The 122,796-nt window shown below is 49.2% G+C and overlaps 2 protein-coding genes and 1 long non-coding RNA gene across 5 annotated transcripts; 2 read left to right on the forward strand and 1 right to left on the reverse strand.

The window, feature by feature from the left end:
* Positions 1-47,273: 47,273 nt before the first annotated feature.
* Pdia6 (protein disulfide isomerase family A member 6) lies at positions 47,274-65,883 on the forward strand. Its single transcript, XM_059248730.1, has 13 exons — positions 47,274-47,388; positions 50,917-51,058; positions 55,155-55,212; positions 55,955-56,081; positions 59,008-59,114; positions 60,315-60,445; positions 60,703-60,817; positions 61,481-61,621; positions 62,112-62,196; positions 62,297-62,369; positions 62,686-62,844; positions 64,200-64,296; positions 65,028-65,883. Exons 1-13 carry the CDS (start codon positions 47,370-47,372, stop codon positions 65,094-65,096), a joined length of 1,323 nt encoding a protein of 440 aa, XP_059104713.1. The 5' UTR covers positions 47,274-47,369; the 3' UTR covers positions 65,097-65,883.
* Atp6v1c2 (ATPase H+ transporting V1 subunit C2) lies at positions 65,831-105,529 on the reverse strand. 3 transcript variants are annotated; one of them, XM_059248733.1, is made up of 14 exons: positions 105,427-105,529; positions 103,669-103,807; positions 101,785-101,852; positions 89,137-89,222; positions 81,818-81,912; positions 78,471-78,562; positions 76,051-76,149; positions 75,451-75,519; positions 72,323-72,415; positions 72,127-72,220; positions 69,494-69,625; positions 68,610-68,707; positions 66,417-66,549; positions 65,831-66,065 (listed from the first exon to the last, which is right to left on the reverse strand). In XM_059248733.1, the coding sequence occupies exons 2-14, from the start codon at positions 103,795-103,797 to the stop codon at positions 65,976-65,978; spliced, it is 1,278 nt and encodes a 425-aa protein (XP_059104716.1). In that variant the 5' UTR covers positions 103,798-103,807; positions 105,427-105,529; the 3' UTR covers positions 65,831-65,975. The 3 variants fall into 3 exon arrangements, with proteins under 3 accessions (XP_059104716.1, XP_059104714.1, XP_059104717.1); XM_059248731.1 differs by lacking the exon at positions 105,427-105,529 and adding an exon at positions 104,938-105,230; XM_059248734.1 differs by lacking the exons at positions 69,494-69,625; positions 105,427-105,529 and adding an exon at positions 104,938-105,227.
* On the forward strand, positions 105,322-107,607 carry LOC131897743 (uncharacterized). Its single transcript, XR_009375771.1, has 2 exons — positions 105,322-105,561; positions 106,982-107,607. It is a non-coding gene; the product is annotated as an uncharacterized LOC131897743 (long non-coding RNA).
* The last annotated feature ends 15,189 nt before the right edge of the window (positions 107,608-122,796 follow it).

Raw genomic sequence — 122,796 nt, forward strand, 5'->3', positions numbered from 1 at the left:
TGGAAATATGGATGCGCTCTGAACAGACACAGCAGCTTCACCCCAGCGCTGCAGTGGGGCTGAGACAGAAAGAAAAACAGGAAGCTCCCACAGAGCCCAGCACGGTGGCAGACACCTGTAAACCCAACACTTGCGAGGCTGAAGTGGGAAGGTCCCTGAGAGGTTAGTCAGGGTTAGAGTGAGACCCTGCCTCAAGAGAACCCCAAATCACCACCCCCTCAAAAGCCTTACAGCTAAGAAACACTCAAGTACAAGCTCAATGGTTAGAACAAGAATGTCCCTAAACACAAGGGAAGTTCGTTTTTCTCGTGTACAAACGGTTCAGAAGTGAATCCATTCCACAAAGTCATTCAGGGAGCCCTGCTGCATCTTTTACAGTACACTTACTATTACACACAAGGAAAATGCAGAACCTTTACAGGCTAGTTCAGGAAGTCTGTCTGTCCATGCGTCCATCATCCACCTATCTTTCTCTCTTTCCTCCCTCTGTTCTCTATTTTTATTTTATTGTCTCTCTTGCATCCTTCTCTCTCTCTCTCTCTCTCTCTCTCTCTCTCTCTCTCTCTCTCTCTCTCTCTCTCTCTCTCCTTCTCTCTCTCTCTCTCTCTCTCTCTCTCTCTCTCTCTCTCTCTCTCTCTCCTTCACCGTGTCTAACTAGATCAAGGCCCTGCGTCTCCTTCAGCCCTTGGTGGTTTTCTTTTTCACACTTCAGTCATCCTTCACTTCCGTTATTGCCTCCACACTCAAGCCCATGAGAAAGCAGGGAGAAGACAGGGGATTACCTCTTAAACAGAGGGGCCTGGAGGTCGTGCACTGTGTGTGCTGTCCCACTCCACCGGAAGCCCTTAGTCACACGACCATATGGGCTGCGGGGTATCAGGGGAAATCCCTTTAAGTGGGTGCCACATGTATCTGAATTCCTCACAAGCCTCTACTGTAAAGAATTGAGATGAGAATGGAAACCGGAGTAACCGAGGTCATTTCCCAGCACCCACATCAGACAGTTCACAATCACCTAAAACTCCAGCTACAGAGGACTCAACAACCTCCCCTGAGCATCTTGGATACCCACACACAAACCAAAGTTTAAAAACGAATCTTTTTTTTTTTAAGACTTCTATGTGTTGCTAACTTTCAACTATTGGGAAATCCAAAACATAAAAGCATTCAATAATCTCTCCAGGCAATGTGTTCAAATTTCTACTCCCTTAAGCTCTCCCCAAGTTAACAACTCACTAAGGTGACGACACAGTGATGAGCCCTCTTGGAACTCCTGCCTGCAAGTGACAGAACACCACTGAGGCCCAGTTGGGTTGGGTCTTATTCTGAACAAGTTATTGTTTCTTCAAGATATTTTACTCCAGATCACTCACTCATTCATTCCTTCATTCAATGAACACTTCCTAAGCACCCACTCTACCTGAATAAGTACTGAGGCACAGTGAGAAAGAAAGAAAGAAGGAAGGAAGGAAGGAAGGAAGGAAGGAAGGAAAGAAAGAGAGAAAGAAAAAGAAAGGAAAGAAAAGAAAAGAAAAAAAACCTCTTACTGACAGAGAGAGCACTTTGTGGCATTTATATTGGGGTGAAGGGGCAGATACTGTCCTGGCTTCATTTCTGTTCCTGTGATTTAAAAAAAAAAACAAAACTGACAAAAGAAAGCAGCTTCCAGAAAGGAAGGGTGGAGGGCTGGAGGATGACTCAGTGGTTAAGAGCACTTGCTGCTTCTGCAGAGACTGAATTCAGTTCCCAGCACCCACGTGGTCACTCACAACTAACTGTAACTCCAGATTCAATGGATCCAGTGACCTCTTCTGACCTGTTCAGGCAATGTATACATGTGGTGCAAATACATACATGCAGGTAAAACATTCATACCTACAAAATAAAATACCTTTAAAAAGAGAGAAAGGTTAGGGCTGGAGAGATGGCTCAGTGGTTAAGAGCAAATACTGCCCTTGGAGAGGATCTGAATTTGGTTTCCAGCACCCAGGTCTGGTGGCTTACAGCCACCTGTAACTCTAGTTCCAGGGGTACATCGCACCTCTGGCCTCCATAGGTACCTATGTGTACTCACATGTACACATACACACAGAAACATGTAATTTTAAATAAAATAATGCTAAGGGATAAATAAGGGGTTATTTGGCTTAAAATCCCAAATTACAGTCTATCATCTCAGGTAAGTCAAGGCAGGAATGTGAAGCAGCTAGTTATAGCCGTAGTCAGAGCAGAGAACAGATGAATGTGTGCATACTTGATTACGCTTAGCCTCTGCTCCACGCTTCAACAGTCCGGGATCCCCTGCCAGGGGAATAGTGCCGCCCACAGTGGACTGGGTCTGATTATATCAACTAACCCTAGTAATCAAGACAATCCCCCACATACACGTTCACAAGCCAACCCAATCTAAGCAGTCCCTCATTGAGATCCTGTTCTCAGATGAGTCTAAATTATGTCAAGTTGACAAGGAAGACTAACCATTACTGATATCCACCCAAGAATCATGAAAATCCGCAGCTTCCTGTTCTGAAGGAAAAGAGCACGTTGCCTAGGAAGCAAGACAGAGAGCTGGAAGTAGGCGGGAACTGGTGAGGCCTCTCGGAGGATTAGTGAGTAAGCCGAGGAAGGATGTGCTGCTGTTCCAACTCACAGGCGGTTGTCCACGCAGGAAGAGGGTCATGGTGACTGTGTGTACTTTTTCTCCTCCCGCTTTGTGGAAACAGTCAAGATTCAGTCACCCCACCCACTGGCCGGCAGCAGCAACTAGGTGGAGAGAGCTCTCCAAGGACAGAGGTGTGCATAAATGTTTGCTATTCCAGGGAGGGGAGAGGGAATATTTTGAATGACTCTTCAGATTCTGCAAACCAAGGGACAGCCAGACTGACAAGTAAATCTTTATGGCTTCGTTGAGCCTTCTCCTGGTACTCTGAGCCTTGCACAGGAAAAAAGGGGGCTGCTCATGCTCCTGACCCCCAGATCACCCGAGCTGCCCTTTTGGGGGACATGATACACTTCCAGCCTGTGTCATGGCTGATTCGGTCATTCTTCTCCTCTGTCTGGTATACAGAATCTAAGCAAGTGCTGCCAATATTTAGCCAAAGGAGGGTCAGAGACCCGGGCCAGTCCGCTGGGACAGACCTGAGTAATGAGCCAAAGTCTGTCTGGACTATCCCAAAGCCCTGAGAGCTCATCTTCAGATCAACAGAAAGTCTCACATGGGGGGAAATGATGCCTTTTTAAAAAATACCAGAAAGGGCTGGTGAGATGGTTCAGGGTAACAGCCCCTGTCACCAAGCCTGACAACCTGAGCTCAATCCCATGACTCACGTGATGGGAGTTCTGCAAGTTGTCGTCTAACCTACACACACACTCTGACATGCGTGGGCCTGTGCCCACACGCATGCACACAAAATAAATCAAATATTTTTAATGTCATACAAGTCTAAGGTCCTCATACTTCCTGGAAATCTGTGTGGAATTCTCAACTCCTTAAACACTAAAAAGTTATTGAAAAACTACATATATATATATATATATATATATATATATATATCTGTGTATCCTATATATATGCATATATGTGACTCATATCACGTCTATATCTAGAATACTTAAGCTATTGGCATAAGAAGTAACATCTTCAAGTTCTGTAGCTGAAGGATGCAGAGACAATTAAAGCCTTAAATAGGAATTTCTAAAAGAATGTTCTACTCTGAGTGCAGCCCTGCAAGGAGAGTGGGGACCTGCTTCCCCGTGACACTGGTGAAAATTAGTATTTTAAAAAAGAATGTTTAGCCCAGCACTCAGGCTGCCGAAGCAGGAGAATAGAGAGTCTGATGTCAGCCTGGGCTATATAATGAATGAGAGACCATCTCAAGAAAAAAAAAAAAAATTTAGATTCTCTGGAAATGATCCGAGAGGCACAGAGCAAATAAAGAGGCATTTTTACAAATCTACAGAGCTCAGCAAGCCAGGTGAGAGTGTGTGGCCTCTAAAGCCCAAGTCCCATGCCCTCATCCCGTCTCAGCTCAGGGTCATCATGACTCTGCTGCAAAAGAAGACCAAGACTCAGCGCTCTGCCCACCCACCCCACCCCCACCTTCAGTGGACAGCCTCGGCCTAGGGTACCTTTCTGCCTGTCCAGAAGGGGAAGGATGCCAGTGTTTCCCATGTTGCCTCAGACCCCTGTGGCAGAGACAAGTACTGCAGAGAGGCAGGGCATATTCTGGAAATATTAGTTAACTCTAGGCTGGCCAGTATCCTGAGAGAGCCAGGGAAACACAGAGGTAAGGAGTCCAAACAAATCTTAAGCACGGGCCTCAGAAATTATCCCCCAAAGTACTTAATGAAATCCATCACTTGTGTTTGATATATTGGGCTCCTTAATAAACTTATCTGGGGGTCAGATAACAGAACAGCGCTATATTAAACATAGAGGTTAGGCAGTGGCAGCACACGCCTTTAATCCCAGCACTTGGGAGGCAGAGGCAGGCAGATCTCTGTGAGTTCAAGGCCATACTAGGGAACAGAGCCAAGCGTGGTGACACATACCTTTAATCCCAGTACCAACCATAAAGACCTGGAGGTCTGTACAGACAGACAGTGACAAGGAAGTGAGGTAGCTGGGCTACAGAGGGTAGAACAGCAAGGAGTGAGGTTCACGACGACCATACGGTAAGAACAGATCAAATATACCACTACGGTCCCATCAGGTCACAGCGGCGCTGACAAAGCCCTGCTTTGTGGTGATGTCCCAGCCACTCTGCCTTTCTAAAAACAACACATTCCTCTCATACCTGGGGCAATGCTGGTGTAAACAGATCTACTGTGTTTTGTGTTCTAGAAACCCACAGTGCATTCAGTAACATCTGTACACAGTACTTGATGATACATGGCCATGACTCTGGTTGTGCAGTTCTTAGACTGTACTTTGTATGGGAGGTGAGTATGGTGTGAGCGCTCTCTCTCCTCTCTCTCTCTCTCCTCTCTCTCTGTCTCTCTCTTGCTTGCTTACACACACACACACACACACACACACACACACACACACACAATATATGTGAATACAGGTACATGTCGTAGATTGTCCAACTTTTAACAGTGTCAAGAGGGGTCAGTTACTTGCCTGTACCACCTAACATGTCCCCAGCAAATCTAGGACCAGAAGATCCCTCTCCCAACCCCCATGGCAGAGCACCTTCAGCCACAAAGCAAGATGTATCAACAGAGGAGGCTCCTTAATTCCTGTGAGCGTGTTTGTTATAAATGGAATGCCGTGGTCTGGGCTGAGGCTTAGAAGTGGCTTCTGTGAGTCATGGAGACCTGGACGGGCTGCCTCAAGGACACCAAAACAGGAGATGCTCTGGGAGATGCATAGCTAGAAGTTGAGCTGGCATTTGATGAGATGCCAGGAACTTAGGCAGGAATTCTTGCACCCCCAAGCTGGGGCACCTCTCCCAGAGGGATGGACTGGCAAGCGCCAACAGGACCCAGTGATGGATGCTTCTGTACGACAGCAAGGCTGCAGAGGCCCTAGTCAGGTGTGAGCCCAGTGTCCTGGGCAAGCCTCCTTCCTCAGTCCCACAGGTCCGCAGGTCAGGGTCTCTGTGGGGTCATGTGAGGCCCGGAGCCCCCAAAGCACCATGCCAGCTTCTGTGGCTGAGCATATTTTGTCCTACAGATGGCGATCGAGGCTCCTGCCCAGGTATTTTGGAGATGAAACAAATGAAATCAACAGCCCAAACAGGACAATGGCAGGGCTGGCTACTTCAAGGCCTTCAAGCACACAGCAGCCCCCCTCCCCCCAAACCCAAAGGCAGGCCCTTAACTAGGTCCATCCATGACCGCCACTCCCAAGGCTGGCCAAGGGAAAGCCAAAGGCAGACCCACGATACGTCGCCGCTGCCCAGCCTCACACAACTTTTGGTTTCCTGAAGTAAGGCTTTTCCTAAATCAAGGGCAAAATAGAGAGTCTGGGAATAGTCTGTTCTGGGCCGGTGAGGCTGGGAACCACCCCTTTTCTCTGATGGACACCACGTGTCATGTTTCCTGAATCTTCGTACAGTTTTATCTTATTTAAAAACCCTCACTCATTATTTTTCATAATTACTGTTCATGTCTCCTTTCTTCCCGGCGAATCACGGTCCCTTAGAACTAGAGAATGTGGGGCTAGAGAGATGGTTAAGGGGTTAAGAACAAGTATTGCTCTTACAGGGGACCTGGGTTCAGTTCTGAGCACCCACATGGCTGCTCACAACCATCTGTAACTCTAGTCCCAGGTAATCCAATGCCCAATTCTGGCCTCCACGGGCACCATGCACACATGTGGAACACATTCACATATGCAGACAAACATTCATACACGTAAAATAAAATCTTTTTTATTAAAGTAGGCACTAACCATGCCCGTCTAGTCCTCTGTTGTAACCTCAATGCTCCGCACATAGCAGGGGTTCAGCGAGTCTTTGCTGACCCACATGTTCCCACATCTGTCTCCTCCTCTGTAGCTGAGGTCACAGCCTAAGAACCTGGGCCAAGTGAGTACTGCATCCCAGAAGGGAATCAGTACTTCCGCATAGGGTGTTTTTCTCAGTCTTAATGAGCTTTAAAGCTAGGGACACTCACTAGGGACAGGGACAACTACGCTGTGGCCTTGCAAATAATGAGTCCCAGCCTAGAGGAGACTGTGCCCCTTTCAGCCTATCAAGGACAAACACAAACAGGAAGCTGTTTGGCGGCAGAGGGCATAGTGCTGCCCCCTGTAGGTCACTAGGGGCAGTGCCTGTTACTTAGTCCCCTGGTGTTGATTCTTATACACTAAATGGTGACCCTCTTAGGATCAGAAAAATGAACATGTTGTTGCAAGCATTTCCTCAACTACAGGCAGCAGGGGAGACTTTGAACCTATGGCGCTTGAATGCTAGACTCTGGCTCCATCCACCTCTGCCGACCTGTCACTACGTCTGCTCTGGGAGGGATAGCGTACTCAAATTCTTATTCCAAAGCTGGAGCATCTTCTACCTTCAGACTGTAGTGGGCATGCAGTCCTTGAGGAGGAGATTAATGTGCAAGTGTGGTGATATTTTATTTGTGCTCTAATAAAGTTTATCTAGGGATCAGAGGAAAAGAGCTACCTACTATATTAAACATAGAGGTTAGGCAGTGGTAGCACATGCCTTTAATACTAGCATTCAGAGGCAGAGACCCACTCAAGGCCACCCTGGGAACAGAGTCAGGCAGTGGCGGCATACACCTTTAATCCAAGGACTTGTGCTCTCATGTCTTTGCTTGGGGAAGACACATGCTTTTAATCCCAGGAAGTGATGGCAGGAAGAAAAAAGGTATGGAAGATTTGAGGACCAGGAACTAGAGGCTTTCAAACTTTTAGGCTTTTAAGCAGTTCAACTGAAACACTTTTGGGTGAGGACTCAGAGGCTTTCAGTATTTCAGTATGAGGAAACAGGAACTCCTCTCTTGAGACTGAGGATTTCATAGAGGTAAGAACATGGCTGCCAAAAAAAAAGGCCGGGCCGTGATAGCTGTATGCCTCTAATCCCAGCACTCAGGAGGCAGAGGTAGGTGGATCTTTGTGAGTTTGAGGCCAGGCCGGTCTACAGAGCTAGTTCCAGAATAGGCTCCAAAGCTACACAGAGAAACCCTGTCTCAAAAAAAAAAAAAAAAAAAAAAAAAAAAAAAAGACTGTGGCTGGCTTACTCTCTGACCTTTCAGCATTCACCCCAATATCTGGTTTTGGGTTTTTGATTAATAAGATCGTCTAAGATTCTTATTACATGCAAGAGGTTATGGGGTGGAGCCCCCACCTGGTAGAAACAGTGATCTTTTAAAACATGGTATTGAGGGCTCAGGAGATGGCTGAGCAGATAAAGTGCTTGCCCTTCATGCACGAGGACATGAGTACCTCGATTTGGATTCTGGGTACCTATAGCCAGGTGTAGTGCCACAGACCTGTAATCCAGCAGAAACGGGAGGATCCTGGGGCTGTTGGCCAGTCATTCTAGACAATCAGTAAATGATGGATTCAGGGAGAAGCCCTGACTCAAAAAATAAGACAGGGGATCAATAGAGGAGGACGCTCAATGTTGACTGCTAGCTCCCACACACGCACACGCGCGCGCGCGCGCACACACACACACACACACACGCACACGCACACACAATGTAGTTCTCTCTGTGTCCATAGTGTGAGCACATGTTAAGAAGGCAGCATCTGGGAGCCAGGAAGAATCCTCATCACAACTCAGACCACACTGGCCTCTGACTTCCAACCTCCAGAAATACAAGAATGTAAATATCTGCCATTCTAGCCTCCCATATTATTAAGACAGCCCAAGCTGACTTCCACAAAGATTTCCAAACATCAAATAGCTCCGAGTTGCATGAAGAAGCTCTCCACTCAAAGGGGGGACTCCTTTCCCCCATTGCTCAGTCTTTCAGAGTGGAAAAAAATAGCTTTAATATCTCCCAAGGACATCATAGAGTTTTATAGAGGAACTGGGAACCGGGGCCCATTGGTTTAACTGCCTCATAAAGAATTAATGGGGTACTAGTGCTCCCAGGAGCTGTGAGGAACCCTTGAAGCTATTCCTCCCAGTCTGAAGATGACTGCCTTACCAATGTCTGGGCCCTCATCATTGTCCCCAAACGACACTGTCCTGTCTTCTCTAGGTGCACTCGCTGTGTGAAGATTCCCATATATCCCCAGAGAGTGGAGAGTGACCCACTGTGGTCTACACCATCACACTGAGTGTGTGTGTGTGTGGCGGGGGGGGGGGAGGTCATCTTCTGCTTTCTTGTAATAAGGAGGCTGGGGGGGGGGTCACCCAACTTGCTGATCAACAGCTGTCTTTGACCTCTATCCCTGCCTCCAGTTCCCATATCAGTCCAACAGTAAGCATCCTTGCACAATGCAAACATGCACATTTGAATAAATCATATTAAATAAGTGAATCTAATTATGGGCAACCAATCAAATGCAAAATGACGACTAAATAATTAGAGCCATTTGAACAACAGCCAGAGACAGAAATAACACAAAAATAAGGAGGAAGGCAGGGGAGAGGAAGCAAGAGAAGGGAAATGGGGTGGGGGGAAGAGTTTCTGCCCCCCTTCACCTGGGGGACCCTAGGGGCCATCAATCCATTCTGTTCTACTTGCAATCACTAGCAGAGGGTGATGGGCATGCACTGGACTACTGCTGAGTCTCAGAAATGACTTATCCAAAGTCCCCTGAGACTCACTGCACTTTATGGCAATTCCACTAAGTTGTGCTATCTATCCAGGAAGAACCTGTAAGTGGGAAGGTACAGTTGTGTGGCCGGGGGGGGGGGGCAGGGAGACAATAACTTGGTCACCACTAGCATGTGACCTGAATACAGACCCCCCGCAACAAGTCCATCCTAATGTCCTCAGAGCACACGAGGAATCCCAGGAGTGTGTGCAGTATGCTCCATCACTTACAAAGTACTTCCACATTCCTTGCCATATGGATGCCTCAACATACCCTCGAGAAGAAGGTGTCATGTGGTGGTCAGCGTTAACTGTCAGCTTAACGGAACCTAGAAGCTCTTGGGAGATGGGATCATGGGCAGGGCAAGCCACTTTGATTGATTTGGGGTCACACCCATTTTAATCATGGGTAGGACCTGGGCTACGGATGCCCAGAAAAGACAGTTGAGCACTGGCTGCATCCATCATTGCCCTCTGTTTCTGATGATGGATTTGCTGTGATCTGCTTTGAGTTCCAGCCACGGTGACTTCCCTGATAGGTTGGACTGTAACCCGGAACCGTGAGCTGAAATAAACCTTTTCTCTGTGGATGCTGTCAGGATTCTATCACAGCACAGGAAAAGGTATTAAGACATGGTGACCAGCTCTGCTGCACAGAGGGGCACCATGATGGTTAACCATCCCTGTCCACTTGACTGGATTTGAACCACCTAAGAGATGGCTGAGGCACAGCTTTGGGTATGTCGGTCTCTAGACAAGATTAGCTGAGCGATCAATATATTGGATGTGGGAGACCTCATCCCTCGGGCTGGTGGTCCAACCTCTCTTATCATGATTGCCTTGCTCCACCATGCTGTTCCTGCCAGGACAGTCTGAACCCTCTGGGCGAGATGAGCAATTAATTCCTTCTCCTTTCAGTTATTTCTGTCAGGCATCCTGGTCACAGTGATTAAGAGCTAGCTAACAGGGACAATATGTCTCCCAGATTATCAAGGAACTTGTCCAAAGTCACATAGCTGGTAAGTTACCCAGCAAAGATCTGCATTCTCATCTCACTCCAAGCCTTGTGCTCTTTCCAAGTGGCTCCTGCGTTCCCTGCCAGGAACTCCATCTATTCCCATGTGCATATGTCCGGCTTGGCGCATCATCTGGGCAAATCTGGATTCTATTCGCAGTCACCCAGAACTGTGAGCAATTGGTGTCCTTTGAAGGGAAGTATTTGCACCTGTCACCGCAGGCCATCTGAAGCTGGCAAACGCCTGCAGTGAACCCTGCCATCTGCTGAGCCGTGCAAACGTGGGCCAGCGCCAAGGGCAAGTTCACTCTGTGCCCGCTGGCCGGCGGGGAATCTGTGAGGAGAGCCATGGGGCAAGGCCTGTGGGGGTCTCTCTAGATGCCCTCCCACTGATCCCCATCCCATCCCTTCCGTGGCTTCACCGTATCTCAAAGTCTCTGGTTCTTCCTCAGCATAGCTACAACTTATTCGATGCTTTTCTGCAGAGAACAGAGTGGGGTGCCCCAGCCCTTGCCTGGTGTCAATTCTACCAAGCCAGGCCCTCCCAGCTCTCACCATGAGAGCAGTCGTGCAGGGCTGCAGAACTGCACAAACTCTGGGGTGTGTCTGAAGGCAGTCAGATGGAAACAGAAACTTCCTCACTGCTCCCCCAAAATGCACAAACAGCCTGCTCCCTGAGCTCTGAGGGGATCTCAGGTTTGGGGGAACATGGTGCTGAGGGACAGCGTTGAGATTTACATGGGACCCGCTTACAAATGTTTTTTTCCCCAATATCTAATTATCCCATTCAAACGCCAGTACATTGTCTTCTAAATTTCTAAGTGGTTTAATAATAGAATTGCTTCATTAACTCTGATGTGTGCTTGGGAATCAGGCAAAGGAATTTAAAAACAGCTAGAAAAACAAGCAATTGGAGACACATGCATTTGTGAGTCCCCAAGTCCTAAGAATTGGGGAACAGGGATTGTTCTATGAAGAACAAGCTGGAGCTCCGAACTTCTCTGCTCCCCTAAGCTGGGAACTGCTTCCTCAGAAAGATGAGTGCCAGGGGAGGGGGCAGTAAGGGATGCCCTGCTTCTCTAGGAGCCACTTAGGGAGTAGGAAGGAAGGAGCCAGGAAACAAGGTGTTTAGTCCCTAGTTAGCCCTCCAGTGGATGTCATCTGGTCACAACTTGACCCCTACTCCCTGGGTTGGATTTGGTTTGGTTTGGAGACAAGTTCTCATATAGTCTAGGCTGTCCTCAAAGTTGCTACGTAGCCAAAGCCTTGAATGCCTGATCCTCCTGCCTCTATCCCCCAAGTGCTGAGATTACAAGGATGTACCACCCCACCAGCTCACCCCAGCCCCTGTAACCTCCCTCAAAACACTTACTTCCTCGGGGCCCCTGCCATCCCACTGCCCCACCTAAACTCAACATCTTCTCCATCATTCCAGGTCAAACAGGAGCCCGAATCCTCCCCTTAAGGTCAGGTACCGAGGGTGTAGACTCACTCTTCCCCTTCCTACAGTTCTAACCCGAATGTCTCTTGGTACCACTTGGTGATGCTTCTGTCCACCTGCTTCCTGCCGCCTCCAGTCTCAGAACATCCATCAGTTTGGGCCCCTGATCACTGCCCATTCTTTCCCCCACAGCACAGTTCCAGAATCCCTTAACATAGGATTTTCCATCACTTAGGGTCCCTCTGCGTCATGTACCACACTGTTGGGCTTGTGGTTCAGAGGGCTCGGAGCCACGTCAAAATTTCTTCCCTGGATTTTCCTTTTGATCCCAAAGCCTACTTAACACAACAGGTATGGCTGTCGGGATGAGAAATGAGACTCCTGTAAAAGGCAAGAACTCTCTTCACAGGAACAAAACCCCCTCCAAACCATCACTGGAATTATTTCCACACTGCAAAGGGTTTTCATGGGGAAGAGCTCCCCAAACAGGTCCACCCCGAAGATGGTGACATGAGAGATATGCTGTCACACTCCTTTAAAACGGGATACTGGGAAACTCCCAACAAAAGTCAATCAAATCCCTCATGAATGGGGTGCAGAGCCCACCCACGCCCAAGACTGCTGAGGGTCTGGAGGACCAGCCCGATTCTCGACCTTTCTATACCCCCTGCTATGAAAAGGCTAGGCTAGGGGAAGAGCATTAGGGACGTAAGACCAGCGCCAAGGGACTCATGGCCCAGTGGAAGTGAAGGACACTTGATTAGAACTCTGGTGTCCTGCAGGAGGCCACAGGTGCAGTACCAGGGACCCCATGCAATGCTGCTATCGGAAGGAAACCCAACTTCAAAGCCATCTCCACCTCCACTTAGTGTCTCCAGCAGTATTCTTCCTCATGACCACCAGATAGGTGACATTACTCCCAGAAGGACCCTGGCCAGGGAAGGAAGCTGTTCCTGGCGATACCTTTTCAAAGAGAAACACCAGTTCTGCTGAAGACTGGCTCCCACCTCCTTTGGCTGAGGCCGGTCACATGTGTACTAGCCGAAGGAGGAGAATTGTGATAGCCAGTCCATCTTCACCCGAGCTGGGGAAGGTCTGAAGAAGCATCCATCCCTCCACAACTGTGAAAATCCCAGCTTTGTTGACAAGGAAGAGTCTGGAGGATGGGATGGCGTCCACTGAAAAGCCAAACTTTGCTACAGCCCACTCCAGCCATGGGGCTGACTAGACCCAGCACTTCCTCTAGTGATCGAGCATTGTTTTAGAAAGTGTAGGCAAAGCTGGGAGAAGGCAGCATTTTGGCCAGTCACAGAGGGTCTGGTGGGGGTGTGGGGGGGGGGGTTGTTGTTGTTGTTGTTTGGTTTTGTTTTTTCAGTTCTGAGACCTGCCAATCACCTGTGCAAGCCCCTTCTCACTCTCTCTGAGAGTATGTTCTCATCTGTGAGGTGAAGACCGTAACCCTTCACCCGCTGTGCTCAAACCCAGGTGAGGAAGGGCAGCGTCTGTATTGTATAACCTTAAGAGATACAAAGCCCCCACCCCACCCCCCGACTCCTCTCTTCTTCTCAAAACATGTAAAAATGGTTGTGCAATGGGTGCAGTTCCCTGGCTGCCACCAATGGAGGCTATTTTGGGAGGCGTGGTTACTAAGAAACAGTAGGCTCTGGTTGCCTTGGCAACCATGGGTAAGATGGAAGCATGGTGCACCAGCTTTCTGTATTCTATCCTCGTCTCCTCACAGAGCTTGGTGTCTGGCGATTTGTTTATGAGCGAAGGTGTCCCCCCAAAGGGAATTAGCCTGGCTAATCTGCTCCTAACCAAATGGTCCAGATGGGCTCTAGAAGAGCATGGCTCCTCCATCCTAGGTCACAGTGAGAAGCCCAAGAAAGCCTCTCAGAGACCTGCTTTCTGCTCCCCTCCTTGGGCTGACCCTGATAATAAAGGTGCAAATACCATACGCAGAAATAAGGGCTGGATACCACAGATCCTCAAGTAGGAGAACAGTTACAGGGCATGGCCAGGTCTACCCAAGGACCCCCAACGGCCATGCGCCCTTCCAAATTCACGAGCTCGAACCACCATTTGTACTGAGTAGATAGAAGTGATATTATAGATGTACACCGCAGGGTATGGCCAGTAAGGGTGTGGGGTACGAAGATACCACTGCCCCAATATCCAAAACTCACAACCAGCCTATGGGCCAGAAGAGGGCCCACACCTGCACAGCCCCCTGGGTGCCACAGTCCTGAATAGCATGCCTCAGTCCCTTGCTGTGTTTTATAGTCTACCATGTCTGTGTCCCTGAAGAGGAAAACTTATTTTTGCAATTCTGAGCTTTACATAAACAGAAAAAAAAAAAAAGACTCACTTTCCTGCTTTTTTGATTCAGTTGTTTGTTATTTAATATGATGGATGAAAATGTACATATTCTCTTTCCAGTCAGCATGCAGGGACGGCTTCTCCAGGAACAACTGGAGCCCAGTGCTGCAAGACCAGGGGCCCGAGGAGGCCTTACCTTAAGAATTGGAAGCATGAGCTGAGATGCCTGCTACCAACACTATGATTGTCTCCGCCACATACCCACAGCCGAGGGATCGCCTCTATCACATACCCACAGCCGAGGGATCGCCTCTATCACATACCCACAGCCTAGGGACTGTCTCTGCCACATACCCACAGCCAAAGAGGCGATATAAAGCACCATGCCTGAGACTAGATGTGAAGAACTTCCCTCGGGACTCTGAGTGTGGCATTCACAAGACAAGGGTCACTGGTGCTGTCAACAGAGCATCCAATACTGAGCTGCTCTGCAACAAGGCCGCAGGGAGAAACTACATTGTGCTCATCGACAACACACCCTACTTACAGTGGTACCGGGCTCACTATACACTGTCCCTGGGCCACAAGGAGGGGGCCAAGGACTCCTGTGGGGGAGGAAGTTTTTTTAAAAAAAAAAAAAGGAAGGAAGAAAGGGAGGGAGAAAGAGGGAGGGAGGGAGGGAGGGAGGAAGAAGGAAGGAAGGAAGGAAGGAAGGAAGGAAGGAAGGAAAGAAGAAAAGCAGAGAGGAAGCAAGCTAGTCATCTTCTGGGGGGCAGTTTCAGCAAGGCTAACTTCTGGCTGACCCTGCATCGAGCCCTGGCCTGTGTGCTAGAGCAGAGGGCAGCACACTAGAGGGCGTGGAGCTGGAGTTCTCTCTGCAGAAGGACGAGGGGCAGGCACAGAAGTCACTATAGCTCAAGGGGTAGATGTGCTTCTAGTTCTAAGTTTAAAAAGAAAGGAAATGAAAATACCCATATTTGTGGGGGGCTGCTCACAGCTGTGTGTGCAGTATCTGTCTTAATTAACTTTGAATTTCCCTCATTAGCCATGTGTCCCTAGTCAGTCTAGGGTTTTATTCTGGCACACAAGAACCTGACATCTCAGGGGGTGCCCTATGGGCTCTGATCCGTGTCTATAATCTTTCCTTCCTTCTTTCCAATCCCCTCCCTTCCTCCCTCCCTCCTCCCCCCTTCCTTGATTCCTTCCTCTCCTCCCTCCTTTCCTCCAGGCCTTCCTTTTAAATATTTATTTTCGTTTATGCGTATGTGTGTCTATATGTGCGCTGTGTGTGTGTGTGTGTGTGTGTGTGTGTGTGTGTGTGTGTGTGTTGGTGTGAAGGGAGAAGAGAAGGAAGAATCTTAGGGTGAGTATAATTCCTTTAAAAGCAGCCTGTCTCCTCACTGTTTTGAGGTGACCGGGTATAATCTCTCACTTGCCTTTACAGCAGACCCATGAGACAGGCGTAGCCAGGTGCCGGGGCACACACCACACTGTAATCCCAGCACTCCAAAGGATTGTGAGTTCAAGACCAGCTTGGGGAAGACCCTGTCCCAAAGAAAGAGGGAAGGGGACAGGCAGACAGACTCAGGCACCATGGCAGTTCTATCATCTGTCTCCAGCCACTCAGGAGGCTGCATCCTGACACCACACTGCAAGCCCCTACAAGGAGCTCTCTCTCCAGACAGAAGGATGTGAGCAGGCTGGGTGAGCCCGGAGCCCAGGATGGAGAAGAGGCAGCGCTGAGGACCAGGTACCCAGCCCATCTCGACATGCTGCTGAGGAAAACCTTGCCCAGATCACCATCCCTCGGTCAAGGCCTCCCAGGCATGCAGTTTGAAGCTTGCTGTCCCTCGTCCCTTTAACTAGAGCCACATAAACGTTTCCCTTGTGAGGACAGGTCCTTCCTGCTGAGAGAGCCCCACATTCTCTCTTTTTAGGGACAGCTGAGTGTCTCCGTAGTCCCGTCTATCTGTCTCCATGTGTAATCTGTGTATTAGAAATATCCCTGCTTCTATTTTGAAAGATGATTCTGTATTATATGAGATAAACTAGGTGAAAAGAGACATCCCAAGTTATTGATTGTGTTGAATTTAACACAATGACTTTGCTGACCCAAAGTGATAGCTACTTGAATCAAGCAAACCGCAGCAGCACACACCATTTTGGTAATCCTTCAAGACAGAATCCCAGCATTTGAGGAACTGAGACAGGAGGACACTACAAGGTGGAGCCCAGCCTGGGCTATAGAGTGAGAGCTCGTCTTGAAAGGGAGGGGTTGAAAACATGGCTGGGTGGTGAAGAGAATTTACTGCTCTTCCAAAGGACCATAGTTTGATTCACAGAAACCACATCAGGCTTCTATTGGGCGTTCACACACACAGCATATATAGACATACACACACCATATACAGACACACACACAGCATATATAGACACACACACATTCACACACACAGCAAATACAGATACACACAAAAAATAAATACATATAAACATTTAAAAGGAAGGGATGATGGAGGGAAGAAGGGAGGAACAAACGAACGAACAATTACGAGCATGGATCAGAGTCCATCCAGGCACATCCAGGTTCTTGTGTCCCAGAACAAAATACTAGATTAGGGACATGTGGATAATGATAGGAAATTAAAAGTTAATAAAGAGAAATACTGAACACATGTGTGTATAAATAACATGTATATGCATGCACGCACACGCGCACATGCACACACACACACACACACACACACACACACAAATAAATTATTTTTAAGACAGAAAGAGAAACACTACTGGCAGTGGAAGTGGACCAGAGGGGTGGGAAAGGTCCGAGGCTCCCAGACCAGGACCGTGAGTCTTTTAGGTCATTTCCAAGAGCACAAGCTTTGGGGGGTAGAATGTTCTTCCTGTGCTGTTTGACTGTATGGAGCCCATGGTCAGAAGGGTTCCCAGCCTTGCTCTGATACTAGCTTTTTCCTCCTATGTTCCTCTTGATGCCTCGCTCCTACCTCAAAAGGAAAGGAGGGGGAAGGAGAGAGGAGAGGAAGGGAATGGGGAGAAGGAGAGGAAGGTTTACTCAGATTTATATCTAAGGAAAGTAGGCACCAGAAAGCCCCAGGTTTTGGTTGGCGAGGCCTGAGGTGATGGCCATGGCCAGGATATGACCCAAGCTCTTTAGGCACAAATGCTCACTGCTCCCTTCCCTGCGGGCTCCCCCACCAGGGTCAGGGTGGCCGCAGTGACTCAGAAGTTAGCAGGAGGGATATTGCTGCCGCTATCATAGCCCGTAATTACAAGCTGGAACAGCTATGACTTCAATACCATATTTAATTTTTTTGCAAATACTTGGCTTTTTCATTGCATATGAATAAAAATGCCCATTACCCTAACCAGATACCTAGAATTAGAAAATAAGACATTTTTAAAGGCATGAAACATCTACCGGTGTATAATTACTCACTGCCTACAGACTATACTTTTAAAAATAGTCACAAGGAGCATGAATAATCAAGCTGGCCCAACTGCACCTACATTAGACCAGCATTGTGTCTCAGTCCCACAATTAACAAATTCCCATCTCGATTGAAGCTGAAACTCCCATCAAGAGCAGCTGGATCTCAGGGTCGATCATGGGAAAAGGTAAACGGAAGTGGGGTTTTTGATTAAACCACCTCAAAACTGGCAATATGAAAACACTGTCCTGGACCATCCACAAGGTAACCGTGTGAGTTCCCAGGGAAAAACACACTAAGGGATGCTGGCAGTCACCACCTGGTGCACCCTCCCCTCGAAGCAATGGGAGAAATTTTAAAGCTGGAGAAACTCTAAGACTCAAAGAAACTGCAAAAGCAAAACTGAAGCTCTGAAATCAGCAGAGGACAAAGTCACCAAGTTTCCCATGGTGGAGGATTTCACTCCCAACGCTGGACAGGGTCTCAGACACAGAGGCGTGGCCGGAAGGATGGGACTAGGAATGTGGCTCATTCGTAAACTGCTTGCCACACAAGCCTGGGGCCTTAGGTTTGATGCCCAGAACCCACACCAGAAACAAACAAACAAACAAGAGAAGAAGAAAAACTGATGTGGTGGTACACAGTTGTAATCCCAGCCCTGGGAAGGCAGAGATAGATCCCCGGGGTTTGCTTGCCAAACAGCCTAACTTAACTGGTGAACACCAGGACAATCATGTATGCATGTACATGCATACACACACACACACACACACAGAGGTACACATGCACCCACACATACATATATATTTAAGTACACACACACACACACACACACACACAGAGGTATACATGCACCCACACATACATATATATGTAAGTACACACACACACACACACACACACACACACACACAGAGACAGACAGAGAGAGAGGGGGGAGACAGAGACAGAGAGAGAGAGAGAGAGAGAGAGAGAGAGAGAGAGAGAGAGAGAGAGGGAGAGAGAGGGGGGGGGAGAGAGAGAGGTACACATGTACCCACACATACACATACATAAATACACACACACATTCGGGAAATTGAAACCAATTTAAGATGGATGTTTCACATGTGAGAAACCCCAATTAACATTAAATAACAACCACAAAACAGCCAAGGCTGATAGAAACAGGGAAGCAGGGCTTCTGAGAGCAGAGAGTTAAAATACAACCTGCTGGTATTTTCCATTGAACAGCCGATGGCTCTTTCTGGAAACCTTAGAAAAACCATCAACCCTTGCTGGAGAGTCTGGAGAACAAAGCTATGTATAGGACTGGGGACCAGCACCGAGGTGGTGTTGTCACGGACGCTGGCTGTGGTTTCAACTCTGACGTTGGGGTGATGGCCCAGGGTTCTGCAGCCTAACGGATAACCAGTGAGAAACAACGAAGAGGAGGCAGAGGATCGGTTCTTTTTTAAAGACTTACTTCCTTTTCTTTTATGTGTGTGTGTTTGCCTGCGTATGTCTAAGCACCGTGTGCCTGAAGTGGCCGCAGGGGCCAGCAGAGAGCATTAGATCCTGCGGAAGTGCAATTAAAGACATTTGGTAGCCCTTCTGCAGGCGCCGGGAACCAAACCTGGGTCCTCTAGTAGATCAACTAGAGTGTGTCTAACCACCGAGCCACCTCTCCAGCCCAGGGGAGCGGCGGGGTCTCAATTCTGATCTGGCCCTTGCTTCTTTGAGCCTTTGTTCAGTCACCTCCTGCGCTTCCTGGGAGGCCACCTCTAGAACCTGAAGTGATTATCGGATAAAAGCAGGGACCCTGAGATGTGACAAAAACAGGTGGGGACAGAGCCCCACCTGCAGGTGCTCCCAGGTGCAGCCACACAGCTTAGGCATCGGAAGAGATGGCTGTCCCAAGACTGCTCTTCCCTGGGGCGGGGGGTCAGAGGTCCAGCCCTTCTCCGAGCAGGGGCCATGCAGGAAGATGACACACAGGAGAGCCCTTTGAGCCCAGACTCTCCACCGGGGCGCTCTCTCTCTCTCTCTCTCTCTCTCTCTCTCTCTCTCTCTCTCTCTCTCTCTCTTCTCAGACCAGCAAAGGCCCCACTGTGCCTTCTTCCTACCAACATACCCTGTCTGCACATAGAGTAACTGACGTCCTCACAGAGTCCTAAACTCACCAGTCTAAGAAACCAGAGTAGGGGGGCTGGAGAGATGGCTCAGCAGTTAAGAACACTGACTGTTCTCCCAGAGGACCCCGGTTCGATTCCCAGCTCCCACATGGCAGCTCACACCTGTCCGTAACTCCACTTCCAGGGGACCCGACACCCATGGCAAAACACCAATGCACATAAAATAAAATAAAAAGAAAACACTAAGAAACCAGAGTACCAATGAGGATGGCACCAGGAAACTGAGACAGGATATTACTCACTGCTGAAGCCTGTACTGGAAGGAACGGATATGTTTAAAGGAGCATAATACTGAAGGTAGCCAAGAAGATAAAGCCGGGTGTGAGGAGTCTGATGCAGGGGGATAGCGAGGGGTGATCCAACCTGGGGTTACAGTATGAGCCTCAATCTCAAAACTGAAAACAGACTGATCAATGCCAAGTAGTCAGCTCTGAAAACACATATCCAAGTAACATTATACCAGCTGAACAGGTTCTATTAGGAATATGTGTGTGTGTGTGTGTGTGTGTGTGTGTGTGTGTGTGTGTGTGTGCGCGCGCGCATTTGGATGTCAGAGGACAACTTTTAGTATTCCATTCTTTCCTCTCACCATGGGTCCCAGGGACGAAAACCATGCCATCAGCCTTGCTCGGCACTTACTACTGAGCCACCTCATCAGTCCATGTTTGTTTGAGTGGGGAAGAGGGGCGTCAAGAGAGCTCGCATGTTAAGTGTTTGCCATGCAAGCCTGATGACCAAAAATCAATCCCCAGAACCCCCATAAAGGTGGAAGGAGAGACCCAATTCCATGAAGTTGTCTTCTGACCTCCAACACACCTGCCCACACTGCCACCCCAGGCCGACAGAGACAATCATTAAAATGAAATGAAAATGCATATTCAAAATTAACAAAAGCACTTCCAATTTAAATAAGTGAAGGGCTAAGGATCTGAACTGACATTTCTCCAACGCAGGCGCACACAATGGCCAGTGAACACGAGAAAAAGATGTTCACCATCAGTGGTCATCAGGGAAAGCCACAGCTAGAGGCCTGGAGAGATGGCTCAGCAGTTAAGGTCACTGGCTGCTCTTACAGAGGACCTGGGTTTTTGTTCTCAGCACCCACTTTGGTGACTCAGAGCTGCCTATAATTCCAGTTCCAAAGAATCTGACCCCCTCTTCTGGCCTTTGGAGGTACTAGGCATACCTGTGGTACATACACATGATGCAGACCCACACGCATAACAGATTTCTTAAAAATTGGAAGTCACTACATACCTAGTCAGTTGGTTATTATTTTAAAAAATTGAAACAGCAGGTGTTGAGGAGAATGTGGAGAAATTAGAAACCTTTGTCCTTTGCTGGTAGGAGCTGTAATGATAATACCTCTAGGGAAACAGTCCTTCCGATCCTGAAGGAGGTTTAATATAAAATTGCCATGTGATCCAGCAATCCCACGTGTGAGGAGACAACCTAAAGAAATGGAAGCCAGGATTTGAACAGCTATTTATACATCTTATGTTCACATCAGCGTTATTCAGAGACCAAATGTAGAAACAACCTGGTCCATCAGCAGATGAATTGAGAAACGCCATGTGGGGCGTACAAACTCGGACATCCAGTCAACCTCACACCAGGGTCTCTCTTCATACACAATACTTCTGACACCAAAAATGGGAGGGGTCTTCCACATCAGTAACCAATTCTGCATCTCTCTAGACACCAGCTGGGTGTGCCACCACTCGATTCTGTTTAGACACTCACTACCTATAGCTTAGACATGCTTTGAGCAGCCACTTTAGCAAAAAGCCTTGACTCCTCACTTGAACCCACAAGGTAATAAAGCAGGATGAAGGCTGCCCATCTCTGCCTTCGCTCTGTGTCTGCACTTTAGCAGAAGGCTCAGAGATAAGTGGCTGTCCTTAATCTTCTCTTGAAGTCACTTTGAATCCTAGCAGGAACAAAATCAGCACACACACACACACACACACACACACACACACGCACGCACGCACGCACGCACACACACACACACACACACACACACACACACACACACACTCATTTCTTTTTATTAGGAATGAAGCCCAGTCTCTCTCTGCTACTGTAATGGACTGGACCTCTATTGCACTAGACTCCAATAAATCCTTCCAGGATGTATGTTCATTTGAGACAGGGTCTGACTATGTAGCCCTAGCTAGCCTTGAACTCAGAGATCCACCAGCCTTGACCACCATGACACTAAAGGAGTATAACCACCAGCCCCAGCTTCCTTCCTGTTTTAACAAGCACAGACTCGTCAAAAAGCTCTTTTGAACTGGGTATAGTAGGTAGAGCAAGCCTTTAATCTCAGCACTCAGGAGACAAAGCAGGTTGCATGCTGTGTTCGAAGCTAGCCTGGTCTACAGAGTGAGAACCAGGTCGGGGGTGCTCCCTCTCTTGGACTGTGCAGGGCTTGCTGAAGCCATGGCTTGGGGGCTTGGTGACCTTTCCCGGACCTTTTCCATCACCCATTGAGAACAAGAGGAGTGGCAGCTGAATCAGCGGCATCACAGCTTTGTATCATGAGTGCAGTGTACTAACTTTGCCTATCAATAAACTCCGAATTGACCCCAGACTCCCGTCCCACGTTACCCCTCATTTGGATACTGTGGTGGTTTGAGCAGGAATGGCCCCCACAGACTCATGTGTTTGAATGCTTGGCCCGTAGGAAGTGGTACTATTGGGAGGTGTGGCCTTGTTGGAGTAGGTGTGGCCTTATCAGAGGAAGTGTGTCACTGTGGAGGTGGGCTTTGAGGTCTCATATGTGATCAAGCTATGCCCAGCACACAGTTCACTTCCTGTGGCCTGCAGATCAAGACATAGAACTCTCAGCTCCTTCTCCAGAGCCATGTCTGCATGTGCACGGCCACACTTCCTTCCGTGATAATGAACTAGACCTCTAACCTGTTAACCAGACCCAATGAAATGTTTTCCTTCCTTTGTAAGAGCTGCCAAGGTCATGGTTTCTCTTCACAGCAATAAGATCCTAACTAAGAGAGATACATTGTATATACATAAATTAGACCTCTCAAATGAACTTGTGTATTTAAAGGTGAATTGGCAAAGCAAAATTGGTCAAATATTAATCACTGATATTGGTTAACATGTCCATGGACAATTGTAACTCAACTTTGCCCCCATTTATTTGCATTTAAAAATTATCCTAATAAAGTTTTTTTTAACTATTTTTATTTTATGTACATTGGTGTCTTGCCTACACGTATGTCTGTGTGAGGGTGTCAGATCCCCTAGGACTGGAGTTACAGACAGTTGTGAGCTGCCATGTAGGTGCTGGGAATTGAACCCAGGTCCTCTGGAAGAACAGCCAGTGCTCTTAATCTGAGCCATCTCTTCAGCTCTATCCTAATAAAATTTTTTAAGCCCAAAGTTATTATTCAGTTCCCTAATTCTCTCCCCTAGGAAGACCCTGTTGGGACTAAAAATTAAGGCGAGAGGCCCTCGGTATTTTTTAACTTTTTTATTGATTCTTTGGAAATTTCACATCATGCACCCTAATTCCACTCACCTCCCAGTCCCCCCTCCTCCCCTCACCCCTGGAGCACTCCCCAAAAAAGAAAATTTTAAAAAATCAAACTGAAACAGAGCAAGCAAACAAAAAAACAAGAACAAAACAAACTAAAAATAAATAAATAAATAAATAAACAAAACCTCTTTGCTTCTCCGTCTTTCCTGCCTCTCCAACGCCTCTTCATTCATCCTGGTGGCATTGGGCACTGCAGTGTGTCACACAGTGTACCCTTTTGTCCAATCATCTTTATGAGCAAATGTTCATTGCAATGAGTCACTGGTCTGGTTCAAGGCCTCTGGTTTCTGGGTCACCATCATCCCTGGATCCTCATGGAAACTCCTCTGGGATATCCCGCGGCCGCCCCAGTCATGGAGATCCTCCAGGTGTTGTTCCACAGGATCAGTCCCTTCATGAGCTCCAGCAGGTCCTAGGTGAGGTAGATGTGAGGGTGGGCCAACCCAAGGCCTGGCTGGGTAACTGAGCTGGTAACTGGGCCACTGGGGCCACCTCCCTCAGGCGAGGGGTCGGAGCCAGCTCCCCCAAGCCCATGCCATCAGGGTCAATTCCCCCTCGCCTGTGGTGAGGGATGGGCAGGGCATTGGTATTTGCTGCGAGTGTTACAGTTGTTAGCATGTTTACCTAGGATGTATGAAGCCCTGGGATTGATGAGCAGCACCACACAAACCAAGTACGGTGCTGCGCATGTGTAGCCCCAGTGCTGGGGAAGGAGATGTGAACGAAGGATTAGAAGCTCAAAGTCATCCTCAGCCACATAGGGGGTTTGAGGCTAGCCTGGGCTATGTGCTATGCTGTCTCAATTTTATAAAACAGAATTACCAGCCCAGTGTAGTGGCACACACCTTTAATCCCAGCACGCGGGAGACAGAGGCAGGAGAGTCTCTGAGTTTGAGGCCAACCTGGTCTATGCAGTGAGTTCCAGGACAGCCAGAGCTACATAGTAAGACCTTGTTTCAGAGGAAGCAAGGAAGGAAGGAAGGAAGGAAGGAAGGAAGGAAGGAAAGATGGATTGATTGGCCAGGAGTGGTGGTACATGCCTTAATCCCAGCACTGAGGAGGCAGAAACAGGCAGATCTCTATTAGTTTGAGGCCAGCCTGGTCTACGTAGGGAGTTCTAATCCAACCAGGGATGCATAGTGAGACCCTGTCTAAAAATAATTGAAATAACCTTTTTAAGAAGAATATTAAGTGGTAGGAAATTTCCAACTCCCTTGTGATCCCACCTGGTCCCTCACTGATGGAAACATGCGGTACATGACTATGTATTCGGTAACTTCTAACAGTACCCTCGTAAGATCTCAGGCCAGCCTAACCACTTTCATATGGCGACTGTGAGGAACCGGGAGGTCCAGGATCACACAGGCTGGGCAGCTGGGCCAGGACCTGAGCCCAGGCTCCTCACTGTAGACTTTCTCCCTGAGCACTGCCACCAGCATTCATGGTCCCAACAGTGGGACTTCTGCCTCCACAGAGCCCTGCGATCCACTCCTCATGAAGTTCACACACACACACACACACACACACACACACACACACACACAAAACTTCGCAAGAAAATTCTAACCCAGTGATTAGCAGCCCTGAGTGGCGTTAATTGCCCCTTCGTTTCCATGGTTATGTCTAACTTTGTTCCCCCTTGAGGCCCAAACAGAACAAACCCCGACTATTCATTCACCTGCTGGTTCCGTGGGAGGAAAACAGCCCAGCAGACATGTTCCCTGAGCTGTTTGTAGAACTTGTCCAGTGTCTACATTTCTGAGAAGGCTCCCACAAAAAAAAAAAAAAAAAAAAAAAAAAAAGAGAGAGAGAGAGAGACAGCAAAATGCCTAAGGCACACTTTCCTAGTATCCTGAGCCCCAAGCTACATGTGTGGAGGGGTTATTGTTCAAGGACAGGGCCAGCAGCAGGCTAGCTGGCTCTCCAGTGACGTTTCAGAGCATGGACTCCCATGAAGCCCTGCATGCTATCCTATATTGAACATTATTATCTCAAATGCCTTCAGGGAACTCTTTAAACAGTGTTTTCATTTCTGTTCCAAACAGGTTGGCTGAGCCGACTGGTGCACGCCTGGACTCCCGGCTACTCGGGAGGCTGAGGCAGGAGGACCAAGAGTTCCAGGTCAACCTGGCTACAGGCCAGCCTATGCTACATATCGAAACACTGTTTCAAATAACAAACAAAACACGTGACCATCACTTAACTGCAACTTTCTCATCTGAGGTCCCCCCCCTCCCCCCCCCCCCCCCCCCCCCCGTCTCAGTCATCCAGAGCACAGAGGACAGTCCCAAACCGGAAGTCCCAGTGCCTTCCCCAGGCTCCCATGAAGTCGCCCTCCAATATGGATCTTCACACACTTAAACTCAAAAGGCCCGAGATCATCCCCCAGGGCTAGTGTATGAGCTTGGTGCCAAATCGGTGAGTCTCTTGGTATTCCAGCTTGTATATAGGGATAGGTAGGCTGTGGTGAGAAACAGTATTGTGGTGTGTGTGTGTGTGTGTGTGTGTGTGTGTGTGTGTGTATGTGTACATGCACTCACCAGTGGTTGCTGCCCCAGAACAGAAGAGTCACGCCTGCTCACTTTAGCATGCATTCATGTACACATGAGAGCATCACTCATCTCAAGACATCAGTTAGGCACCTCTAGCTAATCAGATGGAGTTGCCCTCGTCTCTTGGCCAGTAACTGCCGTGAATGCTCCATCAAGAGCTGAAGACCCTTTGGCCACATGGGACAACCCTCCGGGTCAGCCCTGTCGCCTCCCAGAGTGGGCTCTCAGAGTTAGAGGTACCAGCCGGCTGTGTGTACCCGGAACACATGCCTACCTGGCTGGTGAAGTCTCTGGCTCCAGCTCCACCTGTCCTTCCTTGACTCCCTTGCCGAGCTCACCTCCCCCCACAGCTCTCTTCTTACAGCATCTAACAGCTGGGCCTGCCCCTCAACCTGTTTCATCCCACCACACCAGCTGAGTACCCCCCAAAACAATTCTTGCTCTTTCACAGCAGACCTCAGTGGTCCCTTATGGTTCCACTTTCTTTCAGAACAACCACAGTTCAACTTCCTATGTCAGGAGACAAGATACTCTCACCTCCCATCTTCCCAGGGTAGCAAAGAAAAGGATTTTTACAGACTTTCATATTAAAATGGATCGAACATTTCTGTCTTGCATTTACTTTGCGAGTGCCTACTATGTGTATGCTCAGCCCTCACCCACAACCATCACACACACACACACACACACACACACACACACACACACACACACACTCACTCACTCCAGAACTTGTGCTAAAGAGCGCCCTCTGCTGGGGAACTACTGAAGACCAGGGTTCCCGCAAATTGCTAGGGACTAGACTGCCCACCCAGCAAGCAGACAAGGATCAAGATGTGTTCATGACTCTAAGACCATCCTGAGGGTACCATGCTTTGGGACTAGGTAGAATCTGGACTATAGAAAAGTGGGATATCCCACAAGGAATCAGTGGAGAGACACCACCAGGGTATTCTAGAGACAGCAGGAACATGGGAACTGCTTTCGGTGGGGCTGAGGGCTTAGCTAGGGAGACACAGATGAAAACTGGCCTGAGGAGACGGACCAAGTCCTTGACATAGGATTTCAGTCCACTCAGGGGTCAGCCAGCACTGCTTGGAGCAGTGGTTCTCAACCTTCCTAATGCTACAACTCTTTAATACAGTTCATGTTGTGGTGACCTCCAACCATAAAATTATTTCATTACTATTTCCTAATTAATTTTGCTACTGTTATGAATAATCTAAATATCTGATACACGAGATATCTACTATGAGACTCCCAAAGGAGTTGCGACCCACAGGTTGACAACTGCTGGCCTAGAGGCCTTGCGTTTCAGCCACAGCACCCGGACATCGGCCAAAGGAGCCTGAACCTTCCCGTGGAACCGAACAGACCCCAGACACTGGTGTGGCAGGTAATTTCTGTGGAGCCCAAGAGGCCAGGAAGTGAAGTATGTGTGGAAAGAGTCTAGCTCAGGAGGAAGCTCAAATTAGAGCCCCTCTGGTGTTTTTGTACATCAGAAAATGAGCATGAGTTAAATCTACCACAGCTGGGAAGGACTCGGAGGGAGAGGGAGGCATGCTCCAGCTGTGTTCTCCAGAGAACACACATCCCTCTGAGATTCAGAGGGACAGTGGGTGACACTTCGTATAAAAGGTGGTGGGTGACACTGAGTTGGCTCACTTCGTCTCGGCCTGTCTGCCTGGCTTGATTTTGATAATGGGAGGTGACCGCCGCAAAGCCCTTGAAATCTATTACCACAATGTGTGCCTGCCGCCAGCTACCTGGAAATGGAAGCGAGGGGGGTAATTTTGCTTCATCTCCTGAGTAAGAGATGGCCAGCCGACTCACACAGGCATTCCAGAATACCGTGTTCCTGTATAATTTGGTACCACATCTAGAACGCTTATCCTGTCGTGAACACAGCGCTGCTAGGAGACAGCCAATGAGGAAGCACTCCGACTTTCTATTATTGTTTGTAGACCATCTGAGTCTCAGTGGCTTTATTATACCAGAGCATCTCCCCATCCCCACCCCAAACCGCCCCCCCCCCCCGTGCCAACTCATGGTCACTAGTTAGTTCAACTAGAAAGTTCTTGGCTCACACTGACCATAGGATCTCCCTCCCTTTCCTCCCCAGGCACTCCTTCACCCATTTCTTCCTTCTTTCTGGGACTTTCACCCCCTCAACCTGCTTCCCAGATTCAGGACTGAACCCCAGCATCCACCACGTTCAAAGCTGGGATGAGGTAAGGCTTCACACTAGGTGTTCCAGTGCAGGGACAGCACCCGAGTGTGCGGCCTCTTCATATCCAACACCCCAAGGCCTTGTCCCAGCCCCACTGAAGCCCTGCCCCCTCCCTAACTACCTTTCCTAGGCTATCCCCACAGAGCTCAAGGTGGCACCCCTACACACACGCCCACAGAGCTTTATTGGCTTGTGTCTCCAGCTCCCAGCTGCTCCCCAGTGCCAGCCTCATACTCCCCAACTTTTGAATGTCTTCACCTGGTTCACTTCACACCACCCTGTCCCCTCTTCAGTCCTGCCCACCTCCTGCTCCACTCTCCCAAGCACCCCTCATTCCTGCTGTATTTCTCAACACTCTGCCCATCTTCCCATGATCGCTATTGGCCTCTCCTGTCATCAGCTGGGTATCCCTAGGACCTGTCAAAGTGGGCAGAATGAACTCCCTCACTGTGGATAGTGAGTTGACATTATTACCGAAACCCTAGATATAGTCAAACATGGTGGCACACACTGTAACACCAACATCTGGGAGTGGGAGGTAGTATCAGGAGTTCAAGGCCATTCTCAATGATATAGCAAGATGAGGGCCAGCCTGGGCTAGGTGAGACCCTTTCTCAAAACAAATCATAAATTTAGAGGCCATTCTACTCAGCCACGCTGTTTCAGGAGGTCTATTCTATGCACACACTCCTATGCAGATAGGTACCACTTGTGGCATTATTGTCGTAGAGAGAGATTAAAAACAACCTCCATGCCAGGCTTAGTCATGCACACACTTTAATCACAGCACTCAGGAGGCAGAGGCAGGCTGATCTTTGTGAGTTTGAGGCCAACCTGGTCTACAAGGTGAGTTCTAGGACAGCCAGGGCCTCACAGAGAAATCCTGTCTCAAAAAATCAAAAACAACTTCAATGACTATAGGTAGAGGAGATGGTGCAATATATTAGATCCATGGAGCATTTTATGAACAATAAAAAGATTGAGGCTGCTCTGGAGCTTATCGGTATAGATGATTTATGGGACCCACAAACAAGGAGCAAGGTACAGAATTAGAAATCAGATACGTGTGGTCTCTTGTGTTCAGGTTGTTTCTGGATTAAAACTGGCGACAATGATTGCTTTTAAGAAGGGGACCTTGGCTTCCTCCATCAGAAGAAAGGGGAATTGGCTGGCAGATGTGTGCTTTTGTACCAACTCAGTTCTCTATGTGGAGCATGCATTATCTTTTCATATAAAAATGCATTTGAAGGACTTGTCTTAGTTAGGGTTTCTATTGCTGTGATGAGAGACCATTACTAAAAGCAATGTGGGGAGCGTTTATTGGGCTTACACATTCACATCACAGCCCATCACAGAAGGAAGACAGGACAGGAACTCAAACAGGACAGGAACCTGGAGGCAGGAGCTGATGCAGAGGCCATGGAGGGGTGCTGCCTACTGACTTGTTCCCCACAGCTTGCTCAGTCTGCTTTCTTATAGAACCCAGGACCACCAGCCCAGGGATGGCACCACTCACAGTGGGCTGGGCCCTCCCCATCAATCACTAATTATGAAGATGCCCCACACACAGGCTTGCCCACAGCCCAATCTTATGGAGGCTTTTTCTTGAGGCTCCCTCCTCTCAGATGACTTTAGCTTGTGTTGACACAAAACTACCCAGCACAACTGACCCCTTGTCAACTTGATAAATACGTCACCATTAAGCCACAACCTTTCCTTTCTCATTCATCCCCAGGATCTCACATTGAAAATATAAGTAACTTTTAAAAAATCCCAGTCTTTGCTAATTCAAACATGTAAAAAGTTCAATCCCTTTTAAATAAGCAATCTCTTTTAAAATCCAAAATCTGTTAAAATTCAAAGTCTGTGGGCTCCTCTTATATGAGATTTTAAAAAAATAAATACTTTCTCACTGCAAGAGGAAAGAACCAGGGCACAGTTACAATCAAAGCAAAGCAAAGCAAAAGCAAACTCCAAAAGTGTGAATAATGCAATGCCCAGTGTCTGGGATTCACTCACCATCTTCCGGACTCCTCCAAGGAGCTTGGGTCACTTCTCCAGCTCCGCCCTCTGCAGCACACACAGCTTGTCTTCGAGGCTCCATCCAGCTCCATCCACAGCTGCTGCTGTTCTTGGTGGTCATCTCATGGTACTGCCATTTCCAAAACGCTGGGGTCTTTTGCTGCAGCTGGGCTGCACTTTCACCAGTAGCCTCTTCTGGGCTCTCTTCATGGTGCCAAGTTTCAGTCCTGAGCTTTCAGTTGCCACTGAGGCTGCACCTTCACCAAAGGCCTCTCCTGGCCTCTCACAGTGCCAAACCTCAGCTGCTCTCCATGATGCCTTCATGCCTTCACAACCAGGACCACCTGGGTGACGCACATGACCCAGTCCGGCTGCCAGCACGAGGTACAACCTTGGCCACCTCTGGAACACAGCTTTTGTTTGCTGACCCTGAGGAAACACTTCCCAGAAGATTTCACTTCAACAACACTGGTCTCTTTTTAATCACCAATAATTTCTCAGCTCCAGCAGACCAGCATCGAGTATCCCAACAAAGCAAAATTTTGCTTTAGCAGTTGTGGTATCTTGTTCATCACAGCTGATTCTTCAGCCCCAGCTAACCAGAACCACAGGATCTTAATTCAAAATGACAAATTGCCCTGACAGAGTCTTTAAACTTCCTTCTGGAACTTCACAAGCCAGGCCTCCACCATCTACACTGTTCTCAACATTCTTATCTTCCAAACACCTACAGAACAGCTCACCAAGCATTGAACACTCAATGGCTTTCTTGCGCAAAGTTCCAAAGTCCTTCCACAATCCTCCCCAAAACAACATAGTCAGCTGGTCACAGCAACACCCCACTGGTACCATGTCTTAGGGTTGTTATTGCTGCGATGAAACACCAAGACCAAAGTAAATTGGGGAGAAAGGATTTATTTGGCTTACACTTCCATGTCACTGTTCATCATCGAAGGAAATCAGGATAGAAACTCAAACAGGGAAGGAACCTGGAGGCACGAGCTGATGCGGAGGCCACGCAGAGGTGCTGCTTACTGGCTCGCTCCCCATGGCTTGCTCAGCCTGCTTTCTTTTAGGACCCAGGACCACCAGCCCTTGGATGGCACCACCCACAGCGGGCTGGACCCTCCCCATCAATCACTGATTAAGAAAATGCTCTACAGGCTTGCCTGCAGTCCTATTACAGAAGCATTTTCTTTTTTTTTTTTTTTCTTTTTATTAAGAGATTTTCTATTCGTTTCACATATCAACCATGGATCCCCCTGTTCTCCCTCCTCGCACCCCCCAGCCTTCCCCCCCAACCCACCCCCCATTCCCACCTCCTTCAAGGCAAGGCCTACACTAGTAAAGTCCAGCCCAGCAGTGACTTTCTTTGAAATACACACACACTCATACACACACATACACACACACACACACACACACACACACACACACACACACACACACACATGAGAGAGACAGAATAAACAAAAGTAAACATAATATGCACTCCACTGTCTTGCTGGTACTAGCAGCAAACTTTCCAGAAAGTGACTCCCCTCACGTCAGTCCTGCTTGAACTCCCCAGGGGCTCTACTGAAGGATGTCTCAGGAGGGTCACAGTTTATATGGCTGCCAGAGCGATTAATACCTGTTAATTATTTTTAGCACCTTTTTACTTTCAAAAGTATCCTGGTGAGGACCATAAATTACATTTCCACTCTTCTGGTGACCCTACAGATAAAATCCACCCACTTCAGCATGAATGGAGTGCTCTTCGTGGCCCACCCCCTCCGAGACTCCCCCTACTCAGGCCCTGGCCAGCTCCAACACCACAGGCGCACTAACCTAGGAGTGCGCCTGCACACGGGGCTATTTTGATCCCTCAGCCTTTGCTCACTTCGTACCCTCCTTTAGGAATGCCTGGCACACCCACCCAGCCTGCGCTCAGAAAACAGCCTGCCAAGTGACCTTCAGAACACAGCCAGGACCACGACACCTATGCCCGACCTGCTCAGGAACCCCCACACAGCCCTCACCGCCAGTGTGCCTCCCACAGAGGCGGCACACACCCATCTCCTCTCCCGCTGCTCAAGCCAGAACTGTGTCTTGCTTGAAAGGGAAGAAAACGATGGACACTGAATTAGGGACAGCCTGGAGTTCAGGGCCCAGGCGTTTTAGATCCTGCATCTGCCACTTGCTCCCCTTGCAAGTTCCGTCATCTCTGATTCGTCCTTTCCGCTCCTCTTGGTTGTTTTTTGGCCACTGTGATTGAAGACCCTGACATAAGAGCTTAAGGAAGGAAGGTTCAGTCTGGATCACAGTTCCAGGACACAGTTCCTTGTGGCAGGGAGTCACGGCAGCAGCAGGAGCAGAGGCCGCGGGTCACCTCGATGACCGCTTGGCTTGCTTTCTGTATTCGGTCTACCCCGGACCACAGGATGATGTCACCCGCATTTAGGATGGGTTTTCCTGTCTCGATGAACCTAATCAAGAAAGTCCCTCATAGGCATGCCCAGAGACTCCTTCCCATGTGAGTCTAGGTCCCGTCAGGTTGACAATACAGACCATCACACCGCAACTCTAATTTTATATTATTATTGTCGTAGTTGTCATAGTGCAGATGCGTGCGCACAGGAGCGTTCGGTTTGTTTTACTTGGTGAGTAGGAACACATGTGACTGGCCAGGAACCTGGCTGTTTTCTCTCTCAGGGATCCCCATCCTGACTTGGTCACTGCTTATCCACATCTCACCGTTCCTGCGGACATCCTCATCTGACTTGGTGGTTTTTTCTTCTCCCCGGCTTTTGCATATGTCTGCTTTTCTTTTCTTTCTCACTGTGTGTGGTGGTTTGGAAGAAAGTGACCCCCAAAGGGAGTGGTACTATTAGGAGGTGTGGCCTTGTTAGGGGAAGTGTGTCACTGTGGGGCGGGCTTTGAGGTTTCCTATGCTCAGGATACTGCCCAGTGTCTCAGTCAACTTCCTGTTGCCTGCAAGATGTAGACTCTCAGCTAATACTTCAGCACCATGTCTGCCTGCACGCTGCCACGCTCCCTGCCATGATGATGGTGGACTGAACCTCTGAACCATAAATGAGCCACCACAATTAAATGGTTTGTTTTTTTTGTTTGTTTTGTTTTTTTTTTACAAGAGTTGCTGTGGTCATGGTGTGTCTTCACTAAGACACTGCGTTACCTCAAATGCTTTGGGGGGAGGCAGGGCTGACACATAAGCAAACACTGGGTGAAGTGGCAACTGAGGAGACCTCTGGAATCTGTTCCCTTTAGTGGTTTGGAGTGTGTGTGTGTGTGTGTGTGTGTGTGTACACGTGAGTGTGTGTAAGAGTGTATGTGAGTGTGTGCATAAGTGTGTGAGTGCATGAGTGGGTAAGTGTGTATGCATAAGTGTGTGTGAGTGCATGAGTGGGTAAGTGTGTATGCATAAGTGTGTGTGAGTGCATGAGTGTGTGTGTATGTATAAGTGTGTGAGCATAAGTGTGTGCATAAGTGTGTGAGTGTGTGTGTGCATACATGTGTGCATGCTTGTGTGTGCATGAGTGTGTGTGAGAGTGCGTGAGTGTGTGAACATGTGGGTATGAGTGTGTGTGTGTGAGTGTGTATGAGTATGTGTGTGAGTGTATATGTGTGTGAATGTGGCGTGGGGGGGTGGGGGGAGATTGTCTTTTTTCATTTTCTGGTGTTTTATTTTAGCTTTGTGATATGTTACCCAGGCTGGGTTTATGCAATCCTCCTGCCTCAGCCCCTCACATCCCACAGGTACACACAGCTGTGTCTGGCTGCTTAGTGACTCTTCCTCAGCTTCCTCATGTTGAAATGGGGACACGGGCCATGCCTGCGCCACAGAACTGTCGTGATGAAACAGTTCATGAAACCCAGCCCCTGGCAGATGCCGTGAGTGTCCACAAACACAGCTGCAGAGCTGGAGGGATTCTTCCAGGTCTCCTAGAGGAAACAGGCCCCCTGAATTCAGGGTTCCGGCAGCAGTAGGAACGTCTTCAACAGGAGCAGCTGTGACCTTGTCTCCTGAAGCAGTCAGGTCTCCCACAGGGTCCCGGGAGGCTGGGGCAGACCTGTGTGGCCCAGCAGAGCAGACACAAGCACATGAGAGCTGGCAATGTTTTGCTGTCTTCACACAGGGCCCGTTCACACAGTACCAAAAACGATGTAGACTTAATCCCCTCGGCTTTTCCAGGACCCCCCTAGGCAGGCTGTGTTCAAAGTCTGGCAGAAAGAAACCCACCTCCTGTGTGTGTTTGTAAAAAAGACAGCCTTAGACCATGGGGGCACTGTCTGTCATGCAGTGAGCAAGTATTTGCAGAGACCCCCCCTGAGTCCAGGGCCAGCATCTGGGAACTGAGGACAACCTCACCTCTCAGAGCCCCAGTCTGAAGGAATGAGAGGCGAGGCCATAGCGTCGATGTCTACCAGCGGTCTGTACAGAAGGACAGGGGCACAAAGTCGGGGGGGGGGGTGCTCAGAGGAAGGGGCACACAAATTAGGAGGTTCCAGAATGTTCCCTGCCTACTCCGAGTATTCCTCTCTCTGAAGCACAGTGCTGTGGGCAGCGTCCGGGTCCACATAGAGCACTCGCCTTTGATCTAGCGCGAGAGACTTTTACCTTTTAAATCACTGCTCAGAAGTGAAGCCCGAAAAGATTCAGAGGAGCTGCCTCGCTTTGAAACCCTGCCGCCTGAGGCTGTCAAAACACAGGATAATTCACCGGGAATTCTCCCCCAGATCTCTGTTGTGATCACCAGAGGAGCTGTTGGCATTTCGTGACAGTGGGTAGAAAATTCCTAATGCCCAGTTTAATCCATCGTCAGAAGTCTGTGGAGACGGGACAGGGGAGGAATTTATTTTAGAATTTGGGTCCCCAGTTGCCGCGTCAAAGGTAATGAAATAGAAGGGATCTCTCTTGAGAACTTGAGAGAGCAGGTGTTTCTGCAAGCATGGAGACCCAGATGTGATCACCGGGTCCTGGCAAGCCGAGTTCCACTTCCAGCCATCTGCTGGCATTCAGCTTTGATTTCCACATTGTGTATTTCGTGTGCCTCCTGGAACATGCCGTGTGCCAGGCACTCTGCCTGGAATCACACATGGGCCTGAGTGTTCAGTCTACCCTTCCAAGCTCTGATCCACCCATCTGTGTGAGAAGGGTGTGTCCACGGTCATGGGATACAGGTGCACTGGCACTCTTGAAGCTTCTGAGACTCGGGCATGTGTGGAAGGGTGATCTTGCCCTCTCTACTCAGCAGAATTGGAAGGGCAAGCCCTCTGAGGGCTCCTGAACTTCCTGTAGTGACCTACTAGAAATCCTGGTGTGGCTGGGGGCAAGCTCACACAAAAGGCAGCTGAAGATTGAACCAGGCTTTTCCTTTGGGGCCACCAACCAGTTCCCAAACCATGACACAGAGACTTATTATTAGTTATGAATGCTTGGCCTAGCTTAGGCTTGCTCTGGCTAGCTCTTTTAACTTAAATTAACCTGTTTCTCTTTATTTACCTTTTGTCTCGGGACTTTTTACTTTTCTTTCTTTCTGTATATCTTACTTTCATGGCTTCGCTTGTCTGCCTGGCTTTTTGCCTGGGGCATTCACCTCTCTGTCTTCCTCATTCTCCCTTTGCCTAAATTTCTCCTCCTACTTATTCGCTCTGCCTACCAGCCCCACCAATCCTTTCTCTTCCTAGCTATTGGTCGTTCAGCTCTTTATTAGACCAATCAGGTACCTTAGGCAGGCAAGGTGAAACAAATGTAACACATCTTTACATAATTAAACACACATCCTTACATCATTAAACAAATGCAGCATAAACAAATGTAACACACCTTCACATAGTTAAAGTAATATTCTGTAGAATAAACAAATGTAACACGTCTTTGCCTCATTGAAATAATATTCCACAACAAAAGATAAGCCTGGCTTAACTCCAGGGGGAGGTGGCTGGGACAAGCAGGAGAAGATGTGGGAAGAAAAAGTTGCTTCTGAGTCCCAGGTCTGGGCCAGAGGGCCTGACAGCCATGTTGATGTCTGTCCCTCTATGAAGCTGACCTGACCATAGGGGGTGTGTGTAGGGAAGTGGCCTCCGCTGTGTCCCCAACACATAGCCAGGGTTTGCATCCAACCTTACTCCAAGAGAGTGAGGGAGTGCTTAGGGGTACTCTGCCCCAGAAGAGTGAGAGCCTCCTGACTTCCTTCCATACCCTGATGACGCTCTTGCCTTCTCCCTCCCCTCACCCCCCACAGTCCTGTACCAAAAGCGACCCAGAGGGCTGATATTCTGGGAGACCTCAGCATTCTGATTCACATGTCTCTGGGTCTCTGTGGCTAGAGAGGGTCAAATCAATCCGAGTCTACCTTACCTTTCCTGGGTCTCCAAGATGTCCCTAGACATCCCAGTTTCTCCTCGTAGCTCCTTTCTCTAGTCCTGTCCCCTGGTACAACCTGACCTTCCCAACCTCTCCTCCTGACAACATGCCTGATCTGCCCTAGACCTTGCTATACCGGGAAAATCCTGACAAGGGGATTCAGCCAGGCCAGGACCCTGGGGTTGAGACTACCCTGTGTAGCATAGATTGTTTTTAAAACTCTACCACAGCATCTATTTTTAGGACGTAAACATTTTATCGAAGCCTAGCAATCAAAGTAAAAAATGTGCACAAATCATAAGCAGACGCCTGCTCCATTTCCACAAGCGGCTCAGGATGATTAACAGAGAGGGCAGAGGTGCCCCCTGGTGGTCTCTCCCCGTCATTACTTCCACCAAGACAGCTGCTTCAACTTCCTAGGCCATTTCTGCTGGATGATTTTTGCTTTATTTTGTCTTGTTCTGTTTTGGTTTTCGAGACAGGGTTTCTCTGTGTAGTTTTGGGGCCTGTCCTGGATCTCGCTCTGTAGACCAGGCTGGCCTCGAACTCACAAAGATCCGCCTGCCTCTGCCTCCCAAGTGCTGGGATTAATAGTGTGCACCAGGCTCTGCTGGAGGTTTTAAGCACATGATTTGATTATATTTGTCTATCTGCTACTTACTAGTTATTTCTTTACCTCGGGCTTGCTACATACTTAATAAACTTACTCATTCAAAACTGGACGTACTGCTATTGTAAATCGTTCTCGGGCGTGAACCGAGCACCCCACACCCAAGTCTCCTGGAGAAGGTGGCTGTGCAGGAAGTCCTTTCGTGGACGGGAACAAGAGGCTATATAGAGAAGGGAAGAGATGCCCCATTAGGAGCTCTGAGCGGCTCCACGGCCAAAGGAGACCCCAGTTTCCCATCTGCCCTTGCACAGCCAGCCAGCCAAGGCCGCACACGGTAGAGGGCCTGTTCTAGTCTATTTGGTGCAGGTGTTGTGTGTTTGTGGCCAGGTGCAGGGGCATGCCCTCACAGGATTGGCTGAAGCAGGGGTGGCTAGAGACTTGTGAAAACAGGAAGGGCAGCGGCTTCTCCCCGGGGGACTGCCTTCCAGAGAGTCACTCAGTCTCATCCCGTCCCGTCCCATCCCATCACGTGTCCCCCGTCCCCCGTGTCGTCGTCCCCCCCCCCCCCCCCCCCCCCCCCCCCCCCGTCAGTGAACCAAGATGACTCTTACAAAACCACTGGGTGTCCTCAGGCTGGATTTGGGATTGAGGTTTCTAGGGAAAGGTCCAGAAAACAGTCTAGAAAAATCATTTGGAGAGGCTGATAAGCTGGTTCCAGCACTCACTCTGCAAGCCTGAGGGACCTGAATTCCACCGCCAGAACCCACATACATGGTGCTGCATGCTTCCAAGCCCAGCTCTGGGGAGACAGGGACAGGTGGATCCCTGGGGCTTGCTTGTCAGCCAGTCTTAGACTAACTGATGAGCTCCAGGCCCACAGGAGGCCTTGCCTCAAAAGAAGGCAGAGAGCATTTCTGAGGACACTGGAGTTTGTTCTCTGGACTTCATATACACACACACAAACACTCATGTGCCTGCATGTAGAAGAAGTGGGCGGGGACAGTGAGATGGCCCTGTGGGTAAAGGTGTTTGCTCTCAAGTCGGATGACCTGAGTTCAATTCCCCCAGACCCACAGGGTAGAAGAAGAGAATCAACTCACAAAAGCTTTGCTTCGACCTCCACACACGTTCTCTGGCACACGTGTATGCACACACATGCATGCAAATGACAATGAATAAATAGTGTTTTTTTAAAGGAAGGGGAAAGAAAATCAAGCGCTCTTCTGGAACAGGCTCCCTGGGCTAGGCAAAGGGGGCGGAGTGAAACTTTCCAGCAAAGAGCCCTTGGCGCCACCTGGTGGTCTTCATGATTATACCACCAATGCGGTAAGCAGAGCCCCACCCCCACCCCCACCCCCACCCCCAAGGGCGGTCACTAGAGAAGTCCTTCTCCCTTCAACGGGAATTTAACAGTTGCTGTCTTACAAGTTCGCAGGCTCAAATAATCCAGCCCAAACAAATAAAACGGGGTCACAGAGTTTTGTGTCATTTTGTCAGTTATACATTTATTCAGTCATTCATTCGTTTCTCTGCTTGGTGCTAGGAGTGGGGGGTGGGGTCTCCACTAGGTGAAGTAATGTGAAGTTAAGGCTCTCATCATCTTGTGTATTGAGCACAGCAGGAGGTAGACAGGGGGCCCTACTACAAAGTGTAAGACCTCATTAGGGAGGTGGAGAATGGTGGGGTGGTGAGGGAGCCCGGTTCCCTCTTATTCCCCCAGGGTACTCTTGAGCAGGGAGAAATGAGGAATATGTAGATAGAAGTATAGAGGAGAGAGAAAAAATGCAGGATAGCCTCAGGAGGGCCTGGGACCAAACTCACCAGCCCCTTCTGTCTCTACTAAAGGGCTTTTAAAGGAATGCTAAGGGGTGGAGCAAAAGACTCCCCTCCCCCCAGCACAGCCAAGTGCAGACCATCCCAGGCACCTGGTGACCATGCACGTGGTCCAGCCATCCCCTAATGCAGCCCTGCTGTGTGAAGCAAGCTCAGATCTCACTAGGAAACCTTTGTGGGCTCCCACAGGATGGGAGCAGGGACACATCCTAACAGTGGTGACAGGTTAACATCAGGACGTAAAGGATTCATGGGAGTCAACCAAGGGCAAGGAAGGGCAGCGAGCTGGGCCTGGGCAGCTAGGGAGAGCTTCCTGTGAGACCCAGCAGGACCGCCGGCTGAGGCTGGCAGCCTTCCCCGCAGTGAGGCCACCAAGCCACACAGAGTGCTGTGTGTCCTTACACAGGCCACACAGACCGCCTTAGCCAGGCTTCCCATCCTCGGGAAGACCCCAAGGTTCATCTGTTCCGAGAGAGAAGCAGCGTGGTGACAGGACAGTTGACTTTGCCAGGTGTCCTGTTCCGGGTCACCTGGTTTTCCTGCATGTCCCGTGACCAGACATCTAGATGCTATAGTAAACACATCTGTCCTAGTGCCGGGTGTAGCTCCGCCACAGCCCTGGCCCCGAATGTGCCTGGCCCTGGGTTTAGTCCCCAGGCCACAAAATAAAGCAGTCGTAACTTTACCCCACTGTGGCACGTCATTATTTATTAGTATGTTTAAAAAAAATAGAAGAAGGGCGGGTCAGGGCCTCTCTCAATCTCTAGAAAGCTCTGGCGAAGGTAGAAATGGAAAGAAACAAAAGAGGAGGAGGAGGAGGAGGAGGAGGAGGAGGAGGAGGAGGAGGAGGAGGAAGAGGCTGTTCGCCGCCAAGGCCAGAAATGTTGGGGCCTGATGCAGATTCAGGGTTTTTGTTGTTGTTGTTTAGAAGTTTTTTTTATGTATGTATATGTATAAGTATATATGTGTGTGAGAGAATGTATGTGTATACATATGTGTGTATGAATACATGTGTGAGTGTATGCATATATGTGTATATGAATGTATGTATATGTGTGTATGTATGTGCGTATGTGTGTATATATGTGTGTGTGTGTGTGTGTGTGTGTGTGTGTGTGTGTGTGTGTGTGTGACAGCATGCCTGCAGAAGCCTGAAGATAACTTTCTTTCTGAGTTGGTTCTCTCTCCTTCCTGAAGTCCCAGGAACTGAACTCAGGTCACCAACCTTTCGGCTGAAAGGTCCTGTTCGCTGCTGTTGTTTTTGTTTCTTTGTTATTTTGGTTTTTTGAGATGAGGACTACCCATGTAGCCCTGGCTGTCCAGGAGCTTGATATATAAACCAGGCTGGCCTCTGCTTCTACCTACAAGTGCTGGGATTAAAAGTGTGACTAGTATGCCTGGCTTAGTTTGTTTTGTTTTGTTTTGACAGGATCCCATGGGGCTGGGCTAGCCTCCAACATGCTAGGTAGCCAAGGATAACCTTGGCTTACTGATCCTCCTGCCTCCACCTCCTGAGTGCTGGGATTACAGGAATGTGTCACCACGCCTGGCTTAGTGTGGTGCTGGAGGTCCAACCCAGGCCTTCCTGCATGCCCAGCAAGCACTCTGACAACTGAAATAGGGTCTGTATGCACGAAAGAGAAAGCTCTAATGTTTCAGCTCTGTAAATGGGGAATAAAATGACTTGTAATGTACTTGTGTCTCTGACAAGGGCAGATCCTGATAGGGCAGGATCTTTTGTTTGAAAAGCCCAAAGTCAACATCCTTGTTGTTGTGGCTTTTGGCAAAGACCCAGGCCACAGCAGAAAAAGCAGGTGTGTGTCTGAGGAGAGTTCTGGGGAACTGAACAGTATCGGACTGCTTGGCCAAGGGGCACTGGCTGTGTGGCACCGTGGAAGAACCACCGTCCTTGGTGCCCCTCCAGGAGAGCGTGTGGCGGTTATTTCACTTGGTGCTCTGACAAAAGCGAGTGGACGAAGGAAGGGTTTGTTTTGGCTCCCAGTTTTTCTCTTTTTGGGGGGCTGCTCCAGCTCTCAAATCACACACAGAGGTCTATTCTTAATTATGAATGTCCGGCCTTAGCTTGGCTTATTTCTAGCCAGCTTTCCTTAACTTAAATGATCCAGTCTATCTTTTGTCTCTGGACTCTTCCCATTCTCTTTCTTCTGTAAATCTTACTCTGTGGCTTGCTGGTTGTATAGCTGCGTGGCTGGCCCCTGGAGTCCTCCTCCTTCTCTGATCCTTCTTTTTCAATCTTCCCAGATTTCTCCTTCTATATATCCTCTCTGCCTGGCAGCCCTGCCTCTCCTATCTCCTGCCTTTCCATTGGCCTTTCAGATCTTTATTAGACTATCAGATGTTTTACACAGGCACAGTAACATAGCTTCACAGAGTTAAACAAATGCAACATAAACAAAAGTAACACATCTTAAAATAATATTCTACAACAGTGTGGGGCAGCTGGTTATCCTGCATCCGCAGTCAGGGAGCAGAGAGAATGGATTCGGTGCTCAGCACATACACACACACACACACACACACACACACACACACACACACGCACAATTTTCAAAGAGAAATAATATGTAAATGCAACCTAAAAAACCAAGTCAGGCCTGGTGGCTCATACTTGTAATCCCCGAACTAGAGAGGGTGAGGCAGAGAGGTCACCAGTTTGGGGCTAGCCTAGGATTCTTAGCAAGACTCTGTCTCAAAATACTGAAAGGAACAAAGAGAAAGATGGAGGGAGGAAGTGTAAAAATTCCATTATAAACAAAATCTTTATTTAAAAGCAGATTTTTTTCATTTAAAAAAAAAAAAAAAAACAGTCCCAGGAGCTAGGGAGATGACTCAGTGGGTAAGAGCATTCCCTGCGAAAACCTGAGGACCTGAGTTCTGATCCCCAGCACTCTTGTAAAAGGCTGAGCATGGCTGGGTGCACACGTCACCCCAGTGATGGGGAAGGGAAGTGTTTAGCGGACAGCAGGACCCATAGTGCTCTCTGGCCAGCCAGCATAGCTGGACACACTGTGGGCTCCAGGTTCAGTGAGAGCTTCTGTCTCAAGGAGATAATACAGAGAGAAATAGAGAGAGAGACGCTTGACAGCCTGTGTTCCTGTGGGCCTGAGTACACAGGTACCCATGCACACACACTCATAACAACTTTAAAAAACTGAGCATTATAGATATTTTTTTCTCTTGCCTCAGAATCTGCTATTGCTCCAGAGGGCGCCGCAAAGAGGTTTGGTCCATGAACAGTTTCAAGCTTTTTAATCCCCTCCCAGATACGGTACAATTATGACAATGCGTACTTGGCAGTTACGGAAGCGGAGGTCTAGAAAGTCTGGAGCCCACCGGGACATGCTGACAAGGAAGGAAGTCAGCACTGGAACCATTAGTCTTAGGACCTAGCTTAGCTCTGTTTCTGCCATAGCCCTGGAAGAGTTCATTCACCCCCATAGAGGAAGGCTGCCTTGTCTGTCTCCAGCTTCCCCAGCCACCATAGCAGGTACTCTCGCCCATCAACTCCGGAGTCCAGGCCCCAGTAAGAACAAGAAGTTCAGGGCCAACAAGCCTGTGCTTTCCACAAGGCCAGAATGAACAGAGGCCCTGGACACAGGAAAGGAGTCTTGAGGTGGTGGCCTGTCCCACACTTCACTCCCCTTCAAGGGCTCTCCATGGTGGAAGACCTTAGCTTGCTGTCCTAGTCAGTGTTCTATGGCTGTGAGGAGACACCATGACCTCAGCAACTCTCATGAAACAAAGCATCTAACTAGGGCTTCCTTACAGTTTGGAGGCTTCGCCCATCATCGCCAAGGTGAGAAGCATGGCGGCATGCAGGCAGACAGGGGGCTGGAGAAGTAGCTAAGAGTTCTACACCTGGATCCATAGGCTTGGAATGGGCCACCCCCAGGGAAACACTTCCTCCAACAAGGCCACACCCCCTGATCCTTTCAAATAGTGCCACTCCCTGGTGACCAGGCATTCAAATATCCAAGTCCATGGGGGCCATTCTCCTTCAAACCACCACACTTGGCCGGCAAACTCAGCATCTCAAAGGTTCACGCTCTGTGTGTTCTCTGTTGATGAGGACTTGGGTGGCTTCCCTGGCCCATCGGCAGGCTGGCGGAGGGCAGTGGCGAAAGGCCCAGACACACAATCTTCCTGCCCATCCACAGGCCATTGGCAAGGAGAGGCCTCATGCATGACAGACTGTTTGCATTCCAGCTTAAGAGACCCAATTCTGGCAACACCTCACACCCGTAGGCAGTGAAGGAAAACATGCAAATCCCCAGCCTGGGGCCATTGATCAGTGGCTGTCGGAGCAGAGGGCTCACGTTAAATTATGTCAGGGGAAGTGGTTAGATCGCTAAATCAGACACATTGACTGTTCTGTACCAGCTATGGATCTAGTCAGTGGTTCTCAACCAGTGGGTTGGGACCCCTTTGGGCGTGAACAACCCTTTCACAGGGTTCATATATCAGATATCCTACATATCAGATATTTACATTACGACTCATCACAGTAGCAAAATACAATTATGAGGAAGCAACAAATGTAATTTTATGGTTGGGAGTCACCACAGCATGAGGAACTGTATTAAAGGGTCACAACGTCAGGAAGGTTGAGAACCACTGCTCTAATTGCTACTGGAAACACAAAAGAAATCAAGAGTTTCTACTAACACTGGGCTATAATTTAGAATGACCTGGCTCTTCTTAAATAAAGTCTTTGAATCTAAAAGCTGAAGTATAAAAGAGATTTTGACTGCTGATACAAAAGAAACTCCTCACCCATGAATTCCTTCTCGTCTCCTTCTGTAAACTATCAAAATGGGTAAATGTGGGAGCCCACAAAAGCTTCCCAGTGAGAAGCTGATCTTGCTTTACACAGCAGGGCTGCATTAGGGGATGGCTGGACCACGTGCATGGTCACCAGGTGTCTTGGATGGTCTGCACTTGGCTGTGCTGGGGGGAGGTCTTTTGTTCCACCCCTTAGCATTCCTTTAAAAGCCCTTTAGTAGAGACAGAAGGGGCTGGTGGGTTTTGACCCAGGCCCTCCCGAGGCTAACCTATGTTTCTAATTGTCTCTCTCTTCTATATTTCTATCTACATATTCCTCATTTCTCCCTGCTTAAGAGTACTCTGGGGGGAAAAGTGGGGGCAGGCCCCCCACAGGTAAACTATCAAATTGACACAATCTAAAATCACCTCGGAAGGGAGTCTTAATGAGGTATTGTCTGGACATGTCTGGGGGAATTATCTTGACTGTGTTCTTTGAGGTAGGAAGACATGCCCACTGTGGGTGGCACCATTACCTATGCAAGGGATCCTGGAGTATATATAAGTAGAGAAAGTAAGTCTAGTGCATGCGTGAATGCACTCACTCTCTGTGTGTCTGTATTAAACAGTACAGAAAGCATCACATGGGGAAGGAATGGTATCCTCACAGAAATCTTTAACAGACTTTTTTACAAGGGATTAAGTCACTGACTCCAATTGACTCAGACAGCAAACAGTACTATAAACATCATTGTTTACCAACCAATATCCATAAATGAATATTCATTTTAGAAAATGGCTTTCAATATGTTTCATGCCTATTTATGTGGTGCTGGAGACCAAACCCAGGACCTCCTTGCACGTGAGGCAAGAGCTCCACCAACTGAGCTATACAGTTCCATTTGTCTTACTCGTGGGATCCATGAGGCCAAGCACACGATGCAGGGCACACTTGTGGTGGACTTTAGTCACCCACGGAATCTGTGCTAAGTGAAAAGGAGTCATCGTGTCTCTTTTATATGTAAGAAAACAAAAATAGAAAAAAAAGTATATCAGATATCCCAGAGCCATGAAGCTCAGCTGCAACAATAGTCAGGATGGACTGAGGTTTGCTGCAGTAAGTATGGAGCTGAACTGTGGTGGCTTACTCCAATGACAGGCAGTTTCTCTCCCATGCCCTGATAGCCAAGCTTCCACTCTGTTCCATAGGGCATCACGGGGCCTGGGGATGGGGTAGCCCCTATCAGGGTACCACTGATCTCACGGCAGTGGGGGAGGGCACCCACAGCCCAGCCACACACTGGCTCTCAATCCACTTAGAGGCCTCACACCTGACTGCAACTCACATTGATGGAACGGAGCAGGATACAAATGATACATTATGAGCAGGAGTATCAAGTGGAGCAACTCCTGTGGAAAACATTGTAATAATTCCTCTAATGTACATCACAGAATTACTACAGGAGCCTGAAATTGCACTCCCAGCTATATTCCCAAACAACTAAAAATACTATCAATGCTCTTAGCAGTATTAAAACTGAAAGGCAAAAAGCCCCCAGATGTCTATCAACAGAGGAATGGATAAAGAAAACATCGTCCATCCCTGTAATGGAAAATCATTCAGTCTTAGGAAGAAATGAAACTCTAACACATGCTACAATATGGAGAAACTTTGAAAACAGGTATGGCAGCATACACATGTCATGCTGTGTGTAGTAAATAAACTAGAATATAAAAGGACAGAAATGATCCAGCTCATACAAAGCACTCACTTTAGCCAAATTTATAAGCTAGAAAGTATGATGACCAGGGATGAGGGAGAGAGAGGAATGGAAAGTTCTTATAGGCAGAATATTAGTTTAGAACAATAAAAAAGTCTGGACGTATATACTGGTGATGGCTGCAGAACACTGTGAGTGAGGAGCTGGGGCGTAGCTCAGTGGCAGAGTGCGTGCTAGCACATGTGAGGACTTGGGTCTGGTACTCAATGGCAGCGTGCGTGTTAGCATGTGTGAGGACTTGGATCTGATACTCAGCACTGTGAAAAAACACAAAGCAACAAATTGTGTGTACATTTTACCACAGTGAAGAAGCAAGCAAGCAAACAAAAAAAGATTAATGCTGGGTTCCATGGTACCAGGGTCTTCATTGAATCAGAACCCAGGAACACAGCAGTATAATGTGCCTTTGTCTCCCTGGCCTCTGTGTAGGCTGTGTGCTCCCTGGCCAGTGGCTGTGACTCCCACAGTACCTGGCACAGTCAGGCTGGAGGCAGCCTGTTTTCTGTTTGTGATAAAAACACTGACCAAAAGCAGCTTGGAAAGGAAAGGGTTAATTTGGGTTAGAGTCCAGGGACACAAAGGCAAGAACCTGGAAGCAAAACCTGAAGCAGAGACCACAAGGGAACCCTGCCTCCTGGCTTGTGTCCCAGCTCATGGTCAATGACCTTTCTTGTACAGCCTAGGACCACCTGCCCAGGGAAGGCAAAGCCTCCCGTGAACTGGGCCCTCTTCCATGGATTATCAATCAATAATAATAATAATAAATGCTCACACAGACATACCCACTGTCCATACTGATGGAAGTAATTCCTTAATTGAGATCCCTTCTTCCCAGGTGAGTCTAGTTTGTGTCTAGTTGACAGAGGCCATGGAGGGGTGCTACTTACTGGCTTGTTCCTCGTGCCTTGTTCAGCCTGCTTTCTTACAGAACTCAGGACCACCAGCCCAGGGATGGACTGCTCACCATGAGCTGGGCCCTCCCCCATCAATCACTAAGAAATGCCCTACAGCTAGATCTTAGGGAGGCATTTCCTCAATTGAAGTTCCCTCCTTTCAGATAACTTTAGCTTGAGTCCAGTTGACATAAAACTAGCCAGCACAATCACCATGATGTGTCTCTGTGGTGCCCCAGATCCACTCCAGGGCTTCATGCACAGCAGGTAAGCACTCTAGCAACAGAGCTGCATCCCCAGCCGTTATTTTTAATTATGTCTTACCCTGTTATCCTTAGAACACCTTCGTAAATATTGCAAAGCACTCTCGGCCAGGTCATACACGTTAACCCCTACTGTCAAGAGCGATGACCCCTGCTGTTTAAGGGTCTTGGGGTCACATGAGTGAACCAGGCTTTGCAGTCAATTTAACAAAATAAAGCAATGTGGAATGATGCTGCTATATACAGAATAATCTCGGCAAATGGTTTTCACTGAATACTCAGTCCGCGTAGGAAGGAATAAGTATGTCATTTAATAAGGTCATAAAGACACTGAGGACCCGGGGCTATTTCCCCAACATAAAGAGACAGGTCCAAAAGTGAGGGCTGGAAGGGGCCACGTGAGAGGAAAGAGAAATGAAGACCTCAGCCCTGGAGTCTTCAGTTAGCCCAGGAAAAATTAGAGGGGGACAAAGTGGGGGGGGGGGGACCCGCAGGGACAGGGCCGGACACGCTCTGGTCCCGCCCCTTCATTTCATGCCCCGCCCCGCCCCGCCCCGCCCCGCCCCGCCCCGCTCCGCTCCACCGCTCGTCCCTGGTCCCACTGGGAAAAAAAAAAACCAAACCGATAACCTCTACCCGGCCGCTTCCCATTGGCCGTGCAGGCGAGCGAAGTCCACAGAGACCAATGAGCGGCGGCCACGGCGCGGAGAGCCCTTCCGGCCCGCCCCCGCGCGCCGGCGCACCGCCCGCTAGAAGCCGAGGGCTGGACGTGGGCGCGGCAGAGCCGAGGCGGCGGCGGCGCGGACGGGACGCGGCTTCTCGGCATGGCTCGCCTGGGGCTTGGTAAGCGTGGGCCTGCGGTGGGAGCCCGGCCGGACTGAGGGCGGCCGGAGGGTCCGGGGCCGTGGAGCAGGCCCGAGCGGAGGAGGGAACGGGGTCCCGGGCCGGCCTGGGGACTTCTCGGCCGGCGGGGCGGGAGAGGCCCGGCCGAGCCCTCTGCAGGAGGCCCCGGGAGTCGGGGATTCGCAGCCTCTGCTCACCTCGTGTGCGAGCCACCACCGGTCCAGCTCAGCCTTCACTTTCAGACGCGGGGTAGCAGAGGCCGGTCCTGAGATGCGGACGGAAGGTGGGCAGTGCCCTCCGAGGGAGGCCTCGCCGGTGGCGCCTGAGCACTTACTTTAATGCCTTTGAAGGTCCACTCAGGTGCCCCGGAGTGATGGTTAGCGACCCAGTGGGTGGATTTGGGGGTCCCCTCCTTCCCCGGCTGGCTTTGTTCACGGCCCTAAAGTCTCAGACATCACTAACGCAGCCTAGATCCTTGCTGGACAGTAGGGGAGATGGGTCCCTGCACTCCCCCCACCCCCCTTCATATACTGTCTGCGACCCTGTGACCCGGAGCATATTTATTTTCTCACCTCTCTAACAGGTTTTTTTTTTTTTTTTTAATCGTGCTCACCCCACGAGCGATAGTACATGTTTAAGAAGTACTCGCTGGGTTACTGTAGAGAGCAGAGGAGAGGGAAAGATTTAATCTCTGGTTTTCCCCATGAGTCGCTGTGAAAGAGTGATCCTCTCAATTAACTCATTATTTCAGTCAGGTAGTCAGCCTTTTTTTTTTTTTTTTTTTTTTTTTTTGGACACCCTGCTGCAGGCGGGTGCCAGGCAGAAATGTTACAGGCGTGAATGTATAACACCCTTAACGGCTACGGAGATTGAATGGGAAGCCACAGATGGCAAAACCATCTGCATGCCTGGAGTGTGGACCCCGGGAGTCCTGTTTCCTGGAGTTCTGTTTCCTATCGGTACTCATTGTCACTGTGTAGAGTGGCCACAGGAAGCAGAACTTGGTGGGTCGGCATTGACCTCTGCCATAGTAAATCAGCCCCCACCAGAGGAGGAGCACGTTGCATGGAGAGCAGATGCAAAGAGCAGTGTGTTTGATCTTTCCTGACCCTGTTAGATCATCTTGGAGGCATCAGTGGTAGACTGAGGGAGAGTTGGGCGGTTCTGCTTCTCTTGGCCATTAGGGCAGCAGGGGAGAGAGAATGCATGTCCTCTGCAGGCATCCCCGGAGATGGACGGTGACTGCATACCTCAGTAAGGCATTTCTTTTGCATGGGCAATTTGTTTTCTTAGACATTGTGGTTAAGACTTTTGTCTTTACACTTTGCCTAGTTCTCTCAAGAGCTTCCCTTAACAGATAGCTACCCAGTAGAAACATGCTATCAAAGATCTAAGACCTACACAGTGTAAAACTTCGGAGGATCTTCAGTCAGAAGTAGATTGCAACAATGTTCTAATGTTGTATTGGAGGTAACAGTCCATGCGACTTTGTTTACCAAGTGTCCATAACTTCTGATTTTTCCCAGATCTGAAGTTTTCACAGGACTTAGTGCATCAAGCAAGTATGAATTTATAACAATTTCATAAACACGGTAAACTTCTTGTAAAGTCTTAGAACTCACTGGACATAGTAGCACATGTCTTTAATCCCAGCACTCTGGAGCCAAACTCTATTATTCTCTTTGCCGAACAGCACCATCCAATAGAAATACATTACTCTGTATGTAATTTAATCCTAAATTTTCTAGGAACCACAACTAAAGCAGAAGAGGTAACAGTACTTCGAATTAATTTTACGTAATGACCACATTTATGGTGGCAACCCCATTGGATTAGGTGCCCTAATGATGTCCTAGCTGTCCCTATTTGTGGCTCTGTCTCCATGCATGCTTCTCGGCATGCGTCCTGTCCTTAAAGCCCCCACTCATCTGTACTTAACCCATCATGATTTCAGCACATACTCGGTATGAAAAATATTAATAAAGTTTGTTTCTATTTTTTCTCCAAGTCTTTGGAATCCAGTATGCTTTTTTTTAACCCTCGGAGAACCTCTCGGTTTGGGGTAACCACATGTGGCTGATGGCTTCCATTGTGGATAGTACTTTGAGGGAGCAGCCCCACTGGCTGAGCCGGTCCTGCTTTGTGAATTAGATGGAGGCCTTCCAGAGTTCCTCTGTCGCTGACTCTGGATTCCCGTCCTGACTTAGGACACTTTGTTGAGCTCTTCAGTGTCCTGGGCCTCTCCCACTATGCATACATATGCACACAGATCATGCCCATCTCTACACTGAAACTTTCCTCTACCCCACATGGTGCTTGCTCTTTCCAGTTCCGCATAACGAAACTCATTTAGAGAGCTGTCTGTGTTCTCTAGACTTCCTGCCTCCTCTCCTCCATCCTCTGCCCACTGGCTGCTGGTTATTTCCCTGTCACAGTTGCCTAGGTGCTCACACACAACTTGGTCATTAAATGCAGTAGCCAGCTTCAGCCGTCCCTGCTGTCCCCTGGGAGCATGTTAACTGTCTCATTCCATACTTTGATTGTGTGACATCACTCTTAGTAAAGGCCGCTTTTATTTTGTAAGTTCCTAAATATTGGCCCTATCTATAACTCAAATGCGCTATACTTCTTAAGACATTTATATTGAGCATATTAACTGTACAGAATAGTAGGTTTCCTGTGACGTTTTCATACGTGAACATAATATACTTTGATCAGATTTACACACACACCCCATTATCCTTCCTTGCTCCCTCTCCCTCTGGTCCCATTCCTCTTTCTCAGTAGTTCCCTTCTGCTCTGTGTGTGTGTGTGTGTGTGTGTGAGAGAGAGAGAGAGAGAGAGAGATGTGGGCATGTGGTACATTCTCCTGAGTGTAGAGATGTATAAGCCTGTACCTGCACATGCAGAGACCAAAGGGGCATGCTGAGTGTCTTCCTCTTTCACTGTCTGCCTTATTCCTTGAGAGAGGGTCGCTGACTAATAAAAGCTCACCTTTCAGCTAGGCTGGCCAGCAAGCGCCCAGCATCCTTCTTCTGCCCTCCCCTCTCCCACGGTGGTGTCACAGGCCTGCATAGCGAGTGTTCTTAATTCACTGAGCCAGGTTCCCTACTGTCGAATCTTTAGATAAAATTGGATTCCATCAGATGCGGTGTTCTTGAATAACGTGTCTGTTTATTCATGCCAAGGCATATTTAACCAGCAACTTGGAAACAGGAGTTAGAGAGTCACTCTGCCACTTGGTGTCTTTGCATTCCTGTCCGTGGCCTTTTCTCCCGGGGTTTGCTTGTTTACAGAATGAGGATGCTTCCTAGATTCTAGCCCTGAAGAATCAAGTGCTTCCCTTGAAATTGGAAGCGGCAACCATCATGGTTTTGAGTGACCCATGCCCTTCTTGCCCAGCATTGCAACAGGAAGGACCCATGGGCAGGGGCAGCCCAGGCCATCCTCTTCTGTGAGGGCCTGAGGTTGGGGAAGATCCTCTGCTGCGGACTGTGCTGTCACTGCTGTGTTTTGTCGTTTGTCCAGGTCTGGTGAGCTGTACCTTCTTTCTGGCAGTGAGCGGTCTGTATTCCTCTAGTGACGATGTCATTGAATTAACGCCATCAAATTTCAACAGAGAAGTTATTCAGAGCAATAGTCTGTGGCTCGTGGAGTTTTATGCTCCATGGTACGTATTGTAAAATAGTTATGCTTTTCTTAAAGGTTGATTGATTGATTGGTTTTGCTTTTTTGAGACAAGGTCACTTGCTCTGGTTGACCTGGAACTATATAGAACAGGTTGGCCTTGAACTTGCTGAAATCCATCTGCCTCTGCCTCCCAAGTGCTAGGATTAAATGTGTGCACCACCATGCCCAGCTGTTTTTAAATCTCTGTATGTGCACATGCGTGCAGGTGTTATAGCCCAGACTGGCCTAGAATATATATGCTCTTGCCTCAGCCTCCTGAGAGCTGAGATTCCAGATCTGTGCCACCATGTCCAAGTAGTTGTAGACTGGAGTCTCGATTGCACATGTCAGGTGTCTTGAAAGCAATGGAGACTGCATCAGTTGTGGGATGATCTGGCCAGACATCTCAGTGGGAAAAGGTGCTTGCCGCAGGCGTGGTAACCCGAGTGTAACTCTGGGGACCCACGTGGTGGAAGGAGACTTGGCTGTGACGCATGCACAGATGCAGTGTTGCACGCTTACTAGTTAAAGCATGTGATGAAAAGGAAGGCAGAGACACATACATCGCCGGGAACTGTAGAATGTGACAGGGCTGTGGCGCTGTAAGCAGCAGAATGCAAGACCCCGAGAAAGCTCACTACCAGCTGCATGTCTGCAGGTGAGCTAACACAGGGTTGAACATTCAAGTGAACAGCGTCTTGTGAGTCAGGAAGGGATATTCTCAGTCACTTCTCTGTTGCTGTGGTAAATCACCACAACTGAGGCAACTTAGAGAAAGAAGAGTTTATTTGGGCTACGGTTCCAGTGGAGAGTCCGTAGTGGTGGAGCAGAGCGGCAGACCAAAGGCACGGTGCTGGAGCAGCAGAGAGGGCCAGCTAGGAGCCGTGGGAGTCTAAGCTCTCAAAGCCTGCCCCAGTGATACCATCCTCACGCAAGGCTGCACCTCCTGAGCCTGCCCAAACAGCGCCACCAACCGGGCCCTGAGTGTTCAGTGCCCAAGAGTGTGGGGAGCATCTCATTTGAACCACCACAGGAGCTGATGTGGACTTTATTTTTAAGGCAGGTTCTTATCACGTTGCCCAGGCTGGCCTTGAACTCACTTCCAAATCTCAGGGAAGCCTTCCTTGAACTTGTTTCTTTGCCTCAGTCTCCCAAATAGCTGGGACCCCAGACCTGGGCCACCAGACCTGGGCTCTTACGAAATTATTACCTTTGGATTCTGAAGTCCTGAGTGGGTGTGTTTTAGGAAGTGCCCCCTGAAAGTTCTTTTGTGGGTTCTGAAACAGAAACTTAGCACTGCTTCTCAGCACATTACTCAGGTCAGTGTAGCAAGTGGAGGGCAGTGCTAAACGTTCATGCCAACACATTGCGAATCTGGCTCTTTTTAATGCATTGACTGTTTTCTAAAGGTTTTTAAATCCAGTTGCTGGATTCTGTGGTTAGCCCATCTGAATTAGCACAGGCAAATAGTACTTGTACAGACTGCTAAGTTATTCCATGGCTCTGTGAGGTGTTTTTGCACATTCTGCTTCTTATCACTGTGTCGTGGGTAGTTGATTTGTTTCTGAGAGCCACAGTGCAAGCAAACTTCCCTGTGAAACTTAAACAGATGGTGTGATTTCAAAGGCAGGTTCTGGATGTGGTAGGTAACGATTATGCTGGCAGTTTTATGCATAGAGTTCTGAAAAAATGTCTAATTGGAACAATCACTTTCAGCCTTTTTATGCTTGGGTTCTAACATCCCAGGGACAGCCTTGGATTCCTTCATGGAGGAAAGGCTTTAGAGGGTGAATAGAGCAGACAGTCAGGCATAATGACACATGCCTTTAGTTCTAGCACTCCAGAAGCTGAGACAGGAGGATTGTGAGGAGTTCAAAGGCTACATAGCAAAACCTGTGCTTAAAAAAGAACACTTGGGAGGATCAGAAGTTCGGCGTCCGGCCGGGCGGTAGTGGCGCATGCCTTTAATCCCAGCACTCGGGAGGCAGAGCCAGGCGGATCTCTGTGAGTTCGAGGCCAGCCTGGACTACCAGGTGAGTCCCAGGAAAGGCGCAAAGCTACACAGAGAAACCCTGTCTCGAAAAACCAAAAAAAAAAAACCAGAAGTTCAGTGTCCGCCTTTGGACTCCGTGAGACTCAAAGACTGAAGGGACAGAGCCTGCATAATAGAGGACAAATTGAGGAGCTCCTGTCTAAAGTGCTTGGGGCCAGGGGTGTTTGGAGTTTTTCAGATTTTGAAATATTTACACAGCTTTTCCCCAGTGAACATCTCTAACTAAAATTCAGAAACCCAGGACTGGATGTCATGTAGTGTTCAAACGGTTTCCTGTTGGCTGGTTTGGTTTGTACGGTTTGGCAGTGCCAGGAGTTGAACCAGGGCTTTGCTCACACTAGGCACTGAGCTGCATGCCCACTCTTGGGTTTACAATTTCAGGATAATGGATACTCAACTTGCACTTCTCTATAGACTAATAGATACCAAGAGTCATCAGCAGGTCTAACAACTCTGTAATTCTAAAGTTGTTGTACACATAAATGATGCTAGAATGTTCCAGCAATTGTAATGATCATTTGTAATGTTAAGAAGATAGCTGTGGAAGCCATTAAGTAGTAGTAATCTCATCAACTGTGGGATGTTTCCATTTATAATAGAACTTTTGAGTTTCTACTGCAGGTTAGCAAAAAATGTATTCTTTTTTTTAAAAGATTTATTTATTTATTATATATACAATGTTCTGTCTGCACGCATCCCTGCAGCCAGAAGAGGGCACCAGATCTCATTACACATGGTCATGAGCCACCATGTAGTTGCTGGGAATTGAACTCAGGACCTCTGGAAGAACAGCCAGTGCTCTTAACCTCTGAGCCATCTCTCCAGCCCATGAATTCATTTTTATGTAGACCTTTGGTCTGTTCCTAGTGCCTAGCATCAGATTGTGTGTGTGTGTGTGTGTGTGCCCTCTAACTGTTTAATTTGAATCCTTCCTTCTTAGAGAAACGGAAACCTAACTAAGCCTTGGGAATATCTGACTTGTGTATTTTAAGCGTCACCCGAGCAGCAAAGCGTATATAAATGTGTGTATAAATGTGTCACAGCACCAACTCAAGGCACTACCTACCGAAAAATAACCTTGCTTAAACGTTGGGGCTGAGTTCAGGTCCCTCTAGAGTATCATGACATGTGTCTGTGGGAGCCTGGTGGGGCGTGGCTCACTTCGGAAGGCAGTGGCACAGGCCGGCAAGCCTTGGAATCAAGTCCTTTGCCAGTCTCTATCTGATGGTTACAGTGGAGGTAGTGAAGGCCTGTCCTAGCTTTACACAGGTACAGTGACGTCCTTTGTGAACGTGACCCAGGCAGAAGAGCCGAGCAAAACCTTTTTCAAATGTGCACCGTATTGCCCATAGGTAAACTGCATGGTCTGTGTGCTGTGGGCATTACACAGCAGTAAGGAGGACGGTGCACTTACCCATGCCTTACTGGATCCTAGAAGTGGGTTCTGTCTCTACACCATGCCTTACTGGATCCTAGAAGTGGGTTCTGTCTCTACACCATGCCTTACTGGATCCTAGAAGTGGGTTCTGTCTCTACACCATGCCTTACTGGATCCTAGAAGTGGGTTCTGTCTCTACACTTTGCCTTACTGGATCCTAGAAGTGGGTTCTGTCTCTACACCATGCCTTACTGGATCCTAGAAGTGGGTTCTGTCTCTATCATACAGTATGCCGCGTTGTTATATTTCGCAGCACATATGTTTGGGCTTTGGGAGAGGATCTCACTGTGTTGTCTTAGCTGTGCTAAAACTCATTGTGTAGACCAGGCTGGCCTTGAACTTGAAGTGGGCCTGCCTCTTCCACCCAAGTGCTGTCATGACAGGTATGTGCTGCCTGCCTGGCTTATAGTAGGTTCTGTTTGGTTTTACGGAATCAGTGCCTGGAAAACAAAGGTTTCCCCCTATGTTCTCACAGGCCTGTTCAGGTAGTCAGCAAGTGATGGTGCAATAACGCCTGTCCTGAGTAGTCACTGGGCCTCTGGTCAGCTTTATGAACTGAAGGTCAAAGGGTTACTGTCACCTTACTTGTGTTTTGTCTCTCGGCAGGTGTGGTCATTGCCAGAGGCTAACACCAGAATGGAAGAAAGCAGCCACTGCATTGAAAGTGAGTGTCTGAGAGGGCCTCCCTCACTGTGTGTTTACATTTGCATGTGGGTGTAGGGATACATTGTACACCCTAATAAAATTTGCCTGAAGATCAGAGGACAGAGCCAGCCACTAGATTAAACATAGAGGCCAGGCAGTAGTGGCACACACCTTTAATCCCAGTATTTGGGAGTCACATGCCTTTAATCCCAGCACTAGGAAGGAAGAGATGGCTGGGCAGAGAAAGGTATATAAGGCATGAGGAGACAGGAACTGAAGCCTTTTCAGGCTGACGAGTCCTAGAGGTGAGATGTGGCAGTGGCTTGTTCCTTTGTCTCTCTGATCTTCAGGCAAATTTTATTAGGGTACACAATATATCACCACATAGGGGCTCAGTGCACACTGGACGTTAATTTGCATGGTGAAGTCCTGAGTGCTGGTTGTGCCATCAGATACCTTGGGGGTGGGGTGCAGATGTTACTTCTCATGTTGTCTGGTTTTATTCCGTCCATTTCCAAGCTAAGTTATATCATTATCTTAGCCATGCTGGTTCTGAAGGCTTTGGTGTCCATTCCTCCCCCAGACACTTCCTGCTGGCTGGACTTGCCCTTCTCCCATTGGACAACTTAAATTTTCTCCTGGTTTTCAGGGCTAAAATCCTCAGTGGTCCTTGTAACTTCACTGAGCCCTTTACCTGTGTGCTCGAGTCCGATGGGGCTGTGGGAGTAGGAAAAGGAGGTAACCTGTCTGTGTCTCCTCAGGATGTTGTCAAAGTCGGTGCAGTTGATGCAGATAAGCACCAGTCCCTGGGAGGTCAGTACGGCGTCCAGGGATTTCCTACCATCAAGATATTTGGAGCTAACAAAAACAAGCCAGAGGATTATCAGGGTGAGGACTCTCCCTCCCCCATTCCCCTGTAAGCGACACTTTCTGGAACCAGTTAGCCTGGCTCCTGCAGCGTCTTAACCTTGCTCTCTGTGATGGCATACCACACTTAGTGCCTCCTCCAAGCCTAGAGCTTTAGCTTGTAGGTAAAGAGGGGTACAGGGGTACATGCGTGCATGTGTGCACGCATGTGAATTATTGAGAGTAGTTGTAGACCCGCACCTTTTTACCTCCAGGCCTTTCTCATTACAGCTGTTTAATAGTTGATGAAGATCTGTGTTTTCCTCCCCTTACTGAAAGATTGGAGTCTGGCAAACATGCATAGTTTATGCAGTAATGCGTATGCCATTGACTGAAATGCTACTAGTGTCAGGAGCTGTTGATAATGGGTACTCCAGATTCCAAATAGCACAATGCAAGGTCTTCAGTTGATCATTACCTACACACACACAAACAATATCTAATCAGAATTGATGCGTTGGGACAGATCATGGTCCTAATGAAAGTGTTGAGCATAATTTTTACATTATGGTGGATTTGGCTAAAGTTTTAAGGATTTGCTAAATACGACATAAAGTAACTGAAGGTTGCACCTGTGAACAGAAGTACCAGTGGGCTGAGGAGGAGCATCCCAGTCAGACTCGCCCTGGGGAGGGCCCAGGCCTGTGTGGTCTGAAGAGTAATTCAAGACACACACGGCCTGCTGTAACTGCCCTGCCTCTCCAGGCTCGGGCCTCCTGTCCACTTAGTGCTCTGGCCTTGCTGCTTTTCTGTAAAGAGGGACGGAAGCCTGCCCAGACAACCAGAGTGTAATTAAAATAGTACATGCAATAGATAGGAGACACATACTTGGTATTGGTACCAGTCCACTTGGTAAATCTCCAGACTTGGAGGTCAGAATCCTTGGAGACAAAGTCCTGGATGCTTGGTTTCTTCTTGATGATGAGTTTTGTTTTCCAGAGTAAACATGTCTGTCCTCGCTTTGAAATGATAACTGGTTGTAGTTTTGCTTCTTGACAAAAACAGAATACTTAGAGAATTCTGCTGCGGCTGTATTTATTTGTAAATAAGGTTGTTATTATTACACGTATGTCTTGGGGCACGTGTGGACTCATTGCTCACATGACCTCATAGGACCGTTTTCAGGAGTTCCCACCTTCTGCCAAGTGGAGCTCAGAGACTGAATTCGGGTTGTCTGGCCAGGTGTCCGGCACTTTGACCTGCTGAGCCATCTCAGCTGCCTTCAGGAAGGTGTTTGGGACACAGCCGGACCTGTGCCTGTATGGATGGGCCAGACTGTTTGTGTACCAGGACAGCAGAGCTGAGTGGCTGCAGAAGGCAGTGTGGTCTCAAAGGTAGATAGATAGCACTTGGATGCATATGGCCCATTATGGAAAGATGGGTCAACACTGGTACACACTGGGAGAACCCTCTTTCCCTAGATGAGTTCTGCTTGGGTATAACTGTAGAAAGGGCGGGAGGGACAAGGACACTGGCTCGAACGTGGAACTGTCTGCAGTAGGAACAGAAGGCTGCTCTCATGTTGGGTCTGGCCCTTCAGTTACCTGAGCACTTCTGAGTGTTCCCTCTGTCAGCTGATCTAAGACTCCTAATAGGAGTCTGACCATAAGAAGATTTTCCCTATCCATGTGTACTCTAATTTATAAACTAGGCAATTGGAGATTAACAGTAACCAATAGTAAAATAGAACAATAGATGTTAGGGACTGTGGTCTCACTTGAAAGAGCTAAGACAAACTATATTCTTGGACTGTGGTTAAGTAGACCACAGAAGATGGGAACCGCAGGCCAGGGTAGTTCCTGTAGTGTTTTCCTTCTAATGTGATGCTGGGGCTCTATTACAGTTTGGCCTGTGAACTTCAAGGTCGTTTCAAGTCATGTCTTCACCTTGCTCTTCTGGGGTCTTGGGTCTGTAGTTTTGGATAGACTTCGCACTTACCGTCCTATTGCCTGGTTTAGGTTTGGTTGTGTTTTTGAGCTGTTGGGTCTCATGCAGCGTGGCTGCTCTCTGAGCTTTATTGAGGTGGTTACTTAGGATTGAGTTGATCCTAACCACTGAACTTGAAGCAAAAGAAGAGATGCCTTGATTGCTTTCTAGTTACTTGGCTTCAGAGACATCTCATGTCCACTCTTCACACACACTGTCTACTCTCCTCATCTCATGTACACTCTTCACACACACTGTCTACTCTCCTCATCTCATGTTCCACTCTTCACACACACTGTCTACTCTCCATGTCTCATGTTCCACTCTTCACACACACACTGTCTACTCTCCATGTCTCATGTTCCACTCTTCACACACACACTGTCTACTCTCCATGTCTCATGTTCCACTCTTCACACACACACTGTCTACTCTCCATGTCTCATGTTCCACTCTTCACACACACACTGTCTACTCTCCATGTCTCATGTTCCACTCTTCACACACACACTGTCTACTCTCCATGTCTCATGTTCCACTCTTCACACACTGTCTACTCTCCATGTCTCATGTTCCACTCTTCACACACACTGTCTACACTGTGTGTCTTAGAAAAGATGGTGTTGGTTTTCCCCCCTCTTCTTGGGAAGTTTTCCTGTCTTCCTGACTAGCTGTTAAGCCTCTCTTCCATGTCCATGTTGTCCATTCAATAAACGTGAGAGTCTCTCCTTAGAAGCTGTAGTTTTCCAGACAGTGAACAGAGGGATCTAGGAAACCAAAAGCACTGGCATTCAGAGTGGGAAGTCTAGGGCAGAGTGCATTATGGGATGAGCACCGTTGTGAGTGCATGTGAGACCCGATCATTGTCAGCTGCCTGACAGATGTGGAGTTACAAGTCTTCACAGTCGCACGAGAGGCACTTACGCAGAAGGCCAGCCTGGGGTTGCCTGCCTTCCCTTGACTGTCCTTTGCTGGCCCACAGGTGGCAGAACCGGGGAAGCCATTGTAGATGCTGCCCTCAGTGCTTTGCGCCAGCTCGTGAAGGATCGCCTTGCTGGGCGGAGTGGTGGATACAGTTCTGGTAAACAGGTAAGGCTGTATGTATGGTCCTGTCTTAGTGTGTCTTGGTCTTCTGCTTGTCTGTGTGTGTTCCTTACAGAGGGTGTCATATAACCTAGGCTAGCCTTGGATTCTCACTGTAGCCAAGGATGACCTTAAATTCTTCTACTTCTACCTCCCAAGTTGTGGAATTACAGGAGTGTACGATCTCTACCCAGCTTGTTCATTGCCATCCTTAGAGTTACATGGCAAACCTTCTTAGTCCCAGGACATCTTGTCACAGTCTGAGAAGGAGGTTCCCAGATAGTGTCTTGGGCCCTAAGCTGGAATGGGCTGTTGGAACTGCAGAGAGTGAAGAAGCTCCATGCCAAGGGCAGCAGGCTCTGGGATCTCATGACCTTCCCTGTTCCAAGAGAAGAATAGAATCCTGGACTCACTTTCCAGACTGCCTTTGCAAGAGCTCCTGGCCTGTGTCTGTGGCAGTGAGTCTGGAACACAGACAGGATGAAGAGAGACAAGTTCCTGTTCTAGAGTTGGTGTTTTACATGCTTTTGTGGAGCTTGACTATGATGCCCATGCATCCTTAGAAATGAAGTGTTGAAGTTACTTATAAAATGGCTCTCCACCCCTCAAGAGGCCAGTAAAACTAGCTGTAGTCTTAGGCCTATCGAGAGGTGGCATCTTTACCTGGCCCCTGCCATGGTGATTAGCCTGGTGACAGACAGCAGCACAGCAGAGTGAACAGCACCATAGGTTTGCCTGGAGAAAATTCAGGTCCAGGGGTGTAGGTTCGAGGCTGAGTACTTACTTGCCTGTTGTGTGCCAGGCCTGGGGAAGACAAAACACTAGTGTGAGCTGTCTTGAATGATCTGGACTTCAAATTTGAAAATGTAGAAACAGTTGTGTCTACACAGACTGATCTGCCAGAGTCTGCATTCAGCCATGCTGTCGGGTACTTGAGCTCTTTCTAAAAATAGCAGGTGGAAGAATTCAAGGCAGATCATAGGTTGTACTAAATGTGGCAGAAATTGTTTAAAAGTAAGACTGTTAGCAAAAGTTGTATTAAGGAATGCTCCCAGTTCAGTCATATTGGATAACTGTTCTCACTTACTTGCTAATGAACAAATGGAAGACGTGACTACCTTGTAAAATGATTGTTTTGTCTGTGCTTACAGTAGTAGTGTCCATTTTTGGCCGGGTAGTAGTTTAACATTTAATGTTACTGTACAGGGCAGAGGTGATAGTTCAAGTAAGAAGGATGTGGTAGAGCTGACGGATGACACCTTTGATAAGAATGTCCTTGATAGTGAAGATGTTTGGATGGTTGAGTTTTATGCTCCATGGTGTGGACACTGCAAAAAGTAAGTGCCTTGGACCAAACAGTGCATTCAGTCACAACACTTCCTGTATAGTCATCCAGCTGTGAACTGTGTTATTCCCAGATTCAACCAGGGGACTGGCTAGTGTCCAGATGGGGGGACAGGTGCATCATCCCTTTGGTGAAGCCACCAAGATGGGTTTGAAGTGTGACATAAATAAGAGATTAGGCTAGAGTGTACAGCTCAGTGTAAGGACCTGTTCTGTGAGTTCACTGGACTCTGAAAATGTGTTTCTGCAGCCTGGAGCCAGAGTGGGCTGCTGCAGCCACAGAGGTGAAGGAGCAGACGAAGGGGAAGGTGAAGCTGGCAGCCGTGGACGCCACCGTGAACCAGGTTCTGGCCAGCCGATACGGGGTGAGTGTGGTGGAGGCTCGTTTACTTACTTAGAGAAATCCTCGACATTTCAGCAGCCGTTTGACTCCCGGCTGCCCTTCGAAGGAGGCAGGGAGACGTTGAACCATTTGTAGATGGAGAGGTGGTGTCCCTAGCTGTTGAGTTTGGAACTCAGGACTTGTGGGTTTGGGCACCATCACGCCACTTGTTTTGAAAGTTGATCCTCTTGCTCTGGAGTATGTATGCACAGTGTTTTAAATGCCCAGAGCTTGGACGGGGTCTACTGAACTCCACAATTAAAGAACAAGAACGTCTGACTGTGCTTCCAGCTGGGAATTCATTCCCCCCACCCCGGTTCTGATGATTTAAGCCAGACTGATAGATGGTAGGCAAGTGCTGCACCGCTGTGCCGGGTTCCCGGCACTCAGTATTTACTTTTGGGGCAGTGTCTCATTAAGGCCAGAGTGGCCCCCAACTTGTGATCCTGGCTTCAACCTCCCGAAAATCAGGGTTACAGGTGTGTGCCCATGCTTGGTTAAAGCATGCTTTTGTGATGGTGAGATGTCTGTGAAGTGCTCTTAGAATCCATAAAGATTGTGGGTGTTTATTATTATTATTATTATTATTATTATTATTATTCAGTTTTCCGTTTTAAATATTATAGTTGTTATTGTACTTTAATAGATCAGAGGATTCCCTACAATCAAGATATTTCAGAAAGGCGAGTCTCCCGTGGACTATGACGGTGGCCGGACGAGATCAGACATCGTGTCCAGGGCCCTGGATTTGTTCTCAGATAATGCCCCACCTCCAGAGCTGCTCGAGGTACAGGGCTCCCCCTGGTGGTGAGGAAGCTTCCCGTGCTGTGAACCGTTTTCAATTTACTACTTTACATTCAGTGTCTGGAATTAGAAAGCTGACACTGTGAGCAAAAGCTCAGCTAAGTGTCTCAAGAACAGAGTGGGTTCAGTCACGCTTGGGCTTTGGAGCTCTGCCCTGTAGTGTAGACGCTTTCGGGTCTCACAGCAGCACCGAGAGGGGAAAAACATTCTCATCTTCATGGCCTGTTGAGGAAACAGACATCAGGAGCCTCACACTGTGTCAGTACCTTGTGCACAGACGTGTGACCTGTGTGTACAGCTGTGGAGGCCAGCCTGTGCCAGGGACTGCAGTTTCAGAGACTGCTTAGGTGGCCGAGGAATGAATGATGGCGCCCACTTCTAGAGGGTTCTAGATGGCATGTCTGTGTGAGGAGGATTGTGGGGAAGGAGTCTCTTGAGTGTTGTGTTGCCCAACTGCCCTGTCTTCTGTGCAGATCATCAACGAGGACGTCGCCAAGAAGACCTGCGAGGATCACCAGCTCTGTGTCGTGGCTGTCCTACCCCACATCCTAGACACTGGTGAGCACAGCCTGGTTCTCATGTGGCCGCCGGCTGCTCAGAGTGCTTCCTCAGTGAACTGACTTGATTTCACCTTCAATATTTGTTGTCTGTTAATCAGGGGCTGCAGGCAGAAACTCCTACTTGGAAGTTCTTCTGAAACTGGCCGACAAATACAAGAAAAAGATGTGGGGGTGAGTTCTGAGCCCAGAGTCTCTCCCCTCTGAGAACGGGCGGGGTACAGACCTTCCGCCTCCCATCTCAAGTGTTCTGCAGTGTGCGCCTGTGTGTGTCTGCGTGTGCCTTGTCACTAGCTTGTTGCTTCCCAGCTCTGAGACCCAGAGTGTGCACGTTAACCCAAGCTCAGGTGACAGGAAATCCACGTGACTCCGTGGACAGCCTTGTAGGATCTGAGCATGCGCCCGTCCTGCACTCCTTTCTGAGATTTGGGTGTAACTTCAGATTCTAGTCCCCAAAGCACCCCACCCTGAAGCCAGTGTGCTTTCCCAGGTGGCTATGGACGGAGGCTGGCGCTCAGTATGACCTGGAGAACGCGCTGGGGATTGGAGGGTTCGGGTACCCTGCCATGGCAGCCATCAACGCACGCAAGATGAAGTTTGCTCTTCTCAAAGGGTCTTTCAGTGAGCAAGGCATTAATGAGTTTCTCAGGTAACTTTTCTTAGTTGTTTATTGTCTCATCTGTGGGGTCTCAGGAGGTCGTGTCCCGCCCTTGGTATGCACTTGGTATTCCTGACCTCAGGTCAAAGCCCTTGGCTTGGACATGTGTGAAAATGAGGATCCCCCTGCTGTGGGCAAGTGATGGGTTTCCTCATTCAAAAGCCGGCTGCAGATCTCTCCATCCTGCCCTGCTGGTCACCTCTTCCTCAGCCCCTCCGTCATTTCCTGGGCAAATCCAAGGCGTTGACTGAAGAGGTCACTTGTCTTTCCTCTTCCTGCTTTCTTCCTCGTTTATTTCTCAGCTGCCATGTGAAATGAGGGCTTTGAATTTCCTGCTGATACAAAAGTGGGTGGCCGGCGCTGTGTGGAGTGTAAGTGTGTGGAGTGTGTCCTGTAGGTGTGCCTGGACCGGGCCCACACCGAGGCTGTTGCTTTCTGTAGACTATAAATTGTGCCGTGCTAAACAACAGTGAGGGGATGTTGCATTAAAAACCTTCCTGTACGTCCTCTCATATCAGCAAAACATGAAGTAAAAGTATACATTTTCCTCAAGCATGGTAAAAATGGAACCCAGAGGAATGAATTTTTTTGTTTTTCAAGACCAGTATTTCTGTGTAGCCCTGGCTGACCTGGAACTTACTCTGTAGCCCAGGCTGGCCTCAAATTCACAGAGATCCGCCTGCCTCTGCCTCCTGAGTGTTGGGATTAAAGGCATACACCACCACCGCTCGGCTTAGTAATGAATTTGTTTTTTAATGGTTCTTTTTTAAAGTATTCTACAAAAATAAGTAGCATAAAACTAAAGAACCCAACGTAGAAGACAGGTTCTAGCCTGGCACAGTGGTGCATGCCTGTTGTCTGCACACTCAGGAGGTGGAGGCGGGATCAAGTTCAAGACCAGCCTGGGCTACAGTAGTCTACCACCAACAAAAATGCCCCACAAGACAGTGTTCACAAACCCAGTTAGACCTGGGCATGGTGGTGCCTGTAGTCCAGCAGCAGACAGAGGCCAGAGGACAGGGCAGGAATTCTCACTGGTAGTATTTTGAGTAGGCAGATTACAAGTGTTTTTCAAGTATAGATATTCACGTCTATCTATCTAAGTGCTTTGTGCATCTACATTTGGGTTAGCTGAAACAGTTTACCTCACTAATAATGTGTTTTTCAAGCTCATGGGCTTAGCAGGCAAGGGCCGTGGGCAGCCTTTGCTCCTTATGAACTTATTTTTAAAACACTCTTAGCAACTTAGAAGTTGTGGTTGACTTTATGGGTGCAGGACTCACGGTGTCTGACAGTTTGTTTGTTCGCTGGAGCACATCTAGATGTGGTTGGTGTTCTTCCCCCAGGGAACTGTCTTTCGGACGCGGCTCCACAGCACCTGTGGGAGGCGGTTCCTTTCCTGCCATCACTCCCAGAGAGCCCTGGGATGGCAAAGATGGCGAGGTGAGTGGCGGTGAGGGGCTTCTCTCCTCAGCTTGTGTGTCTCTGTGGAGGGGAACAAAACCCACCCTCAGGCCGAGGTCTGTGCTCCTGCTGTCCTCCTAAAATCCTGGTCAGAGCTGCCGGAGGGGTGGTTCAGCAGTTAAGAGCCCTGGCTGCTCTTCCAGCAGGGCCAGAGTTCAGTTCCCAGCACCCACATGGTGGTTTACAGCCATGTGCAACTTCAGACATGGGGACCCAGTGGCCTCCTCGAGCCTCCCTGGGCATTTCGTGCTTATGGTGCAGACATGCAGGCAGGCAAAACACATACCCGTACACATAAATAAAATGTTTAAGAAATCAGAGTCTAAAGGTCACGGGAGCTTTGTTTCATGCCTGTAATTCCACACTACACTACTTGAAGGGCTAAGGCAGGAGCATTGTCATGAGTTTGAGGCCAGACTGGTTAATGAATGGAGCCCTGTTTCAAAAACTCTCAGAAAGCCCTGGGGAGGCGCATGTCTGCAGTCAGCTGTGGGAACCTGAGGTGGGATGGTTTTGAAGCCAGCCTAGGCTACACTTATGAGACTTTGCCCTACACCCGTCCCACCCCCATCGCTTTGTCCAAGTTCTCTGGTTTTCCCTCAGTGTTAAAACTGGTACAAGAGCCAAGCTGTACCCTGGAATCCTCTGGGATTTGCTTTTCTGTTGAAACCGTTGGTCATTGGAGGCTCTAACATCACTTTCTGTCTCAGCTTCCTGTGGAGGATGACATTGACCTCAGCGATGTGGAGCTTGATGACCTGGAGAAGGACGAGTTGTGAGGGCCGCAGCCCAGCCTTCACGCTTCTGTTCTTGGGAGCAGGCAGTTTTCTAGCAGTGAGGTTCTGCTCAGCTGTCTGCCTTTCCGAGCAGTACTTGCCGGCCACTGGAAACGGCAACAGTGAACCTCGGCGTCTCAAGAAAACACTGAAGAATTCTATGAATTGTAGCAGTGAATTGGATTTATTCTTTGGCACATTGAAGAAAACTGGGCTGTCGAAACATTTTTCCCTCCTGACTGCTGCTTGAATGTCTTGGAGGCTGTTTCTTATGTATAGGGTTTTTAAAATGTGATTCTTTTGTTTGAATATTAATGGCTTTTTCCATTCAAGAATAAAATGATATTTTGGACAAAGCTGATAAATGTATGAAATTAGTGGCACATCATAAAATTGGAGTCTGACGTTTAGCCTGAAAATTAACCCTATGAACAGACGACATCACATCAATCATCACCTCCCCGTAAAAATGTTTTTTTAAATGAAGACAAGACCTTTTGGCAAGGACGTGATTCTTTGTGGATAACTTGGTCCCAAGTGAAAACCGCATTTCATGCCCCAAAGTCTTGTCTTCCGGCTTCACCAGTGACGATCAGGCTCAGGTTTTCAACATTCTCACTAATCTCCCATTGGAAATCCCACGAAGACAAAAGCCTTGTGGGTGACCAAGTTACAGGCATCTCACTATGTAAAACGCTCAGGAGAAAGTTGGGAGTTAGTTAAACACAAGGAAAGACTCAGAACTGAGCATTTTATTGTAACTTAAAAAAATAAATACACTCTTAACTAACGTCTGTGAGTATCTCGTGAGTCAGAATCCTGCAGGACGTGGTTGTCTGGCTTAGAGCACGGTCTGAGGCTGCAGTGAGACAGGCTGGCCACCTAGTCCAGAAGGCTGAGGTCGATGTGGAAGTACACGTAGGGGAAATAGTCCTGGTTGCTCAGCTGCAGTCCAGGGATTTCCACAGACGCCTATGGGGGAGCAACGGCAAGATGGTTCTCGGTTTTTTTTTGTTTTGTTTTTTGTTTTTCGAGACAGGGTTTCTCTGTAGCTTTGTGCCTTTCCTGGAACTCACTTCGTAGCCCAGGCTGGCCTTGAACTCACAGAGATCCGCCTGCCTCTGCCTCCCGAGTGCTGGGATTAAAGGCGTGCGCCACCACCGCCCAGCTGGTTCTCGTTTTTAAGGGAGCTCTCGGGTCCTGGCCACACACATTGTGTCCTGTGCAGCGGCCCCACCACACCATACACTCCCCTTGCTTGGAAGTCTGTGACTCCGTGCAAGCCTGTGGGTGGCGGTGTGTCTGAGTCCCCACGATACCTACATCCAGTATGCTGGCTGCGGCGACCTCGTCCAGGTGCCTGAAGACGGAGTTGAGCACCTCTCTCAGGCGCTTGGTGGCTGACTTTTTCTGGGGTTGCAGGAGTACAGCCTGGAAGTTCACTGGAAGTCCGTACCTGTTCGGACAAGACAGACAACTTGGGGGTTTAGTGTAAAGGCCAGCAAGACAGCCAAAGGCCCAGTGCCCATGCCAGGGGGCTTAAGAGTGCCTGTAACTCCAGCTCCAGGGGACCCTGTAGCCTTTGGCTTCTTCAGACACCTGTGTACATGTGATGTGCATGTGAAGTTAAGCCTGTAACCGACTGGCACAACTTAGGAAAACAAAGCTGTAAAAAGTAACTGGGCCAGGGAACCAAAGGCTAGAAATGAGACACTAAGTCTCCGTACTGTGCCGACCATTTCTGAAGGTCACAGCTTATGACAGAAATCACGAGCCCGTGGCCTGGGCCACCTGTGCTGGGTCCTTGCATACTCAGTGGCACAAGCCGCGGCTCTGAACTGCACAGGTCCCCATTCAGCTGTTACACGTGTCCACTAAAGGAGAGCAGAGGTCCTGCCGAGGTGTATTTTTTGGGTGTGTAGAAAAGATTTTAAATCTCCCCAATCATTTCCTCAAGTATCGCTGCCTAGGGTGTCCCTTACTCCAGAACACTATTCAAGTGTGTCACTGAGCCATGCCCGGCCAGTGTGTCCAAACTCTGCCCCAGGCAGGTGTCCCTTGCTGTCACCTAGCAGCAGAATTCCCTCCCTGGAGTCTGCCGTGGAAGCGAGTCAGCTGGGGTCTGTGGATGCCACCATCATGTCCACTCCTGAACCTTCCCAGTCTTTACTGTGGACAAAGTACCCCTGGAATATGACACTGCCTTCCATTATGTCTGCAGAGGCCTCTGGTGCCTCTGCTTTTGTTGTCCAGAGAGGCCCCTCATATTGCCTGCCCTCCCCCAAGGCAAGTGCTGTACTGGTCAATGGGATCCTCTAACATGCAAGTAAGCCTGGGTGAGCGGATAGCCCTGTTGATTTAGACAGGTTTTTGCTTTTCTATCCCAAGCTGACCAGAAACTAAGTGATCCTCCTGCCTCAGCCCCCTGAGCCCCCAGTGCAAGGACCATAGGCATGAGCCATCACACTTCAGGGCCATCTCATCCTAAGTCCTACAGATCTTTTCGCTTTTCTGTCAGTGACACCCATCCTGCTCACCCCCCTGTGACAGTTCAGAGCATCATTTTGCCAGGACATGATTTCAGCAGGGCCAGCCAGTTCTACTGCCCATCCTCAAGATGCCAGCCCAGGATGCACCCCAACCCCCTAGACTCCTCAGGAGAGAAGCTGCCTCCCTGTGATGAGGTCAGCCACTGGACGGTGTCTTGCTGCTTCTGGGCCCAGGCCTCCACACTGCTGCCTCGTCCCACTAACAATACTTCAATTTAACATGCGTGAGCTCCCTCACTCCTTGAGAGCCAAATCTGCACACCCAGTGCCCTGTGTCATTTAGTGTTCAACCTTCACCCTCCTTTGAAAAACATTTACTGTTTGTTTCCCTTTCCATGAAAACATTGAGAATAATATGTATCTGAACACTAAATACTTGGGTGGGGGGGAACAGAACCATAAAAACCTAAATGAACACACACCGAGATGTGTGTGCTTGTGGTTTATTCTGTGATGCTGAGGGCTTCCTGCATGCCAGGCAAATGCTCAGTCACTGAGCTCCACATCATCCCCAACAAGTGATTTGGATTCACACCTGTGCTTAACTACGGTTTCCGAATTTTCCAATGACTTAATTTTAAAATGATAGAAAATAAAAAAGAAGAATTTTTGCATGGGTAGCTTTCCTGTTTTAGTGGGGTGCTACCGTGAGGACCACCCTTGGAGGGTGGAGAAATTAGACAGTCTGGGGACGTCTCCCAGGAGCCACGGGGGCCCTCCAGTAGCACAGAGGGCCTGTATGGGGGTACACAGGTGAGGCATGCAGAGCACACAAGTCTGGCAGGAAAGAGAGAGCCCCGGAGAGCGGGGTACACATGGCCAACTGGGATTCCTTTGACGGAGTGGAGAGGATTGCTAAGACACGGCCACCGAAAGCGAAGGGCAAGAAGAGAGGTGGGAACGGAGCGTAGCTTCCCTTCCAGGCCCCACCGCTCGAGGCTGTCCAGCCCAGCACCCCACCACGCACCTGAGCACAGACTCCACAAATACTCTCAGGGCCTTTATGTGGATCCAGGCAATAAAAGCCTCGCTGAAGTTCACCTTGAGCCAACGCAGCAGAGGTCCCTGCGGAGACGGGAGAACCACATGAGCCTCCGGACACTCGCCTGATAAAGGCCAAGGAAGGGCTCGCGTTATACAGAGCAAGCCCTGCAACCAGAAGAAAGGCCCCGGAGCCAACAGAAGCAGAGAGGAGCCTGGGGAGGCTCAGGACCACTGCATGCAGGTGCCTGGCCCTGGGGACGTTCTAGGGACAGCCACCGGCACGTGCGAGAGGCCACCTCCGACCAGGGGTGGGAAGCTCCACAGCTCTTGACCTCAAGACGGTCACGTGTGCAGCTGATAGGCTCTTGTCCGACACTGCACAGCCAAGTAGCCCACCTCATCGGAAGGCACTGCCCTGAGGGTCCAGCCCACCCATCTACCAGCTGGCACCTGTCAGTGGCTCTTCAAGCCTCATCTAGGCCATAGCTGCCGCTACAGAGCCTGATGTGCTTGTTCCTCAGGGGCAGCCCTCACCTGACCCTTTTCCAATTGGTCCAGCCAGGACAGTCAGGGAGGAATGCTGAGCTTCCAAACCACCCACCCTCCAGCCAGAGCCCTGCCCGTCACCAGACACCAGCTCCAGCCACCGTCAGCCAGAGCACAGGCATCCCAGCCAGCCAACAAGCCCCATTCCCTGCCTAGAGAGCCAACTCCGGAAAGGCCATGAAGATTAGGACAGCAGGATTCTGGGCTCCTCCAATTTCAGACCTCACAAGCCATAGGAAACGACAGCAAATGCAAAGATTTGTTCCTCAGCTGGCGAGCGCGTTGAGCCGGGGACCCCCAGGGTTCCCAGGGGGTGCTTACCTCACCCTCGCCCTCTCTGTCTCTGTCGGTCTGCCCCGCAGCGGGCCTAGCAGGGTTACCTAGCGGGGTTACCTTAACCTTGTGGTCCCGGTAGGTGGCCGATCCCTTTTTAAGAGCAACACAGGAAGTTTGCTAAAGGCACAGAAATTATTTATTAATCTTTCAGCAAGCATGAATCGTGAACACAAGTAATTCTCATGGCCTGGAGAGCATGTGCAAGCAAGCTCTGGAGTCCAGGCTCCGAGAAGGGTGTGGCGGGGGTGCAAGGCCTGTGATCTCAGACACTAGGGACAGAGACAAACCGACGTGCCTGCCTGGGTCAGGACCCCAGCGGCAGCAGACAAAAAGAGCTCCCGGAAGTGTTACTGAACTCTCCTGACCTCAGGAGCTCGTCTGTCTGGACCCTGACACTCAGGAACATCTCCCTATGGGGTGTTCATGGAACACTTCAGCATGTCACATACAGGACATTAGTCAGGCATGCAGCTAGGACATTTCACCCTTTAGTACCCTGTCTGCAAATGGGTAGAAAATGCAGGGTAACTCAACTGTGTGTTCCCAGAGCAACCCAGTCTCTAGCCTCTAGAGGGCCAGTAACTAAAGGATATGGGATACTTGGCTGAAACCCACTCTCAATCATACCAAATACGAGAGATACTCTGGGTGCTGTGGTGAAGGGGGTCTTCACTGAGCCTCTCTGAGGCTCCATTTGCCAGCACAGTTTCTAAGGGTCTCCCAGGAGCTGTTTCCCACACACAAGGAGCCTCTGGCAGGTTCTCTGGGGGCAGTTAGGGCTGCCGAAATCTATGCCATGTAAAGACACCACCAGCCGGCAATCTGAGCCCCAAGAGAAGGTGGCAGGCTTGCTTGTGTTACCCTAATAAACAGAGTGGGTGCCAAATGTCCTACATCGCTATAGGCAGGGCCCTGATAACCTGGCCCCATCCGGGGATACTGCAGGGACTCAGCCAGGGAAGCAACAATCCAGGAAAAGCCCCACCTACAGGCCAGGCTGGGCATTTGTGGTGGACAGGGTCCCAGGAGGCTGAGGTCAGGCAACGGCACCCAGGGCTTCTGTTCTAGTTAGTGACAGTCACTCCTGCCAGAATGTGCCATGTCTATGCCATTGCTCTAAGGCTGAGCACCCTCAGAGGCTCAGGGCCCAGGCCTCCAGCCAGGCTTTGCATCTTCAGGAGCCTTGGCGAGGATCCAGTTGACTTTGGGTCTGGACAGTGTGAGTGCATATACATGGCATGCTTGCATGTGTGCAAGTGTGTGTGTGTGTGTGTGTGTGTGTGTGTGTGTGTGTGTGTGTCCGTGTATTTATGCTCCAGGGGTTCAAACTCTCCAACATGGACTAAAGGTGAAGATGTCTCTCGGTTGGCAGAGTGCTTGCCTACCATGTACAACACCCTAGGTTCCATCTCTAGAACAGAAACTGACTCTTGTACCATACACCTATGATCTCAGAGCTCCATAGGTGTCACCCTCAATTATATATCAAGTCAGAGGCCAGCCTGGGATACATGAGACCCTCTCTCAAACACAAACGACAACATAGAAAATCCAACGCCTGGAGCCATCAGCAGCCGGGCTTCCCTTCTGGAAAGGAAACAGAAGGCAGCTGAAGCTCCACAATCTGCTTCGGGGAACTCGGTGGCTTATGCTCACTCAGCAAGATCCGATTGGATGTGCGCAGGCCATCTGCCTGGTGTGGGAGGAAGCCTGGGGCGAGTGCTGGGCCACGTGTGAGCCTCTGTACCAGTCCAGCGGCCCTGCTCTCCCGGGCACGTACTACAGCTGTGAGTACACAGGGCTTCCTCTGGAGACTCAAGGGCACTCTTCTTCCCCCACGTCACTGAAGTGGCACTAGAAGGTGCTCTGAGGAAGCCTCCCTCCACAGCTGGAAACACCCCCACACCCCCACACCCCCACACTCCCCCCACACCACACCACCCCACCCCCACCCCTCCACCCCCCGGCCAATGCCTTGAAAGTGCAGGGCTGAGCTGGTGCTGCTGTTACTGGACACCAGTCTGGAAGACACTTTTGCAGAGCCCGGTGGTGATGTTCCCAGAACTAAAGGTTCCCAGTTCAACACCAAACACTCAGTTTTGCTCCAGGAGTGGAGGCTGACCTCTCCACACAATTTCTAAGTGCCCGTGGCCAGAGTGTCTCAGGTAAAAGCACCCACTCTGCTAAGAGCACAGGAAAGGTAAACACAGGTGTTGCTGACGCCCTGAAATCTACAGTCATGGGCAATAGGGAAACCAGCGCTGTGCAATCTCGGAGTCGCTAGCACTATCCACTCTGGCCACAGATGCTTCATCCTGGTGCCCCCTGCTCTGGCTGACCTGGGACAAAGCCCAGGGTGATCCCCTGGCCAGGGGACACTTCAGCATCTCATCTACTGTGCAGCAGACAAGCCCTGCCAGAAAGGACCGTGGTCCGGGTGGTTGTGAGCCTCATCACGGAGTGGGGCTCGGTACATATGCCATCTGAACTCACATGTGCCTTGACAGCACAAGTCCAGGACGTGGGAACAGTGAGACCGAGGAGTGGACTCTGGCCCCCAGAACACTGGGGGTACGTCTCGGCTGTCTAGAGAGCCCTGCCCACACCCTGGTACTCACATACTGTTGTTTCTTATCAGACAGCAACCTGTTCATCTCTTCCCTTTCTCTTTTAATTTCTTTTTCATCGTAGTAAAATTCCCGGACAATGAACCTTCAAAAAAGCAGCCATAGCTGTCACTGAGAACCTGGTCAAGGCAGATCCTCCCCGGGGACTCCCACCGAACCCGGAGGAGCCCGGGGACCGCATCCTTACTTGTTTTCTTTGGCTTTAACTTTGAAATCTTCGGTCACTTTGCGGAAGAGAGTCACTGTGAAGAGGCCAGCCTCGTTGTCCTCGGCGATCAGCCTAGAGGAGAAGCGTTTGTCGGCTGGATGACCTAGGGTCGCTCCACTCCAGGCTCTGGGCTGAAGCTAGGCTAAGAGAAGCTCTTCTTCAGCCTCGGGAGGCCATCCCCACTGGCAGAGTCAGATCCCCTGGGCCTGGTGGCCTATACTTGGGTCTGTGTCAGTCACCAGGGCCTGGGAACCAAGGGTGTCCTGACAGCTTCCTAGGTCCGGCCCCCAGCAGCCACCCCTCCAGGCTCAGCCTTGGAAGCTCCAGTCTCTGGTTGGGAGTGACAGGGAGCGCGGATCTGCTCTGTCCCGTGCTCCTCAAATGACTGAGTGATCCAGCTCTCCCTCTCCCCGCCGCAAGGCCTGATACCACTGCTGGCTGTGCAGGTTCCAGTGAGGTAAGTGGCAGAAGCCACTCCACAAGGGCCACTCCACTTCCGATATCATGAAGCCCTGGCTGGATATGTTCTTGCCAGCATGTGCTAGCATGGAGTCACTGTCCCCAGCAACACGGAGACAGTGATCTAAGCAAGACGTCTTGGGGGTCTAGGCATGCCCGGTTGTCAGATCACCTCTCCGGTGTCTCGGAGCCCACACCCATAGGAACTGCCCCTAAGCTCCAGCCCTTTCCAGAATGGTTGGTGCAGGCTCTCAAGCTCTCTTTATCACAAAGGGCCGGAGGTCTCTGCTCTGCGGCCCAGCATCCTGCCAAGCTGAATGGAATGGTTTGAAGAGGTATGGCCCCCGTAGACTCGTGTTTGAATGCTTGGCCCATAGGGAGTGGCACTATAAGGAAGTGTGGCCTTGTTGGAGGAAGTGTGTCACTGTGAAGGCAGGCTTTGAGGTCTCACATGCTCAAGCCAGGCCTAGTGTGGCAGTCTCCTGCTGCCTGTGGATCAAGAGGTAGAATTCTCGCTATCTCTCCAGCACCATGTCTGCCTGCACGCCACCATGCTTTCTGCCATGATGATAACGGACTAAACCTCTGAACTGTGACCCCGCCCCGTGTAAATGTTTCCCTTTATAAGAGTTGAGTGGTCATGGTGTCTCTTCACGGCAATAAAACCCTAACTAAGACAGTGATCCTCCCAAAAGGACCCCAGAGGCAGTCCTTAAGAACAGCAGAAACCTGTTTGCCAGGCAGCTCCTGCCCACCAAAGATGTACCTCCTCTTCACGCTCTGCCTCTCCCAAGACCTTAGCCTGTGACTAACCTGTTCCTTGCAACCCCTCAATTTAGCTCCTGGTGACCGTGTCCTGGGAGTTTGTAGCATGTTCCTCAGGGTCAAGGCCTCGAGAGTGAATGGGTTGAGATTGGAAGGGGGTTAGGATGGGATGGGACAGGATGGATGAGGGTGGGTGGGGCAGAGTAGGATGGGATGGGATGGGATGGGGTGGGATGGGGTGGGACAGGATGGATGAGGGTGGGTGGAACAGAGCAGGATGGGTAGGATGGAATAGATGGGATGGGGTGAGATGGGATGGGATGGATGAGGGTGGGTGGGACAGGGTAGGATGGGATGGGATGGGGTGGGATGGGGTAGAGCAGGATGGATGGGTAGGGGTGAGTGAGATGGGATGGGATGGAATGAGACAGATGGAGTAGGTAGGGTAGGACTGGATGGGGTGGAGTGAGCCTGGATGAAATGACATGGGGCAGGTAGAATGAGGTGGGGTGGGGTGGGTTGGGGTGGGGTGAGGTGGGGTGGGTTGAGGTGGGATGAGGTGGGGTGGGGTGGGGTGGGTTGAGGTGGGCAGCTCTGGGTGCAGTGTGGTAGGGCAGATAACTGAGCTCATGTTACTTGTGGCTCATTCTAAAATTTCCTTTGTGGCACACATAAAAATGCATGACTTAGGATCACAAACAAGTTCACACAGTTAACAGTCCCCCAGGCCCTGCCCCACTGAACCAGACTCATGACTCCTTATTGCGATGACCCTGTAGGTGGTTTTCCTCATTTCTATGGCCCCTGTGACTCTGCTGTGAACTGTATTATGGCGCAGGCACCAAGACATTCCTGTCACACATTTTTGTTTTGTTTTGACCTGGTTTGATTCTAGATAAATGGCATGGTTCTCCATATACCTGCGGTGGTAATAAGAATGGCCCCCATAAGCTCATAGTATTTGAATGCTCAGTCACCAGAAAGTGGCACTATTTGAGAAGAATTGGGAGGTGTGGCCTTGTTGAAGGGAGTGTGTCTCTGGGGGTGGGTTTTGAGGTTTCAAAAGCCCACATCAGGCCTAGGTGTGCATTCACTCTCTCTCTAGCTCTCTCTGTCTATCTCTTATATCTTACCTCTGGCTCTGGCTCTGGCTCTCTGCCTGTGGATCAGGATATAGCTCTGAGCTATTGCTCCAGCGCCATGTGTGACGCCACGCTCCCTGCCATGATGAAAATAGACTAGGCCTCTGAAACAGTAAGCCAGCCCCCAGTTACATGCTTTCTTTTATAAGAGTTACCTTGGTCATGGTGTCTCCCTCACAACAGTAAAACAGTGACTAATGTTTGCTCCTTCTCAAAGTGAGCTCTGTTGTGTGTAGTTACACTGCTGGTTTTCCATGGCAGACACAGATCCAACCCAGTCTTAACCATCATTTCTGCAGGACTCACGTGTTCCTGTCCTGCCCTTAAATGGCCACACACTGAGAATGTCTTCCCTCTTCAGACTCTGTGGCCAGCCCTAGGCTGTCCCTCTGTTCGGGCATTTGCTGAACAACCTCCATACTGCTCCCCCTTAGGTGGGGCAGAATGGATGTCTAGTAGAGAACACAGAGCAGGCAGAGAACACAGAGGCTCTGCTGGAAACAGCCAGCACAGCCTTCCTGGGCACGGGGGCGGGGCGGGGGGGGGGGCAGGAAGCTGGAGCTTTGAAGGACAATGGCAGACAGGAATATATCCCAAGAGGCGAGAAGGAATTCCAGGCCACAGGGACTCAATGCATAGGTATGGTGCCGGGAGGCGCCCCACCCTGGCACATGTCTGGTGCTCCAAGAACATCCATACATTCCCCTCTGGGGATGTCGACTAAGCTGAGGTCTCACTTACTTGGTTGACCGAGGGACCACCATGTCGGATAGGGACTCATATGTCCTCTGCCACTGTACATAGCTTGACCTGTGAGGACACAGAACTGTTGAGTGCTTTGGGAAGAAAGGGCTTCTATTGTCTCAGGAAACTGTTTGCACCTTCTCCTGAAGACTGAAAGGCAAGAGGTATAATCAGGGAGTGTCCCTAACATCCCCAAAGCTCCTGCTATTATTGCCCAGTGCCATGCTGAGCCCAGTCTGCGTGCAAGGACCCAGGTCTTCCAGAGGGTCCCCATATGGAGAGCTCAGGTGCCGGTATGTTTGAAGGTCACTAATAATTGTCTGATTCTGGCCCAGGTTACCTGGGACCAGGGGGATGACCTTTGTAGCCTTAGATCAAAAGGAACAGTAGAGCTCTCAGGCTTCTTGTGGGCACAACACAGGTGCTCAATAAACGCTGATCCAGCCACCATCTCCCTGGTTCTGTGCCTGTGGAGACAGTGGCCCTCCATGGGCCCTGAGCAGCCATGTCTGCTGACCTGGGGCCAGCAGGGCACAAGGGGCCCACCTCACTTTCCACTGAGCAGGGCACACACCCATAGTCTTCCTATCCACATACTTGGGAACGATGACCAGCAAGGTTATGAGATATTCCGAATCAAGTACGAAGTCGTCTTTGCTGACGATATCGCTCAGTGTCCGAGTGAAGAGGTTCCCCCTGGAAGGCAGAGGGACAAGGGGTAAGCCCAGCAGAGGGGCTCACTGACCCCGCATGCCTGTATAGTCCAGACAAACAGCGGGACATGGAGCTGGCTCAGGGGAGCCTCCAAGCTGTCTGCTGCCAGAGCCAGGTACAGCCGAATTGTAAGCGAGCTACCTCCTGTTCCCTCTCGGGGCAGGGAAACTGGCAAAGCCTCGGTAACGATCGCCTGTCAATCAAGGGGCTGCTGAATCTAACACCTCAGTGACCCGCACTGTCCTCAAATGCCAGCTCAGGTGCCGGGAGGGGACCTCAGGTGGCAGGCAGCTAAAGTTATTCAAGTATCTAAGCAGCCTGGGCTCCGAGTGGCGTGGGACAGATAGGCCTAGATAGGGCTAGCTCTGTGTCACTTTACAGGCCGTTCAGTCCAGCAGCTGGGGACACTCACCTGAAGTGGCTCTGTCGATGCCGCCAGCCCTGGCTCAGGTGAAGAGCGTGGACAGCATGCAGCTACCATAACGTGGTGGGTCCCCAGGCTGCGGAGTCCGAGCCAGACAGTCCCCAGAGCATGAAGCAATGTTAGCCCACTGCTTCCAACTTCCCAAGCATAGATTCAAAGGCAAAGCCTCAAAGGCGAGAGAGAACCCCCATCTTCCAAAGGTGTCTGCTCCACCCGCAGCTGTGAGGTCAAGGACAAAGGGCGGCAGATCCCCTCCAGAGGGACCCTAGGCACAGCCAGCACATCATCCTGCTAGGAGACTTAGCACACCCAGCCCAAAGCAACAAAGCCACAGGTTTGTTGATTGAGTAACTGTGACTCTCCAAGTTTAGAAATGGTTTCCCTTGCTTTATGTCTATAGAGCCTGAGGATATCGTGGGTGCTTTAAAATGTACGTCAAAAGAATAAACAGGAGAGGGAGTCGGAATCTAATTGGTGAAGGAGGAGGAACCAGAGACGGTAGGGGAGAGGAGGTTGGACCAGTCACCCGCTGAAGTCCCAATTCCCGAATTACACTTTTTATTTATTTACTTTGTGGTGTGTGTGTGTGTGTGTGTGTGTGTGTGTGTGTGTGTGTGTGTGTGTGTTTGTGTGTGTTTGTGTAGGAGCACATTTGTGGAGATCAGAAGACAACTTGCAGAAGTCAGTTCTCTCCTTCTGCCAGGTGAGACCCCGAGACTGAACTCAGGTCATCCTGCGTGTGGTAGGCACCTTTACCCACCGATCCATCTTGACGACCACCAGACTGTGGCCACCTTACTCAAATCCACCCCTGCTCATGTCCAGTTACCCTGAGACGGAGCCAGACAACCGAAACCGACTTTCTAAGCTCGGGGCATCTGTGTGTCCCCACCCCACCCCCACTGACAGACGGCAGCTTCCGGATTCCTTCTCTGTTTGGATTTGGGGTCGTTTTGTTCATTTGAGTGCTTTATTGGAATGATGAGCTTTCTTGGAGGACACAAGTCAAAAGCAGAAGAAACCCATTGGCTTCATCCAGGACTCATACAAGACCCTGCAGGGAAGCTTGCTTCCACGGCGATTTTAGTGTTTTGTGTCGTAGCTGTGCAGTGGGACTTTCCATTTAAGGAATCATGTTGATGCTTCAAACGTTTCCAGTTTTGAAGCAATTTTACTTTTGGGTTTTCAGATTAAGAATGGTCTTCGTTTTATGAGTAGAAAAGCTGGCCCGGGGAAGATTTAAGAGGGAAGCTTAAGTAAGACATGCCAGAGGGAAGGGCAACTGGCTCCGAGCTCCTGGGCCACTCCGCTTTTCGGGACTCAGACTCGGGATCTAGAGGTGACTGCTGGGGCCACTTCAGGCTTGTTGGGCCCTCTCCACCCCCACTCTCACTCGGGAGCGTGCCTGGCTCCTTACCGCCTGTTCCTCCCCGGGTGCTCACTAGCATCCCCAAAACTGTCCTGACCACCACGGAGCCTGGTCTGTCGGGGGCCTGAACAATCCATTCTCCAGCAGACAGCCACGGCAGCTGAGGCCCTGCCACTGCCCTCCCACCCAGGCTGCTGCCCATCTGCCCCATCCCATCCTGCCTGCCCTCCTTGAAGAGGAGGTGTAGAGAGAGGCCTGAGCAGGCTCCCCAGAGCCTCATCCTGGGTAAGGAGTGGAGACAGAAAGGAAAGAAGGAACGAGCAGGAAGCAACGTCATGCTCCTCCATGTTCACAGACAGGGTGGCCACCCTGCCCGGCTCTGTCCTCTTCATCTGCCCCAACTGTCCACTCAGCTCAAGGGCCACAGTCACGGGAAGGGCAGAGTAGAGGATCCCCCACCCCCACGCCACCAGATACATGCACAGAGAAGGCAGTGGGTGCGGTACACACGTGGATTTCTTCTCCAGGTTCTCCAGGTTGGCCTTCAGAACGCTGTACGCGGCTGTGCGGGACTTCAGGTCTGTCTCGATTTGTGCCAGTTGCTGGGAGGAAGCGGGGGAGAGAGATGCTCCTGGTGACCTTGAAGAGTTAGTGAACCTCTTCAAAATCTGCCCAAGTGGCCCGGGCAGTGGTGGCACACACCTTTAATCCCAGCACTTGGAAGGCAGAGGCAGGCGGATCTCTGTGAGTTCAAGGCCAGCCTGGGCTACAAAGTGAGTTCCAGGAAAGGCGCAAAGCTACACAGAGAAACCCTGTCTTGAAAAACCAAAAAAAAAAAAAAAAAAAAAAAAAATCTGCCCAAGCATCTTTGGGACACTTAACAACAGTGACCAAGCCAGCCAATGGGCCTCATTCCTGTAATTCCAGCACTTGGGAGCCAGAGGCAGGCGGATCAGTTCAAGATCATCCTTAGCTACATAGCCAGGTTGAGGCCTAAGCTTCTTGAAACCCTGTCTCAGGATAAAGAAACAAAGAAACAAAAGAAAAACAGCAACCCTCCTGAGACTCACCGTGTGGCCCCACCTGTCTCCTTCTCGACTCTCCCAACCCCATCCCCCACCCCCACCCTCTGCACCTGGACCTCATAGTCAGTGCCCACACACGGAAGTGGGTGGAGACAACTTTACAGGTACTAAGGCACCAGCCACACAGCTTGGCCAGTGTCACACACTAGCTTGGGCTCCTTCCCAGCAAGGGATGCTGAACTTCCGGGCCCTGGGTACCTCTGCTAGAGAGTAGCTAGCCTGTGTTCTGTGCTGACCTTCCACGCTCAGCCTCCCAGTCATCCACCTCTCCAGGCCTGACGGCAGCCTCTTCCTAACCTGCAGGGCACAACAACTGAGCACCTCTGTCCCCTGCCTCAGGCTCCCCAGCTACTCAACAGGGGGAGGAATGTCATCTTAGAAAGGCCCCAAGGACAGCTGGCCACAGTGAAGAGCAGTTCAAGAAGATGGTGGTAAATAGGTTTTCTGAGGCCAGAAGGCAGCGAGTGAGTCAGAGCCACAGTGAGCCCCTCCCAGGGGCTGAGCTCTGTGGTAATTTAAAGACAGTTCTGTCCTCCAAGGGCTCAGCAGACCTGGCCCTGCAAACACACAGCATGACAGTGAGCACTACCCTGCAGCCGTAACGACGAACAGGTGGCTGTGTATTTATCATGCATGGATGCGTGTTGGCTAACAGGCAGTGGTGGGCGCTTCAGAGTCTGTGACCCCAAAACACAAGCCCTCTGCCCATCCCTCTGCCGCCAGTTTGGCAGTCGGATGTGATGGAAGTGTCCATACCGTAGAGCAGTGCATACCTCTCTCTGATGGGGGAGATGTTGAGAAGCATGAGATGAAACCCAGTATTCTGTGCAAGCTCTGAGTTTAAGTACTCAGAACAGACATCCAAAGAGGAGAACATTCCCAGGGCGTTACAAAAAACGCTCCACAGAGGTCCGTGTGCCTTGAGGGGTTTCCCTCACTGATGATATCCTACCGCATAACTAGGCTGCACAGCTGTGCCGTACCCTTGGACCACACCACATGCCACACTCAAGGTGCGGCCACACCATGGGACTGCAGGACAATGTGCTGTACAAACTGTACAAAGCCCCAAGCCACCGCGGAAGAACAAAGCGAGGCTGGGGCTGACTCACAAGCTCTTGGGGCAGTATGGACTGAAGATCCAGTCTTCCCCTGTCCCGCTAGCCTGCAGGAGCTGGTTCCCTGTGATGGAAAGTGGAGCCGTGCACACTGCACAACTTGTGGGATTTGACCTCCTGACCCACATCCCCTCCCAGTCTGTTTCAATAACTGTGCGTTTGGGTACCCTGGACTAGAGGAGAGCCAGTTCTCCTCTCCAGCTCCCCCAAGCCAGGTCCAGTGTCCCCGGGACTCAGAATCCCAAGTTGGCATGCCGGACCTCACAAAAATCTGTGTTCTCTGGCTCAGGGGCGGACTTGCGTGACGCTCTCCTGAAAGCCATACCTGGCACAATGCCCTGAGCTGCCCCTGCTAGGAGCACCTTTGAGAACCTCTGCCTGGTTGTCTTGGGAGGGTGGGTAAGCCCAAGGAGCCACACCCGGATTCCCAAGAGACCTGAGGGAAGAAAGGACTCAACCCCACCCTTCTTGCCCCGACCTGCCTACGGCCCTCGGGGAAGTACAGCTACTTAGGGAACAGGGCAGCTTTGTTCAGCACAGAGCTGGGATCTCCCCAGCCATTGGGCCAGCCGGAGACACGATATATAAGGGGTTCTCTGTGCATCAGCAATAGGGCAGCACAATCAACCCTCACCCATGGTGAGGGCACCTAGAAGTCACCTTGGCTATGGGATGCCCACACTGTCCCCTCAGATCCCTGTGCTAGGAGGCTTGTATCCAGTATGAGCCGGAGACCATGGCTTAGTAGATGGCACCCTGTCACAGGGCTGATTTGTTGTCACAAGACACTTAGGGGATGAGTTGGCACAATGTGACTAAGGGGTGGGGCTTCTAAAGCAACGAGGTTTTGCAAATCATTTCCCAAGAGATCTGGGCCTGGTGCCCAAGCCCTGTAATTCCAACTACTAAGGAGGCTGAGGCAGAAGGATCAGAAGTTCAAGTCCAGCTTGAGTTACAGAATTGGTTCAAGGCCAGCCTGGGCAACTTAGTGAGACCCTATCTCAAAATAAAAATTAAAAGAGGGCTGTGGGGCTGGAGAGATGGCTCAGTGGTTAAGAGCACCGATTGCTCTTCCAGAGGTCCTGAGTTCAATTCCCAGCAACCACATGGTGGCTCACAACCACCTGTAATGAGATCTGGTGCCCACTTCTGGCCTGCAGGGACACATGCAGGCAGAATACTGTATACATAATAAAGAAATAAATCTTTTTTTTAAAAAAAGAAGAAGAGAGCTGTGGCAGAATGCTTAGTATGTGAAAGGCTCTGGGTTCCACATCCAGTACCACAAAAATCAATCAATTAACCATCAATCATCTAAGGGGCACTGGGTCCCCAAGCACATGGTAGGAAGGGCAAGACTATGTCTTCCCATCACAGCTTCTGAATCACGGTAGGGGGGTGAAATGAAGTGCCTCAGGCCCGTCCAGTGGACTCTCCTGTGAGATTACAGCCAGGTCTCTGGGTGACAGGGACAGGAGACAAGAACACACAGGTCTCCTGAATTCTAACCTTACCCAGGACGTGGTAAGAGGGACCTACCCTGGGTCACTCACAGGGCTGGCATACCAGCCTTTTTGCCTTCTACCTTGTGGGAGTCCCAACGCCATGTATGTCATCTCAGATGGTCAGATGTCTCCAGGCAGACTCTCCTCACCTTGGCCAGTGTGTCCACCACGCTCACCAGTGGCTGCTTGGCAGGGTATTTGGCCATGTCCCACTCGAAGTGCGTCACAAAAGATGTCAGGTCAACTGGAAGAGCAGAGACGAACTTGAACCCAGAACCAAGCCAAGGGAGACAAACGGAGCTTGTGGCTCACACCAAAGAAGCAGTCAGGGAGAAGTTGGAGGATGGGCCCGGGCTCTGGAAGCGCACATGCTCCACGCGGGAGCAGTTCAGAGCCAGTAGGAAGCATCGGCTTGCCAGCGTGCACTCCAGAGCTGAGGGAAGGGTACCGTAACAGGGGCACTCTGAGCCCCAAGCTCTCCTGCGGCAGCTTCCACCTGGAGTTTGCTAGGAAGCCTGCTCCTTCTAGAGGTCGGAACCAAGAAGGTGACATTCTGTGACCACTGGTAACTTCTCCACCCTCGATAGTTGCTTGACCTACCCTCCCCAGCTGGGTCGCCAGTCTGTTTTGAGGCATCCAAGAGGCACAGCAGAAAACATCAAACCAGGCCCCCAACCACCCAGCCATGGCCTGTCCCGGGTGCCACCTGCTGGGGGGATAGTCTCCCTGCTCCTTTTTTTTTTTTTTTTTTTTTTTGGTTTTTTCGAGACAGGGTTTCTCTGTGTAGCTTTGCGCCTTTCCTGGGACTCACTTGGTAGCCCAGGCTGGCCTCAAACTCACAGAGATCCGCCTGGCTCTGCCTCCCGAGTGCTGGGATTAAAGGCATGCGCCACCACCGCCCGGCGTCTCCCTGCTTCTTGAGCCCCAACAAGAGCAAGGCAATGCTAACCTACATCATCCTTAAAAAAGACATCTCCCAGCTCAGCCACACCAGGAACTTGCTTGTCACTGGCTTTCTCACCTGGAGCCATGGGCATCATTCAGTGTGTCCCTGTTGAAGTCTAGAGTGAACAGAATACGCCAATGTTTTCGCCAAAACCAAACAGATTCCCCTGCAAAGAAGGATGTTCCTGCCTATCCCAGCCAGCTGTACAGTGTAAGAACAGAAGGAGCTGAAGGTGGTTCAATTGGACTGACGTATTTTAGTCCAAGGAGCCTGGCTGATGGTGATATTTAGGGTGGTGTTTGTTTGGTTGGTTGTTTTTTTTTTTTTTTTTTTTTTTTTTTTTTTTTTTTTTTTTGGTGGGGTTTTTTTTGTTTTTTTGGTTTTTTGGTTTTTTGGTGTTTTTTTTTTTTGCATGTTTGTTGGAGACAGGGTCTCACTGTGTATCTCTGGTTCTCCTGGAACTCAATCTGTAGACCAGGCTGGCCTTGAACTCACAGAGATCCACCTGCCTCTGCTTTCCAGTGGTGGGATTAAAGGTGTGTGCCACTATGCTGTGACACTTAGTTTTAACTGTCAACTGACACACTCTAGAGTCACCTGGGAAGAGAGTCAGCGAAGGACTGTCTGGATCAGGCTGGCTTGTGGCCGCGTCTCTAGGAGATCATCTTGTTTAAGTAACTGATGTGGGAAGACCCAGCCCACTGTGGGCAGCACCATTCCCTCGGCTAGGTGAGTGTGGGGAGGAACTTGAACATAAGAAGTATACATGGATTCTTTTCCCTCTGCTCTTGACTGTGGACATGACTAGCTGCTCCAAGTTTCTGCCATGACTTTGCTTCAGTGATACACTGTGACCTCTAATTGTCATCAAAACAAACCCTTCCTCTCTTGAAGTTGCTTTTGTTGGTTTTTGGTTTTGTTTGTTTGTTTGTTTGTTTTTTAATCTCAAATAAAACCAGGACACTGGCTTGAGTCCCAGATCCCAAGCAAGAGAGGAACTGAGTCAGTGTTCCTACCTGAGAAAGTGGTCAGACCACTCACCTCTGGAGGGCCTGCTGGTTTTGTTTTGAGACTGTGTCTCACTGTATAGTGCTAGCTAGCCTAGGACTCGCTATGTAGACCAGGCTATACTCAAACTCACAGAGATCCACTGCCTCTGCTTTCCAAATGGTGAGATTAAACGCTTAATTATTCTTATACTCTACATATCCAGAGAGTACCACGGAAGCATGTTATTTCTCCTTCATTCATCCACCTCCTTTTTTCTCTTCCTTTATTCTTTTTTGTTTGTTTGTTTGTTTGTTTTTGTTTGTTTTGTTTTTGTTTTTCAAGACAGGGTTTGTCTGTGCAACAGCTCTAGCTGCCCTGGAACTTGCTTTGTAGACCTCTGCCTCCTGAGTGCTGGGATTAAAGTCGTGGGCCACCGCCTGGCTTTTATACCTTTTGAGATGTGGTCCAGGCTGGCCTTGAACTCCTGCCTCAGTCACCCGAGTAACTGGAATGGCAGGTATGCAACAGCCACTTTTCAAGATGGGATTTCGCACCGCAGGTTCTGCACATGTAGCCCTTCCCTGTTTATGCGTGTCCTTACACATGCAAAGAGCCTGCCATGGACCTCCTAACAGTCACCTTCACCTGCATGGAGTCTGGCTCCCTGCTGTTGGGAATCCAGGACACACACCCTTCCCACCCAGCCTCAAATGCTCACACGTGTGCCAGGGACAGTCAGGTAAGCAGTGGGGAGAGACAATCCCAGACTCCTAGGGAAGCCACCGGGGCTACAGTTGGACAGGGACCCTGAAGAAGCTGGCAGACAGAGGCTGTCTGTGTGGCTGTGAGTGTCAAGTGTCAGAAGGGCGGGTGGCCATGCTGGGGGAGGGTGTTAGGGGTCTAGATGAAGCTGATGGAGCAGGGAGGTGGGCAGGAGCTAGCAGCCCAGGTGTGAGGTCACATCTGGACCTCCATGCTTGGAACTGGTTGGTCATGGAGACACGGGACAGGAGCACACAGTGGGAGAGCCCATGTTGGGGGTGGACAGAAGCCAGCAAGGATGAGGGAGAGGGGAAAGCCGAAACAGAGCAGAAAGGAGGGACAGGATGTAGGGACAGTGACACACAGGACGTGAAGTGACACCCACATTCCTAGGCTGGGCGGCCAGGTGGAGAGGACAGTCATTAACCTGGGGACCACAGGGCCGAGAGGATGAATTCAGTTTGAGGCAAGCCCAGCTCTGATGGGTGGATGCACTAATCCCCAAGAAAAAGACAGAAACCAAAGGGGATTCAGAGGGAAGTGGCAGGAATTCCTAGCAGGCAGGAATGCCTTAAGATAACAGTGACAGTGTGCCAGCCAGAAAGGAGCTGTGGCCCTGTGGCTTACCTTGGGCCGGGACATGTGAATCATCATCTCATCTGAGCTACTCTTCAGCCCTAGTAAGGGGCATCATTATCTCCATGAGGAAACTCCAGCACAGAGTAAGTTATGTAAGCTCCATTACAGCAGGAAGAAATGACACAGAGCACCCAACACCCTGCCCATCACAAAGGAAGGTCCTTGGTCCCTCTCCCCATCGTGTCCAACTGTCAGGGTCCAGCTATGCTGCAGAAGGAAGGAGGCGCGCCCCTCCACCAACCCCTCCACCAGCCCCTCCACCAGCCCCTCCACCAGCCTCTCCACCGGATCCACACTCCTGATTTTTCTCCAGAGTGGATGGACTTGGCAGAGGCTCTCTCGAGAACCTCTGCTGGACGCTGACCACACTGGCGTTAGAATTTACACAGCACCTTGGCCTGTGACAAGGGACTCTCTAAGATGCAGTCGGGGGCGGGGGCTGGTGGGATTTGTGCTCATGAAAAGGGGATATCGGAGCGCTCTGCCCATGCTCACTGCCTCCCCACATGCAGCCAAGGAAAGATTACTGTGACAACAGACGTGGCTGCCCATAACCGGCACAGTCCTCATTAGAACCTGAAACACCTGGCCAGGTGTGGCGGTGCACAACCCTAACCTCAGCTCTTAAGAGGTTAAAGCAGGAAGTTCGCTTTGAATCTGAGCCTAGGCTGAACTACGTAGTGAGTTCTAGGCCAGCGTGGGCCATAGAGTGAGACAGTGTTGTGGAAGCCTCCTTGTGTGGAATTTGTGATGGCGGTCCAATTGGTAATAGTATATAGGTTTTGACATTAGCACAAATTTTGCCATTCCCATAACCCCAAAACTAAACAAGGCCACGTGAGGCCTCTCAAGAGACAGCAATGGGCAAGAGAAAGACCTCTCCCTCTGGTGACCTCAAGCCTTTCCTGAAAGTGAGGAACTAGCAGCCAGGACAGATGTCAGGGTGATGTGTCTTCAGGGGCTCTCCCTCTCCACACTCCCCGTCACCTCCAACATCCTGGAACCCTTCCACCCAGGCCAAGTAGTACTCAACCTCTCAACCGCTCTCCCGGCTGCTCTGAACAGTCAATGCTGCTCCGACTGACTTCCTCCCACGCCCGTGTCTCCAGAGCCCATCACAGGACCCCACAGAACCATGCACTCCATAGAATGATCAAGACACTGACAGCCATGCTCATCACAGCCAAGACGGCCATGGGAATTTACACTCCAATTTACACTCTGATTAGCAGAGACACACTGCAGAGCAAGCTCCGCTCTTTATGCCTTGCCACCAAACCCAAGGGTGCCGTGGCTTTCACTCTTAGGAGGGCATGTCCTGCTGCAGGGTGCAGGGCACTGTGGGTCTCTCTCCCAGCAGCCTGTGAGCTCCCAGGGGCACCAGGAGGCTGACAGTGGTCTCAGTAGGCCTCTGGGTTGGTGGCTATGCACTCTACCTCCACGTTCATCTCTCAGGTCTAACCTTTTCTCCAGATCACAACCTGAAAGTCCTTCCCTGTCTATACCTTGGGCAGGAATATTACTCCAGATTGGCCTCTGCCACCCCAGCCTTCCTGCCCTCTTAAAACACACTCCCCACAGGCAGCTGTCTCTTGAGCAACAATGACTTCATCTGAAAAACCAAGCCAAGGCCTTGCCAGCGTACAGGATTATGACCGCACAGGCGGCAGTCCAATGCTAGGCTAGCCAGACAGGTCTTCTGCAGCCCAAGCCAGACACGTGTGTGTCTGCTCTGCTTCTGCCAGATTCACATGGGTCTAGATGTTACCATGCTCCGCATAGCTGGTGGCAAAGACAAACCAAAGCAGAAGGCACCCAGCAAAGCTAAAAACCTAGACTGAGACTGTTACTAAGTTTATTTGCAAGTGAGGAAAAAAAAAAAAAAACAGGCCCAGAGAGTCAACTGGCCAAGGTCAAGACAGACAGTGCATGGCATGACCAGGTCTGACCCCTGAGAGTCTTCATGATGTGAATGCCCTAAATTCTCTCAAAGGAGACGGGATTAAAGTCCCATGCATAAAACAACAAAGAACTCCAGGAAATTCTATCCAGTCTGAGAGTGCCCTGCAGAAGAAAATCTTCTGGGAAAGTCTGAGTTGAATGAACTTTAAAAAGGTCTCTTGACCCTCACTGGACTTTCTGGGAGGCTTCAATGCAAAGGTGTATACTTAAGATTGGCAGGGTTGGTTCACAGAGCATGATCAGAAATAGCCAAAAGTGACTGGGACTAACCCACCGAAGCCCCACAGGAGGCCTGGAGAAAATGGCCCATGCTAAAATAGCAACAAAGACCAAGTTCCCCTGCTTCTCAGTGTGCCCTCTCTTAGAAACAGTGCACCCAGACAGGGGTGGATCCCACGCAGAACAACACCTACATTCAAGTTGCATCAGGTTTGAGGTGAAAGCTAGTGGATGAGTTTGTTTGCTCTTTGGGGTTTATTTGCTTTGTTGCAGTGTTAGGGTGGAACTCAGGGTCTGGAGCTTGGCTAGGCAAACACTGCCAATGAGCCATATTCCCAGCCCTGGAATGTGATGAGCATTTTGATCAGCATTTTAGTGTATGCTTAAATAAGGCATGAACCAGGCGAGGTAGTACACACCTGCCACTCCAGCACTTGGGAAGTGGAGACAGATGGTCAGAAGTTCAAAATCACCCTGAGCTACATAGCGAGCTGGAGGCTAGCCTTGACCACATGACACCGTCTCAGAAAAAAACAAAATGAGATAATATTACTTGTTCTTTCCTTCTGCCCGTTACAGAAGATGAGAGAAAATACTAAGCCAACGGTTCTTACTAACAACTACACCAGGAGGGTCCTGTTCTAGAAGATTCACGGTCCATGTGAACCTCGTGAACCACATGACATAAGGTCTGGCTGAGCTGACATCCTTACAGAGCAGGTGGACACCAGAGACAGGCCGATAACAAGCGAAGAGATGCCCAAGTTCACCCCGCCCCCCCACAGAGGTGATGCAGTCCCGTTTCCAGATGACATGCAGGTTGCTCAGGAGATGCAAAGAGGATGGGAGGGAGAGGGAGACGGTGTGTGTGTGTGTGTGTGTGTGTGTGTGTGTGTGTGTGTGTGTGTGTGAAACCACCGCGAACTGCGTCATCTGGGTATGGTGAGCAAAGCTCTAACGCGGTTGCTGGAAAAATGGTTGAGGCTTGGTCACTGCACCCCTCCAGCCAGCCCGAGGCCCCACCCTCCCAGGGACATGCGGCAGGCAGGCAGCACACTGAGCATGCGCACAGCAAACGAGACGCAACCTACTCTTTAAACATTTCATCTTTTCCTTCAGACCTGAAACGTGATATAAGATGGGGTTATTAAACCACAAAGACAGGCCCGTCCGGGTTCAGAACGGAGAGAGTGAGTATTTCCACTCGCCAGTTTAAACCAGTAAAAGGCTCTTAACGTTTCCAGGTGGCATGCGTGTGTGTTCATACATGTGCTACGTACCCCAAATGATATAACTGTAAATATGTATGCTCTCATTTTTAATAAATATGTAGATAGTCAAAATTAATTCTCTCTACAGATATGTAACTATTTAATTCTAGAGTTTTCAAAGTGTTCAAGTTTTGTTACATGTGTGTGCTTTGCTTTTATATATATATTTTGAGAGTCTTAGATAACCCAGACTGGACTTGAACTTACTAAGTATCTCAGGATGTCCTTGAACACCTGCTCTTCCTGCCTCTACTTCCCTGGTGGTAGGATTACTGATGTGTGCCACCATGCCTGGGTTTCAAAGTCTGCACGTTTGTGCTACACATTTAAAACGCAGCCCAAATGGCATATGCATGTTTAACAGCCAAAACAGCAATGGGGGTATCTGAATATGTGTCTGCGAGCATGGGAAGTCAAAGCTTTGGAATGAGAACATTCCACGTGAAGTGTTGCTGATGAGGCCCTGCTGCCTCTGGTTGGAGGCATTACTCAGCGCAGGTAGCCACTTCTCACACCTTGTTTGGTTTAAAAAAAAAAAAAAAAAGATAAGTGGATGGAGATGCATGAGAATTTCCACAAACGGGACAGTAAGGCTTAACAGAACTGGACAGTCAGAGCTCCCATGGAGGCCGTCGTGAGGGAAATGGCTCCTGAGGAGAGGAAGCCTTTGCGGACCTACCTCCATTGGCCAGGAGGTTCTCGTGGACTTTGCCCTTGGAGTCTTCCATGACCTCCACCACACTCTGCGCCGTTCTCTTTATGAGGCTTGGGGGAGAGAAGAAAGGGCCAGTGAGGGTGAGGAGCTGTGTGCAGGACCACTCCACCCAGCCTCCTGGCAGAGAAAGGAGCCCTGGGAGCCACTCAGGGGCGGCACTCTGGCAATCTGTAAGGAGAGACTTAAGCATTAAGAACCTTTGAACCAGTCACTCCACTTCTGGGAAACCATCTTGAGGAAACAGGAAAAAAACACCAGAAGGGTTTTCTGAATAGAAAGATGTTCTTTGCAGCAGAGTTGCCGACAATAAGAAATTGGAAGCGACCTGGAGGTTCAACAATAGAGAATTGTTTGAGGGATGGTCTGTCCAGCTGAGGGATTATTAGGCCGCCATTGAAAATAAGGTTTACAAAGAATTTCAAATACCATGGAACAAGGCGCGTATTATAATGTTAGGTGGAAAAAAACAAGACAGAAACTTAGACAGTAAGTCGATCGCTGGCTGTGCTATGGCACATATTTCTACTTGCTATTTCTCTAGCACAATCTGGTATTGATTTTATAGAAAAGGCAAGCCTCGGGCCTCCAGCAAACACACGGCAAGAACTCAAGTCATACACCAGGTCACAGATGGAGGATGGGGTACGTTCCCTTTCATTTTCAGTCCCTACTCCCTCCCTCTTTCCTTCTCCCTCCCTCCTTCCCTCCCTTCCTCTCTCTCCCTCTCTCTCCCACTCATCCTCCAACTGATACAAAGTCCCCCGTATGCCAGGATGTCCCCAAACTCACTCTGTAGCTAATGGTGACCTTGAACTTCCGATCCTCTTGTCTTTACCTCCCCAGTGCTGGGAATACAGTCATGCTCCCCTATGTCCAGCTCTTGTGCTGCTGGGGATGGAACCCAGGGCCTTGTCTATGCTAGACAAATAACCTACCGACTGAACCATGTCCCCAACTCCAAGGTCCTCCATTATTGCAGGTACAAGTCAACGCATAGTGTGGTACCTTGGGCCTGCCATAGACACCGAGGCAGAAGACCCTGTTGTTTAAAGCATGAAAAGGAAAGAGGGTAGGCGTGTTTTCTTGACCATCGAAGTAATCAGGGTTGATAGCCAGAAATGGAAAGACGCAAGTATGAAGTAGTTTTTAAGGAACAGCCAGAGCACTTGCCTAGCATGTGTGAGGCCCTGGTTTGGATCCCCAGCATTGCTTAAAATGATATAAGTAAATAATGAAATGAACGAGGATAGAGACACAGCTCAAATGCTTGCCTAGCAGGTAAAGCTCTGGCTCAATCCCCAGCACCGCAAAGAGTAGGTGATGCCAGTGCTCGGGAAGTGGGAACAGGAGGACCAGAAGTTCAAAGACATCCCCGGCTACCCGGCAAGTTCGAGGCCAGCCTGAGATACACGAAACCCTGTCCCCAAAATAACTAAGGCCAGGCATAGTGGCACACGCCTTTAATGCCAGCCTTCGGGAGGCAGAGGCAGGTGGATCTTCAGTTAGAGGCCAGTTTAGTCTACACAGCAAGTTCTAGGCCTGCCAGTGAGACCTTGCCTCAAAAAAAAATAAAAATAAAAATAAAAGGATAGGGGCTGGAAAGATGGCTCAGTGACTAAGAGCACAGGTTCTTCTTCCAGAGGACCTGAGTTCAATTCCCAGCACCCACATGGCAGCTTACAACTGTCTAACACCTTCATGCAGAAATACATGCATGCAAAACATCAATGCACATAAAATAAAAATAAGTCGTTAAAAAAGTTTTTAAAGTATATAAAATAACATTTTTTAAAAGAACGACTACTGCCGTCCAAGTACAGGAAGCACACCAGTTGGACATTCCTCCCGAGTCTACCTCCCGATTGGGTCAAGTGTGCTTACAGGTCCTTTGATAACCCCCTCTCATCTGTAGGAGTCTATGGGTGTCCATTTCTCTGTAATCATTGTGTTAGCCTCACGAGGATTTGGGGAAGTTGAGTATTATCCCACCTCTCAGATGGGGAAACCGAAACAATTTGCTGCCTATCGAGGGTCTGCAAGTGGGCTTCAAAGACAAGGCTCCTGGCCACCAGGTCATGGTCACGCTGCATTCTAGACAGCCACTGTGACCCACCTCGAGTCTAAATGCCTCCCAGTGTAGAGTGCCCGCATCCCTTTGATTAGGAATTACAGTCTCACTCAGAGAGCCCTGTACACAAACCTAACTGCGCTGTCTTCTAGGCCTTTGACCCCCAGGCTTCTTAACGGCGTCAAGGATGCATTCCCCGGGCGTTTGCCACAAGAATGTGTGCTTAGGGCATCCGGCTGACTGCTCTGAGCTCTGTGCCCTCTGGCTCCCAGGTGAGTTCAGCAGATCAAAGGAAGACCAAATGTCCACTCCGGTTCCCTCCGGCAGAGATCTCAGCTCCTGCAGCCTCAGGCTTGTGTCTCGGCCCAGGTCCCGTCAATGTCCTTTAAACTCTGTCCGCTACATTGCCACACAACTCTGGGCCTCTTTGTCACAGAACTCCTCCAGTTACCCCAAAATGAGTGTGCCTCCCATCATCTGCTGGGACCCTGATTCAGCGAGCAAATTTTATACACTAAGCAACTACTGTGCACCAAGCATTATTGGGTGCTGTGGGCTGAGCAAAGTCCCTGCTGTCACAGAACTTCAGTCTCAGTACTGTTGGAAGTTCCTTTTCTTTATTCAAATCACCATAGTAACACAAGCGAGTTGGACCTACTCCTGCGGCCCCCACAGCCCATCCAATAATTACCTATTTACATGAAAGCGGTGAGGTGCCAGCAACGTCTGCTGAATGGATAAACAAGCCCAGCATCCCACAGCACCTCATCCTTCCGTGTTCTCTACTCTCCTCCCTCTGAGCCCCTTCAGAGTGTCTCACTGCAGCCAATGGGGCCCCTCAGCACGTCCATGGCTTCCAGAACATCTCAGAATAGCATGCTCCGATGATGCTCAATGGCTAGAAAAATCACTTGTTCCACAGAACAGAAGCAACTTGTTGTGATCAGCACCTGTGGTCACCAGAGAATTACCACGTCACTGAACCAGAACCTTCTTTATCGCCAATAGGAATGTTAAGGGTCTTAGGCCATTTTCAGATTTCCCTTTCTCCTTTTACATCACCTATGTGTAGCTCCTTCTTGTCAGAAGTGGGCAGCTTCCTCGTTCCTGTCATCCACAGCGTGGTAGCCCAACACGCTGCCCTGCCACAAGGCATTCCAGACTGCTGGGTCGCTTCCCGTGTGAATTGGTGTTGCAATGATCTGCACAGTCTACCTTCCTGTACCGGTGTGTAAAGAAACTACTGGAATAAAAGGGGTGGCCACTTCTTTTTTTTTTTTTTTTTGGTTTTTCAAGACAGGGTTTCTCTGTGTAGCTTTGCGCCTTTCCTGGAACTCGCTTTATAGCCCAGGCTGGCCTCGAACTCACAGAGATCCGCCTGGCTCTGCCTCCCGAGTGCTGGGATTAAAGGCGTGTGCCACCACCGCCGGGCTGGGTGGCCACTTCTAATGTCAAGTAAGGCCGAAGCCCCCTCTAATTACAACAAGCAGATGTCCACTCCCCTCAGAATGCAGAGGCCTGCTTGCTTCCCTATACCCTGGCCAACACCAGCCTTAGGTGTCCTTTTAGTCTCTGCCAATCTGATACCTGGACACCTACATCTCGTTATCACCCCGATCTGCATATCTGCCATCTTCAGGGAGGCTGCATATCCCTCCTCAGTCTGCTGACTACAGAAGGCCACAAGTTCAAATCCATCCCTCTTTTGTTTTCTTTTCCTCTGTTGCTTCCTTCACTGATCTGTATGAGCTTCTATGTTTTGGAGACCCACCCAGTTCCGGTGACAGCATTCCCAGCTACCTGACACCATCTTAACAAAGACTTTGTGAGCTAGTGTCACAGAAGGAACTGATGGAGAACGCCAGGGTCTCTGAAACTCACACAAATCTAAAATAGCTGACCAAAATGAACAGTGAGGATGGGAGACAGGACTCAGAGGCCAAAGTCACCTGCCCCCAACCCTAAAGACTTGAGTTCAATCCCTGTGAGACCCACATGGCAGAGGGAGAGAAGCAACTCCTTCAAGTTGTCCTGTGACCTCCATACATGAACTATGGCACCCACTCATGTACACACACACACACACACACACACACACACACACACACACACACTAAAAATGTAATTAATTTTTCTTAAACTGTAATGAGTATTAGCCCACATGGGAAGATGTACAGATCATATTTTTAGTGAAAATCAACTTGCAGAAAAATACGTAATTATCTCACTTGGTCACGTGAATATACATATTTGTCAAAACTCACCAATTTGTTTACTGAAAATGTACACATTTCACTGTATATAACCAGTGTGTATGTGTGTGTGTGTGTGTGTGTGTGTGTGTGTCTGCATGTACAAATGTGAGCAGGCACATGGGAGCATCCGGGCATATGTGTGAAGGTCAGAGGTCAACCTTGGCTATGTTCCTCAATCACTCCGCACCTTGTTTTTTAAGACAGTGTTTCTCATTGAGCCTGGAGCTCAAATCCTCAGCAAGCCTGCTTGGCCAGTAAGCCCAGGGTCCTCCAGTCTTGGCCCACCCCCTGGAAGTGGAATTATGGACTTGAAATACCTTGTCCAGCCTGTGTAAACAAAACCAAAACCAAAATAATGGACAGCACTGGAGGAAGGTGGACCGGTAGCCTCCATGTGCACGTACACAAAGACACGTGAACCTGCACCCACGTGTGCACCCACAGAAGCATGCACAGACACACAAAACTGCAAACCTTTTTTAAAAAGATACAAATAAGTTGAAAAGAAAAGGGAAAGGTTAACTTTGTTTTTAAAACATAAAATAGATTTTAAAACCGTGTGTAATAATGCAGTTTTCTATCATTTTATTTTCAGTATTTATTGAATCTTTGCCTGTGTCTGTGTGGGTGTATGTGCTTGTGAGTGTGGGTGCCCACAGACTCTACAAAGAGGCTGTACCCCTGAAGGTGAAATTACAGACAGTTGTGGTTGTGAAACTGAATTCTGGTCCTCTGCAGGAGCAGCACGTGCTCTTAACCACTGAGCCATCTCTCCAGACCCTGGTTTATTTTATTTTTTGTTTGTTTGTTTTATGGTTGTTTGAGACAGGGTTTCTCTGTGTAGCCCCGGCTGTTCTGGAACTCACTCTGTAGACCAGGCTGGCCTTGAACTCAAATCTGTCTGCCTTTGCCTCCCAAATTCTGGGATTAAAGGTGTGTGTCACCACCTCTGATCCTGGTTTATTTTAAATGGTCTCGTTTGCACTGTATCTTACACGTCTACTGATTTGTAACAGGACGTTTATTTTAATTGCTAAATGATAATTCTACCAACAAGTTGGAAACCTACAAAGAAAAAAAAGTATGTAAAAACTGGATCTTGGCTCCAAAAGTAGCTCCCCCACGGTCCAAGCTCAGAATTGCAGCTCCCTTGCCCTAGGGGTACAGATGAACACCTAGTGGGAGAGATCTCAGCTCCCCAGCTTCTGTAACCATAAGCCAGGAAATGGCTGCTGTGCAGAGCCGGGGACCCTCGAAGGCGCTGTCTGTGGGTAAGAGGGCAGAAGCTGCGGGTACGAGATGAATCTGGAAGGGAAGGCTCACTCCTCAGTCACCTGAGTCACAGCTCCCAGGGCCCAAGCAAAGAGCAGATTCTTCCTAGGTGGCCTTAAGACACGGTGGCCCCGAGGGAACTCTCCCTGCGCATTGTACAGCAGAGTCCCTGTGTCTGAGCGGGCCTGCCAGACAGGTCGTCATCTGCGCCCCGCCTGCCCCAGAAGCTGCCCCAGTCCACCAGAGGAAGTATTAGTCTGCTCCATCTCCCAGAATGGCAGATCAAGCAAGGTTCTAAGCTCCTGAAGGGCAAATTGGTACTGCAAAAGCCAGTCTTTGGGGCTAGGCACTCGGCTCATTTGGTCAAGTGCCTGCCTTGGGGACACAAAGCGTGATACCCAGAACCCATGTTACAAATAAAATAAACTAGTGTGATGGTGCATGTCTGTAATTAGTGCAGGGAAGGCCTAGACAGACGGATCCCTGAGACTTCCTGGCCAGCCAGCCCAAGCTACTTGATGAGACCTAGGTCCCCCTGAGAGACCCTGTCTCAAAAGAAAAATTGTGGCTAGCTCCTGGGGAACAACACCTGAGGTTGTGCTTTGTTTTGGCCTTCACTCACACACACACTCACACACACACACACACACACACAGAGAGAGAGAGAGAGAGAGAGAGAGAGAGAGAGAGAGAGAGAGAGACATCCCCCTCTTCCATGACTCATTGGAGAATTTTAGCAAAGCAGGATAGAGTTGGTCTGAAGTCACCCAGACGTCTGGAGGACAGAAAGGTTACAGGTTACAAGGCTGGGCACGGGAGCCTTCTCTGGGTTCGAAGCAACAAGAACAAGTTCCCCTTGGAAGCCTTTGACGGTCCTCCAAAGGGACTCTGCAGAGTACCAGCTAAACCTTCACTGAACAAGACAAAGCCTGAGTCTGAGGAAGCTGAGAGAGCCAGGAAGACTGCCCCCAAGCCACACAGCTCGTCCTTACATCCATGGCTCTTTCACAGAGGCTGGTCTCCATCTGCTAGAGGCACCGAAGTGTCCCCCAAGGACCACCAGAAGCCCCAAACTTGCCCTGTGTCCCACTGTCCCCAGTGTGTCCAGATAGTAAATGCCATAGAGGGGGAGTGCCGGGCCCGAGAAGTGAGCCTAGAAGCTTCCACAGAGGGTGGGATGTGTGACTCACCCCAGTCTTTGCCTCTGCCTCTGCCAAAGGACAGTGGCACACTCCACAGCAGAGTCATCAAGAAGAGGCGAGCAGAGATCCCTAGTAACTTTCTTTATATAAAAGAAAAGATTGAACAAGGCTTCTAGAGGTTTCTAGAGGCTCTCCGCTCCAGCGAGCTCTGGGCCCAGACACACCTTGCTTTAATGTCCACAGACTCTGGAAGCTTCTGAAGACCATGAAGTTTAAAGAAGCTGAATCTGGAGGGGTGTGCCTGTAATCCTGGCCACTCCAGAGGCTCAGGGAAAAAAAAAAAGATGGAAAATTCAAGGCCTGCCTGGATGGTAGAGTAAGTTGAAGGGCAGCCTGGACAACTTTTTGAGATCTTGTTTAAGAAAAACAAAAAATGGTAAAAAGTCTGGGGCAGACCTCAGTATTTGCCTAGTAAGCAAGCATGAAACTGTAAACTCAATTCCTGTGTACAAAAATAAATAAAAGTCTTTACAGAAATCCCCTGTACGGTGTTGAGCCTCTCAACAAAATGGCCTTTGCCACGCAAAGCAGACTTCTTTTTGGCAAGCTGGCATTCTAGAACTTGAGCCCACACATGTATGGCCCAGCAGAGTTTAAGGTCATCCTTCCATATGTAACAAGTTTGATGCCAACCTGGCCTACCTGAAACCCTATCTCAAAAAATGAAAACAACAGAAAACCAAAGCACTCTTAGCCATGCTTTGGCCCCAGAGGAGAAACAGCTAAGGCAGGCTGCTAGATCTGAACTGAGTCCCAGAGGGCTGTCGTGAAATGCTGTGAGATCCCAGGGCCTTCTAGGAAGAGTTCAGCACCCCAAACATCTGGAGAGCAAAGGGTCAGTATACAGGCATTAACATCTGGACGCTTTGCCGAAAGTCCGTCCACCAAGCAGGGCAGCCACTGTGCCCTGATGCAGGGTCCTGCCCCCGCAGAGCGAGGCTCCAGGACACACAAGGTGAAGGGTGTCCTGGAGATTGTCCAGGGGCTGCACGAACAAACACCGGGAACAGGCAAAGCGTGAAAGCAGAACTACAGGTGGTTAATAGGCACTTGAAAATGTTTGGTCTGGCCGTGAATCCGAGAAATACTCAGGAAAACAATCACCCAGCCTCCTTCTGCCAGGTAAATGGGCAGTCTCTCAAGGGCACTCCACTAACGGAGATGAAGAAAGGGCCTCTCGTGTCCCCCCCCCCCCCCTTTGCAGGAACAGTTTGGCAAGGTGTACAAATATGCCACGCTGTTTGACTATGTAATTGAATGTGTGTGTGTGTGTGTGTGTGTGTGTGTGTGTGTTACTGGGAATCAAACCCAAGGAGAACTAATAAATGGCAGTCTGGGAGTATTAGGATAATCAAAAACACAGAGCTACATTAAGGACAAAAGCAATACCTAGGGCTGGAGAGATGGCTTAGAGGTTAAGAGCACTGACTGCTCTTCCAGAGGTCCTGAGTTCAATCCCCAGCAACCACATGATGGCTCACAACCATCTGTAATGAGATCTGGTGCCCTCTTCTGTGTACATAATAAATAAATAAATTTCTAAAAAAAGCAATACCTAAAAGAACAGAGATGCTTAACTTAGTGTGTTAATTATAATAAAATGAAATGTATCTTCTATAAAATGAAATGTATCTTCTATAAAATGAAATGTATCTTCTGTAAAATGAAATGTATCTTCTATAACCCTAAGAAAGACACAAGGAACATGCCTAGTGGCACAAACGTATATAATCCTGGCACTCAGGAGAGCTGAGGCAGTAAGACGAGGGGAGCTCAGGGCTAGCCTGAGCTACTTAAGGAGGCTCCGTTTCATAAAACAAAAGTGGGGGTGAGAGATGCTCAGCAGTTAAGAGGGCTTACTGTTCTCACAGAAGACTCGTTTGTTTCCCGGTAACCCTGGAGATGCCTCACAACTGCCTGTAACTCTGGCTCCTAGGAATCAGATGACCTTTTCTGGCCTTCACGGGCATTGCATGCACATGTATACACACACACACACACACACACACACACACACACACACACAAATTAATAATAAAACAAATCTTTTAAAAAGGATTAACAGTAGGTCAGGTCACAAAGAAAATTTCAAATTCTCAAAGGTACAAATAGCTCCTGATTCACTCTTTAACAACACAGCAATAGAAATAAAACAAGAAAAAAAGCAGCAATGACTAATTTTTTTAAAAATTAACCTTTCAAACATATAAAGATTAAAAACTGCAGAATATCCGAATTAAAAATAAAACAATACACATTAAAATTGAAGGCATACGTATACAGAGGAAAAATTCATTGCTTTTGGCATTTCAAAAAAACAAAAAACAAAAAACCAACAACAACAGAATGAGATCCAGGACAGGCACCAAAGCTACACAGAGAAACTCTGTCTCGCAAAACCAAAAAACAAACAAAGAAACAAAACAAAATAAACAAAAGTTGGTATGATGGCTCAGTGATTAAACCAGACAAACTGAGTTCCAGCCCTCGGTCCACATGGTGGAAAGAAAAAATGGACTCCTACAAGTTGTCTTCTGACCTATGTGTGCACACACACCAAACAAACAAACAAATAAATGAGTGAATGAATAAATAAATGTAATAAAAAAATTTTAAACTAAGCAAGTAATTCAATATGCTTTCTTGGAGACAGCAAAGAAAAGCACCCAAACAAAGCAAGAGAGGAATGAGGTTTTATGCAAAAGTTTACAAACGTGGAGGTCATGGGTCACACAGCCTGAGGTGGGAAGCCTGGAGACCTCTTTAGGATTCTAGCCCACATGCATTCACGGTGTCCTCAGTGAACTCTCTACTGTTGCTGCACAGATAGCCCCCTCACGTACGTAACCTTTGCTCAGCCAACTCTTAGACCACCCGGGAAAGGAGAGACCACCCAAGTGCAAGTGGCAATCGACAATGCATCGGAGGAGCCTGTGCGGCACAGCTGAGTGGCCATGCAGGACCACGTGCCTGTGAAACGCAATATACCGACTGGACCACAGAACAGGCTAAGGATCTGGGAAGGACTTGACTATTTAAAGGGAAGGGAGGCTTTTAAAGGTAAAATCATTGGATTCTTAAATTTTTTTTTTTTTAAATTATTTACGGAGTGAACTAACACAGGCAGCATGCAGGAACAAACTTTTCTAAAAACAGAGCTCTCACAAGCAGAAGCCTTGCAGCTGCATGGAAAAACACTCTTGTGCCCAGGTAAATAAATAATAAAAGGATATGGAAACAATACACCTTGAAAACTGTCCCTTCTCGGTTCCCCTGGCCGGAGGCAGTGCTGACAGGTTCCCGCTGCACTGCTTACAGGCCCAGCCAGCATGTATGTCTCCAGTGACACTTAAGGACTAGTCAAAGAGTTGGGGTGGCCATCCCAAAGACCTGGAGGGTTTACGACCAGAGTCCTTTCTTTTTATCCTAAGTTCCGGTACAGACAGATTCCTGAGGCAAGACACCTGCCTTGAGTGAGTCTGTATTGCAGGGTGCCCACAGCACACGGCTGTCCTTATTCCCCGTAGGAAAGTGCCTGGGAATGCATGCATACCAGGAAACTGGAAACAATACACAGTGCAAATAAATTTCCAGCCCTTACACACCTAGTCTCTGCTGTTAAAAAGTTTTATGGCATCTGTGTTTCCTAATGACAGCCCTCATCCTGCTAGCACGTGAATTTTTTTGTGTATGTTTCTTAAGCACATGCTGCATTACCCATCAGGGGAGACTTGTGTAACAGGACAAAATATGAATGCCTGTCAGGAGGAAATAGCGAACAAACAAACAAATAACCCGAAAGCCAGAATCCATCTGCATCCGAGTTCTCAGTGAGTGAGGAAGGAGCTAAGGGGCCGCTAATGGTGTCAAGTTCTAGAAAAAGGAACCACTCAAGAGCTGCCATATCTGCAGCCAGGCGAGGAAACAGCCCACCCACGCCTCCTAAGGCAGCTGGAGCAGGCTGCACATCCTCTCACTGCAGCCTGCCGGAGAGGGAAGACTGAAAGCCTGTGGCAGTCTCCGGCAGGGGGCTGCTCTCGGGGTCTTGGCTTCTGCACAGATCATTCGATTTGACTGTTGGATGTGAGTTATCTAACCTGGTCAGGCTTCTGTGTGGCCCAGGGCAGCCTCAAAAGGAAGTTGACACAAGGGACTCGGCTCCTTTGTCCTCGGTGACATTCTTTCACAGGTTCAAGACTGGCAACACATCCCTCCCCTTCACTCGTCCATAATAGCATGTTATCTCATGGTTATCTTTGGGGTTAATTTTGTCTCGTGTCTTTGCAAACTACAGTGGCAAAGATTGCCTCCACTTCTATTAAGCCAGCTTCTCTCAAAGAGCAAAACACTGATCAAGGATCAGAAAATGCAGTTCTGAGGCCATTTTTGTGAAGAGTATGAATGAGATCAACAATTTTCTAGGGGCGAGAGGGGCCATAGCTACAGTTGTATGTGCACAAACTCTCTGGCTCACACCTCCACTTTCATCACTTCTACATGTCCCCCAAGAGGACAGTCATCAGCGCACTGTTGGCAACAGCCCAAGCCCAGAAGATGTAGGCTTCCAACAACAGAGAGACAAGCAAGAAACAGTTCGTCGGCTCAAGGTAACATGTCCAGAGACGATCCAAACAAGCAGGCCATCATGAGCTAACAGGAAACTTTCTCTGAGCTATATTATTAAGCAAAAGGGAAAAAAGCAGGATGCACTGTATATGTTATCATATATATATATAATAGAATATATTTACATAAAATTATTCTAAGGCTATATGTTTTGTTTTTGTGTGTGTGTGTGTGTGTGAGACAGTCTCAAGTAGCCCAGGCTGACCTCAAACTTGCGATGCAGAGGTTGATCTTGAGTTCTGGATCCTCGTGCCTCTGCCTCCCAAGTGCTGAGATTATAGGAAGGTGATTTATTATTTTGTTATTGAAATTTTGCTGTGTTGAGCGGGGCGTAGTGGCGCACGCCTTTAGTCCCAACACTAGGGAGGCAGAGGCAGGCCAGTCTCTGTGAGTTCAAGGCCAGTCTGGTCTACACAGCAAATTCCAGGCATCCAGGGATGTTACAGAGAAACTGTCTTGAAAAACAAAAACAAACAAGAAAAGAATCTTGCTATGTTGAGTAGGTTGGTTTTGAACTCGTGGACTCGGGCCATCCTCTGACCTCCGACTCCTGAGTGCTGGGCTTCAGGCAAGTGTAACTGCATCTAGCAAGGACTACAACACATACTGACTTGTGCTCTGGAAGTCTCGCCCACTAAGTTAGGACAACAAAGCTTCAGGATCGAGGACAGGAGGCGATGAGGGAACAGGGAGCAGGCCAGCAGATCCAAAGGAAACTTCATTTCCACCCTGTAGACTTGTTTTTGCTTTGAATTTTTCTTGTGTACATACGTTACTGAAAAATAGACTAAAGGTGGACATGGTGCCTTGGCCAGCAATAGCATGCTGGAGAAGTTTAAAGGCAGCCGGGGCGGCTACACAGTAAGTTCAAGGCCAAACTAGGCAACTTACTGAGACTCAGAACAAAAGGAGGGAAGAAGAGAAAGGAAGGAAGAAAGAAAAGAAGGGAGAGAGGGAGGGAGAGGAGGAAGGAGAAGCTAACTAAAAACAAAAATCACCACTAAAGGGCTCAGAGGACCCAGCACTATTGACACAACACCCCTGGGAACCCACCCGCTGGCTCTTTCTTCCAGCTTCCGAGACCAGGTTCACACAGGTCATACTTTGGTTTGGCCAAAGCAAGAATGCTGTGTCCTCTGACAACAACGTCGAATTCTTACTTGTGTGTAGTAAACACGAAATGTTTTACCTTTCAGCAAAGGTATCGAGTTTCCCCAGCTCATCAGAGAGACCAACGAGGGAGTCCAGGGTCCCCACCTAGAAGAGACCGTAAAGGGATTATGAGCTTGCTGGTCAACGGTGTAAGGCATCCTTTTAACAGCCCTGTGGGGCTCACTTCACCTTGAGTTGGATATCTTTAGCCAACAGCCAGATAGAAAATCGAGAAACACTTAGATTAAGAACTATCCTTTTAACTGGGTGGTGGTGGTGCTTGCCTTTAATCCCAGCACTTAGGAGGCAGAGGTAGGTGGATCTCTGTGAGTTCAAGGCCAGCTTGGTCTAAAGACTGAGATCCAGGACAGGCTCCAAAACTACACAGAGAAACCCTGTCTTGAACAACAACAAAAAAACCCCTATCTTTTAAATTTTATTATTATTCTCTGTATGTGGTGTGTACATGTCAGTGTGTGTCCTATGTATACACATGTGTGCAGATGCTTACACATGTAGAGGTCAGAGGTCAACATAGGGTGTCTTCTTCAGTTTCTTTCTATACTGTTTTTTGAGGCACTCACTGAAACGTGGAGCTCACCAGTTCAGCTGGACTGGATGATCAGGGACCCCTGCCTTGGCTTCTCCAGTGCTGGGATTATCGTTGCACACCAGTGAAACCTGGTACAGATGCTAGGAATCCAAACTTGCTTCCTTGTTTTTTAAAATTGCATTTTCTGGGACAGGATGACAACAGAATACATAGGAAGGATCGTTCGTGGCCTGACCTTAGCTCAGTTTATAGAGGTTCTTTACAGACTATTCAGGGTCTGTTTCTTAGTATAGAAATAAACGCAGTGTCCAAAGACCCACTGAAGGGTCTTTTCAGAGACACGGGAAGAAAGGGTCTGCTCCTCAGAGCAGGATTACAGGCGGGTCACACCAGCCTTTTATACGGATGTTGGGGCTTGAACTCAGGTACTCTACTGACTGTGGCCCAAGCCTCCTCCCGCCCTCTCATCCTAGCCCCCTCTCTCTGAGAAAAGGGTCTCACAATTTAGCCCTAGAACTCCTTTTGTAGAGCAGGCTGGCCTAGAATTTATAGCAGTCCTCCAGTTTGCCTCCAGAGTGCAAGGATTACGGGCACACGCCAGCACTCATGGCCACATCTTTTTGAAAAAGATCATTCCTGGGGGCTGGAGAGATGGCCCAACAGTTAAGAGTGCTGGCTGCTCTTCCAGAGGACCTGGGTTCCATACCCAGCACCCACATGGCTCCAGTTACAAGGTCTCTGACGCCCTCTTCTGTCCTCAGGCACACACGTGGCACACACACCTACATGCAAACAAAACACTCATACAAACAAAATAAAGTGATTCTTATTACTCTGTTACTACAAGATTATTCCTACCTTGCTCATTTTAACATTTGTTTCATCCTAACCTCCCCATCCACTACAAGAACCCTACTGCACCATCCCCTTTCTCCGGTCCAACAGAATCAGAAAGATCCTGGACTTCCCGGACTGCCTCTAGGTCAGGGAAACCATCAAAGCTGAAGGCCCCCCAAACCACACATTTAACCATGCAGTGGGTCTGTTTAGATGCTGCAGACAAAACAGGAGACTCCAAGCATCACTCCCGAGGATCCCTTCCACTCTCCATCCACACTCTATCCACTGTGGCCTGCCCTGTGCATGCTTACCTATGGCTTCAAGTCCAGAAGGGCCACAGTTAATCTGAGGCTATGGCATAAAGTCCCACTGCCACCCCTGTCTGTCCATCCTCTAACTCAGGCTTATTTATTGTCACTGTTCCTACATTTGCCCGAAGTCCTTGACGTCTGAGAAACCACCTCCTTGCTCAGAAATCCCTGCCCTCCTCCAATCCATAGCCTCCTCCCTCATCTCCAGGGCTCTTACCTTGAAGTCAGGGATGGCGAACTTGGTGTTGTGGGACAGGTTGGACTTTGAGGTGACATGGTTCATCCTCTCCAGAGCTTGTAAGTTTTCCTTATCGCCAGGGGCCGAAATAAGCCAAAACTCGGACATGTTTCTAAGTCTTCCAGTTATCCGGTTACCAACGGGCACCATGACAAATGCACACAAACAGAAACAGGAGTGGAGATGTGTCAGGCGTCTACCAGGGTTAATCCTCTCCGGGCCCTGTCACCTTTCTGTTTGTCCTGCCTGGCTTTGACCTTCTTGTACGTTTTCATCAGCTTTAAGGACACCCATCCACCCCCCTAAGCAATATGTCTGTACCCCCCAGGGAAGCCCCAGGTCACAGGGAACCCTCATGGCCCATCCTCCCTAGGTGCTCTGATTGGTCCCAGACTGTTTCCTTGCATTCCCGGGCTCCAGTGCACAGCAGCTCTAAGATGGACAGACAGTCAAGCTAGGCATGGAGCCTTCTGGGAGGATGCTTTCCATCTTTGCATACTGTCGTTTATGGAATCCAGGGAGGGTGGGTGGAGATCGGAGACAAGGGGTTTTTCACAGTGTAACATCATCAGGTCAAGCCCCAGATCTCAGCTGGTTTGGACTGGGATTAGCTTTAGAATCAAACGTCAAAGGAGCTTTTCAAAGGGCTACTAGTCTTTTTTCCTGCCGGGGGAGATGGCTCTCGGTGGGGCCAGGTAGCTTGCTGGGCCGGCACAACCAGCAGGTTCAACGTTGCATAGGGGTGTAGGGGCCCCGATTCGTTCTGCTCGTTCAAAGGTGTGCACATCCACACCTTCCCCCTCAGCTGATTCTCCTCGCCTGTCACCTCCTAGTGCATCCCGTCCGACATCTACAGAAAAGTGGAGAATCACCACGGGATAGCGCGAGCCCCCGCGGAGCCCCCTTCTCTCTCCCTGCATCTCAAACCAACCCGAGACCCTGCCCGTTCCTGCTAACCTTGCTCGAACCAAATGCTGTACTTTCCGACCTGACTGCACATTGCCTGGGGACAAACTGGCTAGTGCGCAGCTCCTGGGGAGATGCCACCTGCTAAGCCGTGGAGAGTACGGCGTGGGCGTCGGCTTCCCACGTTCCCATTGAGAAAGTGCACACCCGGGCCGCTGAGGAGGACGCGAGTCGGTGCAGACCCGATGGGGGTGAGGGGGCACGCGTGTCGTCGCCCCTGGCAGCCTCAGCAGCTCGCTCCCCACCCCTGACTTTTGACGCCACTCGGCCACGAGTCCTTACCAGGAGCGGCGGGAGATTGTCTGGGCTGTAGACGACACGCGGCGGGGGACACGGGGCGGGAGGCTCGGCCGGAGCGCACCGCCGGCTCCCGGGAGGCAGCGGCTTCTACGGTCCGGTGCGCGCCCCGCCCCGCCTTTTATCCCAACGGGAGGGGCAGCCCTGGGCCCCTCGGACATTTGCATACGGGCTGCCCGCCTCCCTCGGTGTCCGTGTCCGTGTGGCGCTGCTGAGAACCCGCGACTCGCAGAGCCAGCTCCGGGCGGGCACTGTACAGGCAGGGTACAGAAGGGACACTAGTCCACGCGGGGGTCCAACGTCCCTACCGCACGTGGGCTCAGCCGGGAGTTGGGGGCGTAGCTGGGAGCCTGACCCGACGGCGCTAGGCAGCGACAGGAAGGGATTCCCGGAGGAGGGCACTACAGGCTGCAGCCTCCGCCGCCTCCCACTCCCACCCCCACGGCAGCCAGGATGGGTGTCCAGGGAAATCACCTGCTCTGGGGTGTTTTCGAGGTCCGTGCGAGACAGACCAGGCTGACCCACGGAAAGCAGCGCGACAGGTTCGCAGATGTTTTTCCAACACACAAGCGCGCGCACACCTGCAGGGAGGAGCACGGCTCCGCCAAGGTCAGCGTGGGCGCCAGCTTGCCCCAAGTTGCCCAGGCAACACCCATCTCCTCTCACCAGCACAGAGGGGAGTTAAAGCTGTCGGAGTTGGGCTGAGGGATATAACACGGGTGGACGACTGCTTGCCTAGCAGGTGCAAGGCCCTGGGTTCCATCCCTAGGACAGAAAAAGTAATATGGAAAAAAAAAAAACTGAATAGGATTTCAGTGTGACTAATGAGCTCTTATTAGCCCAGCCCAAGTTCGTTTTGGTTCCCAGCGAAATTAGATAGGTAGGTAGGTAGGTAGGTAGGTAGGTAGGTAGGTAAGGGGGGTTCTACAAGGCTTAAGTACATATTCTATCTGAAATCCAAAAGTGATATCATGAGATGGCTCAGCAGATAAAAATGCTTGCCACCAAACCCACCACCTGAGTTTGATCACAGGACCCACCTAGTGGAAGGAGAGAACTGACTCCCAAAAGTTGTCCTTTGACCTCTACAGGAGTGCCTTTGGGGGACTGCACACCACACACACACACACACACACACACACACACACACACACACACACACACGGCGGCTGGGGTGGGGGGAGGGGGGAGAGAGAGAGAGAGAGAGAGAGAGAGAGAACAAACAAATCCACAGAAATATTTGAAACTAGAAAGGAAACCCTGAGAATTGACCCACGAACGCAACACAAGAATCAGACACAGTGATGTACACCCCTGTAATCCCAGCACTGGGGAGGCAGAGGCAAAGCAGACCTCTGTGAGTTCGAGGCCAGCCTGACCTACCTAGTGAGTTCCAGACCAGCCAAGCACACATAGTAAGATCCTGTCTCAAAAATAAATAAATAAATAAATAAAAATGAAAACAAGGCAAAAATGAACACACACCCCTAAGAATTCATTCCTAGGGGCTGAAAGGGGAAGCTGGGCAGTCCTCTTCCACAGGCAATGATTTTGGGGGCTCTGGGAGAGACGATGCTACGGGGGTTGTTGAAGGTGTTTGCTGCTGGCTTGAGGAAGGGTTCTTCTCTGTACTATATCGAATCAGCCGCCTTAGTCCATTCATGGGAGTGTTTTCCCATCCTTGGGGAAAGAACTTGATGTGGCCTGAGACTTGTGGTGACGTGTGGTGGTGGGAAGTCCAGAGCACGACACCTGTGGTCTGAGGTCAAGGTGATGGATCCCACTGGGACGCTCTGGGGCCCTGGAGCTCCCAGCACCTGCGCTGCACATCTCTGTTGAGACACTCTAGTGCGTTAGTCAGCCCTTGCGACACGTCCCCAGGGAGGACACCTGAAACCGAGGGATGAGGAAACGCTGTGTGCACAAGGAGGCTAAGTGCCTATTCCAGGAAAGGAGCGGCCTGGCTGAACACTGGTGAGGGTGGTCTCAATCTTGGACCTGGAGTCGTTCCTTTTATTTTTTTTTCCAGGCCAGGGAAACCAGTATAAAGACCCAGCACCGGATCGCACAGAGAGTCAAGGGGAGGGAGGCCCAAAGGGGTCCGGTGGACCGCTCAGTGAATGGAAGAGCTGCAGATAGAACCCGGGCTGGTGAACTGAGGAGTGTATCCTCACACTTGCCAGCGAGCCTACAGGACCGTGACGTCACTTGAACCCATGTCTTCCCTTCCGGTCAACATTTTTCTACCCTCTACGGCGGGGTGTTTAGACGTGTCTTTGACCTTGGTTATGACACCATTCTTCCTATAAATCTCATTTCCTCACGTTTGTTTTGTTATTTAAGAGTCCGGACACGGCTGGGGTGTTGCACAGTGGCAGAACACGTTCACGGTATGTCTGAGGCCCTGGTTTCAATTCCTGGCACTTCAAAATAAATAAATCAGTAAGTCATTCAAACTGGCGTGGTAGTGCACACCTGTGACCCTAGTGCTCGGGAGACTGAGACAGGGGAGTTTTGAGTTCCAGGTCATTCTGGACGTCAGTGAGGCCCTGTCTTAGATACGCATTTACATGCATACATGTATAAATACTATTTTACAGTCAAATAACTCTGGTAAATCTGATGGAGAAATCAATAAAGAACTGTTGAGCTCTGTGTCTTCTTCCACATCTTTCAAAATCTGAACTTCTTCCAACCTTTCACTGTCAATTTCTTTTTAAGATTTATTTGCTTTTATTTTATATGTATGGATGTTTTACCTGCAGACTCGTGTGCACCACTCACATGCAGTGCCCTTGGGTTTAGGGTACTACAGATGGTAGTTAACCACCATGCGGTGCTGGCAGTTGAACCTGGGTCTTCTGGAAGAGTAGCTAGTGCTCCACACCATGGGTGCTCCACACCACGGGTGCTCCACACCACGGGTGCTCCACACCACGGGTGCTCTACACCATGGGTCCATCTCTCCAGCCCTACTATCAACATCTTGTTCAACACCTACATGTATAACGGAGATACCTGCTGCTTTTGAGGGCAACTTGATGTCTTCTATGTAACCTTTCTACTGCTTACAAAGACACTTCACGGCTTATTATAAAGAATTTGGAAGTTGGGCAAGGTGGTAGCTGTCTGTAATATCATTAAATACCAAGGTTTAGGCAAAGGATAGCAAATTCCAGGTCTGCCTGGGCTATGTAACATGACCCTGTTTCCAAATACTGAAACAAAAATGTTAAAAATATACATATATATATATATATATATATATATATATATAGAAGCTAAAAATACTCTATAACCATGTGTCTGAAAATCATCACTGTTAATGTGTAAATTCTGTTAGTTTTAATACACATTCATATATGCAAATGTAGACTTTTTTGTATGATTAAGTTTCTATGTTGTACATAAAGTCTAGCATCTTGCTATTGATTTGTGCTCTGTGTGTGTGTGTGTGTGTGTGTGTGTGTGTGAAGGGGTGTCTCATGGATATGCAGGTATTCACAGAGGCTAGAGATCACCCTTTGATGTCATCTTCAGGCACGATCCACTTTGGTTTCTGAGGCCGACTCATCACTGACTCAGCTCGGCTCTGGGTCAGGGAGTCCTCAGGAGCCTTCCTTCTCCACCTGCCCAGCGCTGACATGACAAGACTGTGCACCGCAATAGGCTGCTGCTGCTGCTTCTTCTTCTTCTTCTTCTTCTTCTTCTTCTTCTTCTTCTTCTTCTTCTTCTTCTTCTTCTTCTTCTCCTTCTTCTTTCTTCTTCTTCTTCTTCTTCTTCTTCTTCTTCTTCTTCTTCTTCTTCTTCTTCTTCTTCTTCTTCCTCTTCCCCTCCTCCTCCTCCTCCTCCTCTTCTTCTCCTTCTCCTTCTCCTTCTCCTTCTTCTTGTCCTCCTCCTCCTCCTCCTCCTCCTCCTCCTCCTCCTCCTCCTCCTTTATTGTGTATGTTCTGGGAAATAAGCTCTGGTCCTCAGGCTCGCACAAGATGGGCAGTTCACAGACTGAGCTATTGCCTGAGCCTGTTGGTTGCTTTTGAAGGCCTGAAAAATTACCATATGTATCTTATCGGTGAAGGACAGTCAGTGTCGTCAGCACTTATCACAGCTCAGAACATGAGTCAGATGTCAAAGCAAATAAAGATGTCGTCAGAGAACTTATATGTATTGGTGTGTGGAGGGTTGAGTCTTGAGGCTTCGAGCTGTCAGAACTTACATATATTGGAGTGGGGGGTGGTGAGTCTTGCCCAAGAGGCTTGACTTGTGGTTCCCAAGGGCAAACGCATCTGTATCCATTAGTTTCCCTGTCATTTTAACAGAGAAGTCAGAAGCCAGCTAAGAGCCGTGGGTCTTGCTTCCTCGTTACACAAGAAAGATAAGGCATAGCCTTCCCACTCTACAAGCGAAGTATTTCTCTTCTGTGGCTGCAGTGGCCCCATTTCTCCCCCCTCCCCACACATCCCCAGAGCATCTGAGATCCACTACTAAAGCACTGAGAGCTCTTGGTCACGGCTTTGACTACACGCCCCAGGATGCTAACAACGAAGAGCACGGGCTGTGTGAACACCGCGGCTTCCTACGGAGTGCAAGGGCATTTCAATGTGTTAAACAGAGTCTCCCACCTCGATCATCTCCAGCCTGCTATGGCTTTGGCTTTGGGGAGATATTCCTGAAATGTTGGTAAGGATCATGCACTGAGCCAGCTAAAGTCTGTGCAAGATGGAACAGTCCCTTCAGGTTTGGGAACCAGAAGGACAAGGCTGGCCTATTTAGTCTGTTCTCTGGCCACTCCCAGATGGCAGGCCTGGGGACTTCTTTATTTCCTCATGCAGACAGGCATCTGAGAGCCGAGGATGCACTTTACAAACACAGAGACAGAACTGCGTCTCAGTGGGCTTGTGGGCTTTTCTAGATTTTACTGAGAAGAACCTCAGGACGGTTTTTCCTGTCCACTCTTTGGTGGAAGAAATGGGAGTGGGGCTGACCCACAAGAGTGGATCTGGTAAAAGATCTTGGGCTTTGGAATCAGACAGTCGGATAAACTGCTTACCCATGCTGTGGTTCGGATTTCCCACTTGAAAAAGGAGTTCAGTGACGCCCACGTGTTTTCTGCCTATCGTGGGGACTGTAAGAGAGAAGCGTGTTTCTGACAAGAACACCTGAGTCATAGTCCCCTCACTGATCACTCTTCTACACCCGTATAAATCCAGCAGTGTTTTACATGCTTTGTGTGACACACTGTGGTTGTGCTTGAGAAAGCACACCGACTCAACTTTGGTCTAGTTTCTCTTGTAGCCCAAACCTCTCCTGGTTTCAGGAAAGCCACCATAGATCGGTGTCATCTGTTGTTGGCTTTGTTCTTTTGAGACAGGGTCTCACTAGCTAGGTCCAGTTGGCTTTGAACTCACCATGTACACCAGGCTGCCCCTGCCTCTGCCTCCCAGGTGCTAGAACTAAAGATGTGTGCTGCCGTGCCGGGAGTCACTTCATTTTTTCCTCCAGTACTGGGGACTGAACTTGGGGACTCATTTTTGCTGGGCATCACTCTACCACTGAGCCATATCCCCAAGTCCAATGTCACTTTTGTTGGAGAATCTTGTGATTTCTTTTCCCAATCATCGATGGGCTCCTCCCCTCAAACCCTAACATGTTTTTCCGCCCTCCTGTTTGAGACATGCAAAAATAATTCAGCTTTTAAGACTACCACAGAGCAGGCATGGTAACAGCATGGTGAGCAGCCCCAGCTCTCTAAGCTATGAATGCTGAACTATGAAGGGAGGAAGCAATACCTGCATAAAAATGAGGTATAAATATTCAAGAAATACCGTGATCCTCATTTCACAGATGAGGAAACAGGCTCATGGAGATTAAAGGCTCTCTCCAGCTGGAGCACAGATGGCAGTGTACCTGGGACCTGAAATTCATACTGCTACCTCCAAGTTCCTGTTGTTATACAAGAGCCAAAATGTGCAAGGCGGTGGTGGCACATGCCTTTAATCCCAGCACTTGGAAGGCAGAGGCAGGCAGATCTCTGTGAGTTCGAGACCAGCCTGATCTACAGGGTGAGTCCAAGACAGCCAGAGCTACACAGAGAAACCCTGTCTTGAAAAACCAATCCCCTCCCCCCAAAAAAGAGAGCTAAACTACCCATCTCTGGCTCTGTCCAAAGAACTAGTTACTTGCTCGGTCTGCAGTTACGTTCCACATTTTACATACATTCACTAATTCTCTTGACTTTAGTGGACTTTTGAAGTGGACTCTAAAATGTGGAAGATAAAAAGCACCTGTCTGTTATCAGTACTTTTTTGTTGTTGTTGTTGTTTGTTTGTTTGGTTTTGGTTTTTTTGGTTTTTGAGACAGGGTTTCTCTGTGTAACAGTCCTGGCTGTCCTGGAACTTGCTTTGTAGACTACGCTGGCCTTGAATTCACAGAAATCCTCCTGCCTCTGCCTCCTGAGTGTTGGGATTAAAGGCGTGTAACACCACTGCCTTTTTTTAAAAAAAATTTATGTTCATTGGAGTTTTGCCTGCATGTATGTCTGTGTGAGGGTGTCAGAAGCCCCAGAACTGGAGTTATAGAAGGCTGAGCTACCATGTGGGTGCTGGGAATTGAACCTGGGTCCTCTGGAAGAGCACCAGTGTTCTCAACCACAGAGCCCTCTCTCTCCAGCCCCTAGTACTTTTAAAAAAGATTTTATTTAACTTATGTGTATATGTATGTGTCTGGGTGTGGGTATGTGCACATGAATGTGGATACCTATGGAGGCCAAAAGAGGGCGTCACATCCCCCTGAAGCTTTTTGTTTGCTTGCTTGCTTTGAGACAGGGTCTCTCTATAGAGCCCCAGCTGTCCAGGAATCCACTAAGTAGACCAGGCTGGCCTTGAACTCACAGAGATCTTCCTGTTTCTGTTTCCTAAGTGCTGGGATCAAAGGTGGGTGTGGTAATAAGTGGTTTTAACCACTGAGCCATCTCTCCAGACCCTGGTCTGTAGTGGATATCTGTTCTATGACCTTGAAGCACTGCCCCCTAGAGATGTAACAGGTAACTTTCCTATCTATCTATGTCCTTGAAGCACCTGCCCCTGGGATGTGGCTTTGGGTTACCCTTAATACCTGAGATGCACTTACAAAGCTCTCTTCTCTCCCTGTGGGCTTGGAGGCTGGGGCGGACTCAGGCAGAAGAACAGTGTGGGACTGTACCTTGGCCTTCCAGGACTCTACGAATAAATCTCCTGTTCTGTAGTGAGTCTTCCTTCCTAATAAATTCCTTTACCCTTTAAGCAGGCCCCGTGGATTTCTTGTAATAGCTGGCGCCCAACATGGGGTCACAGAACAGATATCCACTACACTGGTCTTTGTTCTTACCTGTCAGCTTGACTGGATTTGGGGTGCCCAGGACATTGATGAAGCACACTTCTAGGCATCCCCGATGAAGTGTCTAGAGACAAGTAGACCTAATGAGTGGGTTAACCTTGCATGGATTCATAATTCAATGGCATTGTTGGGGTATGATGAAAAGTAGGAAGTGGGGCCTGCTTGATGGATGTAGGTCCCTGCTGGGCACTCCCTTGGGGGCTATAATCTTGCTCAGGCCCCTCCTGTGTTTCCTCTTTTCTCTTTACTGGCTGCCATGATATGTGTGATTCTATTGTCATGCATATATATATTTATATATATTCTATGTATGTCTATTCCCTACCATGATGACTGAAACTTCTGAAATTGTCAATCAAAAAAAAACCCTCCTCCCTTTACATTGTTCTCAGTACTCCAGTTATAGACATACAAAAATAAGTAATAAAGAAAATCAGTGGCCAGAGAGGGGTAGCTGCTGTGACTAAACCTACCCATGTGGTTCTCAAGCCTTTGGAACTGGCTGGAAGTGGGAACTTGGAAATATTAGGAGCTGCAGACTAGAGAAGCCCTGAAATACTACAAGCAAGTAGATGGTTGGTATCTCAGAGGACAGAAGCAGACAGTAAAGGGAACTCAAGAAAGTTCATACGGAAATGATTGCTCCTTTAGGAATAGACCAGAGCTGACTCACGTACATTCTGACGAAGATTTTAGCTGCATTTTATCTGTGTCTGGAGGTTTTGTGAGGCTGAATTTTAAAGTATAACCACTGGGAATGTAGCCCAGTCTAGCACTCAGGGACCTTTGGGTTCAGTCTCTAGCACTGTATAAATTGGGGGTGTGGTGTGGTGCATGACTATAAACCCAGCACTCAGAAGGTGAAAACAGGGGGGTCATTAGTTAAAGGTCATCCTTGGCTATAGAGTAAGTTTCAGACTCCCAGAAGCCAGAAGACAGGGTTGGATCACCTAGAGCTGGAGTTACAGGCATTTGTGAGCTACCCAGACATGGGTGGGTGCTTACTAAAATCTCTCTAGTCCAAGAACAGAAATATTTAAAAAAAAACCCTGCAGTTTGAGGCTGGCAGGATGGCTCACTGGGGGGGTGCTCGCTGCCAAGCCTAATAACTTGAGTAATCCTCAGGATCCACATGACGGAAGGAGAAAATTTATTACCACGTGTTGACCTCTGACCTCCACACATGTACAGTGAGACATTCACACCATACACACACACACACACACACACACACACACACTCAAACTAAACAAATAAATATTTAAAAACTAGCAGTTTGACTAAAAAAGGATGAAGTTATAGACAAGGAGGGCATGGGTGGGAAAAAAATTAGGGCCTTTAAAAAGAAACCAATGGCCGGGCAGTGGTGGCGCACGCCTTTAATCCCAGCACTCGGGAGGCAGAGCCAGGTGGATCTCTGTGAGTTCGAGGCCAGCCTGGACTACAGAGCGAGTTCCAGGACAGGCACCAAAACTCACAGAGAAACCCTGTCTCGAAAAAAAAAAAAGGAAAAAAAAAGAAAGAAAGAAACCAACAAATTTGCATTGAGACGACAGAAAAGACTCTTTGACGGTACCTCAAGAATTGCCAGTTAGACTCCACCTACTGCAGGCTCGTGGGTATGAAAGAGAAAAGATTCTGAGCTGGGAGATCCAGGGGTCCTGCTCACACTGGGCCACCTATGGGAGCTTTTCCCAAGGGTCCACCACTCTGGCTTTCAGAGGAAACTCTAGTCAAGGTCCAAAGGAAGCCTGGCAGACTATTCTATCATCTACATAATGCTTGTTTTGCAAACACGCAAAGCTCCTGAGTTATGAGGTCACAGAGACTTCTACCTCTATTTCAAAGGAAGGCCCGAAGGACAGTCAGGATTGTACAGGCAGTCCCCAAGAGGACATGTAAAGCTGAAATGAAGACTTGGAAATGCTGGAAATGCCAGGAGCATTGGTCAACTGGCCAGTAAAACCACAGGGAATGAGTTGACCCTGCCTGAAGGGAAGGGCATATGCACTCTAAATGACAAGACCACGGGGCTGGAATCACAAGTGACAGCATGACACCATGTGACCTAGTAGGGCCAGACATGGAGCTACAGGAGTCCACATTTGTTTTTCAAGTTTCAAGTGTCTTTCCTTAATCAAAGCATTTCTTCCCGTGTCCCCATTCTTCTTGTTTGGGTTATATTGGGAGTATGTAAAATCTGGATTTTTTTTTTTGTACAGAGGTTTTTAAAGCCAATGTTGCCTTGAGTCTCAGAGGAGACTTTGGCTTCATTTAGTTGGTTTTGTTGCTGTGTGGTTTTTTTATTTTATTTTCTGTGTCTGTATGAATGTGGGCATTAGTGTTCCATGTGTATGGATGTCAGAGGCCAACTCTCCTTTCTACCATGTGGGTTCTGGGGATCAAATTCTGGTTGTCAGCCATGGTGGCAAGTGCCTTTCTTAGCTGAGCCAGCCCTGGGTTGGGCTTCTGAGTAATGTCGGAGTTGTAAAGACTATGGGAATTCTTGGAGATGAACTGAATCCAGTTTGCCTTACGAGAGAGATGTAAGGCTTTGGGGAAGATTACAGTGGAACGCTATAAATAGCCTTGTTTGGATGTCAGACTGACACAAGGTGATTGTTGATCTTACTGTCAACTTGAGGATCTTGAGAAGCACCCAGGAAATGTGTGAAACTGCCATGATGTAGGTTTCTCTGCGCTACCTCTGAAACCACACATCAAAACAAGTTGTTTCCGTCAGGTCCTTTGGTTGCAGGATGCAGAAGTAACCAATGAGCTGACCCCTGACATTTTCCCAGGAACGAAAGGAAACCAAGTGAGCGGTTCACATTCAGCAGTGAACAAGGGTGAGCTCTCAGCACACACTACTTGAGGAGCTCCATCCTTCTTGGCTTCCTTTCTTCCTCTTGTCTCCCACCTTCCTTCCTTCCTTCCCTCTCTTCTTTTGGGGATTCTGAGTCGGCCCTGGTGTAAACATAACGCATGCCTGTCATTCACCGATTCAGACACTTCGACTGTCTTTGATGGCCACACTTGGAAGGTTAACTAGACCCTGGAGGACCATAATGAAGACAGGAGGTTCCTGGCTTCAAGGTCTGAGTCCTGAGCTAGAGAAAGCCGCACCTTGTCTCAAAAGTATCAATCAGTAAAAGAAATTTTAAAAGCATGAAAAAAAGGGAAGAAAACCAAAATGAGTGAGGTTATCAAGGACCATTTTATTGTGAACAACGGTAAGCCAGGTCAGAGCTGCTGGAGCATTCAAGTTACAGCTCAATATTCACTTCTGCGTTCTCAGCAAGTAGAGCTAAGAAACTCCCTATTTTCTATCCTGTTTCCACACTCCAACCCAGAGCTTTGTCTCCCTTTTCTGTTCTCTGTGTGTTGTGTATGCACGATGCATGAGTGTTGCAGATTCACGCAGAAAGAAGAGCAGGACATTGGACGCCTTCCTCTGCCATGGTCCAGGTCATGGCCTGGATACAGTCTCTCGCTGAACTAAGAGGTCACTGTGTCAGTGAGGCTGGCCAGCCAGGGAGTTCTTGAGACCCGCCTCTCTCTACTCCCCTAGGGTTACGGGTATACACAGTCATGCTTGGCTTTTCACATGGGTGCTGGGGATTCGAGTTCAAGTCTTCATGCGTGCAGAGCAAGTACCCTTACCCAGGGGTGGCCTCCCTTTCCACCCTGAGGCCACCACAGGAAGCAATAGACACTATTTCCACCGCTCACCATTCCAGACCCAGCAGGACCCGAGTTCATCTTTTGACAGTCAAGCTTCTCATGTCTTCATTCATTGGTCTTCCCAAGCATGTCATCCTAATTCTCTTTGTTTCATGGCTGGGCAAATAGCCAGCCTTGGGGAAATATGCCCATCTGCTAGTCTCACACTGCTGTCAGGCAAGCTCTCTGTAGCTAGGGGACCATAACTCTGTATTCCCTCATCTCCTTTAAGCTTCTGATTGGGGGGTATGCCCAGCCTTTGATGTGGTTCATAAACAATGTCACCGATCCATTCTACTCCTACCCTCTCACACCGCTCCTCTCTTCATGTACTGTGCCTCTTCTCCATCTCCACCCCCCGTAGAGGACTTTGTTTACCAAGTCTCTGAGAGAAACTAAGTCACCAGAGAGCCTTCCCAGCCTCTGTCACTACAATCAGAAGCTGAATTGTTAAGAGTATAATAATAAAAACCCTTACAAAAGGTATACAAATAAATACGTGTGACTTTGAATTAGGACATGGTTTCAATAGGACCACAATTCGCAAACAACAGAAGAAAGATAAAAGGAATTTCATTCAGAAATTTTTGTTGGGGGTTGAGGAGGCTTGGTGGCTCTATAAGCATGAGGACCTGAGTTCCAATCTCCAGTACCCATGTAGAAAGCCAGGTGTGGCTGCACATCTGTAACCCCAGTGTGGGGGTGCACAGAACTGTTTGGGGCTTGCTAACTTAGCTCCAGGTTCAGTGAGAGACCCTGCCTCAAGGCAATAAGGTAGTGAGGGAGTGCAGTGGGAACCGCGTGGCCACTGACCTCTGATCACTGATTTCCGTCTTACCCAGTTAGGTCATGACCATGCCTGACACAAAGCTGGTAGCTGGTATATATCTGCTTAATGAACAAGTTCTTGTCCTGATTTTGCTGAACATTATAATATTTAATAATTTAATAAATATACATTAATCACTTAACAAATACATATTACTCATTGCCCTAATGATATATCTTTAATGGACCAATGGCTGACTGTACTGGCTGGTTTTATGTCAACTTGATACAAGCTAGAATTATCTGGAAGGAGGGAACCTCAATTGAAAAAATGCCTATAGCCAGAGGCATTTTCTCAATTAGTGATCAATGGGGGAGGGCCCTGTCCATGGTGGGTGGGGCCATCCCTAGGCTGGTGGTCCTGGGTTCTGTAAGAAGGCGGGTGAGCAAGTCAAGGGAAGCAAGCCAGTAAGCAGCACCCCTCCATGGCCTCTGCATCAGCTCCTGCCTCCAGGTTCCTGCCCTGTGTGAGTTCCTGTCCTGACTTCTTCAGTCAACAGTGATGCGGAAGTGTAAGCCACATAAAACCCTTTCCTCCCCAACTTGTTTTTGGTCATGGTGTTTTATCACAGCAGCAGAAATGTTAACAGAGACACTGACAAACATTGCCAGAACAAACATTCTGGGAACACACATCGATTAATAACCGCAGAGGTCAGGAATGTCAGACTCTCCAAATTCTTAACCCTGTTGGTCACAGCACTGTGTGGCCAACATTTCTAGAGAGCAGCCGGCCACCACGAAGGTGTCTGAAGTAGAGCAAACCCTCCTGTTCAGTTCCCAGTTCCCTCCCTGCAGTCAGCTCTGATGACCACACAGCTCCTCCCAATCCTGTTTCTGAGTCGTCCCTGCGCCCTGGTGTTGGCACAGCATCCCACACGCAGCAGGCTCTCCAGAAAGGCACACACTGTGGGCCGTTCCACCTGACCCGATGGAAGAAGACATCCGTTTGGCCAGAGTCCAATGGGAGGAACTCTGTGGACAGAGGCCAAGAACCATGGGTGGGGAGGAGGTGGCAGGTCCTGTCATCCTTGTCCTTCTATGCCATCAAGGGGGAGGCCACACCCCCTCAACCCAGCCCCTTGGGAGGACAACTCAGGCAGCTCCTGAGGGTACTGGCTAAGGCTCTCTGTGTGTTCATATGTGGCATGCACATGTATGGACCCATTTGTGTGGAGGTCAGAGGCCAATGTCAGGTGTTCTCCTTGACTGCTCTCCACCTTACCCTTGAGGTAGTCTCTTGAAATCTGGAGCTGGCCAAGGCAGCTGGACTGACTCCTGTCTCTGCCTTCCCAGTGCTGAGATCACAGGCATGGGCTGCAGAGCGCAGCTTTTTAAGATGCAGAGCAAGGCCAGGCGGTGGTGGCTCATGCCTTTAATCCCAGCACTCGGGAGGCAGAGCCAGGCAGATCTTTGTGAGTTTGAGGCCAGCCTGGGCTACCAAGTGAGTTCCAGGAAAAGGCGCAAAGCTACACAGAGAAACTCTGTCTCGAAAAACCAAAAAAAAAAAAAAAAAAAAAAAAAAAAGAGATGCAGAGCAAGTATGTCACAGACAGAGCCATCTCCCTGGCTCTCTCGGTTTCCTTAGAGAAATTTCTAAGACCCCTTTTAGAATTGCTGAAATTATCTGCAAGCATCTTCCTAAGGTGAGTAACTTCTCCTCTCCGTTAACTCATTTAGCAGAGTGGCATCCTGGTGCATGAATGTGGTCCTGGGACAACATATCTCCTTTTAGCACACCATCATTTTTTTTTTCTGAGACAGGGTTTCTCTGTGTAGCTTTAGAGCCTGTCTTGGAACTTTCTCTGTAGACCAGGCTGGCCTGGAACTCACAGAGATCTGCCTGCTTCTACCTTCTGAGTGCTGGGATTAAAGGTGTGCACCACCACTGCCCAGCTTAGGACACCATCATTTTTCAGGAGTATCCTTTTGGTAAACAGAAACTGTGGTAATAGGGAATTTGGGATACAGATGTTAGAAAGAAACCCACATCTAACTGTAATCCCAGCACACAAGAGGCTGGAGGTAGGAGGGTCGTGTAGAGTTCAAGACCAGCTAGAGCTACATAGGAAAATCTTGTCTCAAAAACAAATTAAAACCCCACAAAACAAAACAAAGAAAACAAATCCTTGAAATTTATGTGAAAGAGCTAGAGATACAGCTCAGAGTCAGAGTGCCCTTACCTAGCACACATGAACTTCTAGGTTTGATTCAAGTGCACGGGGGAGGGGGAGGGAGGGAGAGAGATTGAAGTCATCGAACAGCAAAGGTTTTGTTTTTTAAAATTCTTTTCTGGGGTGTAGGCAGGTGGCTGTTCCAAGCACATCAACAGACAACAGATTTCGGTGACCTCAGTGACCTTGGGAGGAAAAGGTGTTCGGGAAGAGGCTGGGTCTGACCTGAAGTCCTGTATCTTCATCTGCAAAGGTATGGAGGGTGTCTGGGGATGTTTTCTTCCCTAGACCTGTCTGGTTGCTGGCTTTCCAGTTATCCCTGCCTCCCCCACCCCCACACTCTGCTTTCTCACCCTCCTTCTTCCCAGGGTGCTGGACCAAGACCAGGGTTCCATGGACCAACCTCCAAGATAGGCAGACTCCACTCGGCCTTCCACCTGCCTCTGCTTCCTGGTGAGGCCCTTGCCTGAGGCACGGTGGGGAAACTGTGGAGACAGCATATCCTGGCCCCTTCTCATCCATCTCTTAACCAGATCACCATGCTTTCATCCAGGCCTGCACAGAAGCCCCTACTTGGCAAGAATCCTGCCGTCTTCTTACCTGCTCGGTTCCTGCTAGGCAGGGATGAGAGAAAGCCACAGTGTGTCTAAGAAGACAGGTGCTCAGGGAATTTACACAGGATAGACCCATGGCTGCCTGGTCCACTGTGGACTGGAGGTCATACACAAGGCGTGTTTTCTGAATGAAGGGTGGTTAATGAGTGAAGGAAATGTTTCCATCTAGTCACTCGCCCTGTTCAGTGTGGACTCAGCTATCTGGCACTGATCAGTTGTTTCTCTCCAATTGTTTCCTTCTTTCCCAAGAAGGAAAGGCTGACTGCTCCCGTGGACAACACCTGACCCCCTGCATCTGAGCCGCATTCTCCAAGGACCTTTTCCTCCTGTCCTTTCAGCTGCCCACTCCTGTGGCCACACCCTGTGCCTTGTCATCAGCTGAAACTGCTCCACCTCTGAAATCTTGAATTCCAGGATCCCACTCTCTCACTACAGCCTGCTGCTCATCCCACCTCTGGCTTGCCCGCCTCTGCACCTCCCCTTCCCCTGCACACGCCTCTGCGTCCTGTCACCTGCTTGTCCCTTACATCCCGGCCTGAGCCCTGGCAGGCTGGACCATCCTCAGGACACATATTCCACGCACTCCCCCCCCCCCCCCCCCCCAGCCACTGTCTCTTCAGCACACAGATTTCACACATCCACCTCCTCTGCCAGTCCCCCCACCTTGGTCAAGCGAGGGCCTCTTATGTAGTGCTCTCCACCTGCATCTCAGCCAAGCCGGAAAGAGCCACACTGCTGGGCCAGCTGGCTCCACTCTTGGCACAGGACCTCTCCCTAGCTGTCCCTTTCCTTCGGCCACTTGGCTATTCATGCATTCAGCAAATACACACTGCACACTTGCTTTGGGTCAGCGCTGGGACTGTGGGAACACAGTGATTGGCAACACAGGCCCTGATCTTGGGTCTGACCTCTTGATGGGAGAGGCAGTAAACAGATGCACAATCACCATCAGAGAGCAAAATTAAGGGATGTAGTTCAGTGGTTATCATATACATAAGAACAACTTAAAAGGAACTTTTAAAGGGGGAGAGGAAGGCTCACAGTTTCAGAGAGATTTAGTCTATATAGTGCAGAAGGCATGGCGACATGCCTGGGTGGTAGTGGGAGTCTGGAGTGGGGGGTTCTTCCTTTTTTTCTTACAATTTTTTCTGCTTTGTTTTTCGAGACAGGGTTTCTCTGTGTAGTTTTGGTGCCTGTCCTGGATCTCGCTCTGTAGACCAGACTGGCCTCAAACTCACAGAGATCTGCCTGGCTCTGCCTCCCCAGTGCTGGGATTAAAGGAGTGTGCCACTGCCGCCCGGCTCAATTATTTTTATTTTTTAATGTGTCTGGGAGCTTTGATGTCTGTGAAACATGTGTATGCAGTGCCTGAGAAGACTAGAAGAGGGTGATGGAGTCACAGGTGGTTGTGGTCCATCATGTCGACGCTGGGAACCAAACCTAGTCCTCTGCAAGATCAGTAGGTTCTCTTAACCACCAAGCCATCTCTCCAGCCCGCAAGGTTCCTTCGTTGTTGAGGATCAGGAGGTTTAAAGAGCTGACGAGATCCAGGAGCAGGTTCCAATGAGAGGCCAGTACAACTTTTAAAGCCCAGGCTGCAGTGGCACACCGGCCAGTCAGTCTACACCCCTTCAAGGCTTCAAAACCGATGGCACAAGCTAGGGACTGTGTTCAAACCATGGGGCTGTCAGGAAGAACAGTTCTGATTTGAACAGAACCGTTTCTGGAACTCCTGACCTTCTTGCCTCCCATTTCCTCAGTAGTGGGATCACAGGCATGAATCATCATGCCAGGCTGAGGCCCCGGGTTTGATCTTATGGCAACCACAGAACAGTGGCCTCCTGCAACTGTGTGTGTGTTCTAAAAAACTGGTTTTTTTTTATGTGTTTGAGTGGTCTGTCTACATGCATATATGCATACTGTATGCCTCGTGCCCAAGGAGGCCAAAAGAAGGTGCTGGAAACCCTGGGACTGGATTTAAGGATAATTGTAAGCCTCCATGTGGGGTGCTGAGGGCCTAACCTGGGTCCTCTGCAAGAGCAGCCATGCTCTTAACCACGGAGCCATCTCTCCTCTCCAGATGTTTTGCTTGAGAAAGGGTCTCAGGTGGGCTGGGCAGGGCTTTAAAGTGTTACAGCAGAATTCCTAGTCCTCTAGCCTCAGTTTCCTAAGTGCTGATATCACAGACATGAGCTTTGTGCCAGGCCAAAGCGCTGGATTCGAACCCTAGCATTGCAATAAGCCAACAGCAGAACAGTGGCTTCCTTATCTAAAAATATTTAATTTGATGTTATTACTCTTGTGTGTAAGTGTATGTGATGCGTGCATGTGCTGTGAGTGTAAGGTGGGGCATGCACGCCACTGTGTGCGTGGAAGTGAGAGGACACATTTTGGAGTCAGTTCTCTCTCTGCTTTAATGTGGGTTCAAGGGATTGAGCCCAGGTAGTCAGTTTGGGCTGCAAGTACTTTTACCCACCTAGCCTTCTCATTGGCCTACATTTTTTTTTTTTATTTTAGCCAACTAAATATTTATGTACAATTTGCTGTGGGTTAGTTTCCTACTTTCCCAATGACTACTTGTGTAGAAGACATCTGAATGTTTTTTTTACTGGCCATAAACATACTGACGTTATTTTTTCAGATTATTTTATCTTTATTGAGAACCAGGAGTTCTGTTTGGTTTTGGTTTTATAAGTTCTATTTATTTTTCTTTACAGTCCTGGAGATTGAGCCCAAGATCTTATATACTAGGCAAGATTCTGCCACCAATCACAGCCATTTGTAAATTTTTTTTTTCAATATTAAGGCAGTATCTCCCAAGGTTACCTAGGATGGCCCTGAACTTGTGATAAAAATCGGGTTGGCCTCAAACTTGCAATTCTCCTGCTCCAGCCTCTTAAGTAGTTAGGGTTATGGGTCTGTGTCATCAAGGCTGGCTTTTCTTTTATTTAAATTATATTTATTTACAACCTCCCCCACCAACAGGGTTTCTCTGTTGTGTAGCCCTGGCTGTCCTGGAACTCACCCGGTAGACTAGGCTGACCTTGAACTCAGAGATCCACCTGCCTCTGCCTCCTGAGTGCTGGGATTAAAGGCATGTACCACCATGCCTGGCTTAATTTTATTTTTAATTT

Source organism: Peromyscus eremicus, chromosome 22 (genome assembly GCF_949786415.1).
Source record: "Peromyscus eremicus chromosome 22, PerEre_H2_v1, whole genome shotgun sequence".
Taxonomy (NCBI): Eukaryota; Metazoa; Chordata; class Mammalia; order Rodentia; family Cricetidae; genus Peromyscus; species Peromyscus eremicus.

Bases quoted from the DNA above. Each gene is read 5' to 3' on its own strand.
- Atp6v1c2 (XM_059248733.1), bottom strand. From the start codon at position 103,797: ATGTCCGAGTTTTGGCTTATTTCGGCCCCTGGCGATAAGGAAAACTTA. The intron at 68,708-69,493 runs GTAAGCACCCCC...CCGTCTCCGCAG, and splicing joins ACAGAGAGGGCGAGGGTGAG to GGACCTCTGCTGCGTTGGCT. The intron at 66,550-68,609 runs GTGCGTGGTGGG...TTGTCCGAACAG, and splicing joins TTTGTGGAGTCTGTGCTCAG to GTACGGACTTCCAGTGAACT.
- Pdia6 (XM_059248730.1), top strand. The intron at 56,082-59,007 runs GTGAGGACTCTC...GCTGGCCCACAG, and splicing joins CAAGCCAGAGGATTATCAGG to GTGGCAGAACCGGGGAAGCC. The intron at 60,818-61,480 runs GTGAGTGTGGTG...GTACTTTAATAG, and splicing joins TTCTGGCCAGCCGATACGGG to ATCAGAGGATTCCCTACAAT.